General features: G+C 37.7%; 12 protein-coding genes, 1 long non-coding RNA gene and 1 other non-coding gene across 17 annotated transcripts; 7 read left to right on the forward strand and 7 right to left on the reverse strand.

The window, feature by feature from the left end:
• Positions 1–719: 719 nt before the first annotated feature.
• Positions 720–4378, forward strand: en2b (engrailed homeobox 2b). Its single transcript, XM_043256021.1, has 2 exons — positions 720–1556; positions 3326–4378. The coding sequence occupies exons 1-2, from the start codon at positions 1085–1087 to the stop codon at positions 3640–3642; spliced, it is 789 nt and encodes a 262-aa protein (XP_043111956.1). The 5' UTR covers positions 720–1084; the 3' UTR covers positions 3643–4378.
• Positions 4379–8131: 3753 nt separating this feature from the next.
• On the reverse strand, positions 8132–16837 carry cnpy1 (canopy FGF signaling regulator 1). The gene is made up of 6 exons (XM_043224065.1): positions 16595–16837; positions 15365–15473; positions 13385–13500; positions 10133–10342; positions 9353–9449; positions 8132–8535 (listed from the first exon to the last, which is right to left on the reverse strand). The coding sequence occupies exons 2-6, from the start codon at positions 15462–15464 to the stop codon at positions 8495–8497; spliced, it is 564 nt and encodes a 187-aa protein (XP_043080000.1). The 5' UTR covers positions 15465–15473; positions 16595–16837; the 3' UTR covers positions 8132–8494.
• A 119-nt stretch (positions 16838–16956) lies between these two features.
• On the forward strand, positions 16957–40647 carry rbm33b (RNA binding motif protein 33b). The gene is made up of 13 exons (XM_043224053.1): positions 16957–16983; positions 18026–18101; positions 18362–18410; positions 19274–19347; positions 19727–19904; positions 20681–20761; positions 28322–28439; positions 29194–29462; positions 30763–31011; positions 31572–32177; positions 35626–35808; positions 39879–39913; positions 40033–40647. Exons 2-13 carry the CDS (start codon positions 18094–18096, stop codon positions 40109–40111), a joined length of 1929 nt encoding a protein of 642 aa, XP_043079988.1. The 5' UTR covers positions 16957–16983; positions 18026–18093; the 3' UTR covers positions 40112–40647.
• A 2548-nt stretch (positions 40648–43195) lies between these two features.
• shhb (sonic hedgehog signaling molecule b) lies at positions 43196–48668 on the reverse strand. Its single transcript, XM_043256432.1, has 3 exons — positions 47079–48668; positions 45161–45422; positions 43196–44424 (listed from the first exon to the last, which is right to left on the reverse strand). The coding sequence occupies exons 1-3, from the start codon at positions 47385–47387 to the stop codon at positions 43745–43747; spliced, it is 1251 nt and encodes a 416-aa protein (XP_043112367.1). The 5' UTR covers positions 47388–48668; the 3' UTR covers positions 43196–43744.
• An 8099-nt stretch (positions 48669–56767) lies between these two features.
• LOC122357607 lies at positions 56768–64051 on the forward strand. 2 transcript variants are annotated; one of them, XR_006252504.1, is made up of 5 exons: positions 56768–59098; positions 59205–61367; positions 61908–61983; positions 62595–62708; positions 62969–64051. It is a non-coding gene; the product is annotated as an uncharacterized LOC122357607 (long non-coding RNA). The 2 variants fall into 2 exon arrangements; XR_006252505.1 differs by having other exon boundaries at positions 59205–61361.
• A 502-nt stretch (positions 64052–64553) lies between these two features.
• Positions 64554–70709, forward strand: dnajb6a (DnaJ heat shock protein family (Hsp40) member B6a). The gene is given in 11 exon segments (XM_043219771.1): positions 64554–64708; positions 66130–66215; positions 66339–66448; positions 66964–67020; positions 67159–67272; positions 67478–67630; positions 67783–67856; positions 67859–67962; positions 68335–68405; positions 70038–70187; positions 70274–70709. Coding segments are annotated over 10 exon segments (969 nt in total). The 5' UTR covers positions 64554–64708; positions 66130–66147; the 3' UTR covers positions 70342–70709.
• On the reverse strand, positions 70467–78939 carry trpa1a (transient receptor potential cation channel, subfamily A, member 1a). The gene is made up of 27 exons (XM_043219783.1): positions 78820–78939; positions 78326–78476; positions 78055–78230; positions 77808–77915; positions 77620–77728; positions 77380–77525; positions 77157–77293; positions 77020–77068; positions 76823–76922; positions 76035–76135; positions 75721–75890; positions 75444–75608; positions 74878–74992; positions 74630–74796; positions 74471–74561; positions 74311–74370; positions 74149–74247; positions 73998–74068; positions 73765–73918; positions 73591–73680; positions 72706–72875; positions 72475–72604; positions 72209–72391; positions 71913–71981; positions 71727–71831; positions 71368–71477; positions 70467–71098 (listed from the first exon to the last, which is right to left on the reverse strand). Exons 1-27 carry the CDS (start codon positions 78937–78939, stop codon positions 70882–70884), a joined length of 3363 nt encoding a protein of 1120 aa, XP_043075718.1. The 3' UTR covers positions 70467–70881.
• A 3750-nt stretch (positions 78940–82689) lies between these two features.
• On the forward strand, positions 82690–101215 carry kcnb2a (potassium voltage-gated channel subfamily B member 2a). Its single transcript, XM_043216903.1, has 3 exons — positions 82690–83312; positions 85309–85975; positions 97592–101215. The coding sequence occupies exons 2-3, from the start codon at positions 85400–85402 to the stop codon at positions 99509–99511; spliced, it is 2496 nt and encodes an 831-aa protein (XP_043072838.1). The 5' UTR covers positions 82690–83312; positions 85309–85399; the 3' UTR covers positions 99512–101215.
• A 219-nt stretch (positions 101216–101434) lies between these two features.
• rpl7 (ribosomal protein L7) lies at positions 101435–104527 on the reverse strand. Its single transcript, XM_043216924.1, has 7 exons — positions 104392–104527; positions 103687–103789; positions 103406–103572; positions 103059–103196; positions 102090–102199; positions 101789–102006; positions 101435–101488 (listed from the first exon to the last, which is right to left on the reverse strand). The coding sequence occupies exons 1-6, from the start codon at positions 104403–104405 to the stop codon at positions 101798–101800; spliced, it is 741 nt and encodes a 246-aa protein (XP_043072859.1). The 5' UTR covers positions 104406–104527; the 3' UTR covers positions 101435–101488; positions 101789–101797.
• On the reverse strand, positions 103264–103353 carry LOC122328947. Its single transcript, XR_006247862.1, has one exon. It is a non-coding gene; the product is annotated as a small nucleolar SNORD12/SNORD106 (small nucleolar RNA).
• A 153-nt stretch (positions 104528–104680) lies between the features above and the next one.
• rdh10b (retinol dehydrogenase 10b) lies at positions 104681–107061 on the forward strand. Its single transcript, XM_043216912.1, has 6 exons — positions 104681–105198; positions 105507–105733; positions 105840–105938; positions 106041–106186; positions 106280–106411; positions 106489–107061. Exons 1-6 carry the CDS (start codon positions 104925–104927, stop codon positions 106610–106612), a joined length of 1002 nt encoding a protein of 333 aa, XP_043072847.1. The 5' UTR covers positions 104681–104924; the 3' UTR covers positions 106613–107061.
• Positions 107062–111236: 4175 nt separating this feature from the next.
• On the reverse strand, positions 111237–114448 carry ube2wa (ubiquitin conjugating enzyme E2 Wa). 3 transcript variants are annotated; one of them, XM_043253849.1, is made up of 6 exons: positions 114333–114448; positions 113687–113778; positions 112758–112860; positions 112515–112670; positions 112352–112427; positions 111237–112202 (listed from the first exon to the last, which is right to left on the reverse strand). In XM_043253849.1, exons 1-6 carry the CDS (start codon positions 114345–114347, stop codon positions 112189–112191), a joined length of 456 nt encoding a protein of 151 aa, XP_043109784.1. In that variant the 5' UTR covers positions 114348–114448; the 3' UTR covers positions 111237–112188. The 3 variants fall into 3 exon arrangements, with proteins under 3 accessions (XP_043109784.1, XP_043109774.1, XP_043109794.1); XM_043253839.1 differs by lacking the exon at positions 114333–114448 and adding an exon at positions 114032–114262; XM_043253859.1 differs by lacking the exon at positions 114333–114448 and adding an exon at positions 114022–114043.
• Positions 114449–115373: 925 nt separating this feature from the next.
• Positions 115374–117187, reverse strand: elocb (elongin C paralog b). Its single transcript, XM_043255130.1, has 4 exons — positions 117045–117187; positions 116662–116690; positions 116361–116504; positions 115374–116063 (listed from the first exon to the last, which is right to left on the reverse strand). The coding sequence occupies exons 2-4, from the start codon at positions 116663–116665 to the stop codon at positions 115873–115875; spliced, it is 339 nt and encodes a 112-aa protein (XP_043111065.1). The 5' UTR covers positions 116666–116690; positions 117045–117187; the 3' UTR covers positions 115374–115872.
• An 82-nt stretch (positions 117188–117269) lies between these two features.
• On the forward strand, positions 117270–118876 carry tmem70 (transmembrane protein 70). Its single transcript, XM_043255093.1, has 3 exons — positions 117270–117587; positions 118090–118189; positions 118282–118876. The coding sequence occupies exons 1-3, from the start codon at positions 117414–117416 to the stop codon at positions 118722–118724; spliced, it is 717 nt and encodes a 238-aa protein (XP_043111028.1). The 5' UTR covers positions 117270–117413; the 3' UTR covers positions 118725–118876.
• Positions 118877–121863: the final 2987 nt, after the last annotated feature.

The following is a 121863-nucleotide window of genomic DNA, read 5'->3' on the forward strand; positions in this document are numbered from 1 at the left end:
ATTCACACCACAACGCACTTAATCCAGACCAACAGGAACACCGCACAGCCTAACCGAGATTTCAAACGATGGCGGTTTGTTTTAGCCTACAACGAAGAACGTAACGCGTGTAAAACATTTAAAAAAAAAAACTGACATGGAAACGGACGGGGAATGAAAACAGTTGTTTTGAGTGATGCTCCACGGAGAGTTGCCGTGCGTAATTAGTTAGTTCATTATAGTATGCAGGCCTGAACACGCTGATGTAGACTTACGTTGACTTTGTCGCAAAAATAGCGCAGCAATGCTTACTGTGGAATAAGAAATTAAGAAATTGGACAGTGTGTGACCTACCACCGAATTAGGCTACGTGTAAAAAAAAATGAACACACCCCTCCCCCAGTGCCATTTATAAACCATTTAGTTTGACTGGACTGCTCAAAGAGACAGCGGCTCAACACACAGACATATAAGGAAACGTGTTTGTCAAATAATTAGTTGATCTTTTCCCTAGTTATTGATTTGAAAAAGGCAAAATATTAGAACACCCCTGATCTAATTGAGTACTATCGCTTTAAGTATTGAGAATAAGGCGAGGTTGGGTGCTGTCATTTACTCGAGAGTCACTGGGTCATGTGATAAAATTTCGCTCCATTTATTGGTCAAAGGCACGTGTCTAGGATACCGGACTGCGACGTCACCCGGGGGACTCGTATTAAAAATAAGAACAAAAATCCGTAGTGAAAGTATTCTAGAGCCAGTTTGCGTTTCATTATTTACTAGAGCAGGTCCACTGCTTTGATACCGCACAGATTAAATTTGCCTGCATGTTTTACAAAGTAGATTTATGAAGGCAATTGCAGGGGGCACACTGTGGAATTAATTTCGAAAACTATGTTTTTTCTTTTTACGCGCACAAGGCGGTTTCGTCGCATTTAACCGACAAAAGAATCGGGAAAAAGGATTTGGTCCTTTTTTTCCATGTTTGTTCCTCTTTGCGGTGAAACTGAGAAATAAGGAAAATACACCACAAAAGCTGGAACGCAAACATACGTGCGCGCGCGAGAGAGAAAGGGGTTAAAAAGAACATTTGGAGAGTTTCACTATGGAAGAAAATGATCATAGCAACAGAGATGTGGAGCGCCAGGATTCGGGCGATGAGTCCAATAGGGCTATTCTACCCCTGTTGCAGGCTCCTGGAAACCTACTCCCTCACAGAATCACCAACTTTTACATCGACAACATTTTGAGACCAGACTTCGGTCGCAGGAAAGAAGGAACCAGGCGCGACGAAATTAATATAGTTGAAAGAGAGAACCGCTGTCCGTCGGCACCCGGATCAGGGCAGGTAGGAGCTCCAGTATCAGGGGAAGGAACCTCGAGCCCTCACCCGGTGAGCGCGTCCAAAAAGACTGATATCACCGCGGACGCGCCTCTGAAAACCCGCTCAGAGACCGGAGATCAGTGTTTAAGCTCAGATTCGGATTGCTCGCAAAGTAACGCCGCGCAGACGAACCAACCGATGCTTTGGCCGGCTTGGGTATATTGCACGAGATATTCAGACAGACCTTCATCAGGTAAGAATTTATTTTCTCTTCGAAGTTCAATTCATGCGCCCAAATATTAGCCGTTACAAAAAAAAGTGACTCGAAAGCGAGCGAACGAATCGCTAAACTGCAGGCGTTTGTCGATGGAAAGGGGGCACGAAAGCGAAGAACAAATGTTCTTCGTGAATGTGGAACGGCCCGCCAAGAGTCAGGGAGTTCTTTTATGGAGCCCGTTCTCTTAAATTAAAAGCAATAACTACGAAGATCATTTTTATTATCATCATTCATTTAAATCTAACATTTACAAACAGGCCTATTTAAAATGCACAAAATAGGCTACTGCTGATGTAGGCTGCATTAGAATTATTAATAATCGTTTTGTGTAGAAATGTTATCGTCGTTTTTAAATGTTATTTTGACCATAATTATGACCCGAATTATGACTATTATTATTATGCTATTCTGCGGTCGTCGTAGCTTATTATGTAATCAATAGAAACCCCCAAAACTAGGTTATTTTCGTATACGCTGCGATGTGCCCCTTCGTTTATGTCTTATTTGGCGTTTGTTAAGTTGTTAAAAGAAAAGGAAGAACCGATAGAAATGCGAAAAATTTTAGCAACGGTAATTATGGTACATTCTGCTTTTATTTTCTAAAAAAGGAACGGGTAGTTTTGCGCCATTGTTACTTCGATGTCTTTGTTGATATTTAATTAGCATATTTTTGACAATGGAGTTGGACGCACCACAGAAGCTAAATGCTAAATCAGACGTCTTTAAAACTAGCTTCTGAAATAAATATGCTATCTCTGCGCTTACCGGAATACGATAGAAAAAAAATCGGACAATTTTAGACATTATTTCAGCGTTTCTAACGAACTAATTTCAAATGAAGTTCAAATTGCTCAAAAAACGGCCTTCAGAAAAAAAGTGGCAACGCAAGTTTTTTTTGTGTCGAACTTCTGATGAATATATTCCACAATAACCCCACGAAAACATCTTAAGGCCGTTTCTAATGGCCCAGTGCAGCCCGAGAACATGATTTTAACAAAGTTTTTACACAATAAAGCGCACTACGTTGTTAGCTATATAGGGATGGATATTTGGAAAGGTCACGCTAACTTAAAAGACGCAGCCTATGACACCCTTATACGTTTATTGGTTCCTTAAATAGATTTTTCGATCATACAACGCGAAAATATTAATGCTGTTTTATAACAACAGTCTACGATCGAAATCGTACTCGGCTTAAGCTAAATAAAATGTGTAAAAAAAAAAATTAAAAATAGGGTGCGAGTAAGGGCTCGTCTCATAGGCTGCCGATCAATCTATTGTCAGCGTTCAGACCACGCGGATCCTTTGGGTGCACTGGTGTGGGCTAGCTGAGAATTAACTAAAAATAGTATGTGCAGTGGGTAAGTGCGCTAGCATTGAACGACAGGTGCTACTCCTAGAGCAAGTTTACAAAAAAAACCCCTTCTCTTATAAATGTAGTTCCTATGGTAACAGAAAGAGGGGAAAGCCTCTTTCACCCCTCCCTTTCTGGCAGTCACCCCCACCCCACCCCCAGCACCGCTACCATGCTTCCGTAGTCAAAACTAGAGCAGACCCCCTCCCGAAACAATCCAAAGAGTGACTGTAAATAACACCAGCATCGAAACAGCACGACCGGTCACCGTTGCGTTAATTCGTGCAACCGCACCGAAAGGCCCGCCGATGCGGCGTTAACATAGCAATGAGACGTGCGTTCGCTTGCACGGGCGAAAATGTAACCTCTTTCGTTACTTTCTGAAACGCAGGACCAAGATCGCGCAAACCAAAGAAGAAAAACCCAACCAAGGAAGACAAGCGTCCGAGAACAGCCTTCACAGCCGAGCAGCTCCAGAGACTCAAGAACGAGTTCCAGAACAACCGTTACCTGACGGAGCAGAGGAGGCAGGCCCTGGCCCAGGAACTCGGCCTCAACGAGTCTCAGATCAAAATCTGGTTTCAGAACAAAAGAGCGAAGATCAAAAAAGCTTCGGGGAGCAAAAACTCGCTCGCGCTGCACCTGATGGCGCAGGGACTGTACAATCACGCCACGGCAACAAAGGACGACAAATCAGACAGCGATTAACGAGAAGGACAGGACATCTGAAACGCAATAATTCTAAAGCAAGGGCCAGTGTACAAAATACCAGCATTAAACGGATGAAAACTATACGTACGAGATTTGATTCTGCAATATTATATGTATATATATACTTTGCGTGCGGTGGTGTGAAACTTTTTTTTTTTCAATTAGAACCACCGCTGCACACTTCCTGAAACTTCAGATATAGCGCGCGAAGAAAAGGACGCTTCTTTATTTAAAACGAGATTTGATTGACGCTCGACGTCGAGCCACAAGTGAACGTGTTAAATCCATGCTGAAGTCCAAAGATTTTTTCCTGCTGCATTCAGGCGACTGTGATTTAAAATAAATGGTAAAAAAATGTTTTATCTGATTTAGATGTTTGTTTCCATGCCTAATTTTATTACTGGATGAATGTTTTACTTTATTGACTGGAGTTGTGTTGCAGAGACATGGTATTTAAAAAAAAGACAACGTTGCATATCATCATATCATGCTTACAATAATTCAGTATATTCAGTATATTGTATTTAAAAGATCTATGGTCTAAAATACTATCCGTAAGGATGCTACACATCCAATATCCTCACATTTTCAGGAAATAGATCAGACATCTGAATGCATACGAGTCAGTAAACCTCAAAACTACACTTCTAATGCAAGTACTTGACTTAAGTTGTTGTCTGTTGAATTTAGCTGGGAATGTACAATAAAAGTTTTCTCATCTTCTTTTTCCAAATGAATATCTGGCCAGTTTATTTTACAGAAGCGTTTTCGTTCCAGCCCATATTTTCAGTGTATGAGATTACAATTGTTATCTAGCTGAAAAAGCAACTCTTCAAAAAATTATTTAAATGTTTTTAAAATCTTGTCAGCAGTGGATTTTTTTTTTTTTTTTTTTTTTTTTTTTTTTGAAATCTGTGTATTCTACCCTTAAAGAAAAATCATAAAAAAAAAAAAAAAAAAAAAAAAAAGCATGTTCATCACTGCCTCCAATATTGGCAAAATGTTTTAAATTTTAACTAAAAAAGTCTCAATGATAAAAAAAAAATAAATAAAAAAGTTATGTTTTGGCCACAAATGCAAATCAATCAAGTAGAAAGTAAAGAACCAAAATAAATTAACTGCAAGACAAATGATCGACAGCAGGCATACAGAAGTTAAAAAGTAAACAGACAATTTATTTGTTTATTTATATAAATAAGATTTTGTGTAAAATAAATCAGAGGTAATTCAGCGCTTAACAGTTTCACAAGTGAACTGGAACGTAATAAGATGTATTTAGCTACCACTTTGCAGAGCTAATAATGTTTTCAAAGGGTTTGCAAGTAGCACAATGCATTAATTAACAGAAGTTAAATAACTTAAAGTGGTGAAATGTCCTTTTTATTAAATCAGGTTCAGCTTCTAAAAGTACAGGCACACATAGCACGAGGTTCTTCATCTAAAATTAATGGTAAACGGGGCGCGTGTGGAAATGAGTCTTGCATGGGACGCAACATTGATTACGCAGCCAAAAAGAGTTGGCCTTGATTCAGATCCAACTGGAAAAAGCTACCTTTGGCACAACCTTATTGTATACATGGCTCAATATTTGAGAAAAAAAAAAAAAGGTTCACCAAATCTTGTAGAGCCAAACCATAAAATTAAAAATTCGTATTACTGTAAAAAGTTTGAATACATCAAACCGCATTGACAGATGCACTATCCTACTGCATGGTAAAAATTCAATCTATACTGATCAAGTCATTTTTTCTGCTTTCGTCCCAAGGTATATTTGGTCGATAAGCAAAAAAAAAAAAAAAAAAAAAAAAAACTAAACCAGCTTATGCTGCAAAGCCAAATTTAGTCCAACTGTCAACACTTGGGGGAGTCCAAATGCTGCTGCAGTTTCACTTGTAAAAATCCGAGCGTTTAAAATAACATTAAAAACAGCGAAACTTTTTTTTCTCCCCCCAACTACTTCTAATTAAGTAATAACCAGAAATGCGACAAACCTAACTACTAATTCTAAAAGGTAAACCTACGCACAAATTTTGCGTCAACAGCCCACTCTGAAATAAAATAAACGCGTTCGTGCTATCGATACCGAGCCGAGCTTCGCGCTCGTAAAGGCCCATCAGAAACTTTACGCATACTTCGCGTTACCTGTCGCCGCGAAAACGCTTCTAAAAAAGTCGTGTTACTGAAAAGGTCCGTCACAAAAGGCGAGCTATCTCTGAGAACCATTCCCAGCATTGACCTGTTCCTCAATGCCAGAGAATCTCATCTGCATTTCTATTCTTGCCAAGCTTGTATGTGGAAGTAACGCCCAACGGTCACTGACTTGATGAGCTTCGCTGGGAAGAGAAAGGCAGTTGCCGCTCAGACGCGCAGCGAGGCTCCTGAATGAAGTCTGTGGCCGGGAGACCCCGTTGAAGGTCAAAGCCTCCTGTCACAGCTGCAGGTGGCTCGTTTCACTTCTCCCACATTTCATCACCTCCGAATTCAGCACGGATCTTAAAGGCATCTCATTAATTGGTTTCACTTCATACACGGACAGGACGTTTCTGCAATGGAGGAGGTTTCTAGAACTCTCGCTCTTGCTTCAACTGTTTTGTGGAAGAAGTCGTAACGGCGACCGGTTGCTGGACAGGCAAAACTGAAGCTCTGACAGCCTTGCTTAAAGTTTAACGTCCAACCCAGTTCCGTATAACTCTTAAGACAGCACCTTGGTTCTGTTCTGGATACCAATTCTTCCATTTTTATTTATCACTGATGAACCCGATAACGCTTTCCTCTCCTCTTTCCAAAATCCGAATGGCCGGGGTTCCACTCGAGAAAAAGAAAATGCATATCAGAACGGTGTTGATCTCCCTCGTCTGCGTATCAGAGAAAGGCGCATCTTGTCTCCTTTCCAACTGAGTCATTTATCTATAGTTTTTGAATGCTTCCTAGTCAAACTTGAATATGCAATGAAGAGCTGGGGCTTTGTGGCGGAAATATAATTAAGGCAGTGAAAGATGTAGAGGGTGAAGAATGGGGATGACATCAGGCCAATTTCACACTTGGCACTCGGATGGCCAAGCCAAAGCCAGGCTCTTGCCACGCAACACAGATCAAAGCACACTGCCAGTTCAGAAAAAGCAAAAAAGGATTTAAGTATGCTAATCTCCAGGACAAATATATTTTAATCTTGTTAGAATACAAGTTAACGCCACAGCTCAGCAGTTGAACTTTATAGCGAATTTAAGGGCGAGATCAAATTTCACTTACATTTTTCCAATGTGTGCAACTTCGGGTCCATTCTGAGCGACTTAAGTAATGTTACAAAACGGTTAATCATCCAGCTGACGTGATCAAGGAACATTGAGGATCTCCCCGTTCTAGGGCAGACAAGCGGCTCTAGCTAGTATGCATGGGAAATTGGTGTTTAGCTGTCCAGTTCCCTTTGTTTTGAGTCACAGCCCACTGCACCTTGGTAACACCTCACCTTTCATACTTGAGCTCAAAGCACGTACACAGAGCTGGCTAAACAATAGAAAAGAGATGCTTCGTAATTTCACGACCAACTTTCTAAACGGCGTGCAGTTTCCTGACTAACATGCACAGAAAACGTTGGTTTAGTATGAAAAAAAAGTGACCTGAAAACTGCAAGAACAGCAAAGTTTATAAGGAACGCAGTCTTCAACAATTATATAACTTTGAACCGACGATGGTGTTCTTTCAGGCATTTCATTGGCTGATTTAGCAACTTTGAGACCTTGAAGGTTATTAAAACGTAACACAAATAAAGAACGTTACACGTCTGTCCTAGAAATCATATGGAGTTCTAAAAACAAAAACATTTTAAATAACCTTTCTTTGGCTTATGCATTAAATTTAGGCAAAACTTTAAATGAATTATTTCCTATATTGAATAACTGGGAATATTACTTCACTTATTTACATCCACCGCCTATCTAAAACACCCAGGCATTACATTTCCTAAAAGAAAAAGGCGTCATGTAAATTTCTGAATGCATCCTTGTGATGTGTAACATTTTCCCCACTGCGCACAGAGAGCAGACTTGTTAAACAACGTAACAATATCAGAGAAAGCAGTGAGTATTGTCATTTTCCCCCTCAGTGATTTGGCTGACACCCATATCCAGACCAACTCACAGAGCTAAGCAATCATGGCGTCTCTTGCTCCTTTACTCTCCCAAAACAGGACCTGCCCCTGCGCTGCTGCCACAGCGGCGCATGCGTAGTTCTGCATGGAGGGAGCTGTGAGGGAAGGGTGCGAAAGGCATGCCATCATGCTTACCCAGCGGCCATGTTCAAAAGCCCGACTTGGAAAGACATGGGACATCAGAATGAAACGAGCAGGCTGTGCTGCGAAACGATTTGGGAAAATGAAGCCCGTCTCTTCGCAATTGCATCTTACGCGCCTGTTAACAGTGCCACGCACAAATTATCCTGAAAACTGCCAAGTATAAAAAAAACAACAATAAACGACTCGTTTAAGCACTATATTTGAAAGATTTTATTTTTACTTCTATCACATGTAAACGTTTCATAAATAACATTGGTAACACCATAGTTAATGCCATGAAACCGAATTGTTTAAAAAGAATGAAGGAATTAAGCATGTAAATTAAATTACAAGCATGTATGTTTTATAGGTATAAAAAAGGTAATAGAGGAAGATCGTGTCCACTAATCAACAGTGGAAGCGGTTGTTATACGCTTTATGAATGTCATAATTTTTTATCATCGTCATTTTGAAGTTGCTAAAAAAAATTCTTAACAATAACATACTTTAGCAAAATCTCTGGTGTCGTCATTTTTGGCCCGGGTTTTAGACTGTTCTTCAGCAGACGCTAATCTGGAACTAAAGTTCGCTGTGCTGGAAAACAGAGCTCTTGCAGTGACCTGGATATGTGAAGAAAACAGTAAGGCACAGAATTACAGAAGCATTTGATACGTTTTATGCAAAAAAGGCTAAGGTTTTTGCTACATTTTTAAATGTTTAAAAATCCTTTCTGAGTGGCACACACATACACAGACAAAAAGTTTAGAAAAAAAAAAATATATTTATTTAATTTTGCCATCATAGATACTTGTTTGTTAGACTTCTGAAATCCATTTTGAGATTACAACTACAACTATATATGCATAAACTGACAAAGATTTAAATACGTCAGGTACAAGGTTACAAAAAGCATATGTATTTAATGCATACTGAACTGATATTTACAATGAACATTACAAGATTAAATTTAGACACGTACTCTGTGCACTTTCATATTCTTTGGATAGCAATAACAGTATTTCACGTAGTAACATTTTAATTAAATGTCCAAATTTACTAGACTTCCAGCAAAATGAACACTATTCTGCTTAAAGCCTCCAAGTGTTTGAGGAATTTAATTTGAAGTTTTTACAGATTTGTTTGAGGCATAATTCAAAAAGAAAAAGCTACATTCATATCATGCATCTCATAGGGTTCGAATGTTTGATTTTGAAAAGCAGAAGGTTAAACAACTGTTGACTTAAAAATAAAAAGAAAATCATGATCATTTAAAAACTGCATTAATATTTATATTCAGAAAAGCACTAGAGAAGTGCATTAAAAACAAACACTTTATGCAAAAAGCAAAATCAAGACAACGGCATGGTTCAGGTTTTCAGTGTAAACATGTTAAACGCTAATGAATGAAAGAAGTTATGTCACGTCATACGTAAATACCTGATACTTCACTGCACAACGTCTTAGCCACATGCTCTGCCTCACTAGCGAAGAGGGAGATGATATCATCTTCCAACTCTTCCACAATGCTTTCACACTGCAAAAGACATGGTAAAAATATAGTGACATGCGTTCTATGAACACTGAATAATATAGAAGCAGTGGCCAATCACATCAGTGAAAATACAGTAACGGGCAGCCATCTTTATGCACTATACAGTTGGCAAGTCTGCCATCTTGAAAGGTTCACGAGGCAACTTACAAGCAAATTGCATTTAGTCATTTTACCCTGGTCTAAAAATACCGCCATATTGTACAAAAAATAAATAAATAATCAATCAAACACTCAAACAAATATAAAAGCTTACAGCATATGCCCTAGACACTACCTTTGTATTTATCTGAAAAAGGATGAACAGCAATCATATTACACAAATAAATAAAATGCATACATTTATATTGATAATAAATAAAAAAACCAAATTACCATAGGAACATGTCACTCTGTTTAGGAAAAATATATTCGTTTTGATGATTCATGAAATATCTCAATTTATAAAAGGCCTTCATATAAAGGCCTTCAGAAAGAAAGAAAAAAAAAAAAAAAAATTAAAAAGGTAAACTTATGATTTGTAGTTTGTTACTACACAGCCGTCATACAATTAAGAAAAATTAAATAATTTATATAGAAATAAAAAGAAATATTTATTTTCCATATATCTATAGGCCTATCAAAAATACTAATAAACACAATGACAAATAAAGCAAATTTATACTCACAGCGAACTTTAAGGCACCGGAACTCTCTGGCCCATCAAACTTAAAATTTTTGAAATCTGGAAAAATCCCATCATCATTTTCTCTTGGTGCAAATCTCTTGTAGCTCTTTTCTTTGGTGTCGGGGTCCTCATAGAGTGCGTAATCGCTCATGCTATTGCAAACTTCTTCCAGCAGTTCAGTTAAGTAAGTCTCAGACCTAGCCAGAGGAACCTATCAGAAAAAGAATAGAAGTAAAATTAATAGAAATGTTTTTTGACTAGGATACCAAAACCAAACTTCTCTTTAAAAAAAAAAAAAAAAAAAAAAAAAAAAAAAAAAAGAAAAAAGAAAAAAAGTAGGGCACTAAGGTCACTTAGATGACCTTTCCTTCCGTTCCCATCTAAACACATCCCCTGTGCCACGACGCTGACTTTTAACCTGCATCTCCAAAGTTGCAAAAGTAGATCCCCTTGCCTTGGCAACAGAACAAAAACACACTGTGGTGTCTAGACAGGTCAAGGTGCACCCTGCTCCCGCCCCTTTGGCCTCCCCCGGAAGGAGAAAGGGGAAAGGGTGACGGGGGGCGGAGAGAGTGAAAAGGCTGGAGAGCGGGGGGTAAGCAGTGGGGAGGGGAGTTGTCAACAGCAGCCAAGTGCAGGGTAAACAGTGGAGTCCCATCCTTTGGTTCTCTTGGGCAGCTCATCTCTTCCACCCTCCAATGATCAAAGCAGGAAGTCTTCCTTGTCAGGCCAGTCAAAGGGTGGCGGGGTTGGGGGCGAGGGGGTTATTGGAAAGAGGACAGGTTGCAGATGAGCTGGATTTTCTTGCGATGTAGATATATCCCTGACCCCATTGTCCCCTTTCAGACACAGTATGGACCCTTCCGGTCTCACTGATTACATTATGAGGGCGTCTCTACCCCCTCTACTCTTGTGAGGCTCGGTGACATAAAGAGGCTTCCGTGGCTCGCTGCCATCTGGTCACAAATAAGATAAAAGGTCCCATGGAAGGACAGCAACCTATCCACACATCCCCCATCTTTTTAATTAAAAAGCTGAATGCGGTTCGATGGACCGCAAGATAAGACAATATACGAACAACTACGAGCAAAAAAAAAAAATCGGCGAGCGAAGGAGCCGATCGGTGCAGGACGTTTAAACCCCATCGATATCAAACAATACGGGTCTGATCACATCCTCGAAATTAAAACTGAATTATCATATTTGAGATCTTCACCAATTAGACTCTGAACTCTTTTCAAAACTTTAGGAGACTTCGGGCTAACCACCGGAGAACAATAAGATGTAAGATTCTGTCGTGCACAAAAGTCCAAAAGCAATAAAAATCTTGCCTTTGGATCTAGCGGAGGATGGCTTGTGTGCCGCATCCTCTGCTGAGTCCTTATCATGCAATCCTGAAAATGGTGGGGAATTAAATTCCTCCCCGTAACAGTCTGAAGGGTTTGAATAGAAGCTGTCAATAAAGAATTTCTGTAGGAATAAAGAGGGGGGGGGCAAGGCGGCCCAGGCAGAGAAAAGACTTCTCAGGGATGCCATCCTTCACTGAATTCCCATTGGAGAGCCAGGCATCATTGTAGTGTTGGGACACAGGGCATTTCATTTTGCTGCCTTAAACAAACAAATAAATAAAAAAATAAATAACAAAAAGTATGAAAATGCACACACACACAAAAAAAAAAAAAAAAAAAAAAAAAAAATCACATAGATTACATCTGAATGAGAGTTGCTGAATGATTATTTATACATAAATTGACCTTTCAGCAAAGCTGCTGAAGGTTATCTTTGGTGAATCTGCTAAAAACATGGGGCGCGTTGCAGGGGTTCACCTATAGCTTCTGGGCAAGTGAACCGAGCCAAGTATGAAAAGAGAAACGGGGAGGGATTTGGCGAGCTTTAATTAGCATTTATTTTTAAGTGAAGTCACTCTCAGGGAAGAGCGAGCGAGTTCTGCTACACTACTCCTGCCTTGCTTCCTTATTATTAAAGAGAAACAGGATACTCAGGAACCACATGGATCGGGTATCATCTTCCAGCACCACGGTTATGGTGGTTATGTGTGATAAGTAAATGTGCTAAACAGAATTCAGTACACCCCAAAACGCTTTCGCTCTTCACAGTCGCATTTGAGAGCCATGTTTTTGTTTTTTTTTTTATTTTACATTTACACTTTTGAAAAACTGTATTGCACTCATGCAATGAAAAATAAAAACGCGATATTGACCAAAATCTTGTTACAGCTCCCTGAGCTGCTATTTAAAGCATAATACGCAATTAAAACCCAAATTCCTTACTTCACCTCAATGAGCTGATAAATGACAAATTAAGAAAAAAAGACAGATGCATGAAACAAAAAATTAAGTACTTCATTACTCAACTGTTTCATCTGCAATGAAGCAAGACATAACAGATTTAACAGGTTTCTTTCTCAATCCCTAACAATACCTGCAAGATATTTTTTCTTCTTTATTTTAAAACCAAAACGGTGTTCGTGAATCAATAGTAAAATTCGAGCTTCCCGTCATCAATTAGGGCAGAGCATTTCTGTTGTTGCGTCGCAGGCGGACAAACATTTTGCTCACAGTTGAAACGACCTAATGGGGAGGGGAAAAGTCAGAACTGAACAAACACTTGTTATTAGGCAGCAGTTACAATCAAAAGGGGATTAACCCCTAATCAATAGTGGAGTCGGGCACCTAATGACAGTCCCTGGATACCAGGGGTCAGGGCTTAGAGTTCATTGGGTCTGACCTTTACACATTGACACCGCTGCTGAGAAGGAAACAGTAAAAATGGCTCCCTTTACTCAAGTAAACAGAACAAGCTTATAAACACCGGGGGGAAAATTTAAGAGCTATGTAACACAACTAGCCTAAATCACTAAATAAACAAATGTCAAGGAAAATAAAAGCCCTAGTTTACAATTACATCTTAATAAAAATCTATTTTAAATATGAAAGTAACAATTATTATTACTAACAGCATTTTGTAGAATATTTTCAGTCATGGTTAATAATGTAACTAAAAGCTCATAAATATAGTAGCGGTAAAGACTAGAAAATTGGGGCACAAACAGGAATGAGGAGTTCTTCACTATAGATGAACATATTTCACAATTTATTACCATCAAGGTTGTGCTCTTGGGCAAGACATATCCCAAGATGCCAATCATCCTTGACGAAGAGGAAATTACTTTGGAGGAAAGTCTAAATGCATTGATAATGATAAAGGCGATAAATTGATTCTAGAACCGTACCTTTTTGTCCGTAAGACTTCCATCGGGTTTAAGTCTGAATCCACCAACATGAAGCGTCTTTTTTGGATCAGTTTGGCTGATTGAATAGTTTATCTCCTCTGCAATCGCCACGCAGGCTGGAAAAGAAAGGAAAAAAGTACTTATAATAAATGTAATAATTTAAAAATGATGAATAACTGATGGATGAATAAAAAAAAACAATACATATGGCTAAATACACATTTCCCATAATGTTGTATGTCTACTTGTACAATTAATGATCAGACCTAGATTTTTAATCATGGTTTGTACTTTAATAATGTGAACTAGAATCAAATTTGACTTTTCCCTGCATTACTGCATGCACTTATAATAGAAAAATGGTAATAACAAAAAATGCACTAGATATGCTTCTTGTAAAATCTTGAGTTTACTGGTGCTTAGTCATGCTTGCTATATTACCATGGCAACTGCCAAACCTGGGCGGAGCTTAAAGTAGGATTTATGTGAACCAAGCTTTGCACCCTTTGATTCTCCAAAAAGGCTTGGTCCTAGCATTAGTTTCACCAAGTTTTATTATTTTGGAAAACTAGCAATATTATTCCATAATAGAAACCAACAGGGCTTTTTTTGAAAGAATCTTAGTCCCGCAAAGTGACCAGAATGGAATACACATTTAAATTGTACAGTTACCATTCAAATTAACTTCGGAATCCTCGGAAAGTAAGAAATGAAATCTATTCAGATAGTAGAAATAGATCCAGTGTTGGTTTAATGTTGGCCTTTTATATCGGTAACTCATATGAAAAACTAGTCAGTAAAATTAATAACCTACGAAACATAATATTTGCTTATTAGTATAGAATAGCTTCATTCAGGATGGAAAAGAATAATTAAGTTTAGAAAACTGGACTAGACAAATTCATAATGTGTGTAAATACATATTCATAAAAGGCATGCCAAAACAAGAAGAAAAAAGTAAACTAAATGTTAACGTGGAATTTATAGTTAAAAAAAAAAAAAAAAAAAAAAAAAAAAATCAACCGTCTAAAGACCTGTACAATATACTGTAGTCATGTTTACAAAGATCAGAATACGCTTTGAAAAACCAAAAAACGAGTGTAACTTCCACAAACTGTATCAAACAGTGCAATACAGAACTTAAATATGATTATGCTTACATTGAGTTTTATTGTTTTGAAGAACTGCAAGTAATCTGTGAAACCGAAATATAAAATGCTGAATAAATAACACTGCAAGGTGCGATGTATATAAAACTCACAAAAAGTTTGTTATTAAAACATTACGGAAAAGACTATTACTATTCCAATTGACTAATCTAATTTAAAGCAACATGAAAATAGGCATATTTAGAGCTCACTTCAAGTGCTTTATATCAAAAACTTTGTTTGAGACGAACTAGTTAATACTTTTAATACAATACTTTTTAAAGCACAATTAGCTACCACTGAATGTGGTTGTGTGCCTCAAATTCTTACAAAACCGCCTTTAAAAAAAATTGCACTAGGAGAAATAGAAATATAATGTATATAAATCCCAATTAAAACATTTAGCAAATTTGGTATTAAGCAAGCCATTGTTAGTCTTCAAAAGATGAAACGGTGAATGGATAAATGAAGTGAAAAGCTGCTCAATTAGAATCATGAGGTGTTGGACAGAACAGAAACTCCTCAAAAGATCAAGCTGAATTCTAAATTATAACCTTTTGAAAAAACACTATCTTTGTTTAACCAGTCACTTAGAAATATTAGCCACATAAACGATTTATCAAACTATTTCATGATTCTGAATAAATTAGCATTTCATTCCGGCAAATACTTTCTTTTATCTGCATAAAATGTTTAAAAACATGGAGGCTGTTTAAAGAAAATTGAAAAACAAAAAAACAAAACTATAAATAGTTGTTGGAATTACCACCTCGATCATTACTTACTACATCATTAAAAAGTAATTTATGTGTGTATTTATTTAGAAACTTACCTGAACAGTACAATGCTTCATCCTTCTTTGACTCTGTCGTACTGGGCAACATGAACACTGCCGCAAGAACAAGGCAAACCTGTTTAATCCATGGTGACATGCTGATCTCCTGAATGAGGAAAACACAGTGAAGGTAACTGAAATTGCATTATTCCTTTTCATACACACACACACACACACACACACACACACACACACACACTCACAGAACAATTAAACCGCATGTTCATCACAAAAAGCTAATGGTCACCAACATCAGAAAGCCCAGTCTGAGTGAACAACTGTCAAAAGGATCTTAAACAAATACTCCGTTATCATACAAATATATCCAAATTGGCCCCCCACTAGTTAGTCAGCATTTTGAGTGTATTGGCTTTGCATATATTAAAAACAGTGTCTAATGTTCACGCGTACAGCTCTATGGACAAAAACGTGGGATAAATGAATAAAGAATACAATATCGTAATACATCAGCGGCGTCTTAAGAATGATGAATCTTTGAAACACCAAAATTACTATTAATTTGGCATAACTTTTTTAAACTGTTTTCTCTGACACAATAACGGTGTGTGTCAACGTGACTAAACGCTTATGAAAAACATCTATGAATAGTGTAGTGTGTAAAGGGGGTAATCTTCCTAAAGTGAGACCCAGCTGGAATAGTGATGTGAAGTTATAAAACGCCTCAAAAGGTAGCGTTTTAAAGCGTTGGTTTTGAAAGGAGTTCAAGAAATTATCAGGCATATTGTATGCATAATACGTATTGCTGCTCTTCATTCTGTTAAAACTTTTTGAAAACTTGAGGGACTTTTCATGACGTTCTGAACGAACTAGCGCCCCCAATTGACCACACCACTCTTTTTGTCCATCTACTTTGTAATTACCTTTAACACTATTGTTCCGATAACTGCCTCAACGTAATATATACATCACTGAATCTCTATTTAAATAGGTTAGGATGCATGTTATACCAAGTACTAGTCTAAACACATGTTGCCTACATGAGTAGGTGTCACCCAATAGTACGCACTGAATACTCTTCAGTAAAACTTGCACCTGCTCCACCTGTTTCATTTGTTCAGGTGCCTGTGAGTAAATGAGCAGCTAAAATAAATGTAACACTAAATAACACGTATATATTTAGGATTGGATATGGTATAGTGGCCAACCTGTCGTTTTAGGTTTATTAAATTAACACATCATGAACAGTCAAAGTGTTTACTGTCTTACCTGAGACGCTACGTGTGTTACAACGAGAGGTGAGCGAGGCACGGGGAAAAGTTTTCGTTGCTACAAAAAAATATTGAGAAGAAAGAGCACACGAGCTCGGCACCCCGTTAGCTTACACAAAAACTCCCGACAGTCTGTCTGAAAAATGAAGTACAAATGCGCTTCCTATACTAAAAGCAAAGACCATCTACGTGCCGGTTTGTCGTGCTGCCACGACCAGCAACCTTGCTGGCCGCTCTGAGAAATGACAGCCGCGCCGTCCAATAAAATCACAGAATTCGGATTTTTATCCAATGAGCGCGAAGAATGCCTAGACATGAAATACCCGGATTAGATATTTCTCAGGCACCACATCAGATAATGGGAAATATTCCAGCCATGTGACATTGGTAGGAATCATCTGTTGTACCTTCAGGAATATGAATAACCATTCCATGAAAGAAAAAATACAGTAAAATAAATTGATTAATAAAACGTCCGTTATTTTTGTTTTCTGCCAACTGCAACAGAACTACTCTCAGGCTAACCTAAAATGTGGTTTCGGTTTAGAAGATTTGGTATTTTTTATAAACTAATAAAATCTGAATACTATTGGCAGCGTGCTTTGTTTAGACACCACAAACAAACAAAAACAAACATTGATATAATTGAATTATGACAAAACAAAACAATAGATTATTTTTCGCTATAAAATGTTTTTCAGTCAAGTTATTCTATTTTTAAATATATATGCATGCATTTAAAAGTAAAGATACGACATTTTCAAAGGTTGTTTGGGATTAATTTTTTATTACCCACAATCCCCTGCATAACTCACTTTTTCGTAGCTTTTCACTTTCTAAACTTTGATGTACATCAGGTTAGGCTGTGTAACATGTGTATCTATAATGGAAAATATTTCAGGATGGCAAATTGTTCTACATTACATTATTACCGTGCAAGGTGTTTGTCGTATCTAGATATCAGCAGGTGGTTCAAGACCCAAGTCACGTGAGTGCTGAACGTTGCACTTGATTTTAAGTTTATTTCTGCATTATTTGCTCGTCATTCAGCATATTGCAAACGTACTATGTGAAAATGTCTCCATGAGTGGCTGTATTGACGCTAATATACTATAAAGTATATAAAAATGAAACCTTATAACAATTTTTATACGGTATTGCGCATGCGCAGCGTAATATCTGTTGTGATTCGTGTGAAGCATGTAACGTTAGCCTTTCACTGGTGGCAAAATATGCTTTTTAAGCAGTTGTGGCTTATTTCTTTCTGAAATAGAATAATTAGTGTAGAAAGTTATTATTAGCATTGCGGCGCTGCCCTTTCTCTAGTACATTTAATTTAATGAACTATTAATTACAGCAACTCTTCACCTTAAATTTAGCACGCAATATAATATAAAAACAAACAAAACTTGATTTATTCTCTTCACAGAGAACAATGAGGTTTATGGCAAGCCTGAGCAGAGAGAGGTTTTCAGAGGAAAGTATCAAGGTCAAGATATGAACGGGTAATGTTGCTTTGAATGTATTTCGGGTTGAACTAGTCTTCTCTAATACTGTATGTCATTTAAGCTGTAAAAATAATGTTGTGAAAACTATTCGGAAGTGAATAATCCTGTATTTGCCTCTGTTGCATTTTCCATAATAAACTGTGCTAAATAAAGTTAAATGGCATTTTTGAGGCTGTATAAATATCATTTTGGTTAATAATGGTTTCTAAATGACCAGCTAGTCTTGGTCATGAAATGCTGTTCTTTCCTTTATATAGTGACTCAGAGGAAGACGTTCTTGTGGATGACTGGATTACATCCAAACAAGTGAGTATATCCAGTAATAGATTTTCGGCTGCTGTCTTGCTCCTAGATCTCTGAATCTTTTCTTGAAGATCATGTGAAGTGATTGCATTCTCAGTGCACAGTATGATATGCTGATAAACAGCAGTAAATATCTGTTAAGATGCCAGGTCTCAGGTGATGGTGTCACATTCTGCCTCAGGATTGTGACAGGTGGTTTCTTCACAGGGCCAGCTGTCCTATTTTTTGCAGTTAATGGTATATTATCTGCTAAATGTGTCCTAAGGCACAAATACAAGGTGTTCTGCAGATAAAAGGACCTTACTACTAGAAATAGCTTTAACTGTGGCAGGTTTGAGGTCTCTTGAGGATTGACCAGATTTTGCGTTAGAGGAAACTATAAAGCCTTCACTTTGCTTTAATAACTGAGAAGACAAGCTGATCTGTTCAAGCTCTGGCTTATCATTGAAAGTAGAAGGTATACCAGTGCATCAATATTTATTTAGCACTTTTTGGGAGTTGAATCTCTTCATCTTTTTACTAGGCTTTGCAAATACCCTTTAGATTATTTACGAGCTGAGCATACTATTCAACAGATGTATGATTGATTTATTTAAAAATACCAATAAGCATTCATTTCAGGTTATTTTCATATCAGGCAACTGCAGTCAAACAAAAATCTTATATAATATTTAAAGATGTAAAATATTACCACAATATCGACTGGTAAACCAATGTAATGTAATATACATTAGTGTAGAAGGTGGATTGGTTCTTGTTCAAATGAATCGGTGTTGAAGGACTATATCAGCAAAGATCAATTCTCCAATGAATGACTCATTAAAGTGTTGGTTGAAAAGAGCTTAAATTGAAGGTGTATTCCTCAGGATCTATTGGACACATCAGATGAAGAGCTGAACGATGACCTTTTGTGTAGCGATGATGAGAACGAAACTATGAGGTAGGGTGAACTTTTCCTCTTTCTGTAGCAGCCTGGTCTATAGGTGAGCTGTTAGATAAAGGTTGATTTTTGATGCCCCCCAGATCCTTTGTTCCAAGTGAGCTCTACTTAGAGCAAACACCCCCAAAGCACATTGCACATAAAGGGAATGTTGTTTCAAAATGCCCATATCTTGCTATTTTTCTGTCTGGCAAATTTCCAAACTAGAATTACTTAGCTGTGCTCGTAGAATACTGATGTTCTGACATGGCCGATAATCTTAATACTACTTGAATGAGTAGATAGCAGTCATTTGTGGCTTGATCGTAACTGTTTAATTATAATTGCATTTTGATCACAATTCGACAGTATTTGCATTTTACAGATTGTTTCGTTTCAGATGTCACAGTGAAAGCATTCCTAAACCAAAACTGCAGGCGATTGCAAAGCCTTACCTTGTTTGTGAAACTCCACACCTTGCTGAAGACCAAGCCAGATGTCCTAAAGAAGATCTGGAGGTGGACCCTGGTGAAGTTTTAGACATCGAAATCAATGCTCCTTCTGGAGATGAATTTCAAGTGAGTTACCCCTTTATCTTTTTAGATAGCATTGGTTTTGTTGTTGTTTTTTCCGCTCCTTAAGCTTTCAGTGCATTGGAATTGGCTCCCTTGAGAGAGGGAGTGACAGGGAGGTGAAATTAGATCTATTATCACTCTCTAGCAGTTTATTTGTCTGTGTCCTGACAAAGTTAGTGCTGACAGCTTGTTTGGTGGAAGGTAATGCCCCCCTGTTGTCTCCATGGCAGAATTGAGCTCTGACCTTGAGGCCCGCATCCCTGTGGAAAAGAACTCTTTGTGTTGTAGGAGAGACTCCCCGCCAATTATCAGCCTCAGATAATGCATAGGCTTCTATCAAAGCGTAAACCAAATCTGATAACGCCTGTGTAGGTGAAAAGATTATTGACCCTTTAAAAGATATCTCTGTGACTTAAATATGGAGGACATAACTGATGCTCCTCTCTTGTTTTCCTGTCCACCAGAGAAAGAGATTATCCCTAATAATGGTGTGATATGTGTTGTGAAGACAATGTATCATTATTTCAAGGACGTCTAAGACATTGCTGAATAAAGGCTGGTCTTTCGTTGTTAGATAGAGACACAGCCTTTTCATAAGTGATTGAGAGCAATACAAACTGGGGTCAAATAAGCTGTCACTGGATAAGCCAGACTGAATAATTCAATACTCAATGCTATTGAATATGTTAATCAGATAAAGGGACAGCTTTATCCAGATGCCAGCTGATTAGATGATGGATCAATAAAGCCTGTTATGAAATGGCGCAATGTGTATTTAGCAGGAAGTTGCTGACTACAGTGACCATCAGCAGGCCGACATAAAGATGGTGTCCAGTTTACCCATGCAGGAGCCAAGAGAGGTATTGTGTTGTCTTGGTATTTTGGAAGAGGAGGTGCATTTATTGTAAGTAGGCCTAGTGTTTTTATAAAGTTGTTAATTTGCTGAGAAAAAAAAAAAATGTATGTACAGCACATGCTACTGTTTCAAAATTTGGGGCCAGTAGGATTTTTCTAATAAAATTTTATAAACCTACAAAAACCATGTGCAAAGAAACCAAAAATAACAACTTTATTTAATAATTTATCTGTCACTCTGACACCAAAATGGCCATTTACTTAAAACTGATCAAAAGTGAAATTGTTAAAAACCAGAGTTTCTAATAAATGATGCCTTATTAAACCTTCCTATTCATCAGGGAATCCTGAAAAAAAATATTGTGGTTTTCTTCACAAAAATATTCAGCAAAACTGTTTTAATATTGATGCAAATGTTTCTCTTAAAAAAAGTATATTAATGACTCTTTAAGGCTTATGTGTCATTAAAGAAATGACATACTAAAATATAAAATATTTTAGGATAGAAAACAATATATTAAAGTAATATTCACATAATTAATCTCTTTCAACACTGTTTGATTTCATCTTTAAAAAAATACTTTCTGCCTTTCTCTTTATTTCTTCCTTCCCTTTAAAGCTGGTACTTGTTTGGAGAAATGCCTGAAACTAGCTGTTATGAGCACTTCCAGTGTCTGTTTGCCTCTTTAAGATGAATCCCTTTATGTATTCCCCAATTGTAAGTTGCGTCTGCAAAATGATTAAATGTAATACAAATTTTATGAACACTACATTGGAGAGATGAATTCATATTCAGAATTGAAACTTGGTTCGCAAGTTCTTAACTGCCAGCCTCACCATTCAGTTCATATAGATGCTGATATCGTCAACTGCAGTTAATTAGATCTGTCTGTCACCTTTGATCTACCTCTCTATTTAATGGAAAGTGTCTTTTAGTCTAGAAAGTAAACACAAACGTCCGTCTCCAATACAGATGGTTTTGCATCTCTGTGCTCAGAGTGTTAGCTTCTGTTTGTGTCAGGAGCAGAGACACATGAGGGACAGAGGGCTTTTTTTTTAGTTCTAGAAGGGGTGGCGTTTGTGGGGGCTTGATTCCCATTGGCACTCTGGTCGCTTCTCACTTTTGATATGCAAGTTGACATAATTTTAGCTCTGGAGCCTATTCAGCAGTTTTTTTTTAATGCTTGGTCATGTGCTACCGTAGCTTTGCAGAGTAAGCTAATCCACAGGAAAATGATGTAGTTTACATGATGATATGTACAAACATATAAATGTTCAGGACTTGAATAGTATTTTTCTGTTTGTTAGCGTGCTTTGTTGGCCAAAACTGTATAAAACTCATTTGGGAAGTGATAAAAAGAAAATAGCCTTGACTACTTTGAAATGTAGGAAACAGCAATGAAACCACAGTTTTGTTAACACCCTTCGACTCTTGATCCAGCACCCACCATGCATTCTAAATTTCCAAGTATGAAAGCCTAAGGAGCAACCCGAGCAAAGCTCAATTGACATTTCAGTTTATGTTACAAATGTAATTTGCATTTTGTCAGAAGTTATGACCCTGTGCAGCACCCTATTTCCATTGAAAGGATGTGCTCCCTACCTACTGATTGGAGATGTCACCCGAAACCATTCTGTTACGCAGAGCAGTGAAATTGATTGTGACACATGGTGTGAAGGAAATAATTGCTGATTCATAGCCCGTTGAGAGGTAGACAGGTTAAAATGGAGAATTCGATATGATGCTTGATGTATAGATTGCACAACCACCATCACTGACCATTAGGGTGACGCTGGCTTAAGTTTTTAGTGCTGGTCTTCAGTTCTTCAGCAGTTTTGTCACAGTTTAAGGAAACGATTAAAAAGCTGATCTGTTGATCAGTTGAAGCACTTCGGGATATGCTTCGGGTTTTGTGGTTGTTTGAGAATAGTGCAGAGTGGAAGCAAAGGGAATTAAAACAGGGCTGCTTTGGTAAACGGGGATCTTCTGCTTTGGAAAAAAAAAAAGACCTTGGGGTTAATAGACAGACAAGAGTATGGGGGATTGATAGACACTCCATATTAACATAATCAACACACCACCAGCCCCTGCAGACCAGCACTCTGTGGGAATTTATACATTTATTAAACGTAAAATGCTTATCCTGCCAACTTTTAGAACGTATTAACTTTACTATCTACATGCAATTATGGATTTTTATGAGGAACTGCATGAACGTGAGCAGTATAGATTTCTGTAGATTTTTTTGTCATGTGAGTATTTGAGATTTTGAGTTTGCTCTACAAAATAATTTCAATTATCAAGGGTTATTGCTCCTCCTACTGGTGTTGATATTTGGATTATGCAAAACAACTTGGCAGTTTTCCACTTTGAGTCAATCATGCGAAATTAGCTTTGTGTTTTGCTTTGGACTTAGCATCTCTCTTGTGGCAAAAACATCTTTTGCATTGGCCGATTACTGTAAAGCCCAAAACCATATTTAATTAATGCAAAAGACAGCGGTTGTACGTCCTGATAGCGCGCGGTATTCTTGCGAACGCGTCCCTTTGATTGTTGAATTGATGATGAAGAGAAACCTCTCTGTCTTCCTCTTGACTCCATGATGAAGCTTTGCCGGTGCAGGATTGGCTGAAACTGCTCATTTAACATGTCTAGAACGAGTAGGGTGAGTGTAAATTATGCATAGCTTCACATTAGCATTATGTCATCTGCAAGAAGCTGAGTGGAGTTGCAGATGTCTTCATTCGCTCTAACATAAACTCCTCTGTAGTGTCTTGATGTCAAAGCATCTTACAACACTGCCTTTTAAGACTGCCTTATGAGTATTGCTATATTAACATCAAGCATGTTAAATGTTTATGTCATGTAAAATGTATACTAAATACATTTTTAAAACCAACATTAATTTTAATCATTTTTCTTTGATTTATAAAATGTTAAGTAATGGAAAATAATGTATAATAATGGATGACAAAATAATATTAGATACTTCTGTTTATTTTATTGGCTTTTTTTAATTAGCTCTTTCCTCTGAAACATTTGTATTTGACCATAAAAATGAGTCAAGTAGCTACTCAGACTGGAGGAAATTGTTCGGTTTTAAGTGTTAGTGCCCTCTCTTTGTTTATCCCTTTTTTCACATTTCTGTCTTTCTTCCCATGTTCCCCTCAGCCCCTGTCTCTTTCTATCCTGAAGTCACGCTAATCTGTGATCATGGCATTAATAGACACAGACAGGCGGAGGAGAGGTATCACGGCCCCTCCTTCCTCCCTCTGCAGCTCGAGTGGCAGCCCTATTGTCTGCTGGCGTCGTTGGAGTAAAGTGCCGAAATGCCCGGCTTTATTCAAATTATATCACATTTGATAAAGTCATCTCTCAGGGCAGAACATCATATAGTTCTGACCCTATTGTTACAGGTATACAGTATCATTAAATGTTGCTTTTAGATAATGTGATCAAACGTGGCCTTTTCGATCTTGTCGCACCCCTCAGGCAAGTACGATCCACCCACAGACCTAACCCTCCAGAGTCCTGAGTCGCAACCAAGCTCTCTCTTCTTCTGAGCCCCCACAACACTTTGAGTCAATCGGCCTCTTCCCAGAACCAGAGGAACCCTCTCTCGGCAAGGTCAGGCTCAGGCCTGCAGCCACTTTCTGCCTGAGGGCTTCGCAAATTTACTTTCATTTCATCAAGCTGTTATTGCTGTGAATGGAATAATGAGTTGATAAATATTGCCGTGGGTTTAGATTTTTGTTTAGATGTTTAGATTTACATTTATAGAATTTATTTTATTTATTTAGGAATTACATTTTTTGTTAATTAGTTTGTTTGTTCATTCATTCATTTATTTAAATACAATGTATGCTGGAACTTTTAGTTTAATAATAATAATAATAATAATAATAATAACAATAATAATAATAATAATAATAATAGTGTTGTTTATAATGATCTATTTCAGATATATAATTCCAAATATTTAAACAGTAATAATAATAATAACATTCATATTTAAGAATTTACATTATATTATTATTGTTGTTAATAATACAATTTCCAAAATTAAGTATACATTAATATGATGTATAATTAATAATAATAATAAAATGCAATGAATTTTATTGATATTAATAACAACAACTATAATTTTGTATTAATTTAGTAAACTTATTATTATGATAAATTACTATTATTATAATACTTAAAATTATTATTTGTTGTTAGTAATAATAATAATAATAATAATAATAGAATTTCAAAAACACAGACAAAAAATGTATTAGTTAATTTTTTTTATTTAATATAGTTTGTTTTCTTGTCTTTATAGTAAGTTAAGGTGTCTGTACAGAATTAAGTGTCAAATAGGTGTTATCCTTTTTATTGCAGTGCCCTTGATGTCTACACAAAGCCATTCCTGGCCTGCTGTGGATCCCTTGAGCATCCAAGGGAGTAGCAGCTGCTCGCTCAGTGTGTGTGTGTGTGTGTGTGTCTGCGTCTGCGTGTGTGTGTGTGTGCGCTCATAGACACGGCTGTGTGTATATGTTTTCTACTGCTATTAATCATGAGTGCCCTGGCTAAACACTGTTTGAGTTGAATCTGTAAACATTGATAGTAGTCCTTGTGCAACTGGAAAGGTTTGATATGGGCTTTAGGCACATGTTTATTTCATTTCAAGGGAGGAGGGGGACTTAATGCTCAATAGGATGTGAGGTCACGGGCTCGGTACATATGCCCCAGCATCAACATTTCTATTCAATCGAAGTCACATTTATTATTATACATCAAAATATCATTCCTAAATATCTTTCCCTTAAATTAGTTCTGCTTTACACATCAGAGGTCTAGAAATTAGTCTTTATCGTTTAACCTGATGGTGTTTGTGGCGTTTAGTTTTTTTTGTAGTAATCAATCAACTTGCCACTTTCAACAAAAATTGGCTGTTGCCACCTTTAAAATGCCTTCGTAAATCTGTATGTGCACGTTTGACATGATTACACGGGCAGATCACTCAGAAAAGGAGGAGAAAATTGTCAGTTTCTGGCCGCGGGGTCTGGGTCACCAAGCACACGTTTCTGTTCTTCACAAAATGTTTTCCAAGCCGGTTATGTTCATGTGCTCTGGATGCCCGTGATGTGGTGTGTATTTTTCCGCTCTCAAATGTGAATCTCAATTGAGTGCAGCACTTCAGAGAGCAGCTCAGCCTAAGCCAATCAGCAGTGTCGTTGAGCCAAGGCTTGGTATGATGCCGTTTAGAATGCAGGTGACAAAATGCCCCCCGGAAACTTCCATTTGCCAGTGGGCATCTGATTAATCACGATTATCATACCATTATCATACAATCACACACTAATCGTACATGCAGGGTCCCATCTGTGGCTGTGTGTGTGTGTGTATATATATATGTGTGTGTGTATGTGTGTGTGTGTGTACAGAATATTTTCTGTGAAGAAAGGTGTTTAAATATTAATCCTGTCTATCATTTTAAACTTCATTTTACAACTGCATTGAGTATTCCATTGAATTGAAATGGATGAATTGCCTCCAGTGAAAGATCTCATTAATTCCATTAATTGCGGCAGAGAATGGGTTGGCTGCTGTTTGTTTGCACTGGCTGAATGACAGCTCTGATAGTGAGTGAGGCAGATAAAAGCTCTTTGCTATGGATCAGTGGATTGCCCGCAAGTTTTTAATTCTGTGATGTCAGAAGTCGCTTAAATGGCTTTTTGTGAAAAGGAAAACATCAGACCGCTGCCTTGTTAAAAACGCATCACAAATAATTCGGGTCATTTGACTGATAGAGGCGCGCTTGAGAAAATGATGCACTTACTATTCTATTATATTATAATATTTAGGTGATTAATAAGTTACCTATCCTGCGATAAATTATGTAGACAACTCAGAAATTAATTTTAAGTGAATAATTTTGCCCTCGTTTGACCTTCTTCAGAAGTAGCCCTACAGCAGTTTTTAATTTAGAGTGCGCTGAATTTAAACATCCCTCTCATGACTTTCTGATTCCACAACAGCATCTCTCCAGGAAAGATGCCCAGTGGCGTGACCGTCTTCCTCCTCTGTTGGTGCAGTTTCAATGGCAATCCTAACACTGAGAGTGGAAGACAACAGGCAGAGCATGATTCTAATGAAACATCCTCCCATTGTCCTCTAAATCATCTCCGTTATTGAATGCGGTGCAATCCACACCTGGCTCCAACCCTGGAGAGCTTCGGCAGCGTCTATCTCTCCCTCTCCCTCCTGCTCCATCTCTCTCTCTCGCTCTCTGTAAATGCAGGATTAGCCATTGAAAGAGCATTCTTGGTTATCAAATTCATACAAACGGCTTTTGCTTTTGTGTAGTGCTTTTAATTAAATCCTACTGGGGGGCTGGAACTGACCTTTTGAGTGGAGAACTGATTAAGTGCACAATGGCCAGTTATTTCTGAACCACAGTCTGTTGCATAGAGCCACTGATTAACTTTCTGTTTAGGATGACTTGGCTTGAATCTCATTCACACACAGGCCAAGGAGAGGAGAGGAAAAAAAAAAGGAGTAATCAATTCTGGTTTAGAATGTAGATTAGGAGCGATAGCATCGGGTAATTAACAGGGGTAAGGGTGGCATTTCGTACGTGAAGTACAGTGAAAAAGGGCTTATTTGAGAACCGAGATGGATATTTAAGAGGATAAAGGTGAAATCGGGGTGGTTAGCTTTTCTTTGAATGGATTAGTAGATTGTTATCATGCGTGCCCCCCCCAAGTGCAATTATCGCAGATGTGCGTGATCATAATGGCCAGAGTGCCAGCAAAGTTTCTGCTTTCAAACACTTTGAAATCTTCTAATTTGCGTGAATAAGCAGACAATCATTGTATCATGGCGTTCCAAATGTAATTTTTATATCACGATTAATCACATCCATAGTAAATATGTTTACATAATGTGTGCATACTGAGTGTTTTTATTATGTGTATATATATAAATACACACACATGCATGTATTTTAAAAATATTTACATGTATTTACATGAATATATGTATATTTGTAGAATTTATATTATTTAGAAATATTTCATAAACCATATTTTTCTTGTGTATATATATATATATATATATATGTGTGTGTGTGTGTGTGTGTCGTAGATCATTCTTTTCTAATGTTATGTTCAAAAACCTTTTAACAACAGTATTGTGCTGCTTAATATTTTTGTGAAAGCCATGATTTTTTTAGGATTCTTAGATGAATATAAAGTTAAAAACAGCATTATTTTACATAGAAATCTTTTGTAACATTTATAAATGTTCCCCACCTAATTTAATGCATCCTTGCTGAATAAAATTATTAAGTACTGTACTGGATCAATTTTTATTTTGAAAAGTATACATATTCTGTTTATTTGTAGAATTTTAAAAGTATTATAATATCCTTTATTTTCCTTTATGTCCATTTGTTTTGAAAGATGATAAAATAAAATGTTCTAGTTAATAGAAAGTTACATATTACTATGTATTGTTTATTTGAGTGAAATGTGTTTTTTCTTGGTTCTCATTTGTTGGTGTTTATCTTGGTTAGGGTGAATCTAAGTTGCGAGACGGCCTCTCTCCTCAGCCCTCTGGGCATCATCTCACACACTCCTGCAGGGGACAGCCTGCCCCAGAGGAGACCCTCAGTGGACCCTCCCGCAGTCGTGGTGAGAGCACATATCCCAACTGCATACAGTGCTCCAGACGGTTGAGCAAACAACGCTGCAAACACATCCGGTCTCAGAAGGTGTATGCTTAGATGCATACGCCCTTTTTTTCGAACCGAACCATCTGTTACCGTGCTAATCTACAGTTCATACCTTGTAACCTAAATACATACGCTACTGTTCAAAAGTTTTAGTCTTTTTATTATTTTTATTTAGCAAGGACATATAAAAGGTGACAAAATGACATTTGTAAGATTTCTATTTCAAATAAGTGTAAGCAGCAGAACTGTCATCATTGACAATAATAAGAAATGTTTTTGTTATGACACTGGAGACTGAAAATTCAGCTTTGCCATCACAGATATAAATTAAAATTAAAATATTATAAGTATAAATAGAAAATAGAAAAAAATCAATAATATAAATATATTAATACATCAAAACATATTCCAAATGAAAACAGCTGTTTAAAATTTGACAATACATTTTTGATTAAATAAATGCATTGGTAGTGAGCATAAGAGGCTCTCAATGTGCATTAGATACATGACCGTACAGTGTTTTGATTTATACAGAAATGGCCGTTTGCCTTTTTGACCTTTGCTCTATTCTCAGCACCTGCTGTATGCAGTCAGACACCCAAGGTGCAAACAGAAGTAGAGATGTCACATTAGATCAACGGAAATATGGCAATATGGCACCCCCATGTTCACTTCCTCTCTTTTTTTGTCTTTGTTTCACCCCTCCTTCAAAGAGCCAGTGTTCCCAGGACAGCATATGTTTGATCAACAACACTCTGCTTCAGTCTTGGACACTAATCCGCTCCTCTCTGGACCTACTCCCATGGGCTCCATTCAGCCTCCAGGAAATGAGAGTGACCCCTGGAGGCCCAGTCTAGCTTTGCAGGGGCCCTCGGATCTGTCAAAGCCTGGGACTCCCCACCGTGGGCAAAAACCTCTCCAGAAACATCCATCAGCTCAGTCTGGCTGCTCCTTTACTGCTCCCTCTGGACCACAGGCACAGGTGATTTTCAAGGACATAGCATAATGGCTACTCCTGTCCATTGTCATTTGATTAGTTAATGTGTGCTTTATGAAGGCTTGTTAACCTCTTCTGATGCTCAAGGAATTTCGCTTTCATAAATACTCTTCATATCCCTTACCTTATCTTTAAGTTTGTGTACGTTGCAAAGTTAAGTAACAAGTGGCTTTTTGACCCGTTTATAAGTTATTTTATTCGTTGAACCTGTAGCCAAGTGATTCACATTGCTTTTACTTATTATACGCTGTTGCACGTATGGACAGCATTAGTTTAAATCTGTTTTTGAAACGAAAATAAAAAAATGTCTACTCTAAATACGTCAATACACTTCATTGTTGTAGTCGGATGCATTATAGTAGGCCTGTTTGTTCTCATGGACAGATGGACCCACAGGCTACGCTGCCCTCTAGTGTTTAAAGGCAGTTTTGGGCAATTACCAGTTTGGTTTCAGTAGGCTGATCTGAATTACTTCACCATCAAGGTCATTAGATTTTTTTTTTAATGGATCTATAAACACACTTCAAATGTAATGTGAGTATTTTATATCTTTTTTATTTATATTTACATATTTATACACAACTGAGTTGTGGAGGTGACCTTGTTTATGTGATATTTTCTTTTCCTAGCACGAATTGCTTTATTTATTAAGCATAGTGCCCTTTGACTTAGACTGTTCCTCTGCCTGTCAATCAAAAAAAAAATCACTGGCTGCCAGCTCTTTACAGGCCCCCTTCTGATTGCCCACATCACCAAACACAGAGCAAATCACAGTGTTCATCTGCCTTCACAGTGGCAGGGAATTACATTGGTTAAGCTGCAACCCTTTTAGTTTAGTGTTTATTTAGACGTTTTTTATTTATTTTTTTCGTTTTCTGAATGAAATATCAAGAATATCTATCCATCTTATATGCTGATTTAGTGTTCAAGATGCATTTCTTATTAATTATCAATGTTGTAAACAGCTGTGCCGTCTTTGTATCTTTGTGGAATCCACAAGACATTTTTTCTGGATATTTTTAATAAATAGAAAGTTTAAAAGAACATAATTTATTTGAACTATAAATCTTTCTAGATTTTTACCGCCACTTAACCTCAAACTGGTGGAATGGTGTAAATATCCTCTTTTCATTGCTTCACTTAGTGTTTTACTGCATGTAAAATAATGTAACTTTATGTAACTTTGTCTAATCCAACAAGCCTCAGTAGCCTCTTAGCATGGCTGATCTCTTATTACCGACGGCAGCACATATCCATTTCTAATAACAGCCTCCATCCCACTCAGAAACCTGCTGTGCTGGTAAGAGCTGTTGCCAGGATGGTGCAGAGTGCCAAGCCAATGGCTGTTGCCAGGGGGATGCCCATTGCTGCAAGGCAGCCAGCAAGTGCCAAGTCGAAGTTATCTGCCAAAACTCCACCCGCGCCAGGGATGGTGGGAAGAAATGTGGGTCAGAAGGTCAAGGTGCAGCCCCAAACTCCTCCAGCTGCTCAAAAACTTCCTGCAAAGCTGCTGAACATGACAAACAACAAAGAGGTCAGTATGATGCCTGTGACAATCACAACTTTATTAAATCAAAAACCTTTATTTTAGCATGCGATGTACTGCTTAGCATCATTTTACAGTTTTTCGGTCAATACGTTTGAAGGCATTGTAGCGTCTCTCTCTCTCTCTCATTTTCTCTGGACTTTGATATGAAAGTGCGTGGTAATAGAGCCTTTCACCCCATGCTCAAGGTCAGGCAGTCTGTGTGAAAGCTGTTCATTAGACCAATTATTACCTCTAACAATGCAGTCAGAAGGAAATCAATAGCCACTGTCAGGGCTGTTTCAAAGCCTAGCTCTGAAAATCAATCGGTCCGGCTTCTATCTGCATTATCCTCCTTTAGTCATGTTCAGACAACAAACATTTGCCGATATCAGCAAGGATTTTTGTATTTAAAAAAAAGCTTTAATTATACTTAGCAGAATATCTGCGCCTTAAGCAGTAATAGAACACAGTGATTTTTTTTTAATGAAGTGCTCATTATAAAACAAATTATGTACTAATAAAGGCCAAGCTTGCTGTGATTATACCAATGAATTGTGTATTATCAGTTTTGTTATCCTCAGTGTGAGGAGGAGGAGGTGTTCTACATGGAGAAACTGCAGGAGCAGATGCGACTGAGGGAGCAGGTTATCAAACAGAAGGAACTGATGAGATCTAGACGGGCCGCAAACAAGAAGCATCTGCGGCAGGAGCGCTTCCAAACTGATAGTTCCACCGGAAACTGGAACAACAACCTAAATCAACAGAAACAGCCGTGTGTCTTGGGTTCTTGCCCTCGGAAGGTTACGCACCAGCAGCCTTTCCATAATCCCCCTCACTCTCTCGTACTGGAGCGCCTTCCAGAAATCCAGCCCCTGCTTTCACAGCAGCACCAGGACCAGGTTGTAATGCCCCCACTTCAGCCACCATGGCAACAAGCTCTACCGACACGAGGGAATCCATCAGGCCGCGCTGCAGAGCTGCAGCATAATCAGCCTCATCAGAGGGGCACAGACAGGGTGGTGTTGGAGGGAACGGAGCAAGTCCCAGATCAGATGAACCAACAGTACAGGGTTGATGAAGTCTGGCGAGGACTCAAGAAGAAGTGTGAAACGAGAACTTTTGACGGGCCTGTTCCCACCAAAATTAGAGTGGTCAAACAACTCAGCCCAGTTGTAAGTACTGTTCCTTACCATGAATACCAGCTGTGATTGTTACTTGGGATTTAATTAATCAAAATCTCTAGCAACAAAACATTTGATTTGAGATTTACAGATATTTGCTTTATTGTTGGCTGTTACAAAGTTTTTCTGTTTAATTTTCCAAAAGCTGATTTTTTTAGTTTTGTTTCTGCCCTAGTGTTAGTGACACAATAGTAACTGAATGGTAACAATTTACAATAATAAGGTTCCAAACAATAAATGGCTGTATTTTTATGAACTAACGTTGTCTTAAATTAATAATGTAATGTTATGTGTTGTTAGTTCATGTTAGTTAATACATTAACTAATCTTAGTGAATTTTTACCAACTAAATAAAATAATACTAATATACAATATGCATTATAAATGTTATTTTAATATTAATATTAATCATATAATATTATTGTTATTATTATTCAAGCATTAATAATTCAATTTCTTGTAATACCATTATTATTGCTGTTACTAATGTATTATTATTATTATTATTATAAAGTGTTCATAATTTATTTTATTAATATAATTATTATTTAGCTATTGCTATGTGTCAAGGATTTCTGTAAAATGTAACAATTAACATTGGGGTGATTTAATGAAATAAATAATTTTACTGAATCAATATATAAAATGTAAAATAAAATATAATATATCATATCCTCCTCTTGCATTGGTCAGCCGAACAATAGATTGATCACTATTATTTTTAAATCTAGTTTATGATGTTGTTCACGATGATCTCTGGCGTATTTTTATATCTATAACATATTGCCAATTGGTGCTGCACAATATAGATTGCATGTACAGTACATACATTATTGCATTTAAGTCAGAGCAACATGTACATGATTAGATATCGAGGTCAAAGATTTCCTGTCTATGATTTTCTTTTTCAAATCAAGCCCCCATATATGAATTCCACCTTCCCCATGCAACATCACAGAACATTCTCCTTTCATCTCTGTCTTTCCAGTGTAGCCGCCCTTTCTCTCCCTTCTTTCCTCTCCATAACCTGTCCTTAGATGAGAGGCACACGAGCTTTGTGGGCCGATGAAGATAACAGGGTGTCAGTCTTAATAGAGGTTGTGGTGGTGGCGGGGGGTGTCTTTATGGAGAAATGTCTGCAGACAGCCGAATCGATGAGGTTGCATTTGACAGAGTGGTGCGGGCCTGCTGAAAGACAGATCAGCAAGATGCTACCCAGGGACATTGTTCCGCTGTCAGTCTCATCCGCACTGACAATGTTATCTCTCTCCCTCTCTCAAGTATCAAGTATCTTTCAGGTGTTCAGAATTGGATGTCACCCCCTGAAGACGTGCAATTAATCTTTGGTGTGTATTCGCAGGCAAAAATGTGTGTGTGTGTGTGGGCACGTTGTCTTAATACCTGTAAATAGAGAGTTGCTAGTATGGCGGATTTGGATTGAAGAGCTTAGCCACAGATAAGGGAAATTAATTTTTCATCAGGAATAATAGCAGGCGTGCCAACAGGGAACACAAAGCAGGAGTGAGGGCGAGCGGGGAATTTGTCAAGTGTTGTCACCCCAGGATAATACTGCTTAGTGTGTGATTGGTGTAATGGAGGGCTGTGATTTCTATGGAGGGGGGATTAATCACTTTACACTGTGCTGAGAGCAGCAGAATACAGATAGAACTGTTTCACTGCATCAGATCGTGCTGCTTTGATTTGGGATGTCCTTGGGACATGTTTACAGCATAATACGGACTAAAGACGCATTCACACTCGATGCATAAAAACGGGTGTATGCAGAGCAGTAAACCAAATTGTGTTTGAACAGCCGTGCTTGGATAACTACTAAATGCCTCGACTTCCCACGCAAAGCAGCTAAATTCATGTAAAGTGAAGATTTTGAATAGACGCTTTGCATTTGTATGGGTTCACACTTGGTACAGACGTTATTGCAGGTTTCGGTTTATATGCAGCCGTTGCAGCCCCACACCATTTGGTGGTGCTAACATACTTAGACTTTTTTGTATTCTAATTGGTCGAACTCAGGGGTAGTCCAGTCCTGGAGAGCCCCAGTCCTGCAAAGTTCAGCTTCAACCCTAATCAAAAAACACATAAACAAGCTAATCAATGTCTTCGGGATTATTAAGGTTACAAGCAGGTGAGATTTTTTGTAGCTAAACTCTCTCCAGGACAGAAACTTGCCTACTCCTGGTCTAACTCATAAACTGCTGTTGTGTAGAGTAGAGTAGAGCAGAGTATTTTCTGAAGGATCATGTAACATCAAAGACTGGAGCATTGATAATAAAAATTCTGCTTTGCCATCACAGAAATAAATGATATTAAAATATATTAAAATTCACAATATTACTGCTTTTCAAAAAGAATAGTCTTTCGAAAGCACACATAATGTTGCTCACTAGAGACTATTGAATGGTAATGGACGTACAGATAAGTTTTTATAATCAAATTATGAGATACAGATTAAGTAGTCAAATTAATCACATATATCAGTATTCTAAAATATTTGCCCCTCCCCCAAATAAACAACTTCAAAAATATTATAATATGCTCTCAAGATCTTTCTTTTGCACTCTATCTGTTTTTAAATGTGTATGTTGTAAACAGCTCTTGGCACCTTCTGCATCCGCTGCTCTCGGTAGGTGTTGTTTGGCAGTAGTAGTAGCTGACTGTGCCCTAACAAAAACTTAAATGTGTAACTTCACTTGAAGCTTGAATTATTAGCGTTTTTATTGTATTTTTGTTTACCGTTAAATAATAAATAATCGCATCGTGTTGACAGCTCTAATCCTAATGCATACAGCACAGACTGTCCCATAGGCCATGTGGAAAGAAATCAATTATGTTCAGGTCTGTTCTCCTGCAGGAAATGTTGTGCTGTTGTCTAACATCATAACATAGTCTGTGGGAGTGCCATTGTTGTACATCACTGTAGGCCAGTTGTTTTGACTGTAGGCCTGGGGATGCCCACTGCTTTCACAGCAGTGTATTGGTCAGGTGTGACATTGAGCCCCAGCCAGCCGAGAGAGGTGCAGAAGTTGAAGCAGAGCGAGTCACAGGGACTCCTGATTTGTTTATGCTCATTAAGCTCTGAGGTGGGAGGTGGGACAATCTCGGCAGGACAACAGGAAGGTAGATGCGGCATGGGAAGGTCAGGAAGACACATGGAAGTGGTCTAAAAATACAACGAGAGCTCAAGTCCACCCTTAGACCAGCATGCCACCATTGCGGATGGAAAATAACTTAATAAGAGTGAAAAAGATTAATATTGAAGTAAATGGTTTACCTAAAAATAAACATTTTGACATAATTTATTCACCCTAATTTTGCTCCAAACCTTGTTAATTGACTTTTTTCACTAATGAGTCAAGACTTAGGTTTTTACAGTTTCTTTCCCTTTTTTCATCATTCTTTTGTTTGTTTGTTTTTGCTACAGAGTGTGAATTGTGATCTCGCACCACAGATGAGCGAAGAGATTAACGCAGTGACTAAAGCAAAGCCCAGAGTTGTCACCTTCAGAATGCCTGATTCATCACCACCTTCATTTCTGCAACACAGTCTCAAGTTAAACTGTCCCAAACAGGGAAGAGAATCTGATCCAAACCAGCCCCAGGATGAGGTAATTGTGTCTCTGTCCTTATCATGTAGTGAATGTGGGCGAACGCTCCACTGTATTCTTTAATCCTTGGAATTTATCGTCCATATTACTGTTCAGTATGCCTATTTAACTTGTCAATTGCATTAAAACTTCACATCAACTACATTTCAGTGATATTTAATGGAAGATCGTGAGAGAAATCTGTTTGGAGAACTGTTCTTTTGATATCGTTATTGAAATTACTGCGTGTTGCAGAACGAGAGGTAAATGCGACTGCATCTTTGGTCTGGGTAGATGCCATATTTAGCTAGATGGCATTCAAGTGTTTTTTTGGATTGTGTTGATGGATTATACTGTTGTAACCAAATGTTCAGTTAACGAATACTTAAAAGCTTGAGACAGATGCTAAAACTTCGATGCTATAAATTTGAACCTGGTCCGAATTAGTTTTATGACGGAAAAACCGGTATGTAAACGTGATCGACGCAACGTGAGGTATTTGTTTTTCAATGTGTGAAAATTTTTGACAAGAATTTTGGACTTTAAGGTCTATAAGAGCTATTGACCAGACTATATGTCCGTCCTTTACAGCCTTGCTTCCATCAGTGCACAACCAAATATGGCGTCTACCCTCACAAAGGTCTATTCTTTTGTTAGTCAATAGAGTCAGAAAACATTGCGGCATCTCGTCCATATTGAAACATCAGCAGACGCCAGAAGGGCAAACTAAATTGGTCATCTCGGCGTGCGCCTGGCGCTCGCTGCAGGTTGTTGTTCAGGGGCGAGGTATAGTCGGAGAGGGCCAGATGGGCAGTGCCCACTTGGTGCCAGGCAAACAGACGAGCAGTAGAGCGGGAAGAGGGGGGAGAGAATGGGTAAGGCTGCAGACCTGGTGTCAGTTGAAGGGCTTTCTTCATCAACCGCTGGGGTCCATCTGAAAAACCTGCTGATGTCAGTAAGACCCATTCAGGTAGGTCAAATCCCCGCTCCCCTCCCAGCTCCACCACTCACTGTCAGGCCCGTCTACTCACCCTGGAAAGCTGATACGATCAGTTCAATTTACTGTGAAACAGCTTAACCCCTTTGTGAAAGTTAGTGCGGTTAATGACACGCTGTCCCGGTGCAGACGTTTGAAATAAAACAAGCAGGCAGTTTCATGAGTTTGGCACTGCATTCTCCTGCCTTTGGTGTTTGTCTCCTTGGAAACATCTTCGATTTCTCATCGTTTGAAGTATCTTCTAAAATGGTTCTGGAGGTGTCATGTAAAGTACAGTACAGCTGCTGGATATAAACGCTCTTCTATCTCTGCCTGAGTTTATGCTATTTGGTTCAGTTTGTTAACATTATGGCAGCGTGACGGCCACTATGTATAATTTTTGACAGAAATCAAAAATAAAATTGAGGCTGTGAGGGAATACAAGTACAGTGTGTTTTATGGATCAGTAGTGGTTTAGTAACATATTAGGGTTTTAGTTAAGAGTTTTTAGCAGCCGTAATGTCATGATCTTTCAGGAATCATTGTGATTTGCTAATTTGCCTTTCAGGAAAATGCTCTTTTTTTAGTGTTCCTGTAAATGTTATAACCTGTTATACATTGTCTTCGGGATTATATCATGAATAGAAAACCTTTATTTAGAATAGGAGATGTTTTTTTATATTGTGTGTGTGTGTGTGTGTGTGTGTGTGTGTGTGTGTGTGTGTGCGCGCGTGCATAGATATAATATAGATGCAAAAGGCTCAAATTGCCATCTGTGATTTTCTTCTAAAATTAGCATTTTCTCTATTTATTTATTTATTTCTCCATTTAAACATCAGTATACATTATACAATAGTGATATAATATAAAAAGAAACAAATATTTTACAATATTATAAATCAAATAAAATGACTGTTGATTAATAAACAAATCAATGATAATTATTAAAGTTTTCATGCGAGAAAGCTACATGAAGTTACAGCAACGCAGAAAACATAAGGAAAGACAGGTGAGGAAAGAAAAGTACTTTAAGAGGTGATAAATGTGGCCTAATGTTAAACAGAGAGACACAGAAATACTATCTGAGAGAAACCATAATACATTTTTAGAAAGGAAGTTAATCACATTTGACCTAACAGCATGTGGCATCCTCTCTTAGCTTTCATTATTGACAACTGCTTTATCTGTTTTGAGAGCATTTTTGGCATTGATATGTAATTACTTGTAATGCACAAGCCTCTCAGATGGCTGAGCAGGATGTATGAAGCTCTGAGGATGAAGTATTTCCCCATAGTTCCCCATCCTGACTGCAGCCAATCACCTGCTGTTGCCTGGTCTGTTGATGTGCCTGTCTGCACAGTATGACTCTATCCCTGGTGTGCGCGGATCTAAAGGCTTGACGGGGTTGAGAGGCGTTCGGCTGTCATGTTGTGCATTACTGCACAGAGAGTGAGAGGTGATTGTTCACTCGCTGACACTGAGGCATCATAGCATTGCCTTGAGCAACGCTTGCGCGGCAGTCATCTGAATCACAGCTTTTTTATGTGTTTTGCTCAGTGCGTGTGAGTGGGTGTGTTTTCTTTCTTCCAGATTAAACAATTTAGCCCTTTTTCCTGTGCCTGTCAATGTGCATCATATTTGGTTAGCTGATATACTAATTGGCTAACGTAGTAACAGTGACGTAATAACAAAAAAAATGATAATGAAATTAGTTCAGAAGAAAAATAAAAATCACTTTTTATCGTAGTGTGATTATTGCATAAAATGTTAATCCTATTAGTACTCGTATTTATGTATTTAACGCTCTTTTCTCTTGTCTCATCATTTTGTGAGGGGAATAGTCTTGGTGAGATATTAAGGCATATATCTTTCATATCTGAAGAAGTACTTCCCACGACTGTGCAAGGTTGTTTTATAAGGTCCACTAGAGGGCAGCCTTTGTCGACTTGTTGAGCTGTAGGTAAAGCTGAATTATATAAAGGTCAAGAAGGAAAATCTGATAGGCTTTAAGTTTTATGGATCTGGATGTTTGGTGGATTACTGTAAAACCTTCTTTTAGAACTTAATCTAAATTCAGTGACTTTCTCTCCAAACAAAAGGTAATAAGTAATACAAATTAAATTATCGTGCATATACAATATGTGGCATAATTCATATACAGATTTTAGCCATTTCTTTTTACAAAATATACACTACAGTTTAGAAATTTGGGGTTACTAAGTTTATGTATTTTTTTATGTCTGATTAAAAATTACGTAAAACTGTAACATTGTGAAAATATTATAGTTTTAAATAACTTTAATACATTTTATTTTATATTAATCATATATGAATTTAAAAAATATATTGATTTGTTCCTGGGATGGCATGATCAAATCATTTTTATTTGCTGATTGGCGTTCAAGTAATATTTCTTCATATTATCAGTGTTGAAGAGACTTGTTCTGATCATTTAAATTTTTTTGTGCAAATTTAGTTTGTGCAAATATTTATTTAATGAATAGAAATGAGATATTTAGGATTAACAGCATTAGCATTAATTTGAAACAGAAATATTTTGTGACCTTGTAAATGTCTTCGCTGTCACTTTTAATCCGTTTAACGCGTCCTTGAAAAATAAAAGTATTCATTTCTTAATGAAAAAAAAAATATTTTCTAAGCTTTTAAATACATTAATTCTCTTTTGTTTTGGGTTTCGGAGGAGCCTGCGTTTTCAGCATTTATTGATTGCAGATTCATTCAGCAACATCCGTGGTGACAGGATGGGATCTGCACCAAAGTCGTTTCCAAGTATTTGCTAAACGTTAGGATCTATACCACCCACAGCGGCCTGCGGTGACCAAACAGATACCTGGAATGTTAAAGCAAGCGGTTATTACATGCAACATTGCTTCTCAGTGGCCTCTAATGAGCTGGCGGTTTTATGATGTCACAAGCATTACAAAAACACCGCTGACCCTGACAGGCAGCAGGCCCACTGTCACCCTATAAAAATGGACCGAGAATGCTACTGGAACGTGATAATGGGCGCCAGCCCGACGTTATTACTTTTTAATGAGTGTCCCTCAGGGGTCATACCTTTTGATCTGACCTTTATAACCTTCTTTTGACACAGGTGGCTGTCAGGGGAAACCAGCACAGCGCTTTCATGTAAGTAGACGCCATAGTTTCCCAGCATGTTCCTGTTTCATTCATATTTGTGTTACTGGGTACCATATACCACGATGCTTAAGCCCTCTTTTTTCCCCTTTTTGTGTCGGCTGTTACAGACCCTTCCGTTCCGGCCTGAGAACAGAGCCTGTTACTGCTCAGACCCATGTCAACTTCATAGTAAGACTGAACCGCTGAACCTCTTGGAAAGCGAGCCAACAAACCAAGTAGAAAATTTTCAGTGTTCTCACAGGTTTGGCAACGTTTTTGTTGTGACGCAATATTTGCCTTTTTTGTGATTGTTGAAGACAGTGGTTTGGCATTTTGCTCCTTGGTTTCCATTAAATACCTACACTGCTTGCATGTTCCTGCGTGGCTGTTCGAGTTATTTAGCAAGAAACCCTTTAATTTGTTTGCTCTTTGATATATTTATGCTTTGAGTCACTTTTATACTAGCTACTTTTACTGATTTATTACCCCTTATAAATGTTTTAGTTGTTTTTTTGTCTCTGTGGAATGTGCAGATAAAATTACTAAAATTATTAAAAACAAAGGTGGTATCATGACGACGAATTATAGTTGACTATTACAGCTGCCAGTAATGTTTAATAAGTATTAAAGGTGTTGTTCACCCAAAATTAAAAGTGTGAACATTTTGAGCGAAAATTTCTCATCCTCAAGTTGTTACAAACCTGCATTGATTACTCGGTTCTGCTGAATACGATATATAAGATATGTTAAAGAATGTGTTAAACTGAACGTTTGCTGGTTCCCAGACGACTTCCATAGTAGAAAAAAATTCTTTGGAAGTCAATAGGGAGCATCAGCTGTTCAGTTAGCCATATTCTTCCTTCCTTTTTTTTTTTTTTTGCATTTATTTGGTTCATCTTAGGCCAAACAGAAAGTAACAATAAGGTCAATGTGGTTATATAATATAAGTTAAATCCATCCACAGTTATCCATATTCTTCAAAAAAACTTTTCATACATTCTTAGAACCACTGATGAAATGATGACAGAATTTTCACTCTTGGGTTAAGCAGCTTTCTTTATTTTATCTCTATTATCCCCCCCCCCTGACATTAGGTCAGGTACTAGATTTTGACACTATCACTCACTCACTGACTTTGAATATGAAATGTTTCTGTGATCTTTCAGACAAAAGTCTGCATAGGCAACATGTTTTACTCATGCAGATATCCAGCACCATCTAGTGGCCAATTTGCTCGATCTTTTATAGTTAATTAATAAATTAGACTGTATGTTTTTTTGTTTTAAATTATGCAGGCTGTTAATATTTGGTTTGGATTGTTAATATTCACGTTTCATGAGCTTCATGAGTGTTTTCATTTAAAACCATATAATTTCACAGATTGATTATGCTTTGAAAAGCTGCGAATTCTCGTTCAATTCTAATTCTTGGACATTTTAACAATTTTCAGTTTTGAACAAATTCAACCACTGATGGGGATGTTGATTTAACTTCCCCCCTCCCCCCCAAAAAAAACCCTGCATCTAAAATCACACAGACCACTGAAAGAATATGTGGTTCACTGCTTCTTAGATACAACAAGACCGCCTTGCCCATTGTGCTTGGTCTTTTGCTTGCAACAGACGTTTCATTCTGAAATATTTTCCAAGACGCTAACGTCTTGTGTTAGGGAATGTCAACATTTGCAGAGAGTGGCCCTGCTCTTAATCCGGCAGACTGTGGGATAGAGAGAGGATTAGGGGCTAGTTTGTTTTCCTGGTTCCCTGGAATGTTCCTTTAGCAGTGCTTTTGTACCTGGGCCGGGCCCAAGGTCATCCCTCTGTCTCCACGCAGCTCCTTTTGTGTCTTCCGGCAAGTCTCAACCACGCAGAGTCAACACCGCTCCCTCCTCAAAAGCAGAATGTGAGTGGAATTTCAATCCTTGTCGCAACACTCTTTAAATGTTACTTACTTTTCTCATTAAGCAATTTGAGTCCCCCTCCCCACCACCACCGATGTTGTGTTTGAGTAAAATGTCGAGGGAAAAAGATCAGCATACCGCTGTATCTCCCGGCTTGTCTGCATCATTCATCACAGGTTTTGTGCCTGGTGTCTGATTGAAGTCTGATGGATTAACTGACTCAGGTGGGCAGTGTTACGGAGCTAGTCACTGCTTGAACTTGTGCCAAAGTTGAGCTTCATTGCTTTCGATTATTTTAGAGCTTTACGTGAATGGGCCTTTCTACGTCTCTACATAAGCTCTTGCAGAACGAGTTGAATGGCCTTTGAATCATCCACATCAGTACTTTACCAGCACTTGCAGTTAAAACTCTTGCAGACCTTTTTGTGACTATTTCCTAAACGTATTTCTTCCGAGACTGCACGGGACTTTTAGGAATACGTTTGGCTCATGTTGAGCTTGTAGGGACTGATGCGACTACCAGGAGGCTACGAAATTATTGATTTTTATATTTTGCGCTCCCCTAACATCTGTTAGGCCAACTGCCACGGGAATGCACTAACAATCATGTCAAAGGTTACATGGGAACGAACATTTTAATCAGCTTTAATGTACTTGTGCAGGCTTCCGTTTTTATTTTGACTGCTGTTCTGCTGTTTGAAAAGCGAGCTGCTTTTTATATATTTATAATAAAATGAATATAAGGAATCGTAAAGAAACCTGGATCAGGTGTGACAGAGCCGTAAAAAGCCAGTAGATGTCGCACGACATCAGCTGTGTGAGATACTCTTGCTTCATAAGCATAATAGACATATTAATAGCATCATTAAGCATAAAAGGCATTTGTTGTGATATCCAATTTGTGTTATTGTGCATCATAAAGTACTGCTTATCAAAATGCAAACGCTTTGATATTGTTCCTCAGTGTTTTTACTTTATGAATGGACATTTAATAAAATGTCTTCCGTCGAAAGTCGAAAACAGAACGCTTACTAAAAAATGTTCATGCTAACAAAGCATGTCTGTTTGGATGTATATAGCATGGGCTTGTAGTGTTCAGTTAAATATTTCATCTAGTTCTTTGCTATGAAATTTTCCGAATTAGCTTTTCTGTTTTAAAACTTTTAAAACACTTTCATCTAATTTTACGCGAAGGCAATTCGCGGAGAGCTTGGGGGAGGGTCCTGAACTAGTAGTTTTTAATAAGCAGCCACTCGAGCGATTCAGTAAAGTTAATTAAGCTATACATTTGTTCAAGTGAAAGTATACAAAAGTCGTGTGATAAATAAGTCCGCTAACGTTACTTCTTTACCACCTTTAAAGCTCCTTTAAGGTCATCGAATAATTTGCACAATGCGTACCATGAATTTATTTTGAGTACTTTTGTCAAGAAATGTACATTTAAAGAAAAGGTGTTAGTGTAGTGAATACACAAACGTTGAAACAGTGGTCAGAACAATGACACTCGACATACTCGACATAATGACACGAACAGTTCGTTGATACATCGCAACTGTTTAAATAAATTCAACTTTGCACTATTTCAAATAACGAAATATGATTCTGGAAATACTTTTAGATCCGTCAAAAAATCTAATATACAAATCTGTGTATCAAAAATATAATTTTTGAGCTCCATCCTATGCTTATCCAATAAAATAGATCGGTCGGTTGCACGCTGTACAGCCCTGTGAATTCAATGCTTTGTCTTGTTTCCTATAATCTCAAACAAACAAACGAAAAAAAAAAAAGCGCAAGAACGGTCACATCATGCTTGAATCGGTGTGTGGTACGTTTCCAGAGACAGATGATCCAATACAAATAAATTACTCAATGAACACTTTAAGGCTTTTCTTACAGAAAATAAAGATACGTTTGAGTCTGATACTGCAGCTGCGGTCTCAACTTAAATGCGAAATCCCGAGCGGATGGAAAGAGTCTCTGTCCAGCAGCCAAGAGCCGATGTGAAACAGCACGTTTGAGTACCAGTGGATGCCGTCCTCCTGAAAAGTGACGTTTGAATCACGAGCCGGGAAAAGCCACGTCATCAGCTCGTGACTTAACCTGACCGGCGCGAAAGCCCGGTGCGCCCATTTGTGGCTCTCAATGACCGCGTAACACGAAGCCAGCACCCGATCCACTATAATGGTTCCGTGAGCGGTGACTGGCGCGTAAGAGCCCACGTGCTCTTCGGTGTAAATCCTCTTCACTGCGACGCTCTCGAGGCTCTTGCCTGTACCTCCCGACACTAAAACCGTGTCTCCGGGTTTCACGTTGCTGGCGTACGTCGCTGTCGTCCCAGAACTCGCCGAGGCGTTTCCGACAAAGACGAGGTGCGCGGCTGTGAGGGTGAGCTTTGCGAAAGGCTCCGACGTCTCGATGACGACGAATCGCCTTCTCGTCGTCGGGTCGTGGTCCACGAACATGATGAAGTCGCTTAATAAGACGTTTCCCTCCTCGTCCGCTGCTAAAACCCGGTCGCCCGCTTTAAGGTCTTTGACGCGTTTCCTCCTCCCGTCTGCGAGCGTGACCGTGCTGGATCCAGGAAAGCATCCCCCCGATTTAGCAGCGACTGAATTTTCTGAGATAGAAGCGAAGATAGACAATTTAGGAGGATATTTATAAAGCACTCTGTACAAAAAAATCGATGCATCGACGCAGGTTTTGACATGATGGCAAAGGACATGGAAATGATCCAGACTCGTGTAAAGACTGTAAAGGAGCAAGTGTTGAAACGCCTGTCTGGCCATTCTGGCTCCTGAATTAGCACAAACCGATCAGACATTGTCATTTAAATTGAGCCTACAGACTGCTTTTCCCTGATCCCCTTAGTTTTGTGTAACTGTTTGCACAGGTGCAGAGATCCCAACGTGCCAATTGGCCTTTTGCGCGCATAATTAATTGAACTCTTCTTGTAATGGTTTGTGTCATTAGCTTTCGGTTACTATTTCAGCTGCTTTGGGTTCGATTTTCGTACGTTAACGTTAGTTGTTTTCCTTTTCCAGGTCCGCAAATTATTCCCCGGATACTGTGAAAATGAAAAGATGCACGAGGCGCAATTTGGAAGCTTGCCCAAAAAATAAGATCCCAAAGTAACTCTATAGAGAATGTAAAACGAAAGGCACCTGAAATATTCATTTTCTTGATGTGTGAGGTGACAAAGGGTGGCGGGAGGCTCTCCAATTTGTAAAGCACCAGTAAGCCACAGTTTTGTTACAATGTAAGCTATTTACTGATTTTTTGGATGTGTTTCTCAAAGAATGCACATTAGAACATACGCAGAAACATCGCATTCATAGTGATGGCATTGCTCTCACCTGCTTTGACGGAGCAGTGTATATGGGCTTTGGATTCGTAATAGACCCAGTCGAATCCTGCCTCCACTGCAAGCCTAGATAGCATCCCATACTTGCTTTTATCCCTGTCTGAGGTAGTTATGTCCACCGCCCGTCCCTCGTAGTGTAAAGACTCTTCGAAATGGTGACCGTCTTCATCCCAGCCTTCAGTGACGCGCAGTTTCACACCTGGCCACTGGTTCATGACGGATATCGCCAACGAATTTAACTTGTCCTTACACCGCTGGATGAGTGAAAGAAAGAGGTTCACAGTGTTTACGACACAGAGCTTTAAAGTGTTGTGCGTGTTCAGATATTAAAACAAGGCACGCGCAAAAGGTCTGTCCTCATTTCCAGTTAATTTCATCAATGGCTGGAGCGTCTGCGTTCGTATCAGCGAATGGCTGTTAACATGTCGTTTGTGCTGTCTGTGTTTTTAAACACGTTTGCTTGCGTAATGCTGGATATACCCCTGAGTTGTTCTCATAGATGTCATCGTGTCAGGATCGGATTGATCCTGAGCGCGGTATGTATACATCACTGAGCACATTGTCGGCTTGGGTTTGTGCGTAAAAGATGTGTGCGCTAGAGAAATCGTTTGTTGCCATAGGTCAAGAGCGCAGGCTCCAGACCGACCGATCGATAACCGTGAGGAGTAAATAGAGCTGAAAATTCAAGTTCTTTCTCTCAGCCTGTGCGGCAGCAATCAATTTTACAGAGATTTCGCCACCAATGATTCGCTTATGTTGCTTTAATTAAACGTCAATATCTTGTGAACGTGCTGTTATTTTACTGTACAAAGGCAAGTTGCTTAATTTGCTGCTGGACATTGTAAAGGTGAACACGTGCTCTGTAATATGCCTTCAAATAACTCTCTTAAAGCATTGTCATCAGAGAAAGCAGTCGAGCAGCTGATTGGAATGAGCGCGCTCACCACGGGAGCCGGTAATATCCAGTACTAGACGCGCCAAATCAGTGGCAAAGATCACTTGTGACCCACATTTTCCAGCAAGTACACAATAAAAGCAGGTCATGAGATCTATTCATATAAAGAAACGCAGATGTGACTTTGAAGAAACGCACGAATTGAATAGGGCGCACCAGAAAAAGGAATATATATATATATATATATATATATATATATATATATATATATATATATATATATATATATATATATATATATATATATTACGCAATTCTTAAGATTAAGAAGTGCGGAGGCGGGGTGCTTCGTGTATTTAATTATGTTATTAACTGTCAAAGGTCTGTTTGGAGAAAAAGAAAACTTCTGCTCAGCACATGCTTTCAAGCACTAACACTAAATTAACCAACGCTGCCAATTTCGCACTAATGGCAAAGCAATATAATCCGAACGAGCGCTGAATGGTCATTTTGATTTAAATTAAACGGAATGTTATGAATGCTAAACTGTCACAAATGCAAAAAGCTACAGCTCACACGTTCCATGTGAAATACGCAAACGGTTATATCAAGAACATCACTATAGCTCAGCTGTTTGATTAAAAAATGTTACACATGCACTGCGGTGCCGGATTTCCAGCAGTTTGCGTTCTACCGCGCGCCGTCAGCGTCTCCAAAGTGCACAGAAACCCTTTTAAATGCACAGTCACACTTTTTTACAATCTAATGCAAAATGCGATTTTACCGGAGTTACATCAATAACTTTTTCAGTTATTTAAGTGACTTTCTGTACCGGCGCGTTAGAGAATCCAAAAACCAATGCACTGATCTAAAGTACCAATAATGCAGAATCATTATATATTTTCACATATCTCTCAAAACCCATAGAAAACTCAAAAGCATTTTACAGCAAACGTACGCGTCCACTATTTAATAGATTGCAAGCCCGGGCAATTACGCACGCATGTGTCCATACCTTGGTCATCAGTCTGTCAGCGTTTGTGTTTTCCTCGTCTTTAAAGATGATATCGGGATTATAATTCGGAATCAGCTCTTTAAATCTCTCTGAATTCCTTGTGATTTTGCCTTCGTATTTGCCGCTGGCCCCGAGCGTTTTCTCGGCAACGTTGGGAATGAATTGCTTGTAAGCCAACGGGGTTAATTTCTTTGGGTGTCTTCGTTTTCCATAACCTCTACCGGGACCACAGGCTAATCCACAAGGCGTCAGAAGCAGGCTGATGAAACACAGAAAAGCAATTTGCTTCAGATGCAGCCTTACGTCCATGACGTTAAATGATCTCTTCGGATCTTTAAAGTTTAGTCTCTCACAGGGTCTTCTCGCGCGTACCGGATGGATGCTACCCAACGACCACTACCGAAGCAGGTGCAATAACGACCGCTCTCGATAGCCACTGACTGAGCACATTGGAGGCTGGCTGTCACAGCTAAGTGGGAGACGAAAGAGCGACTTAGTTTGACGGGAGGTAGGGTCAGACGCTTATGAGTAGAGGCAGTCTACCCATATGAATTACAGAGCAAATCTATGGCAGGGGGAGGGAGTCTGTTGACGGAGTGCCGTCCAACTATGATGCCATCCATGCAAAGACGGTCTCCATATACCTCCTTCATTTCTGCAGAAATGACACAAACGTCTTCTCACGTTGCCATGGCAAACGCGAGTTTGCAGGGTTTCGCGTGAACGGAAACGTGCGCGCAAGTACGATTACGTGAAAGCGGTTTCAACTAAGCGGAGCGGTTATGAGAACGATATCGTAAGGAAACACACATATGCGGTGCATCAGAACGGCATTATTTCAAATGAGCCATCTTATTGGTTTTAGTGAACATTTTTCACGGATTATTTCATGAGTGTAACAATTTAGGCAAATTTGGCAGTCTTCTGTAATTAACATAATATCCTGGAAAATGAAAAAAGTTTCATTTTTAGAAACTTCTCTTCGAGACTGGTAGACATAATGAACCTAACGGAGGCACATGACCCAATCTCTTTTTATAAATCCATTATAACCGCTTTTTTCTTTTCTTTTTTTTTTTTTGGCAAGGATTAATCAGGGCATACAAAGTCTAGTCATATATTTTTGTCTTAAAATGGGAGATTTGATATTATGTAATGACATGTCAAACTCCTGTTTGAATAGAATTGCTAATAGAAAATACGGTTATAAGGTAAAAGTTGGCATCAAGATCTGAAAAATGTTCAATTGCTTTCCCCTGCATGTTAAATTTGTTGATTGTTGTTGTTTGTGCCCCCTTAAATATATCAGCCTCGTATCTGACCATCAGATTTGATCTTATCTCTTTTGACCATCATTGAGGGTATTTTGTTTTGTGGAGGGGGTTTGTTGGTAGGCAAAGTGAATGAGTGGTGCATCTCCGAATTTATAACACCTACCTGGTTTGGACTTTCAAGGGCTTCTGAAAATTGGCATGTGAGTGAGCAAAAACTCACCCTCCTGCCACTCTGTGCTTTGACCCACAGATGACTCACTTACACTTGAAAACGCAAAATCTGTCCCTCTCTTCCTAGAATTAATTGGCTAGACTGTTTATATTTATATAAATATTTATGCAACATTGTGTCTTCATTTCCTGAAACAAATCTATAAAGGCGATCTGAATATATACACAAATAGCTTGAGATGTTTATATTCGTATTCGTATCTTTTAGCAGGATATGTCAGACTGAGATCAGTTCAGCAACAGGTGAAATGGCCGATTAATCTCTTCAAACAGAAATCAGAGGTAATATCTTAAAAATGTTTTTATGGATGTATTTAACTTAACATTAGATACAAGAAAATCCAATTTGTTTAACATCCAGCTGCTATATACAACCACACAAATACTGTATATACTCTTCGTTGTCCTCTTCTTGCAAAATATATAGTCTCGCAATCACTCTTAAAAGGATGAGGTGACCTTAACTCAACAAAAGCTCAATTTGTTAGATGAAACCATTCATGCTTTTGATTTAGATGGGATGATGGTGGAAAAGGACGTCCTTACATCATTTGGCTGTCCTGACAGCTCTGAGTGAGACATGCTTTAATGAACAGACACAAGGGTTATGCTGAGGACTGAAATCTCAGTGTCCTTTGAAAAAGAGATATATATATATAGTTTTCCTTTTCATGATATAATCAGATTAAACAAGAGCAAGAATTGGCGAAATAACTTGACTTTTTTTTTTAACCCCTCTAACCTTTGGAAATACAGGAATTCAAAGCAAAACTTCATCTGTGCATCACTTGTAGTTGTTTGATGGTTTATGTGAATGCTCAGTGCCGAGCATCCATCTGGTCAGGTCTGAAAGGCATACTTGAACCTTTCTTTTTAGTCCTTTAAAATAGCTGTGGACAGATGGGTCACTGGACCAGTTAAGCTGTTTCAGATAGGTATGGTTTATTCTAGTCAAAAGCCAAAAGGCCAGTCGCATCCACAGGAAATACCTGGCTTTACTAATGGGAGGCCTCCTTTTTAAGTTTTGACGGACCCTTGTAAATGTTATGGCCTTCCAATATCTGGTGGTGAGACTTGTAGGAGTTTCTGACAATGCTTAGCGGGACCCCTTGAATGTGCGGTGCAATGCAGTTCCTATATAATAATCTGAGATCTTTTATGCTCATTTCGTAAGGCTGCGTGACTTGGACTTATGCATGAGATCTGTTGCTGTCTTTTTTTGTTCCATAATCTATAAGCATTCAGTGCCACTTTCAAATAAACAGTTCCTTGTGTACGTATTTAATAATGGCTTAACTTTAAAAAGCGCTGTTGCATACAAATTCAGGACAGTTAACAATAATAAAGATGCACATTATCTATGCCATATCTCTTACTATTTAGTATATGAGTTATTGGTAACATTTTATTTTATGGTTACATATATTAGCTTGCGTATTACTAGAATATTAGCCATTTATTAAGCACATATTAATGCTTTATTATACATGACCTTATTCTACATCCCTAACACACTTTTTTTTTTAAGACTGATGCTATTACTTAATAAGATAATTAAATGTAATCTTCATCTAAATTAATGTCCATATTTCATACAGTACAATACAAAAAACACTACAAACAAAAATAAATCATTTTCAAAAGTGAATTTAGGCACAATGTTGTAATTGAATGTTGTAATGAAACTTAAATAATATTGAAGCTTGTGCATTGGAAGCATCATAGTAAAGGTTGAAAGTTGTTAGAACATTTACTAATAGTGTGCATAAATGTTTAAGATCGACTGTATTAAGAAATATATAAGCAGTTTTATTATGAATATAAGTGTAATACAAATACAAATATGTAGCTGATATTTATTACATTTTTTTGCCACGAGGGCAGTGAAAATATTGGCAAGCTATGTAAAAATCTGAATTACTGATTTATAGCTAGCATAAAAATCCCTTACTATTATCAGTAAAACTATAGCCATCTGAGATGAACTAATGAGTTCCTAGTGAGAATGGCAGTATGTTTGCAAAACGGAAGTTCTGTTGGTGAATCAGTTAACGATACATCTGATATTAATTAATTTGTTCACCTGGCACGCAGACTCACTGTTCTCCCTGCCAAAGCGGGTCTCACTACTAATGAACGCTCCGATGCCAATAAAGCCCTCTAATTCACTCATCTTTCTACCAGCATCGCTCTGGTGACTCAGTGACATAAAGTATAGATGGCCTTATCCTGCCGTTTTCTTGGCCTAAATTGTATTAGCTTTGTTTTCTTTGTTAGCTTTTGCTAGCTCGCTTTATCTGTGTGATTTCGTAAGAACACTAGAATAACAGCGACGTGTTTGAGACGCGTTCGTGTGAAAGGCGCAAAGCTAGCTCGAACTGCGAGATCGTCCTTTTTGCAAAACGAAATGTTCCTACTTGAAGAGTAAAGAAAATCGTATTCCACGCCTCCTACTGTGTCCGTCTTTTCATGGATTATTAAATGAAGAATACAATCAAATACTAATAGGATTGAGGTGCTGAGAATTTCCTCCCCTGCCCCTCAGGCCTGAGGTTCCTGGAGTTGAGGTTTGCACAGGAAAGCAGTTACCATATTCACACGTCTCCGTAATTGAGAACACTGCTTGGCAGCCCATAGTGGCCTCTTAGACAAAAGTGTCCAATACTCCTTAATTAGTTGGTGAGACATCGGGCAATCTATACTTAGAATGTGAACCGAATGAAAACCTCAAGAAACAGTAGGCCTCTCTGCCGTGGATTTCGCAGTCTCTCGCTCAACAATGAACAGAGGTTTTGTTCCATTGGATTGGCTGTCGCTCCCTTCCTGCAATAATTATCGGAACCTTTTAATAAATAAACTTGACCACAGTGTCCTTCACAGCGCTTGCTTTCAGACATTCCTGTACTGTATGAAATGGAGACACGGAGGCAGGCTTGCTAGAATCAGAGAGTTTAATTGAATCGACCTTTCCTCTGTTGTTCATTCGGTTAATTTTGACAACGATGCTCATTTAAAATGCTTTTTTGTCGTCTTTCACAGAACAGATGGGAGAGAAATGGCTGGGCAAGTAAATACGGTGGTCGTTTGTTTTTTTTAGAAGAGTAGATTTTCCATTAGCTGCAATTTTTATCAATCAGTACCTCGGGTGCGGAGTGGATCAATGGTCTGTCGCTATGGCAACCGGCACAAAGTGATGGGTAATTCCACAAGGTGAGGGGAAGGATCCTGTGAGGTGGCAAAGGCAGACAGGATCGATAAGGCCCAAGATAATGAGTGTGAATGCTCAACCCTGCCAGCCTTCAGTCCTGCCTCTCTCAGGATAGCTGCTCCAAGCTGTGACGGTAAATAAATGTAAAAGTTGATCAATTAATTCACGATATTTTCTCAGGTATACATCTTGCATATCAGTCTCTTATGCTCACCAAGGCTGCATTGCAATGGTCTGAACATTGTTGTTTGAAAACCTTTTTTTTTTTTTTTTTTTCTTCTTCTGTGTACATTTTTACTTTTGGCGTAGCAAATGAGCCAAAGATCTCCTGACCTCTCGAGATTAATACGGTGTTTTCGGTCTAATTACAAGCAACAATGAAAGAAGATTACAACTGGAGAAGGAATGCTAGAAATTCTCCCGTGTGAGGTTAAACCAATGCGTTAAGCTGTTTCTGTGTGATACTTTTGCTTTTTTACCCCAATAGTGAATTTAGTAATGTTTGCAAAGCACCACTTGGTTTGGTTGAACGTCACCTCATGCTTGTACTGCATATCATAGGTTTACAGTTAAAGGGTTACTCCACCCCAAAATGAAAATGTTGTCATTAATCACTTACCCCCATGTTGTTCCAAACCCATAAAAGCGTAGTTTATCTTCAGAACGCAATCTAAAGTATTTTGGATGAAAACCGGAAGGCTTGCGACTGTCCTATTCAACACATGCTTATATTGTACTGACCGTAAATAAATCACAGATATCTTGAAATGTATGTTACAGTATGACTGTAACATCGTTATTAGGTTAGTGTTAATAAAACCCATGCTTTCCTTTTTACAAATGGAGATCACACATAGAGTCATCTGCCACAACTTGAGCCATGTTGAGTCTTGTCTTTGTCTATCTGGGTCAGATGCCAGAATTGTAACCTTAAAAGTTACAATCAAACTACCTTGAGAAAACAAGAAGAAGAGTTAAGAAGTCAAGAGACATGGGTTTTTTTTCGACATCATGACTGGATTCGCTGCTCGTGTGAGCTGCTGATTTGTTTAGGATTCTTTTATCGTTAGAAATTATGTAGTGTATGTAAATGTATGTAATGTAGTGTAATATAAAAAGTAGCTTAATTAGTGCACTTTTAAACCTGGGGACCGGGGGCCCACTAGAGGGCCTTAACAAACTTACAGGGTTGAGGGATTGCATGGATTAGAGGTATTTCAGTTAATAAAGTATTATATTTTAAATTGGATGCAAGTTGGAAAATAATAATAGCAATAATAAACCTGTAATAAGTAATCATTATTAATTAATATCTAAAAAAAAAATCGTATTTCTGTTATAATTACAATAAATTACCTAAAATAGCTTACTTATCCTATAAAAGCTATCAATATTTGCATAATGAGTCTGCCTAGAGATCAGCTTTCCTTGAAAACAAACTGGAATAATTCATGCTGTGGTGAGATACTAACTGTTTTGCAATGTCAAGCCAAGAAAAAACAGCGATGCAAAGTAAATATAATTATTTTATGGGTTTAGAAGGAAAACATGAGGAAAAACTGAGTATGCATATTTAAAGGCATGTCAGGGATGTGTGATACCAAAATGGTAGCTATAAAAAGTGTGAAACATTTCCTTGATATACTGTATTGTGGTCTAGGTAATGTGCTGCAGCATGCGGATGCAGTCTATGTTAATAATATGGAAAAAATCATTTGGGGGGAAAAAAACAATGTAGCTCCTAAAGGGTGTCTAGTGTTTAGAATGTAGAACATAATGTCTTACAGAAAGGTTTTCTTCAATGTTTAAGAGGTAATCTCAGGTCATCCATGGTTGCGGCTTTCAGAGATGTGACCTCAGGGCTACAAAACATGAATGTAGTAAACGATAAAGAATGCAGTTAAGAGCTCATGTTTTCTAAATGAGCCTGCCTCCAAAATGATTCCTGAATTAGTCCGAATCACGATCATGTTGCCTCCTCATTGTTTAAATGCATGCTTTTTAAACGGATGCCCAGGATAAAGCAATGTGAGCAAACATGAGTTACCGCCGTTTAAAGTTAACACGATTCGAATAGAACCTCATTAATGTTTGGTAATATTTGTATGATTTGTTTCAGCCTGTGAGAAAAAGGGGGCTATGCATGACATTAAAACATGTTACAATGGAGAATTGTTAAAGGGAAATGCTTAGTTGGGATCACATTTTGCACAAAGCTACTTAAAACGTGATTAGACAAGAAGGCCTCATTCACAGACGCAGCTATAATTGCAACATGCTCACGATGGCTTGGCTGAGCTTTAAAATCATTGTGTTTTGAGGCTAATCAGTGCAGCTTTAGACTTCGATATGACATTTTCAGCTAGACTTTATGATCTTGATGTGACTTTTTGATCTTGTTGTTGAAAGTATTGTACGCGGCGTGTCATTTTGATATTTGTGGTTTTGAGTACGTGGAAACGGCTCGGCGTTAAAATGTGTGCTCTGACAGCGGCGGGAATTTGAAGACGTTAAAAGAACTGCGCAAAGCCCACAAACTGAACTACTAACAAAAGAGGATTTTAAGGGAAATGTGTACAAGAATTAGTCCTAATTCTTGCTTACTGGTCACTAATAAGATTTGTTTCTATTTCATAATCTTTTCGCCCAGCCGCATTTCCATGGAGTGCAGGACGAACTGCTTTAAACTGGGTGACCTCTCACCTCCACAGATGAAGAACATCAGGTACACTAGTGGCATTAATTTGACCAGAAATATTGTGAAACATTATTACAGTTATAAATAGCTTTTGTAAATTTCTATTTTAATATGTGACCCTGGACGACAAAATTGAGATTTCTAGGTAATCCGAATGATCCATTTGTGTATAGTTTGTTATTAAAGGACACTATTTGAGATGCAACTATTTTTCTTATCCTGCCATAAATATATTAAACTACATTTTTTATATATTTATGGTAAGAATCTTTGCTTGATATCCTATTGGTTGATTTAAATAATACATCTGTTTTCAGCATCAGATTTGTTCTTCATATCTGTGTTGGTTCAAAGCAAGCAGTGGTCAAAATCATTGATTCTCTGTTGATAAGTAACTAAAAGCATTTTATGTGCTGTTTGTGACATCACAAGTACTCATCTATAAAGAAGTTGTCATGTTAAGTTAGTTTAGGAGGGCTGTAGCCTCGGTCTTAAAGGCTGTGGACAATCGGTGCCAAACGACTGGCAACTTTGCCCAGTTCTTACCACTGTCTCTGGGCACCAGTGCTACTGAAGGCCGTAAAATATTAATCAAAACTGTCCGATCAATAACTTCTCAAAGGCTAATAAGTGCTGTCATATTTTTGTGATATGTGGAGCCCTCCATCATTTAGAGCGTGCCGAGATTTATCGAAAATCCATTGTGAGGACGAGAGCATGAGGTAATGCAGCACTTAGTAAATGAAGTAAAACCAAAGTCTACTATTAAAATTTATGATTTGTATTTAATTCACAGAAGTCGCATCACGTCTGTTCATTTGAACTCTTTCAACCTGGTCTGCTTTGCCTCCATACGGTCGCCGGCATCCATCTGATTTGAATTGCGCATGTTTTATTCACTTGCGGTGTATTTCACTCTTGGTCCTGTCATCATGAAACAAACTGTGAATGCAGTTATGTCATTTTCTGTCCATTAGTGTCATATGCCATATCATATGGAACAGAAATGGAGGCTTAACTTTGGCTCAGGGCCTGGCCTCCCTGTCTATTATATTGCTTATGAATAGTACAATAGCTCTGCTGCTAAAATCTTAACAATATCTTATCAGTATTAAATTACATCTCTTGAAATTTGGACCAGCGTTTGTTTTTGGGTGTTTTTTTTAGCATTTTTGTTATTCTATTAGTCTAGTCTATTAGTTATACTTTTGCTAACACTATTTATTATGCTATTTCACAAGAGAATGATACGTCGGTATTGATTTAATTTTAAGCTATTCTGTTCTTAAGTAAAAGAAACAGTCATAGTGAACCTGATTAATATCGTCCAGACAGATGTAATATTTAACTTTTTATGGATCCTGATAATTACCCACAATACCGTGCTCCAGTCCCTCAGTCACTTGACTTGATCCATCACTCATTTGAAGTATCTCATAACGCTCACTCATAGTTCATCTGCACCCGTACCAAAGGGCCATTCAGGTGTCATGCTTTTTTTGGGTCACCTTGTGGATGGGAACCATTTCGGAACAGGAGAAGTAATAAAAAAATAACAGCCCATGTAAGACAGGAGCTTTATAGCAAGGCTGGCGTTACCTTCAAAAGCATTGGACACTCTTAAAAATAAAGGTTACAAAAGGGAGGGATGCCATAGAAGAAACATTTTTGGTTTTCCCAAAATAACATTTCAGTGAACAGTTTTTAAAATAACCCTTTTAAGAACATTTTAAAACATTTCTGATTATTTTTTACTATAAAAAACCTTTTTTCCCACTTATGTTCAAGGTTCTTCATAGAACTATTGATTCCAATAAAGAGCCATAATTTTAAGTGCGTAAGCCAAGATATGCCACCATTCGGAAGTTTTTTAAGTTTATTTATGCATTTATAAGCAAAATAAATATCTTTGTTCAGCAAGGATGCGACAAATTGAACACAAGTGACAGCGATGGTTTTTAAAAATGTTACAAAAACAATTATATGTCAAGTAAATGCTTTGAAGCTTTCTGTTTATCCAATAATCCTATTTTAGTCAATCATATTTTCCACAAAAATGCTGATGATAATAATATTAGAAGGATTTCATTCACTGCTAAATTTCAGCTGTGCCATCACACAAATGCATGCATTTTCAAATATATTATAGAAAACATTATTTTAAGTAGTAATGTTTCACCATATTTTTGCTCAGATAATTTGATTGGTGAGCACAATAAAAACAAAATCTTACTACCTTTAAATTTAGGCAAAGTGCATGCATATTTCTAGTTTCCAATTTACATAGTGTATCTTTGACATGATTTTAATTTATTACACTCTGGCAATGGTAATACGAACAGACAGAAAAAAAAGAATGTGAGGATTAGGTGTCTCTCTCTTAGATCTGCTATCTGTCATCGCCAGGTTAACTTCTTTATGAATCAGTCTCCTCAGGCTGTTTTTAGAGCAGAGAGGGGAGCATGTATATTTAAGCTTGTGCCGCTTTTTAAAGGAAACTTTTGCCGTGTTAACAAGATCATTTTCATTACTTTGCATTTTTGGAATATCTAGCCAACAGAAAGATTTTTTTTTCAAATAGCAGGTGTCACACTGCCGCAGCCGTCAGGATCATTCCCACAACAGAGAAAGCTAGCACTGAGCAGAGAAAGCTAGCACCGAGCATGTCAGATTAATAAATATTTGACAATATGTTTTTTTTCCTTAGTCATGCCAATAACTATTTGTCATCAATGAAGCAGAAGAAACCAGGTCACAGGCAGTAGTAAAGATGATTTATGACAAAGTAACAGTCAGTCCTGTTTTAATGGTTCCTTGGCCTCATGCAAGACAAGAAAGCATTGATCTGGCTTTTACGACAAGTTAACCTCTCAGGAATGAGTGTTAATAGATTTTGAAACAACTATTAATAGCAAATAAAACATTTATGGCCACAGTATTTTATGCACGGAGCAAAAATCAATAGATGTTTAATGAAATTTAGCTTGTGCAACTATTAACAGCAGTTTCAGAGATGGATTATTGTGGTTAGGATTTGAGCGCTTACTGACTCAAATGTGGAGAAAGGTTGCAGTGGCGTTTCGAAACGACCCTGGTAAAAGAGAGAAGCAAGAGAATAGTCGCTAGCAGATTGCTGCATCTGGTGTTGGCCTCTCTTGTCACTGAAATGCCAGTCCTCACGGTTGCTATGCCGCTGTATCAAAGCGGAGGATGGCGCATGGGAAGGATTGTGGGAATGTAAAGCTGCACAGCAAACAGAGGGTCACCCAGCCAGATTCAAACAAACTCGTCTAGCACTCCTATTCATTCAAAAGTTCAATCAGTCACCATGGATACCTTCTCTCCTAATGAGTTACAAATGTTTCAGTTGATGTTGATTGAATTGTTTTACCAGCCAAGGATGTTTATTGGAGTCACTGGGATTTGAACTGGCTGTGATGGATAAGCTTTTTCTATTGTTCTTGGGTTTTTAGCATGTGTAATATTAGAGAAGTTACAGACTAATTTGTTTAAATCCTTTCTTTCTTTATACAGAAAAGGCCTTGTTTAAAGTCTAATTACACTAAAACAAATTAGTGCAGAAACCAAATTTTAGCTTATTTCACACAAAAACCTAACTCAAATTCACGGTATATGCATTTTGTCATTCTGTTCTTAGTGACGAATTATCAGTTGATGTGTTGTTCATTTTCCAAGTATGCAAATACAATACAAAAATAATTGGAAAATAAAAATACTCTTTCAGTCTTTTGATTAGAATTTTTTTTTAATTATTTGTGATATTAACAGCAATATCTGAGTCGAAGTAGCTTCAGATAAATCCTACACCAAATTGGTGTTGTAAATATGTTTGTGTCTTGCCATGTGACCCCATTTAAGGTCTTCACTTTGTGTTGACATGTACGTTTCGGTTACATCTTGGAAACATTTTCTGTGGGGGAAAGAAAAAAACCTTAAACCTTTCTGTTATTGAACGTTTAGTCAGATTTAGCCCTGTCAAAAACTGTTAAAAATGACTCTGCTCATTTAACCCAGAATTCCTTCCTTGGTGGCTTGTCTGTCACCAATTATATCTCTCTGTTTATTCTTTGACAAGTTAATTCACATGCATGTGGACCGACAGTGAAGGCTTGTGGATCTTTCCCATCACACTTAAAACACAGCCGACCACCCTCTCCTCTCTCAAGTAGGCTTTTCACAGAGGCTTTAGGAAACTGTTTAAGGTATTTGCCCTTTTTTCATCTATTCAACTGCAGCAGGCAAATCCTGGGAGGCAGAACCTGTTGATATCCCATAAGGGGCTTATATGACTCATCGTAGCCTAGATGCAACATGCTTGTTATTTGAACAGCTGCATCTCCACTCCACACTTTTATCAGGCCCATTGTGATCCTGCCATCCTGCGCTTTTCCTACTTGTTCGGAAAGCTCTTGACAAACCTACCAAAAATTGGTCATAGAACAGACGGCTAGACAGTTTTTTGGGTGGAGGCTCGGTACTAAGGTGATTGTGATTCTCATTGCGCTTCAGTGTTTCGAGATGAAGATCTGGTGTTGTTGGACTTCGTTCAGAAGTATTAGAAATCGCTTGCACTAAGCTGTTATTTAACGTAAGTGATCCAGTGTTTTTACATGTGTATATTTGAAAATTCTAATGTTGAAAGATTGCATTTTCCCACAAAGAATAGCTTTTTTTTCCCTCTTTTATTTTCACAGGGCAGCTTGATGGATGAGGCGCACACACGTACCTCCTCACACCTCATCTGGCCGAATGCATTCCTCATGCAATTAGTCCTTCTGAAGTTGCTTATTAGTTGGATCTCTTCTTTGTGGATAAGTCCTTTCACTGAACTGTCACAGCTCCTGGACAAGCCTCTCCAATCCACAGCCATTTACAAATGAATGGGGCACCATGCAAACCAAACAGAGCACATCCTTTTCCTGCTCTTTCACATCTTTGGTGAAAAGGAGGGGGGAAAACTCAATTTGTATTTGCGCAGACCATAAACAAACATCGGTCAGATCAAATGAGGCATTCAGAGCCTGAAGAAAGGTCAGAGAGAAAGGGGAGGGAGAGATAGAAGAGGGATTGAAGGAGGTGCAGAATGGAACTCTCCCAGTGCCAATTCACAAGCTCTGGGCTTTTATGAGGGTGTCAGTTCTGTTGTCAGACTGACGATGTAGAGAAACAAGTCAATGTGAGGGCGGAGGACAGCACACCTTCCTCAGGTACCTGCAATGTGACCGTAAACTAACCAGCACCTTTAGAGACTGCCGGGGCCACAGCCAAAGCACCTTTCCCGCATGAAACCTAGAGCGCCAGTGGTTCTGCAAAGTTTTTTATGACGAACAGAGAGTTCCTTCAAAGAGAACTCAAGTTCTTCAAAAGAGCATTCAATTGCATGCACTGTTCAAGAGATGACTATGGCTACATAAAATTAATGAAATTCTAAGTTGGAAAAAATCATTAGCATGGCATGAGTTATAATTATGAGAAGTCTTTTGTATGATATGAGAAATAATAACCATGATATGGTTTTGCATTGTCTTGCTGAAATACACAAGGCCTTCCCTGAAATAGACTTCGTCTGGAGGGGAACATATGTTGCTTTAAAACTTTACCTACCTTTTAGAATTCATAGTGCCTTCCATAACATGCAAGCTGCCCATACCCTATGCGCTTATGCACCCCCATACCAGCGTGATAACACACTGGAAGGAATTAAGATAATTTCCAACAAGGATATAAAATTTGGACTTGTCTGACCATAGAACACTTTGAAACGGTTCATTTTAAATGTGCAGATCTGCAAATGGCACCGCAGACTGTGTTTGCCGACTGTGGTTTCTGAAAGTATTCCTGGGCCCATTTATTAACGTCAATGACAGAATCATGTTGAAGAGTGATGCAGTCTGAGGGCCTTGAAGATCACAGGCTTCCAACACCTACGGCCTTGTCCCTTACGCACATTTCTGCAGTGTCTCTGAATATTTTGATGATGTTGCCCTTTGCAATTTGATGTTGAGAAATGTTTTTTTTTTTTTTTTTTTTTTTTTAATTATTACACAGTATTTTTACACATCTTTCACTGATTGGAGAGCCTCTGCCTCTCTAAGACATCCCTTTTATAGCTAATCATGTTACAGACCTGATGTCTGTTAACCTAATTAGTCGCTAGATGTTCTCCTAGCTGAATCTCTTAAAAAATCTTTTCCTTTTAGCCCTCTGCTGCCCCCGTGCCAACTTTTTTGAGACTTGTAGCAGGCAGCAAATTTGAAATAAGCTCTTTAAGTAGACAAAAGTGTAAAATTTCACTTTATCTAACCATCTGTCTGTCAGACAGATGGACGTCTGGAGGCCTGGTTGGTCCATTAATTTGAATATATTCATGTTCGCGATATAAAAAAAATCTGCTTTTAACCATTCTTAAACAGTTAATCTTTCTAATCTTAGATATATTCATCTATTTTAATTAAAATTGGTTTCAATTTAAATATAGGAACATTTCTGGCTTCATAGCTGACTAAAAACTACTTTTCCCAAAACTCTCAGCAGTGGATGACATCACTCTGCGTGTTTGTCTAAGTGCTTCAGTTGAAGCAGTCAGTCCAGCAGCCGATGGCTGTCACAGTCGCCTGCCAAACACACTCCATATTCACAATGCAGTTTAATTAATGACATCACTAAAAGGTTTGGTGCAATGAAGTTTGCATCTAGTTCAATTTCCTAAGTGCCTCTGTATCCCTTTCTAAGCAACAGCAACAGAGTGAGCCATCAATAATGCACCCCCAAAAGAGGAGGCCAGCTACAGCGAGCGGCACCAAACTCAGTAGATGGGATTGTCAAAATGAGAAGATCCGTACAGGATCCAGGTGACGGTTTGTACTCTCTGAGGATTTTTGTACATTTGAACTGTCTAACAGGCAACAGGTGAACACACAGATGAAACCGAAGTAGATGTTTTCTTTCAAATCACTCTATAGATTACTTGATTTTTGACTCCAAACGACTAATGGAAAACTAGGAGTTGTGTCTTGTAAGCTTTCTGGAAGGAACATGCTTGTAGTGACTTGTCAGGTGAAGATAAAAGGGGATTCCTGTGGAACACCACAAGATCTTGTGTATAGTTGATTAATCCATTTCATTCAGTCACAGCTGCAGCCTTTTCATGAATTCTATCTCATTCTGCGCACAAAGGTTATGCGTATTTTGATGTATGGCCGCTGTGTAATTGACTGATAAAATACACATAGAGATATGGTTTGTGCACATAAACTGTATTATCCCTGTCCTGCTTGGTGAAATGCTGTGTTGGGGCACAAAACGGGAATTTGTTCGTTTGTTTGAACCTGAAAAGTAAAGTGTTTTCACTGCCAAATGAACAAAACTGAAACCTATTCCTTCCATTTTCTCTGTAGGATGAAGAGCGAACAGTAATTCACCTCATTAGTCCTTCAAAGAGCAGAGCAGAGTTTAATCAGGACTCTCAGAGATGTGAGTCTCATATATGTGAATGTGACTGTACAGTTAATTTAATGCATGTATATTAACAGCGGGACTTCTCTTATCACTTCCTCCTGCAGCGGGTGAATGAGCACAAAATTATGAATAAGGACAAAGAGAATCATTCATAAAGCAAGTTCATATTGTTTAATACCTTATTATTTTAAATGTCAATGCAAGTTGTGTAATAAGAAAACACTGAAAAGTGACTAAGTTTTTGTTTTGAAGAAGAAGAGACGACATTACTTTCATTCAGCAAGGTTGCATTAAAATGATCAAAAATAAGAGTGAAGACATCTGTAATGTTACAAAAGATTTATAATCAAAAATGTATCTCAGTTTACATTGCACAACCGTTTTCAAAATGTTTCTTGAACACCAATTCAACATATTAGAATGATTTGAAAGGATTGTGTGACACTGAACACTGGAGGAATGATGCTTGAAATTTAAAATACAACTGTTAGCTGCTGCTACAAGTACACCTGTGCTACTTGTGACTTGTACTGTTACTGATAAACAGAATTTTAAAATGTACGACTTGTAACAGCAAGTGATGAAGCCACAGATGCATAACCCTTTCTTGTCATACTGTCTACCAGAATGTGCTGGAAAAGGAGACCAGCCGCTCTTGGGTGTGCAGTGATTTATAAAAGTGATTTTCTGCCAGACTGATGCCTGAGGTCTGAGGTCTTGTGAAGCCCTCAAGTGGTGAGGTGAGGAAGTGTAGGTGTTAAGGTGCAAATGACTATAAAGCCAGGGAAGCACACCTCTCACCTCTGCCGTGCAATAAACACTTAGGTTAAACTGACTTTACTCCTTTAGAGCTAGTGACTCTGTGTGATGTTATTCCTCTAAATAATCATTAAAATGTCAGTATATCAACAAATTTGACATATCAGCCTTATCTCTTGTTTTGAAGGCACTGAGCCTCGTTCACAGTCTCACAGTCTCACAGTTTTTTTTTTTTTTACAGGCCTCTCCATCCCTCTGATGAAGCACTTAGCCCACTTCTATTTATAGCAGCAAGAGCGGCACGATCGATTATTCAACCTGACTCTGATTCTGCCTTCTCATGAACTGTTATTCAATAACCACGGATAAAATTAGACATTGCCATCCTGAGGGGACAAATGGCACTGAGCGAAAGAGAGAGATTGTAGAATGTATGGCTGTGAATAGCAGGTCGAGATTTCCTTGTCTCGATAGGCTGCAGTCGAAAAAACTTCTGCATCCTGCACAGCTGGACAGCAGTACCTGGATGTGTAGCTAACATGAAGCAGCACTTCCTCTGTTTCGCTTTTCATTGCGGAAACGGCTACGAGAAATAAACAAGGCACAGACAGACATAAAAGAGACTGGAGTTAATGGTTACCTCTGCTGCACTCTTGTCTAATCATGCCCCTTTATCAGTATAAAAATACAAATTCCCATTGCCAAAATGACGGTTGCCTTTTCCTTTAAGCTGGCAGTAAATTTTATTGAAACAACTGAGATGATTAACCTCTGATAGTATCCTAATGGAAACTCTCTGGCACCTCGCACACGGATTAATGCCAAGAGGAACCTCCAATTCATAATTTTTATTTGAAATGGGACACCCATCTGCATACGGACTGATGGGTTTGGACAGGGCACTTGCTGTTGAACCGCTAACAGGCTTAGCTTAATGAGATGCAGATGAATGTCAGTGACAAGGCTTAAGACCAGCACCTGTTGTCTGAGGTGCCCTTCATGTCACATACCACAAATGTCGTTTTTTTGTATCTGGCACTAATAATCTAAACTCCATTGATGTTATGTTAATAACAAGCAAGTCTGCCTATTTATGTATTTTTATTTTCTGATAGTTTAAATAATTGAATCATGTTTATTTGTTATCCTCATTACTGGAGTTATCACTTACACTCATTTCTAGCCTATAACTCTTCAGCGTTTGAAGTGCAGTGGGCTGGCAGTAAATGAACTCGGTGCACCTGCGAGGCGCAATACAACAACAAGCCAGCAGAGGGAGCCAATGATAGAAAAAAAACATAATAATAATAATAAAGCGATTTAATCTGTTTGTTGTTTGTAGTAAATATGCATGCGAAGTCTGCATGTATGCATGCTTGCGGTAACATCAGGATCGGTCAGCTGGCCTTTTGTACGAAAACTTTAATTCTTCATGTCATCGTGGTTTTTTTGTTTAAATCGCTTCTTTTTTGTGTGGTTTCACACACTTAATTCACGTTTATGTATTTTCATAGTTTGAGAAACTATATAATGGCACGAATTTAAAAATTAGAAGAAAAAAAAACATTTTCGAAGGTTTTAATTCCGCCTTCTCTTTGTTTCATATTTCACCCTCTCTGATATAAACGTGTCCGCGGGAAAGGAAGCGGTCGTGTGGCTACTTAATATGAAATATCGCAATCGTAATAGCCCACATTTTTCATACAGCAGGCGAAAACGCACAAAGCCGATTGTTTTACGACATCATAAAGCAGCTGTCAAGTCCACTGAAATTATTTCATCCGCGAGACTACAACCAAAGGCGCGAATGCTTTGAATACCTCAAAAAGGACGTGACGTCAAATCTCTCTAAAACCCCCCAGAAGATTCGTGTTATTTCCGGACGCTTCGTTGCTTGTCACATCAGCTCGATACAGCGTCCCGCAGACAGAGGTTAGAGGACCGAAAACAGAGCAGCTGCCTCTGGCAGTTAAAACACAAGGTAGGTTAAGCGTCGAGTGTGTTTTAAGGCTGACGATAGAGCTTTGCTCTGTGACATATATGATAAAACCTGCTCGCCAACTCATAGCATTGATGCTAGCTGGCTAGCTCATCTAAAAGATGCCAAGGTTGCCAGGTCGAAATATGAATAACAGCAAGTGGCACCGCTGTTCCGATGTTTTGGTGTGCTGAAAGTGTGGATTAAAAAGGGGGTTAGCTATTAATTAGTCAAGAAGAAGGTATTGATGGGATTTATTGATAGCATTGTTGGTGGCTGGCTAGCTTGTTGACAGAGAAGCTTTAAAGAGATAGTTCACCCAAAAATGAACAATCGGTCAATTTTCTCTCCCTTTTGCTGTTATAAACCTGCATGACGTCCTTTTCTTTCTTCTGCAAAACACAACAAGAGGTATTTTGTCAGAATGACATCCTCATTTTTCAGATTGCATCTTTTGTGCATTAAATGGAAGTGAATGGTTACAGAGACCTTTTTTTTCCTCGTTGTTTCATTGAAGAATGTAAGTCATGCAGGTTTGGGATGCCATAAGGACGAGTAAGTAACCACAGAACGTTCTTTCTTTTTTTTTTTTTTTTTTTTTTTTTTTTTATACAGGTGAACTTTGCCTTTGCTGCTTTTATTCGGGGTATTTAAGTGGACATTATTTGCAATGCACCAAAAATCATTGCTTCTATTCACGTCTGTATGTTTCATAGTGTAAATTGGATAATGACAATGTGACGTCTGTAGCACCTCTCCGTCTCTTTATTTTGCACATGAGTCATTCTCTTCCAACCTCAAAATATTATGTGTTGTGTGAAAACAAACCCATCACGATATGAAGTTTGTGCCCCAAGGTGATTGCCGCACAAGAATGAGAGTTGAGCTTGATTCTGGGTCATTGAGGGACAAAATAGAGGCATCACATGCTGCTCTCTTGGTTCTGAAATGAAAACAGACTGTTAGCATCAGTGAGGAAATGTGACTGGCCCACAGGCTGATTCCAATTAGTCACATAATCACATCAAAACAAATCGAGTGCTGCTTTATTATATGCGTAGGCTCACGTAGATGCTGGATTTTGTCCAAATGTGTCCAAACGCAAGTACTGAACAATGTTTCTAAGAGATGAAAAATTAAAGCAGTAGGATACATCTTGTATTTATTTTATTTTTTTTAATCATGAGTCGTTCCTGAGCCTTTTATGGCCTGTATGTTATGACGCTTCAAAACAATAGATATTTGTTTTAAATAGTAATAACAATATGGACATTGTTCTTGCATATTTCATAAAATCAATAGAAAATCAGAGGCCTTAAAAATGAATGCATCAAATTAAACGGTACATTAGTGTATATATTTATAGTGCCTGCAGATATGTGCTAATCATTTTTATTGTTGTTTATTCCCTTTTTTATTGGCAGCAATTGAAGTCGGTGGCCATGGATGACGACTATTACGTGATTTTAGGGGTGCAGAGAACTGCATCTCCAGATGACATCAAAAAAGCGTAAGTTAACCTTTGGTTTCACTTAGTCCTCTTAATATCCCTTACAATGCATGCTATTCTACATTTAATAGTAATTCAGATTTCAAAAATACAGGCACCAGTCATTCTGTATTTCCCTTGTAGTTACAGGAAACTAGCTCTCAAGTGGCATCCAGATAAGAATCCTGATAACAAGGAAGAGGCGGAAAAGAAGTTTAAACAGCTTTCAGAAGCTTATGAAGTCTTATCAGATGGTAAGTCCTAGCATAAGGATATTTAGATATTAAAAGGTATACATATTCAAATGGATGATAAAAATAGATATTTCATTTGATATTTACTTTACTGTTTTTGTTATGAGCTCTACACTTACTAACAGGAAGGGTTTTTTAATATGTCAGATCAGTGGAGCTGTAGATTCTCAGTATATTGTAAGCAAGCTGTTTTTTTTGTATTTAGCCAAATGTGGCCCAGCTGATTACACACACTCTCACTGCCTGCTAAACAAAGCCTTATCAGCCTTGTACAGACTCTGCACTCTTGGGGCACTAGATGTAGTGTTCGGCGGTTTAACAGTCACCACTCTTTTTTTAAATATATTAATATAATGACTGATGACACTACAGCCACTGTATCTGGTGCCTTCAGGGATGCTGCATGAGTAATATAATTACTCTGTTCTTGATAGATGTTGTGCTAATTTTTTGTTAGCATTTTCAGCTTTACTATGAGTTCATTAACAGAATAGACTTGGTTTGCTTTCTCACAGCAAACAAAAGGAACGTATACGATCGGTATGGAAAAGAAGGCTTAACTCCAGGTGGAGGTAAATTAGATCCTTCTGCAAATTTTAATAGTATGGTGTTTGGTCCTTTTTTTTATTAATCCAAAATTTGGAATAAATTTTAAATAATATGGAAATACGCTTTGTTTAAACCCGTCACATTTTTCATCATTTGGACAGGAGGAGGAAGAGGACACTTTAATAATGACCACTTCGGAGGATTTACATTCCGTAATCCAGAGGATGTCTTCAGGGAATTCTTTGGTGGACAAGATCCATTTGCAGACTTCTTTGGTGAGTATTTACCTTTTTAGTGTTGTTGTTTTTTTGTTGTTGTAGTTTTGCATTCATTGTCAAATTCGATTTTAGTCAATTCTTTCCACCCTATGTGCCAGAGAAACAAACACACAATGTCTGTGAAGTGAGAAAAATGAGAAAAACAAGCACAGTACAGAAAAGAGGTGGAGCTGCGTAAGGTCTATAAATGCCTCATTCTTAGGTGGAGATCCATTTGATGATGACTTCTTTGGTGGAGGTCGGCGGCACCACCATCACCAGCGGGGCATGAGCAGGAGCCGGACAGGAGGGTCCTTCTTTGGAGGTTTTGGGGGATTCCCACCTTTTGGGGCAGGATTTTCATCTTTTGATGCAGGTGAGATATTCTAAATGTGTTTCTGCTTCAGTTCAAAATCTTGTCAATTGGTGTAAAAGTACACACGCGAGCTATCTTTTTATAGGCGTGAGCACATGTACATTTACATCAACGTGGATTAGGAAGTGCATTTCTTTTTCTCTTTTTGTTAGGTTTCTCTCCCTTTGGCCATATGGGAGGAGGTGGATTTACTTCTTTCTCTTCAACTTCATTTGGTGGAGGAGGAGGGGAGGGGAGGGGGGGGAGGGGGGAGGTGGCGGAGGCATGGGCAGTTTCCGCTCTGTGTCCACCTCCACTAAATTCATCAATGGCAGGAAAATCACTACAAAAAGGTAGGCATTTTTCCAGAGTTGTAATTTATCCATCTTATGTTTAACGTAAAAGTGGATGTGGCCATTTGTATGAAGCTTTTGTGTCTTGCTTCTAGTTATTTTAGCTGTACAGAACGGCTCGTTATGTTACCCGATACTGTAAACGGCTATTTTTATTTCTTATTACATTAAGTATCCTTTTTCACCCTTTACTGCACTTTTCTTGTCTACTCGTAGACGTTCACGAGAAATGGCTTACTTTCATTTTAAGCAGGTTAGGTTCGAGATGCGTAGCAATTTCAAAGTAAGCACTTGAGCAACATGGCCTGAACCAGCGTTTGAAATGATTCCTGTAATTCATAGATATTTAGTGCAATATATATGTTTTGATAGAATCGTGGAGAATGGACAGGAGCGTGTAGAAGTGGAAGAAGATGGACAGTTAAAATCTCTAACCATAAATGGTAAGGAACAACTGCTGCGATTGGAACACAAGTAAGATAATGGAGCCCTTTCAGCACAAACTTGAGCTCAAACAATGTTAGTACTGTCGTTCAGATGTCTGTACATTGCGTTTTTTGCTTGTTTGTTGTGTTCTTTTCCCTTTTTCATTTTTAGACCGTTGTTTCTGAACAATTTTTTTGTTTATATATTTATAAATGGGGACTGTCAGTATTTTGCGCAGGGTACATGTAATTATACTTGTATTTGGGACCATAATGTGAGATTAGTTTTTTTGTTTTTTTCCTTCCTTCTTTTCGCGAGCACTTTGTGTTGCAGTGTCCTCATGAATGCACATTGCATTTTGAATAGTGCTTTGGGCTGAAAAGAGAAAGAGGATTGTGCATTGTGCATGACTTTACCAACTGTGTGGAGTGTGGAAATGGACTACGTAACTTACTGTTCAAACCTTATAGCAACTTGTCTAATTCATTTGTTAAACATATTTGTAAATGCTGGTAGAGTGCTAGATTCATTGTACTGATATGCAATTTTTATTATTTTTAATTAATGAAAATGTTTTTGTTTTGTTTTGTTTTTTCCCTCATTGTTGCATGTAAGACAACAAATGTTGTTTATAGTTGTAATGTTATTACTAAATAACCTGATGAGAATCGGAGTTCATAATATAACTGGTTTATGACCATTCAAGTAACTTTGTGTACTTTGTAAAATAATTTGAACCTAAATAAATGAGTTTCATCCTTTTTGGGGATGTGGCAGCTCTGCGGTCTATGTAGTTTTGCTTTAACTGAGAGTGATCTTTGATTTTTGTTCCAAATCCAATCATTGCAGGAGCGTGTCGCAGCTTGTTTGCTTAAACTAACAATGCTCTACTCTTTTATAACAAAATATGTGTAGTGTTTTTCTGCATCTTTTGGAGTTTAGAGCGAGTAATCTTTTTCTCACCTCGGTTATAAATGTACATTGATCATTATTAATGTTTGATGTATATTAAAACCAGAAGCGCAGTTAATATGACAAATAAACAAAGATTAAAATAAGGTACATTTTAAATAAGGAATGCATGTATATCAGTTCTAAACATTTTAATTAATTATTAATAAGATGTTACACAATGCAACATTAACAGTGTTTGTTACTGAACGATATTAAGTGTTCATGGAAAGGTAACTTAAACGTTGTAAAGATTTAAGGTTTTGACAACTATGGTGGGTTTTCGAAAATAAAAGTTACTGAAACAATGTCTCAAACTATTTTATAGTCTTAATTCTCTTACGCAGCATAACGTTTTTAGTGTCCTTGATCAATGCCTTCCAACTCTGCCAAATGAAGCGGGCTGCAGTGCTACCAGAATGCATGGCTAACAAAACTAACAAGCTTTGTGATTTATTTATTTATTTTTGTTTGTTTTGTTTTATGCTCTCTAAATGCATCTCTATCTCTGGATGTCAGAGGTGTAGTATGCATCACGCAGAATTATCATCAACGAAACAGTTTGGGAAAACTGTCTGGTAAAAAAAGTATTAACTGGTTAGAAAAAAAACAAACATTTAAATTAAAGGCAGATATTAATACACTCATTAAAATAGTGCTCTGCCCCCTTCTAAACTGAACCACACCCCTCTCTCTAGGAAAAGCCCAGGAGTTAGGCATGCTGGAGGGTCACAGACAGAGGAAGGAGCTCCCTGACTCCTCTTCCTCCTCCTCCTCCTCTTCCTCCTCCTCACATTCTGCAAGGCAGTCAGCTCAGAGAGAGGAGCAAAATAAAACTACAGGCAAAGGTCAGAAGCCCATTTCATATTTCGTGTGAGATTCCAGCAGCTCGAACATAATCTTTGTGATACTTAAAAGTTATGTATCTCAACAGAGCAAACTGGAGTCAAGAGGAAGAGAATGACGGTGAAGGGAGAGACCAAAAAGGCCAAAGAGTCCTAAATTTGTCTCTGCATCTCCACTCATAGTACTGATAGTCTGACATACTGTAGCTGTGGATATTCTGTGTTGAGGCTGGAAAAACTAGCTAGCAATTTGTTACTACTTTTGTTTTAACGCAAAAGTAAAATTATTTTTACGTTTTTTTTTTAAAGCCGCTACTAATCGGTAACAAGTAGTTAATTATCTGCTCTGAAAAACTGTGACTGATGCACAAATTTAAAGAATGAGAATGAATAATTTTAATGAAAATGTGCAAGCATTTCTCATTTGCATGATCCACACAGTTTATTGAATGAATAAACGCAACACAACAAATGTACATGGATTTTTCAGTAATAAAACCGGACTTGCCTTTGGTTGAATTTAAATTTACAGTCACACTTTGTAACATTTAACACGTTGGATGTAAACACAATTCCAGATGCTTGATATTTGGTTTCAGCCTTGGTTGTTGTATCGAAGCATAGTCATACCACTAAATATTGGCCACATCATCACAGTTTGAGTAAATACTACATCTCATTTAAAACAATGGCTTGTTCATGCCGTTTTCATGAATTTGCAGACTCCCTTCTTTCTGGCGGTCACTGCCCTGAGCAGTGGACCCCATTTGCTCCTGGTAAGGAGCTTCTCTTTCAGCTCCTGAAAGACCGGGGGTCCGTCGTGTTCTTCAGCTTCTGAGCTGATCTCCATCTTCTGCACTACGAGCTTTAGCAGGTTGTGTTGCTTTTCCATGGTCTCTGACATCTCCTTCAGCCTGAGAAAGTTCACAGCACATGGTCAGGCTATAGACTTTAGTCAGGTTAGATGCCATGTTGATTTTAGCACAGATGAAAACGAGGCTGTGAGAGAGAGACTAACAGTCCTGGCAATGGCACACGGCATTAAGGTCCTAGATCACATTTTTGTGATCCGTTAAAAAAATGTATTTGCTTTTATCCCTCACAGCCTTAATTTTATTTAAGAAATGTAATTTAGTTATACACTGGATTTAATTCAGTGTTAAGGGTTTTGTTTTTGTCGTACCTGTATTTCTGTTTGGTTAGCTCCCTTTCCAGTGGAGTTAACTGGTGGATGGTAGGACTGAGACGGGTCCTAGACCTCCTCACCTCATTCACACCGAAAAACCATCTTTTCTGTTCACAAACACATCAAATCTGCTTTACAAACGAGTCGTTTTATTACCATTTAAAAATATTCAGCAATTTTAGAGTGGAAAAAAGCTTGACAGAGCTCTTTTACAAAGATCTAGTTTTAGTTGGTTCAAATATTTTAGTTTATTTGAAAGCATTTGTTTTATCATCTACTGCACAACTGCCAAACTTTGCCCTTTAAAACATGAACATTATCTTATCTTATTGTATTATTGTGTTGGACTGTCTGACCTTTCCACTGAAGCATCTGTTTGGGAACTCCTTGATGGTGACCTGGTCCACCCGTTTCATAAACCAATAAGGAAGACGCTCCTCCAGATTAGTGTGAAGTTCAATCTGCGGAGAACATTGACCACAATTCATTGTTTTTAGGGAGACTTATCAGGACACCGGATTAGAGTGTTGGTTTTGAATTACCTGCATTGCAATCCTCTTCAAGCATGCATTTGTTTGAACCTCTGCTATGTCTCCAACAGCCAAACCAATCTAAACTCAAAATACAGGAGTCTGAGAAGTAATCCAGGGCTGCATTTCCCAAAAGCATTGTAAATTTAAGATGATTGTAGCTCCTTTGGTTTCGATGTGTCTACAGTGTACTTAAGCTTACAATGCTGTTGGGAAATGCAGTCCAGCATAGTGCAATTTTACATTTATATACTGCTACATACTGCTATTTTATATGTAATTGAGACCCTGTTTTCATTTGGACCTACCAGAAGGTTCATCAGGAGAATAGGCACGAGTAAGACAAACCAAATAAAGATCGCCAGTGTCAAAAGGGGGAAAGGAAGGTCTCCTTGTAGGAAGGGTTTCAAGAAGTTGTCCTGGTAGTTGATTTCTCCAACCATCATGACAAAGGTCTGCAGCAGTGATAGGAACATCCTTCCAAAATGTTGCTGTAAAATAAGTTCATACATTAAACTTGGCTTATAAAACTAAGCATCCAGGCTAGTATATATTGTAACACTTCTATACGCACCTGCTCGATCATCAAGGCATAGAAGGCCAAAGCAAATCCCAGTATCAAGTAGAAGAACAGCACAATAATGCTCAACAGCGTCCGTGAGATCTCCCGAAACATTACCACATATATACCAATCCGTTCAAACCTGAAGACACGGGAGACTACAGATAAGTCCTTGAAAATGAATTGCTTGTTAAATAATTCCGTTCTGTGGATGTATTAACTGTCATTCTAGCAGCCCAGTACCGCTGGAGGTAGAGGAGGAGGTTCATCCAGGAGGCCAGAGCTGCCAGTGCCCCAGCCTGCCAGTGCCAGGAGCTCTTGGCGTTCAGCAGCATCGGCACCACGAACACCAGAGAACAGATCGCAGCGCCCCAGTCCATGTAGTTTGACAGATCCCGCAAATAATTCAGCCGCTTCCACGAGCAAGACACAGTCCACACGATTAGGCATGCTTTAGCTTTTAGGGTGCAAAGCTTTTCAAGCGGTCCCTTATCAAAAACTCTTACCACGGATGCGAAAACGCAACATTTTCGGAGGAGAATTGCGTAATAACCTACGTTTTTATTTTTGCCCAATCACGTATCTCTCCTTGTTGTTCAACTGGCCAATCAGAATTCATATTCAAATAAAGCAGCGTTATTTTAAATACGTCCAAAGTTTGGAGGAAAGGTGGCGAAATTAAACGAGCGTCCTTCCGTATTTATTTAACAAATTAATTATCACTCGTTCGAGCCTTAAAATGATTTCATTGCGACAGAAATTGAAAGAAATCCAGATTGGTAAACTTGACAACACGTCGACTGAACTTTTTTACCGTAACATTTTCACCAACGACGAAGTTCTTCTACGCACAGGTAAGTTAACGTATTCTGTATTTGTTCTGTTGTTTTATAAAAAAAAAAAAAAAAAAAAATTTTTCACGGGATTATAATTGCCAACAAATATATAAAAATCAAACCTGTTACAATTAGTTATTTGACTAATTGAACATTATACATATCAAGCAGATCTCCTCACAGACCAGCACTGTTCATTCGCATTTGATTATTTGCTTGCTTGCTTACTTATTTTGATACATACAAGTTACTATACAAACTATAGTGTATATAAAGCACCGTATATACAAACCTGCTGAGTCATTTGCAAGATCTCTTTCCCAACTGCATACATATTCATTGCAAGAACCAAGAGCATGCTTGTTGTGACTATATAGGATTGCTGTATAGAAAAAGAAGTTTGGTGATATTTTGTTTTCTGGTGTATATACAACATCACAACACGCTATAGCTCCATTTTTCGTACCTTGTACAGGGACGTGCAGACCATGTTGACTGATGTGACATTTCTTGCAGTGACTAATGTGGGTTTCAGGTTCACAATGAGATACGTCAGTGGAAACACCCCCAGCGCATACACAGTCATATTGAGCAGATGTGCTTTGATCCCATAGGCATTCCTGTAGAACAGAATGTTCTTTAGCTCAGGATGCTGAGACCTCAAAAATTGCAGATTTGGGTTTCAGCTGTATAACTCACCATTTCATCTCCAAATATTTCTTGCATACTGGATGTGTCAGCAAAGTGACGCGATTAAAATTCACCATAGCCTGTAGCGGACACACATTTTCTCAAGGTTCCCATAGGCAGTTAACACAGAATATAGTGAAGTAAGTGAGTAAGTACCAACATTTAGTGCGCTGAGAGGCTTGTAGGTGTTGTCTTTTCCCAAACCTGTCTTTTTCAGGTTTTGCAGAGGATGCTGAAGCCACCTGAAATTGTACTCAATCTGGAGAACAAAGTTTTAGTTGAAGAGGCTGTTACTTTAAGCAAGAAACAAAAGGGAACTTACATAGTAATTGGTGCTGTTCACATCCTCCTCTGATTCCTTTATGCAAGTGTCTAGAAGATGCTGGGGGAATATGCAATGCCTTGCTGATTAGAGTATAAGGTTTAACAAAAATGCATAGTTGAAATGTCAGACTTATGAAGTAAAAACCGTAAAAGCTCACTTTAAAGGACTCCGGAAGAAACTCAATCATGTCCATGACAATGCAACGTTTTGTTGAGTTTGGTTTGTACGTAGTCATCGCCTCTTCACATCTGTGGTCAACAAAGATGAGATATAAATGAAGAAACTAGGAAACAAGGATTTCTAGAAGTTGGCTGACCTTTCGCTCTCGATCACCGTGTTGGTGACTTCCTTCCTCCCATTATGTACGGCCTCGTGCAGGAAAGAGGCATCGTTCTTGTTAAGGATGATCTTGGCCCCTCTGTATAAAAGCAGTCTCACTACAGCCACATGACCTGCCCTGGCGGCCAGATGCAAAGCCGTGTTCTGAAAGAGATCAATATTTAACCTAACCAGCAGCCGTGACCAAGTTGTGTCAAGAGTGTTTTAGCAAATTACACAAGCTACCCCATCTCCATCGGTTTTGTTCAGAAGTTTGATGTTAGATGTCAGCAAAGTGTCCATGGTCTGCGTGTATCCTTCAGACGCAGCATGATGAAGGCATGACCATCCTCTGTAGTCACTAAATATATAAAAATATAGTATGCATAAAAATAGGTTTCACTTAATTTCGATAGTCCACTTCAGACATTCTACTAACTACTAAGTAAATTTGTAACTACATGTCAACTAATTCTCATTCATTTGCAACTACATGTCTACTAACTCCCAGAGTAGACTATTAGGGTAGGTTTAGTTGACGTGTACGTGTTTCTAGTATGCTGTAAGTTGTGGACCCATCAAAAGATCTATTCTATTAATACTCTAATGACTGCTAGTTAGTAGAATGTTAGTAGAATGTCTAAAGTGGACTATTGAAAGTATATAAAGTGATACCTAAAAATATAGCCTTGAGCTAGATGCTGTTACATGCTACATTGGCTTACAGATTACATTACAAAGGCTGTAATGTAATGTTGCTTCAATGTTGCTTCAATTAGATTCATGCTGGGCAAAAAGTGAAGCACTTGTACCTGTGAAACAGCGCTCCCTTGCGTAGGAGAAGCTCAACGACTTTAACGTGACCTCCACGAGAGGCCAGATGCAGCGGGGTCAGTCCTTTCTCATCCCCCTCATTCAGCAGTCTCGTGTCTGTCACCATCTCCAGAAGTCTGTGGCAAGTGTTGATCCTCCCATATCTCAGCAGAAACAGAAAGTGATGCTCAAAACTATATGCAATTGGAGCTTTCCTTCAGTTGATAAGACCGCTCTCTACTGTTTTCTCATGAATATTTAGAGTAACAGACTTACTCTGCCGCAAAATGAAGTGCAGATTTCTTCTGTTTGGACTTCTGGTCCAGCGAGACCTCTAATCCCAGCATGTTCTTCACTGACTCTGGTATTCCCAGTCGGCAGGCGTAATGGAGGGGAGTGCAGCCCTCAATATCCTCATCATTGAGAAGCTCTCTCACGCTCTCGTGCTGCGGATGAACCAAAGGAGACTTTCTGTGAGCTTTGCGCAGCCTCTTTTTAGTGCAACTGCCAGTAGGGGGTAGCAGTGGCTTAAGTTTAGGATCTCTAAGGAAGTTGTGAAAAGGAGTAATTCACAGAAAGATGGGTTTTACCTGCAGTACCTCTGTGGGCAGGTTTTTCAAACCCCTGGGTTGCAAGATAGCCAAATGCAAGAAGTTGCAACCGGATTTGTCTTTTTTCTTCAGCTCAGCTCCTACCAAACACATTTAATAGTGTTTTTTAGTGTTATTTCTAATCATTATTTAGAGTATTACAATAAATTAGCTAATCTCCAAGGGGGCCTCGAGATGACCTAAAGTGTTTTAACCTATTATTATCAATTTCGTTTTCCTGTTCAAAAATAAGAGGCCTTTTAAAAATGGTCATAAATCTTTCTTGTTGCTATATTATCGCCAAGTCATGGATTCAATCTTCTTGTTTTCTGTTTTCTTTCGATTAGCACAGGTTTTGTATTACTTTTTGGAACTGATGGGTCATAGACCTCATTAATATAATTTTTGAAATAAGAGATTTAAAATCAAATTTTAAAAAGGTCAACAATTTTTGATTAGGAAGCGTAACAAAGTGGGGAAAACATGGCCAATATATTTATTGGGTTTTTTTTTTTAAATTGGCAGATGTTGTTATATATCGTTATATCCTGTATGAGCAAAGCTTTAGTAAAATTTTTAAAAATCAACAAGCATTTTAAAAAAAAAATGAAAATATCTTCAGAAAAACAGAGAAAAAACAGGAACATAACACAAGGGTTAAAATAAGACAAAACCACTGTTATAAGATATAAAATAATGATGATGTTAATAATAATAGCAAGTATACTAATTATTATTAGTTATTGTTATTATTATTGTTATTATTGATATTCATTTGTCAGGGTTACCATGGGAGAGGAGCAGATTGACTGTTCTCCATGCTCCGCAGCTTGTTGCCAGAAGAAGTGGAGAATGGCCTTTGCAGTCAACAAAGTCAATGTCAGCACCCTGGAACAATAATATCCAGCTTATGGTAATTGTCAGCATTTCATGTTTAATTTTACGAGCATAGTTTATTCACTTACAAACATCTGCAGTGCCATACCTGTGAGATAAGGTACTCCGAGAGTTCAAAATGATCAAAAATGGCTGCTCTGCAAAGGAAAAGTAAATAAGGAGAGATGTCTCAGATATGTTGTTTTGTTTAGTATCATTTAGAGAGGTTTACTATAGTTGAAGTACTTATGTAGAGGTGTCTGGTTGGCCCCATCAGTGATGTTGATAAGGTCACACAATTTATGATAAGCCGAGAGCATGACTTTAACAACCTCAGTGGCACCTTGACTGCACGCAAAATGAAGAGCAGTGGATTTATCACACTGTAAAAGAAGAATGTTATAAAGTGCCAGATTAGACATTGTCGATTGTTTTTTTTGTTTTGTTTTTTTCAAAAATCTTGCATTACCTGCTGCTGTTCAATTTTTGCTCCATACGCAATGCAGAGTTTAATGACGTCGAGATTTCCTCCACGTACGGCCAGGTGGAGCGGACTGCTGCAAGATTTATCCACGTAGTTTATATGGGTGTCAATAGACAGTCCAACTTCTTCTCCTGTGAAAAATGAGAAAAGGTTTTTGGGCTCAAAGTACTAATATAATGTTTCAGGCTCAGAATACACAGATGGTTGGGTGATACAACATCTCACCTTTCAGAAGAATGACCTCCATAGATTTCTTAGCTCCGGCAAAAGCAGCAGCATGAATCGGAAAATGGCCAAGCTTGTTCTGACGACAAAACTTTGCACCATGCTTGTACTGAAGCAGAGACAATGATTAAATGGTTATACGATCATCAGAAACGGAAAGAAATAATATTTCAAATCATCTAATTTACCAGTATGACCAGAGCCTCGTGGTTGTCCAAAGAAGCAGCTAAAATGACAGGGGTGTTTCCCAAGTCCCCTTCCAGGTTCACATCAGTTTGTTTATGTGAGACAAGTTGCTGTTGAAAGCCAAAAGCGTAGTAATGTCATCTACATCGAAAGACCAAGTATATTGCTTCCAATGAAAAACACAAATATGGATGATAAATGAGGGTGATAAATATAATACTGTATGATGCTTTGAGCAGGCTGACCCACCTCTAACACAAAATTTTTACCCAGGCTGACCGCCATATGTAGCGGTGACAGTTGGCTGTTGTTTAGGATGTTAGGATCTGCTCCCTGAGTCAGAAGCACAGAGCAGCTTCCTGGCTGGTCCTTCTGCACAGCCCAATGAAGAGGGGTATTCCCTTCCTCATCCCTGGCATTGAGCTCTGCAGTGCCAAAAATGACATTTTTATTTTAGTTTAGTTTCATATTTTGTCCTTAATTCAAACAAATGAATGTCTAAAGGCGTGTTTCTGCGTACCTTGTGTTCCAGTGAACTGCACTATTAGTCTGACGATGCGAAAGTGTCCCATGGATGCGGCGTAGTGCATTGGGCTGGCACCGATGTTGTCACGTATGTCCAGGTACCTGGTGTGCTTCTCCAGAGCGTCTATGTTTCCTTGCTTAGTCCACTGAGTTTAAAATTCAGTCATGAGGAACGTTAGATCACCTGCACAAGCTGTCATCTCACGGTACTGTCAGACAGGGCAAACTAAAGGCATCGCACACGGTTTTCTCTCTCTGAAAAGTTCTAAAATATTTTGTTCTGTATTTTATGTTCTACACCAATTAAAAGTTTGGAGTTATTTTTTTCTGTTAAGAATTTTTTTATGCAGGAAGAACATATTACACTGAATAAGAATCCTGAAAAATATGTCAGCCTCTGTGCGATAAGGTTTCTTTCAAAATCTTGCTGACCAAAACGTTTCAGCGGTAGTGATTATGTGGAATTTTGAATTTAGGCAATCAGAGTACCTCAAAAACATTGGCAGATATCTGGTTGCTCTCGTCCCCATCCATCACGCTGTCGTATGACTGTTGTCTAGATTTTGACTCCGTTCTGGAGATATGTGTCGTTTCTGTTTTTTTAGTCATCCTGGAAATAAACTATGAAAAACATTAGATAAGGTGTCATCTGTTGTTAAAACCCACTCGCTCACACGCAGTGGAGCATCTGATTGCCTTTCAAACACACAAGCGTCAGTCAAAACAGTCATTTTATGAAACAGATCAGAATCGAGTTTAAACATCACACAAACATAATAAATTATTGAAGATGTTATTGATGAGGTCCGTTCTTACCTGATTGGAATCTCCTCTATATTGGCTTGCGTGTGGCTTTTTTACTGTCAGTGAGTGTGTTTTTATAGTGTAGTTAGATGTGTGCTGGTTATCAGATTACACTGTTTCACTAATAGAGAGAGAGAGAGAGAGAGAGAGCAATAGAGCCTTTACTGTTTTTCTGATGCAGCCAGCTGGTTCCTAATGAGACGTACTCGTGCACTTAGAAAAGAGCAAAAACATAAGTTTATGGATGATGAGAATCAAGTTCCACTAGTTATATTGCATTATTAAGTTTTATGTATGAAATGATATAATTGTGATTCTGTTTAATTCATGTTAATTATATTTTACTTAGATCATCCGTCTTTTTTCAGGTAATTCAATAAATAAAGCATTACTTGTGAGATTTGCAAATATCAATCAATGATTTAGGAGTTAAGAGGTGACATAGTAGCCTCAGAGTGGTCCATTTCAGGTCCAAGATCATTTCCTGTGAGCACCAAAGAGGCATAAACCCCTGGCTCTGTTCATGGGCCATTACTGCTCATGAAGATAATTGTGAGGAGTACGACTCAAGCCTGGCAATACAACACTGTAGTGTCCCCCATACAAAATATTTAAAAAATAATAACGTGTTTCACGCAAACATTTTGTAAACTAAATAACATATCCATAATAGATTTATTATACACTCACTATAAACACTATAAATAATTCAGAGCAGAACCAACCAATCATATAACAATCTTTTTATTCGATAAAGCAAACAGCTCATGCCTAATCTAATGAGCATGTGAGGTTTGGTAACATGTAGATGTTTGCTTTACACTAGGCCTCATAACTTTTTTCCTTCAAGTTCAAAGCACAAATTGAAGGTTTCTGATTTTAAACACAATAAAGATTTCCTACAGTTACCTAAGCAATAGGTCTCTTGACTCCACATAGTATCCACAGTATGATTAGTTTTCTTTCCACGGTAAGATTAAAGGGTATTGTATAATTTTTAAATAGCTAGTTACATGATAATTCTCAATTTTATGAACTGATCTTATCTAATTACAAACACCGGCAGATGGGTGATAAGAAACAGAACAGGCTAGCTTTATTGTTTTTAACCTAATGATTTTAATGGTGAAGTATTAAAACCAATATTATGTATATTTAACAATAAAATACAATTTTAGTCTTTTGATGTAACATTTTCACATTTAATTACATTTTAGATTGTTGTTTCTTTGTAATTGTTTGTAAAATTTATTAACCTGAGTGAAAACTTTTCTATACCATGTTTATTCATGTGTATATATAATCCATAAAAACTAATGGTGAATTAGTATAGAGTTACATTTGCCAATCAGTAACACTTAACAGTATTCTGAATTGTAATCACATTTACCTATTTATTATGTAAAAACTAAATCATGCACAACTGAATTTATAAGGGCTTCTGATTCACAGCTATTAATATTTTGTTCTTGTCAATGTTCCATATTCCAGAACATTTTTCACATACAACAAAACATTTTAATCGAAAACAAATTCAAATACTAAGAATGAAATGCATTTTTGTGTTATATCTTTACAGGGTCCAAGCCTGTGGAAAATATTAAGTATCAAGTCCACCGTCCTGACACACTGAGGTTCTGAGAGACTCTCACACACCAGTAGATTTTGAGAATAACCGAGGAAGTGCCTTCAGAAAACAGACCTCTCAATGGGATGAACCACTGCCAGATACTATAGCTGGTGTGGCTGACATTGGGAAATTGGTTTAAAATAGCAGGACCAGTGGAAAGCATGAGGCTCTAATCATGGCAGGACAAGAACAAGCACTCAGCTCTAAATCAATAGGGACGGTCCTCCTGAGACAATCCAGCACCTAATAGCAGGATGCATGATACAGACAGGAACTGGATGGACTTCTGGCAGGATTTCACATGGAAGCATCAGAAATCCCAAATCACAATCATGTTGTGATTTTTAAATTAATTCAGCATCATTTTAATTTTAAATTATTTCATGGACTTTAATGTGTATACGTAGAGCACCATACCACTATAATGTAATGTGCTACATGTTTAGCTTATATTTATATTTACATTTACACGTTTTTCATGGCGACTCATCTTGTTTTTACTAAATACAGTCTCTTTCTCTCTCTTCAGAGACTGGATGGTATTGAGTTACTCTCCATAATCGCTGATTTTCTTTCAGAGCCTCAACGATGTAAGGGCTTCGGGTGAAACCTCACCACTTCGTGAGGATCTACTGTTACAAGTACAGCAGGTTCGTCTGTATATTTGTCAGAATCAAGGCCCGATACATTATGATCCTTGCATCTTTTTTATTGCATTGTTGCTTTATGTACAGTTTGAGAGAGGTAGAGACTCAACCTCAGACCGGACAGACGGTGACCATCTGCCTGAAGGTTTTGTTCCAATGGCATTAGTGGCACAATGAAGAAAGCGTTCTAATAGCTTCTGAAATAAACCCCAAGTTGAAAACTAACCGCAGTATTACACTTTAAGTGTTTTTTTTTTTTAGAAGGAACAAAATATGGCCATAAAATGTAACAAAAAACATATACATGATAACAAAAATAATAAACAACATAAAATCCAGTCTATAATGATTTGCTACACAGAGACATCTGGAAGTTTCTTTTTCAGATTTTTTTTTAGATTATACTTATACATAAATGTAATTACAAAGTGGGTTTTGTTCACTTATATTTATATAATAATACTGTAAAAGTGCATAAATTTGAACAGTAAAGTATGTAGTTCATAAATTTGTTGCATTTTACAAAGCAATGGCATATTATGTGATATTCACATCATTATTTAAACTCTTAGAACAGTGTTAAAACATTTTAGTTTACCAATATCATAAAAAAATTATACAGTACAATATTGTTTCTGTATTTATGAAATTGAAAAGCATTGCACACTTATTTTAGCATGCCACTTGAAATACTTTCATCTTCTCTCGTAGCATGACCTCCCAAATCTTTGCACTTAACCTTTAATAGCCATGAGTGTTTGTTTTGCTTGTCCAAAACCATATCCTCTGTATTTTTAATGAATTTGTTGCTATTAAGTGTTTCAATAGGTCCACAAGAAGGAGGAGGTAGAAGGGGACATGGGCACAGTCATGAATCCCACTCAGTTAAAGTTACCCAGAAGAATGTTGACAGGAAGTAATGTGTACAGATGTAGTACAGGAAGGCTGAAGGGGTTGGAGAAAGTGCACAGAGAAAGTAGGATCATATCCCCATCCAGTGGCCGACTGAAATACAGCACTTTCCCCCATGCTACTTTATTATTACAGCTAATGGCCGTAATAGATGTCTTTTGACTCATTCAAAGTTCTGCAGAGAGGATTTCGATTCTGCTATGTCATTAGTTTTCAAAAGTTTTAGTGTAAAAAGTGCCTGCTTTTGGAGATCTGGGTTTTAAAATAACACTATCATAGATAGATAGATAGATAGATAGATAGATAGATAGGTAGGTAGGTAGGTAGGTAGGTAGGTAGGTTCCTGGTGATCTAAATCTGCTAATCTTTTCAATAGAGTGATCCCTGATTAGGTTCTATGGGGATCTTAAATATCATCTCAAATACCACGCAACCGATATCAGGTTCCTTGATATGCTCTATATTAAGCATTTTCCAAATGTGGATCATCGTGTTCCATTGTGTCATGTCCCCACCTCGTTTGAACTCGCTATGACAGAGAGCTAGAGATCAGTGACACTGACTCCTGTATGGGACGGAGGGATCTGATGCTGCTGCTATCCTTGGTGATGTTCAGCTCAATCCAATTAGGCTTCACCTCCGGACTGTGATGCAGCGCGCGGGGCGCACACTCCTGCTCAGTCGCTGCTCCGCCGAGCGCTGCGTTTGACAGTCTTTACGCGCAACGCTTCCCCCCTTTCAGCACGCTATCATGGCTTCGTGGCGAGAATAATCAACAGTTTCGGGGTTTCGTCCAACTTCGTCTTCGCGCTTAATTCGCGCGAGTCGTTTGTGAGATTTGGTCCATACAGAATGAAGAAGAACGACTGCCCTTTCGGCGTGGGTACCACTGACGCCTCGCTTCCCTGAGCCGATGGAGGGGGAAATAAGAGGCTAATTTACTTCTTTTGCTTGTAGAGGTAAAGGAACAAGAGGCGAACGGCGGGAAGGTAAGATTTCGCTGCTTTTATTCGCTTTGAACGAGGTCGCTTGGATAGTTTCGCGTTAGATTGCACTGTTTTCATCAAGAACTGTAAACTCCACAGATGCCAGAACACTTAACAGTTCTGCTGCTCTCAGCGTGTCCCAGCTATTTAGACTTCACTTTCAGAAATAAAGGCTCCTGAGAGAAAAATGGCTTTGCAGCTTGACGCAGATAAAGTATTTTACAACAACATTGACTTGAGTTTATATCTATCTATCTATCTATCTATCTATCTATCTATCTATATATATATATATATATATATATATATATATATATATATATATATATATATATATATATATATATATATACTTATATTTAATAGTTGTATATACAGCAAAATGGGTTCTTGATTTTCTAGTGAGAACCGCTGAAGAACCTTCGTGTAGAAGAGTGTTTGATCAGCTGTCCTGAGACAGGTGCACTGGAAAGTACAGCCTCTTCCTTCCTGATTAAGGATTAGTCTGTTCTGAACGTCCCTGAACAGCTTGAAATGCAAAGTTTGAAAGACTCAAATCGACGCGAAGTTATTTTCTTAGCGTCTGATTTGTCAGAGTCAATTTTTAGCTGTGACAAACTCGCCTCGCATCAAGATTTTTGCATTCCTCTTGACCATCGATCCCGTGCACCGCAGTTGAGCTGATATATCCTCAGAAACGAGAGTTTATAAAGTGAGTGTGTAATATGAGGGCACACCAATTTAACCTTGTAGGGATAAAGCTGCGGATCTATGTTAACGCATGCAAACTATATACAACGGGACATTATAATTTTGATACATCGCAGTGCTGCAGCATTATGTTGGCCTATATAGTTTCCTCTCTGGTTGGGAGTTTTAAATAGCCGGCTGTTACGAAGTCTTTTAAGAGCAGGAAATAGAAGCCCGCTAAATAGTCCTACCGGGATTTATCATCAAGACATTCTTAAATACTCAATCGCATTACCGTCTGTCCTCAGAGCCAAAAGTATAGCCTACTTGACATCCAAATGCTACACGAGAACAATTCATTTGTCATTGTTGAATTTACATGTTCAAGATTATGATTATGATAGATATATAGCATGCGTTAAGTTCTTAGAAAATAAATTTTTGACTGCAAACTTGAAAACAAATAATAATACAAAAACTGAATACACAGTAACTGAGTGGCAATGTCATAGTAATGTCATGTGGAATAATAATAACAATTTCTGAAAAATATTTTCGAAATGTATGTTTAGTTTTTTTATTATTATTGCTATTATTTTTTGTTGTTGTCGTTTATACATCTTTTTTTTTCTTTTTTTTTTATATTAAGAAGTTTTCTTAATGTTACTCCAAAACATGCCTCTGCATTAAAATGTCAGAATATGTTATTTAAAAACTAAAGTAAAATGCAAAAACTTAATGACCTTGACACACGGTTTTTAGTCACATGACAACAAAATGGCTTCCTGCATGTGGTTACACTACAATAACTACATATTCAAGTATTATAATATTTTAAAACAAAGTTGTTCTAGGACTTACTTTCTGTCTTTAATGATCTCTGGACAGTTACACCATCTAGACATATTATAACACTTTTTATTCGGAGCTGAGAACATGTTAGCAGAGTAGAGCTAAAGTCATATTCTGCATGAATTCATTGACCCCATTACAGCAGAACTACTGAAGCCCAGGGTCCTTGTTAAGATTCCTCCTTTCATAATCCTCTACTTTCTAAAAACTCTGTGCTTTGGAGACTTGATTTAGCCTGCAAAGTTTGTTGGTTCATTAATTTTTTTGGAGCATAAAATAGGGTCATTATAGTGTTGGAGTTCCGAATGAATTGAATTTCGTAAAATGATATTGTTATCGTATTAATGACTTTATGTAGAACACTTTTTTAATCGTATGCCTGTTCTTTATTCAAAATATTATTGAAGCCATTTTTCTGTTACATGTTAAGATGTCCTGAAATGTCTTTGATTTTCAGGTGCGACCATGGAGGGCCTTGTCTAAGGTGGATTCATCATATTACTCCTAACAGACATCCGAATTAGCATTACATTTGAGCAGAAGCAGTCATGACTGAGAGGGCAAACTTCGGAGCTCAGAGGGTCGCACGGCCACAGGGCTCACTCCCGCCAGAGCCTATCGACATTATCCGGACAAAAGCCAGATCCAGAAGAGTCCGGATCAATGTGGGTGGGCTGGTCCATGAGGTGCTATGGAGAACCCTGGACCGACTGCCACGAACCCGTCTGGGGAAACTCAGAGACTGCAATACCCATGAAACCTTAATGGAGATCTGTGACGACTACAGTTTAAATGATAACGAGTATTTCTTTGATAGGCACCCAGGTGCCTTTTCCTCCATTTTAAACTTTTACCGGACTGGCAAGCTACACATGATGGAAGAGATGTGTGCTCTGTCCTTCGGTCAGGAGCTTGACTACTGGGGCATCGATGAGATCTATCTGGAGTCGTGTTGCCAGGCAAGGTACCACCAGAAGAAGGAGCAGATGAATGAAGAGCTGAGGCGAGAGGCTGAAACTCTCAGGGAGAAGGAAGGAGATCAGGTGGAAACGGGCTGCTGTCCAGACAAAAGGCAGAAGCTGTGGGATTTGCTGGAGAAACCAAGCTCTTCTGTAGCGGCCAAGGTAGGGCCAGCAAATTTCTCACACAAACACAGTACAAAAAATCAGCGCGTATCCACACTAATAATTAATGATCTAATTATTAGCCACACTAATTTTTAATGTATGACATTTTCACTTTGTATGTTCCATTTGAGCATCTGAGAGAGAACATTAGATCAACAAACCAGCACTTACCAAAAAAAAAAAGCTGAAGAAAGTTAACCCAAATAATCAGTTTAAAGTGAATGATTAATTTGTTTTACAATGACTAGGAGCAAATTCAAGGGTGGAGTTTGGACAATTCTGAGACTGATGCCAGCAGTGATATGATGAAATATGAAACCTGAAAATGAATTTATAAATACACACCTCCCATATGCATTTCCCCGGCTGTCGTGATTGACATATTAGCCCCAGCTTTTAGGCCACAAAAGAAGAAAAGTCTTTTTTAGTTATTTATTTATTTATTTTTATATAGCTTGCTAAAGGGGAAGATTTATGCTCCTGCATGTCAGTGTGAAACTCTTTTGGCTGTATTTTCTATCAGAGATGTTTGCTATTGCTCTTTATTTATTTTATTTTTTGCTGATGTTGGGTGATGCTTCACGGATGACTGATATACGCTTGCGTTACTTAATTAGGAATGATTAAGAACGAGTCAGTAAAACATAAACACTGTCACGGTCTGTTAAATTTAAAGACGGTGCGTTAAATATCTCTCTTTGTGGATTTAAGTAAGTTTTGACTTATTATATTTACTTACACATTAGTAGATTGTCCCGATAGAAGGTTGCTAAGAATATTAAAATGCTTTTTCACAGCTGCTCGGGAGCTTTGACTCCACTCACTGCCCAGTCCCAATACACAGATCGCCTACTTCCCAGAATACAGACAGGGAAAGCAGTCAGAAGAGCCATTAGTGAAATGCTTTAATGTACAGGATTTTTTTTTCTTGCCCTTTGGCTCTCGAGAAAAGAGACTTTCCAAAGGGGTAAATAGAAGCCTTTTGAAGAAATGGAAAAAAAGCTCACAAATATGTTCATCATGAGCATTTTAATTATGATGATTAACATTCCCATTAAGTTGATTGTATGTAAAATGATTATAATTACATTTTAAACAACTTTAAAAAATGTTACGTTTAAAATATATATTAAAATCACATTAGATTCTTACATTATAACATTTGATGTTCAACATTTTAGAGCACTGCAACTAAAAGTAAAGGATTATATGATAGGTCTTAAAAAGAAGGCTGAAATAAAAGGAAAGTAAAAAAAAAAAAAAGTGAAGAGAAAAAAGACAGATGGTAATACTCATAAACGTTCCCGCTAGCCAGCTCAGTGAGCGCTAAACATTAAATTAAACTTTATCCACCTGTTTTCTTGAGCATATTTGTCAACAACTGTTACCTGACCAGAAAGGACAAGGTATATCATCTCTCTCTGATTCATTGTTTTTGACAGATTTACATTGGCATTATGTGTGGTAGTGGGACTGGGCAGGTGGAGTAGCACGTTCTGCTCTCAGAGAGGAAGATGAAGGTTGAGTCACTGCCACTATGATTTGTTGCCAGTCAATCGTTTGAGTGAGTCAGCACAAACACACAGCGTCCATTCAGCCTACACCTATTGGCTATAATGTCTGCTCTGACAGGCCAGAAGCAGCTTTGTATTGACCGAAATCACCTTCAGCTTAGTTCAGTTTATCATATCACCACTGTTCACTGGAGGGAGGTTTGAGATGGAAAAAAAAAACTGGCAGGATTGCAACGAGCCTATTTAGAAGGTATGGTAGACGTGTACTAACAATATATTGCAGTATATTAAATTACAAAGCAGTTCTCTTCAGTAAATCCCACTTTACTTTAGCTCTGAATTTTTGCATTGCTTGGGTCTGGGTTTAGGGAGGACAGTGCAATCCCCTTTACATTGCAGGGGTCCAGTCGTAATCTCCAGCATGTGAGCTGCAAGATTAATGGCAAATGGTTGCTAACCTTGTCCTCCACCTTCACTTCTGTGGGCTCAGTGGTTTGGTTATTGGACACTGCCTTTTGAGCAGGAAATGACTGGTGGGATATGGAGGAGGTATTTCCCAATGCATGTTCATGCATACTGCAGCAAGTATTACCAGTAATACTTTACTTAGACGCGTGATGTTACAGTATATATATATATATATATATATATATATATATATATATATATATATATATATATATATATATATATATATATATATATATATATATATATAAACAGACAAACGACAAAATATTTTTAAGTGTATAGTATAGAACATTTATGAACATATAGTACATAGAAAATCTAGTGCAACAAAGAATATTTATTTTTAGTTTTAAATGTCAATATATGGTTTCAAATGTCAAATTATATTGCAAAATGCACTTTGAGAAGTAAGAAAATACATCCAGCTGAAATATAAGTTTGGGGTAAATGCAATATGTAATTATTAAATATATATTAGACACACATTTTGTAAGTTAACAAAATGAAAATTTTGTAAGTTAATATATATATATATATATATATATATATATATATATATATATATATATATATATATATATATATATATAGTATGTAATTATGGTTTAACGCATTACAATTATATTAAAAAATATTTTAATATATAGATATTTGCTTTTTGGACATCTCAGCTGTAACATGCTTTGCAGAGCTAATTCATTTAATTAGTAAAATGACGATGTGTTTATCCTTTCACATACTAGCAGATAAGCTGTTAAGTTTTCTATTAAGCTCTAAAAGTTAAGATATTTGCAACTGGACAGTTGCTGGGTTGATGAAAACATAAAGTGAACAGTGGCTAGTTTAGCGGTCAGCATATACCGCTCTCTGTGAGGCAATGGAGATGTAATCTCCTTTGGTGATTTACCTAGTCTGCTCCTACAAATAGACTGAGGGCCCTGGCTTGTCTGGCTTATGGCTACAGTGTGTAATGTGGTCACGTGTTTAGCCAGAGCGGTTAATCAATTAGCGAAGGCAGTTTTCCACCCTGCGGAAGTTATTAAGAGCAGCAGGGAACATTGACTTTTTTTGCGCTGTTTCTGCTGTTTCAGAATGCAAAGACAAGCATTGTGAATCACCTGGGTAGTTCAACTTATTTGAATGAGCTTTTACTCAAGAAAAACAAAAAACGTTTTTTAGCATCTGATTTGATGTGCTGACTGAGGAGTGAGGTTTCTGGTGTATTTGGGTTTTTTGTTCTTGTTAAACTGTTGGGTTTCCCGCTGACTCTCTGCTTATCTCAGAGGACTTGTGAGGTGTACGTCCTCTCAAAAGGTCAGAGGACTCTAACCCTTTCCATCACATGGCCAGGCCGAGCTCCTTTAAAGAGCTCGTCTGTCACATCACCTTCATTTGTTTTGTAAACCTCCTGAGCCTTTAGTAAGCAATGCAAAGAGACATCATGATACAGTACAACGATGGATGAGGGTATTAGTACATCAGGAAATTATTTTGGTTGAATGTCCATCCTTATGTTCCCCTCATTTTTGATCATTTCAATTGGTAGTCAAGCTATTATTTTCAAAAAAAAAAAAAAAAAAAAAAAAAAAAAAAAATATATATATATATATATATATATATATATATATATATATATATATATATATATATATATATATATGTGTGTTTGTTTTTCATATAAATAGCAATTTTAATAGTCATACTAAAATATATTTTTACTTAAAATGTTTATAGCATTTTTATGAATCTCGAAAAGCTAAAATTGTACAAGCTAGACATCATCAGATATCCTAATCTGTGAAGAGCTGTTCACCACAGATTGTTTTGATGAGATCACTGTTCCTCAGAACTGAAATGTCTGTGGTGTGAATAATTTATGTGTATTTACAGTAATTGATCATGACATGATACTCTATGCTCTCAGCTCTGTGGACAGAGCGGAAATTCTTTGCACCAAGCACATGGATGGTAAAGGGGGAGAAAGGAAAAAAGAAGGAAAAGCTCTTTGTCTGAGGAAGTTCTGTTACTAAATAAAGAGGCCTGGGTCCTGGCTGAGACTCTAGGTGCAAGGAGATACCCGGTGAATTCCCCTCTCAGCCATCACAGCAAAAGCCATGGAGGTCAAGTAAATGTGAAGATGAGTAAAGGTTACATCCAATGCTCTTTTAAGAGTCTGTTAGATCCTATTAACTACAGTGAGATTGCATTAATCATTTTAAAACAATTCACCCTTTGTCCACTTCAGTAAAGGCATTATTTCTCAATATACTTTTAGAGTGAGGAAGGTAAATTGATCTCCTTTTATGATTATTATAGACTAAGATGAACTATTTTCATGTGAATAATGTGCTGTAAAGAGACAGATGAATGCTTAATGTGGTATGGAACTCCACTTTAATTGAATTATATTTCAGACAAAAGTAATTACATTTACAATTAAAATGTTTTCTTTTTAAACAATAGAATGCTTTGCCTGAAAGCAGACTATTACAAGTTTTTATATCACTGTAGGTAGTAAGCCTGTATATGATTTGGACAAAGTTTCCAGTTGAGTTATTAAATCCATGCGAGAGTTCAGACGAAGGTCAAAGCTATGAAATTCAAAGTTGAGATATCCTTAAACGAGAAAAGACATCTCTGAATTGAAAGTAATTGTCATGTTATGTAATCCAGTGCTTTGAAAAGGAAGGGCTGAGCTTGTGACCCAAAGGGAGCAAAGTACTGTACATAGGCCCAACGTGGGCGTTGAACAGTGGAACAAGTCCTTTAGCCTCTCTCAGCCGACTCAGACGAGTTTCCATCCCCCACAATGTCACACAATTATGTAGTTAAGCCTGAGAAACCTAAAGGGATTTATCTTTAATCGGAGTAATGAACAAACAAAATAGCTACAGTTCCGCCTTTGATTCGACTGATGGATAAAAGTCCAAGTTATAGGCATGATCTGATCCTGTAACTGAAGCTTCATTGAGGGTTAAAGTCAATTACTAATGTTGCGTGACCTGCCATCAATAACTGCTGCGCCTGTCAGTAATGTGTCTAGCATTTTTGTAGCATGTATGACCGTGTCACGTTTTTATTCTAATAGAGTTACTTGAAATATCTTTTTATTTCATTACAGCAGTAACATTATTAATGCTTTCCTTATCCGTAATCCTTAAAGTCACTGCATATAAGGCAATGTTCACAAGCAGATGTAAATATGTACAAAAAAAGTTACATGTAATAGTTTGAGTTGAGCAGTTGGAAAACTTTTAAAGGATGTCTCAAAGACGGTTATCTGCGGTGTAACAAAGCTCCTTTTGTGGTATTTAGCGAAACGCGAAGCCAATGTCAGAGGTGCACAAGAGTAGGAATCTGCCAAACAGCCACAGTTTAATGCCATGAATGCATTATAAACAAAATTATGTTTTTACATGACAAAGCTAAAACTTACTGAGGTGATTAATACCAAGACTGTTAGAAGAATCTGTTTATATCAGAATAATCAATGGGAATATTAAGACCATAAATTAAATCTAGAGTTATTAAAATGCCGAATGTTTAACAAATATCATCAGATGACAAATGCAGTGATATTTTTGATGATCTTGTTTTTAAAGGACCGATGCTTTGAAGGGCATGTAATAATGGAAGATTTCCTCCTGTCTTTTCATGTTATAATCTATATTGACTTTTGGGTCAGTGATCAAGTAATTGGATTCTTTTTCATTGTTATGTGTCTCAGTTGAGGTCATTACTGTGTAATATATACATACAAAGATAATAGATAACTTTAAATTAATATATATACACAGAGAGATAGTACATGATTATTCTTTATATATATATATATATATATATATATATATATATATATATATATATATATATATATATATATATATATATATATAAGCAGAAAGCCAGGTTTTGTATGAGCAGATCAGATCTCATGCTGTTGTGCTAATGATGCTCTTTCTTAGGCAATCTGTGTGCTATTCATACAGTGTGACAACAAAATGCATGCTATTAGCTCCACCTACCCAACCCACAAGAGCTAAAACCCTGCCACGGGCAGGAGCACTGCCAGTCTTGTAGGATAAGACTTAGAGTTTTATCCTCTGAGCTCAACCTCACCTTGAACCCAGTTGTGACTTCCGTTCTGTGAACTGCTTTTTTTGTGGGGGACAAATGTCGGACAAATCTTGTGGATCTAGTATGAGGACAGATATCTTAGATTGTGTTAAAAATAGTCAGTGGCAGTTGGACAGACTGAATAGCAGGCTGTACACTGTGTTTAAGTAGAGGTTGCCTGCCTACCCCACTTGTGCGGCTGAATATTTTGCATGCGAGTAAGTGGTAGGCTGAGGGCTAGCCTGTAAATCACAAGCAGTCATCAGGGCCACATTATTGACTAATCACTATAATCACGACCCCCTGCTTCCTCCCACCCCCGCGCATGCAAAGACACTGTCAAACACAGAGTAGTCATCTTACTATCTTATAGCTCAGCTGGTTTCATGCGTGTCGGAGCCCCGATTCGTTTCGCGTTATAGGGGACCTGGATAGTGTGTCTCTTACTCAGCAAAAGCTACTTGACAAATGTGGGAGCTAAGCTCCAAATTAACCTGTCCTATAAAAAAACACACAATCAAACAGATCCCATGACACTGCTTTATAAATAACCCTTCAGTATCGATCAAGACATTCTTGGGTTTCCAGACACAGTTTCTTCTTCCTCTCATGGCTGTAATGATAACAATGTTCTCCAGAAATAATTTAACCTTCACTTCCTCTCAGGAAGAGAGGTGTCTTCTGGGACGCTTTGTTTAGAGTTTTACACTGCTTTACAGTTGAAACATTTAAATGATGACTGAAAGCATCCTGTTTATTTAAATTTTGAAGAAGGTGCTCCTCAAGTAGTTCAACGGAGAGAAAAAAAACTGCCTATCAAGCAATAGATGCCAAAGTTGTTCGTGCAAACAACACTCTTCACCCTAGAAGAGCTGAAAGCTTGGGCTGTTGTAATTGTTTCTGAAAGAATACATTACTGAGTCATTTGAGCAGCCGACCAAGGTTCGCAGATAAAAGAAGATGGATTTAACACTTTAACTCCTGAATCACAGGCTGTTAGCTGGATTAGTGGTTTGTAGAGTGAAGGAGCTGTCCATGGTGCTGCTCTCAAACATGAATCAGCGTTTCCAAATCTTCATTAGTTCTTTCCAAAAAAATGTTTCATGTTTCTGTTTTCCTGGTCTTTGACTCGCTTGAACCTTCCACTTTTTAAAATACAGGTAAATCCACCTCATCCCGAAGATTAAAAGGCAAATCCTCATGTTCGGCCAGATTGCTTTCAGTAAACAGTTTTTCCATATATATGTTTTTTTTTTTTTTGTGTGATTATTTTCAGATCCTTGGTTCAGTGCCAAGATAATAATTCTGTGGACAGTGTATTTGAATGAGAAAACTCAGCCAGGTGTTTTTCAGCTTAAAAGTCAGATGTTCCAAGAAACAAAGCAGCTCAACTCCACACAGATACCTAAACCAGACCTATTTAATTTCACCCTGTCTTTATATCATGTACATTATTGGTTTTTCAGTCTCTTGGAATTGTTCATATTCTATATCAGATGCTGCAACTCCATGAAAGGGGGTAAAAGATCATGTAAAATTATACATTGAAGACAAATATGTATTTTCTGTGTTTGTTATATGGTTTCAATGCAATTCTCGATTCTAGTCTATAGCACCATCTTCTGGTCAGAAGTTTCTGAGCAAATGAAATTGTCTCTACTTTCATGTCTCTTGAATTACTCTGTATAGATTTACTCTCATTTCATACAAATGCAACTGTGTCGCAGTTAAATTGTAGAGAAAATTACTTAATGTTAATCTAATATTGTTGCTCTGTTTATCTTTTTGCCAGTAGTTTTGTACATAATTTCATGTCAAACTACACTAGAAAAAAATTTCACTGAAAAACTTTTTTTGCTTTTTCAGAGAAATTGCTAGTAAATTTCCGAATGACCAATAAATGGCAAATAACGCATTGATTTATACTTTTTTTACGATGGATTTATTTATTTGTCAAATAGTAATCATTTTGGGTTTACTTTAAGATAATATTGGTTCCAATCTCATTTGTACAGTTTTGAGAGTACTTCTATTTATTTTTATTTAATGACATTATTAACAGTATTAGCTGCCACAAATAAATCTGATTCAAAAGGTTTCAAAAAGTTTGTGTAATATAAAGGTCATTCATATATAAATATGAGATAAAAATTTTTAGACTTATTTTTGAGATTTATTGTTAAAATTCGTAACATTCTTTGGTGTCCATGAAAAAAACCATGCCAGTGCTTCTGAATGCCATAGACTCAAAGAACATCAACGCACTTCATCCTTTAAGAAACACATTAAACAAATGTAAACAAAAGACTTTGTGACATCAGCAAGGTAGTATCTAAGACAGAATTAAATTAGGGTTAGGTGACTTGAAGGATCTCTCGGTGCTTCCTGTGCTTCCCTATACACATAAGCCGTGGCCCAATGCCAGAAATCTCCTTGTGTTGAGATCACTGCCCATGTAATCACGTTTATACAGATCCACAGATGAGGACAGTTAACTAATCCTCCTGCCTCTCTCCTTCAGTACTTAACGCTCCTGTCTCTCCTGTGTTGAGAACAAATACAGCCCTACTGCATGTGTCAGCAGAGGCATTAAACAGAGGCCCATATGACGTACCTGGATATAAATGTTTTTCCCAGAACCTCAGTGAAACTGATTAATGACCTGACCACAGCGACACATCAGGCTGGGAATTCATGTCCTTCAAACTTAAAGTCACCATAAAGTCAGAAAACTGCTTTGATCTTACTGCGGTTCTATCAGCTGGTATGGGTCTAACACAGCTGATAATAGCAGGGAGATTGATGTTTTTAGAAAATTTTATAGCAGTAAACGGGTAGCGTGTATAGCACAGTACAGCAGTCAACATTTGAAGCAGTTTGAAACCTTTCATCAAAGCTGTCATAAACCTAAACCAAAATGGACAAGTATCCACTTCAAATGTTGACTATATTAAATTCTTTTTCACTAGTTGCATGCGATGTTTATTTGGTTTATTTTAAGGTACAAGATGACAAAATTATCATTTAAAAGTCAATACAATGCGATTTTACTGTATTTTACAGCAGCAGGATTTATCAAAAAAGGCAACATGTACACTTTTTACAGTAAAACAGCATTAAAACCTTGTTAAATATTATAAATGAAAGTCCTTTTATGCTCTTTTTTGTGTATTTTTGTACTGTAGTGAAAAATGTTTACATACAGTCCACATAGTCCTTTGTAAAAAATTAGCATTTTCCGACTAGAAAATTAAAAAATCGTGCACAGTGCATTTCAGATGGATGGTATATAACGTGTCCTGTGGAGTTACCTCAGTAACCCTCTCCCCAGGGATTAAAATCAGCTCTTTTTTACTCTTATCTTCGTGGGTACCTCAACCTCTGACCGGACTTTAGGTCTCTTGGTCACAGCCAGGCGCTACTCAACTCTACCTGGCGGGGACAATCCCTGCGTCATGCGATGGCAATTACAGGCTCCCTGGGAGCTATTCAGAGTCCTTTCCTCATACTTCTACCGCATTACACAATGTCAAACACCTCTATAGCAGCAACACACGCATTCATTTGTGCCTCCCTGTTGACCCCGACACCATTCTGGCTCATCGGTTGTTTAACATGCTCTAGCAACACTCAATACTTGGGTAATCAATGCCGACCAAGCACTCTGTTTTACTACACAAATGACACTGATGCAGCAAGCAAGTGACACTGTTTAGATGCTTTAGTTTGTTCTTTCCTCGCACTGCATCACTGAAGCCCTCACCAAGACTCTTGAATTAACCTTCTCTATAAACTCGCACTGAAAAAGCGTAACGTTATTGTTGTAATCAGAACACTGTGACATTTTTCACTCATGTTTAAGAACCTATGGACCTTGCGAAAGTGTTCACATTGTCATCTGTGTGGGAGGACATTTCAGGATAATTGTAATAGGATTGAGTTTCTATCTATAGTAAGGATATAGAAAGGTTAGGAGCAGTTACTCAGTCTTTCCCCTCCCCCCACAAGGGAAGAATCAACCTGTAATCTCTTTAGTTTTCCTTAAACATTGTAACATTAAGCATTCTAATATAGAATATCGGGCTGGAGAATTGTGTCACAGTGCTTATAAATGAGTGAAAACATCCATTCCTTAGTTCATCAATGTTTTGAACATTTGGGAATGGGCGTAATATGTCTTGATATTCGCCTGTGGTGTGATTAATTCTGGTGTAATATCATGAAGTTGAAAAAAATGTGCTCAATATTTAGAAGTGTGTTATGACATCTCTTTCATAATGGTATTTGCGCCAGTCACAATGACAGGATCGTGTCAAGGTCAGCTGTTTTATTCTCCCCCCAGGATCATTATTAATCCCCTCTTAATGCAGTTCCAGTGAATGAGTAACAGTTTCTCAATTTGTTGCTCAATGTCTTGTGTGGTGCGTTATAGTTTGTTACATCTTTGAGGATGACATTTTAATTTATATGGACACAATGTCAGCACAGTAGTCTAAATGAGTTCCCTAAAATTCTAACTTAAAATATATAAAGTATAAACTTTAATATGCAAATGTGTGAAAGCAAAAAAAGTATGAAAAGTAATTAAATGGGAAGCTAGAGAGCTTGAAAAACCATTTCATGTCATTAAAGGATTTTCTCATTTTAAGGCATGCTAAGGCTCAATATCTGAAACATCTGTTAATCAAAGCCTTTTTTGTTGTTGTTTAAAACGAAGAAACTCAAGTAGTGCCTTTTCCGAAAGTATGATTAAGACAGTTTTTAAAATTGAGAAATGGCAGTAACATAACATGGTGTTTAAAAATGTGATCACAAATAGGTCAGACTTCACGCCTAGCTGGAAAGCATTCACGGACATTGCAAACGTTTTGCATTGTTAATGCTTGTTTTTTTTTTTTATTGTTTTTTTTAGAACGTGATGTTTCCTCTCTCTTTAATGCAGCAAACAGGAAAATTGATTTGATGAAATGCAATATAATAGCCAGACAAGTAACTCGGTCTGATCAGGGTTATTTGATTACCTTGCAAGAAGATTTAGATAACCTCACGAGACAACCTCCATATTCTAACAAAGTAGCTGATCAATAAGTGCTTGTCAAAGCCATTTGTGAATTGATGCACAGGAGGATGCAGATCACATTATCCTAATAAGGATGAGGGCACAGTCTCTTTCACTCTCTCATTTTGTTTGCTCTTAGTCCCATTTCCTTTGCTTTTTTATTTTTATTATTGTTATTATCATATATTCCAAGAATTGTCACTTTTTTTTTTTTTTTTTTACATTTAATAGCTGTAACACTATTTTTACAATTACAAAACTGCTATTTAGGTTATTTTGATTTCAAATTAAGTGCCTACACTGATTCTAGCTTACGTAGCACTTTATATTTTTATATGTGCGAATTTACATATTTACTGAATGACTATACAGTATGTTCAGAGTTTGTATATGGAGTAAATGATGTTACATCACTAAACTCTCTCCTCTTTTTGTTTTTGTTTTTTTTTGCAGATTCTGGCCATAATATCAATTCTGTTCATCATCCTTTCAACCATTGCACTGTCACTGAACACCTTGCCTGAGTTACAAGTGATTGATGAATTCGGACAATCCAACGACAACCCGAACCTGGCGCACGTTGAAGCCGTTTGCATCGCCTGGTTCACTATGGAGTACCTTCTCCGCTTTTTGTCTTCTCCCAACAAGTGGAAGTTCTTCAAAGGGCCACTCAATGTGATTGATCTGCTGGCTATCCTTCCTTACTACGTCACAATATTCCTCACAGAATCCAACAAGAGTGTCCTGCAGTTTCAGAACGTGCGCAGGGTAGTTCAGATCTTCCGGATCATGAGAATCCTGAGAATTCTGAAACTTGCGAGACACTCGACTGGTCTCCAGTCTCTTGGGTTCACGCTGAGAAGAAGCTATAATGAACTCGGACTGCTGATATTGTTTTTAGCCATGGGCATCATGATCTTCTCCAGTCTGGTGTTCTTTGCTGAGAAAGATGAAGATGCTACGAAATTCACCAGTATTCCTGCTTCATTCTGGTGGGCAACGATTACTATGACAACTGTAGGTTATGGGGATATCTATCCCCAAACCCTTCTGGGAAAAATAGTGGGCGGTCTCTGTTGCATCGCTGGCGTGTTAGTGATCGCTCTGCCCATTCCCATTATTGTGAACAACTTCTCTGAGTTCTACAAAGAACAGAAGCGACAAGAAAAGGCTATCAAACGAAGAGAAGCACTTGAGAGGGCTAAGAGGAACGGAAGCATTGTGTCGATGAACTTGAAAGACGCCTTCGCTCGCAACATGGAACTATTGGATGTCGTGATAGAAAAGAACGAGGAGAAGGGTGCAGACAATCATCTTTCACCCAGTCGCTGGAACTATCAGAAGAACCCAAACTCTGACTCGGTCTCCAAAGGCTACGACACAAAATATCAAGAAATAGGTCAGCTGGCTTCTCCAGAACGACTATTCAAACCTACTTCAAGCCCTCAACGTTTGAACGCGAAATCCCTGGAGCAAATGTATAACCAGATGACGGCCGCCTCGTCCATGAGCAGCAGCGGACCTTCGGCTTCCAAAGTGAGTACTATTGTAAAAGAAGAAGAGATGGAGATGAAGGTAGTGCAGCGCGAACAGCGGCACAAAGAGAGACCCGTCACTGAAATAAGAAGCCTGTCCAGCGTTGACAGTTTTGCCAGCTGTGCCACAGACATCAGTGAGGTAGAGAGAAGCGCGCTACTGCCTAATTTTGCAGCACAGATGAGGCATCCGCGTGCTCCTCCGCCGCTCGACCTCAGCCAGATCACTTCCCTGGAGAAACGGGCTCCTGAGAAAGCAAAGCAGCCCGCCATCATCAAAGAGGGCCTCTACGAGTTTGTTCAGTGCAAGTCGGACAGCAGCACCATGTCGCAGGGCGAGGAGAACCAAAGCTTTGATCCGAGCGGTGAGAACGTGAGAAGCCCTCCACGAGGAAACCAAGTCAGAATCAAAGGACTCAAAGTGAACTTCACTGAAACTGCAGACGACGGGGCTTCCAACTTACACTTAGTCGTGACGGATGACGCGGCCACACTGACACCAAAGCTACCGGTATCTGATCCATTACTTCTGCCGGGTTCTCCTCGGCACAGTCCCAGATCTCCAGGGAAAGGCTTTGAAGGTGAAGCAGCCACCAGCTCTCCAGGTTTTAGCCTGTCATCTTCCGATAGCCAAAGAGGGAGAAACCACATCGATAGAGCCGCCGTTACTCCCACCTCCCCTAAAAGTGCACAAAATTGTGCTTCTGCCGCAGTTGGTGCCATCGGAGAAGACAACATTCAAAGTGGACAGAAGGTGGACAACCACCTCCTTTCACCTGATATTCTCAAGTCTTCAGGGGAGGGAGGTCGCTCACCACCGTGTGAAACTAGCATGTGATGTGACGGGTTGCATCACAGAACGAATGCATCAAAGTATGTGGACAGAAAGAGGCATACTGATGTAGTGAAGAGGATTTTCTTTTGTCTTTCTTCGACACTATCGGACTGCATAGCCGCAGAGATTGACTTTATGATCCTGAGAGAGGAGGTCTGCTCTCAACTTCAAAAGCTTAGAGATATTCATACAGAGGGAGGACATTAAAAAACAAATCATACTCTTATTCTATCATTATTTTGTAACAGTACAACCCTCCATGTGAAGGATTAGTTAGCTGAATCATATATCTTTCAAATCATAGGCTGATTCAGACAACTGTGATAAGATACCACAAATTGTTCTTTGTAATTTACAGCCCACTGAGAAAATGTAGCGCGTTCACATTTTTTAAGACTAACCACTGTAACATTTTTGTTTAATAGTTCTGACCAAAGTGCTACCAGTGTAAATTGGCAGTCAGCATTTAACTTGAAATAATATTTTTGACCAAAATATGCCTTCATTTGATATTATTCTTCAGTGGTCATTAATGAAGCAACACAAAGTTTGCAGTTCTCTCTGCAAATGTGGATCAATTCAAATTCCGTCGTTTTTTTCTTTTACCGTCCCTTTGAGAAAGTAATAGAAATGGAAAACGTACCAAAATATAACATGTCGTTCTACTAAATATTCTGATATCTATATGAGCATGTCTGTTTCAGCGAAACACAGGTTCAAGTGTTTCCATTTGCATCACTTTATAGTTGAGCCATAGTCTACTTAGAATGCATACATTCTTGAAATAAATAGTTTAGCACGGTTACTGCGGTGGTGACTCTCCACATCAGTGAATTTTGGGAAACTGTATGGAAAGGTCATTGTTTTTAAATTGCCTTCAATTCAGAATCAGCTTAGGGAAACCCATGACGGCCATAGTAAATCAACTATGCCCTCTGCTGGATGAAGGAAACGGCACTTTATTTCTACGAGACGTCAGCTCGACAAGATGGGAATATTGTACATCAACGAATGTCATTTTAACGTTCCTCTCGAGGTGCAATACAAGGTCATTGGATGTCAACAGCTCAATGCAGCAGAACCTTGAGTGTATGATTTGTATATTAACTGTACATTCAAGACATTATCGGCTACATCCATTTAGTGTTTAGAAACACAGGTACACAAGTTGTGATGTCAATCGTATTTAAGTGATTTTTAAAATAAATCTAGGCAGGAACACAAACCCTGCTTTAAGTATTCAAATCGGTGCCTTTTCATAAACAGTCATTTATGAGAAGGCGTTAAGATCTTTGGTTTGGTTCAGACAAGTATGTACAGAAAGTCCTAATTTTTATAGAGTAAAATATGCAAATATAATTGAGTTCTCAGGTTTTTTTTAATGTAATCTTGAAAGCCCTAATGTTTCTGTATGTGAAATTGTTTGCGGTTATGAAATCAAAAGGTGATGGAACAGAACACTGAACATAACTAAAGCGCTGCATGATCATCTACTTGCACAAGCACTGAGCAGATTTAATACAACTTGACTATTGTATGTACATTCCAATTTCATTTCTGCATATATATATTTTTTTCATTAAGTTCGGATCCTAGTTGATATATCAATGTGATATTGTTTATAGTTGTACATCTTTTCTTTGAAATAGTGACTGCATTGTTCCAGATAACTAGAACAACCATTAAACAATAAATGTTTGTACAGGACACTATGAGCACATTCTTTACAAAGTTAAAACATCCGTAGGTCTCTAACCTCATCCTTACACGGTTTAAAGGTTGAGATGCTTCATTAGATGTGATGAGGGCACACAGATGTAGCATCTTTGCAAAGACTTCAGGAGACACTCGCTTCACAGTATATCACATTAGCAGACTAAAATGTCATAATAAAGAGATGCCAAGAAATACACTTTAAAACCAGTGTTTGTGTAAATGATTTTATTTTTTCAGACCAACAGCAAAAATGTTCCAAAAAACCTGTAAGAGACCAAAACATTTTAGATTCAAAGTCTGACTTGAGAAGGGCAATTAGTACAAAGTACAAAGATTTTTCTGCCTTCACATTTAAATGAATTATTATTTAATTCCCAACAGGCCTTAAGAGGATATTTAAACCACAAAAAAATCTGCACAATTTGAGAGCTCTCACACTATGTGGTTAATCAGTAAAATGATAAACATGACTATCATTCAAGTAATGGCTAAATATCATTTTCTAAATGAATATTACAGTGAACTGCTTCCATTAATATCAGACTTCTGAGCTCAGCTGCTCACCTAATGGTCTTAGTTCATCCTCCTGACGAGCCTGTTGATCTGGTCCTCCCTGTTTCCTGCATCACCTCCCTCAACAAAGTGGGTGGTTTTCTTGTTCATGCCACCACGAGGGGAGGACAGTTTGAATGGCCAAAGGAAGTTGTTTGCATACTTGAAGTTCTTTCCAACAGTGTAGATCTCGTGGATGAGATCCTCAACACAGATGATTCCGCAACGACCTGGAGAGATACAAATCATGTGACTGCACATTAGGCATTACACGAGTGTGTTTTAATCAGGGTGTGCAATGGTTCATCCTTACCAAGGGACCTCTCGATCAGGGAGTTGTCTGTCAGCGGGATGCGCTGCTTCCTGATCTTGCCATACCCACGCTTGTACACAAGCTCACGCACAGATTTAAGGTTGGGGTAACTGAAAACAAAATCAATATGGAATTTTAACAAGCATAGAGAAGGACATGTAAGGTACAATGTCACAGACCTATAGTTCACCCAAAAATGAAGTCTTCCTCCCAAGTTACTCAAGTGACAACGCACCAAATCTGGCACACTATTAGAAGTCTTCTGAAGCAATGCAACAGATCAGCGCAAGAAAAGCTAAAAGCCAGAGTTCTTACAGCCATTGTATTATAAGAAAAGTTAGTAACACTTGTTATCTACGACTTTTCCCTCCAATTTTTAATTTGCTGCTTATTATTTGTTAAATTTAGGTCTGGGGAATAGTAGAAACTTAGAATAAGATCATGTAGAATAAGAATGTGTGCTTAAATTAGCAGTAAATGGATAAAATTCTAATACCAAGCATAAGCAACTAATAGGTTTAACTAAAAAAAAAAAACTATTGAAAAGTTCTTAAACTTCCTTTCCATACAAATGGAAAAAAAGTGATTAAACTAGTTTGAAGTAATGAGGATGAACAAGCAGCTTTCATTTCTGAGCAATGTGTATATTACCATTTAAAAAAGTAGCTAATTTCACGCCTTTGGCATTCAAGGCATTGGTTTACTTCAAAACAATAAAGATGCACAAAATTCATAATATTGCTATATAAAGTGCATGTTATTTTAAAATGCACTATTCCAGTGATGGCTCAAATCATCATGCTGATCTGAAACTCAAACATTCAAATGTTGCAAACAGTTATCCCCCGGATAACTTAATTTCTTAAATATCTTTCAAAACAGTTTTGTGCCTTTCACCACAAGACAGCTGCAAATACACCATGGACATTAACAATTTATACATTATCAACCCAAAACACATCTACATACCCCCAGGCAATGTAGGGCTCTGCAATTCGGAGCATGTTGATGGAGGCCTTGTTCAGTTTCACAAAGACACCGTTGAAGATCTGGCGGAGACGGAGCAACTGAAGCACCTTGCGGACTTTGGGGCTGACACCATTGATACTGAGGACAAAAACAAGGCATGTTCATCAACAACTTATCAAAAGAGTTTGATTAAAATTAATACTTGGTGGTGGTTTCAGAGGATTAGGCTTATTTTCAAGAGGAATCACCACGGTCGATAAGACGGGGAAAAAAGAGCAACATCATTAACCACAACTGGTGACATCTGCCTGCAGCTAAACAGACACGGCACGAAAGCAGAAACGTACCCTCTGATCCGAATGACAAACGCCAACTTGGGCTCAGCTGGGACGTAGTAGTTGCCTGCCTTGCGAGCCATCCTGCTCATGCGGATTTCACGCCGGTACATCTGCTTGTATTCTTTGTGATAAGCTTCAGCTCTCTTGAAGATGAGCTTTCTGGTGACTTTGCCTGCCTGTGGACATGGGAAGAGATGCACGCTCAATTCTAGCTCCACACTTCTGCTTTTGAACGTTATTTTGACCTCTTTTTGGAAACAAGGCAAGCAAGTGAAGTTTGAACCACTAACCTTCTTGTCAGCTGCCGCCTTCTTCTGACGGACAACCTTGATGGCAGCAAACCGCTGTCGCCTCTTCAAGAGGCTTTCAGGGACTGAGGGAACCTTCTTTTTTCTGAGGAGAAACCAAAAAGTTGTCGATTTCTTGGTACCCACATGAGGCCAACAGACCAAGCTCTAATAACAACTGTATATATATATATATATATATATATATATATATATATATATATATATATATATATATATATAAACAAAACTCCAAATATAAACCACACAACCCAAATATATACAATAAAAAGCTAAGTAACAACGTAACCTTAGACTACTAGGCAACATTTATTACAGGAGCAGTACCAACTGGTAGCATAGCATCATGCCTCAAGTTAGCAGTCAGCTAATGACAGTAAGTCATTTTGGCACGAAGAGCATTTCACAACCTAATACCACATTTTGATATTTATGTACAGAAATACGGACACATTTTTGTGTGTTAATACAATAACTGCTTTTTGACACGTTGCTGAATGGATTCAATGCAGGCAGACTACACGACATTCACATCAAATTTATTGATTCATCATTCCCCGCTGCTTGCAATTTTCGGATCATAACGATTAAATATACTTAGATTGCTCGCTCAAGTTCTAAACAATACCGTATGAGCAATATTACAACCGATGGAAAAGGATTTAAATAGCACGGTATCCAACTTACGTTTCACCCGCCATTATCCCTAAAGTAAAAGAGGCTTCTACGCATGCGCGGTGGAGTCTTATGAGCGAGGTCCTTCAGACTTCCGGTTATGTATTAGGTCTCCAGGTCTATTGCCTGCCTTTTAAGAATAAAAGTGTAATAATTGTTTTGCTTTCGAACGGCTTTCTGTTTGTTTTTTTTTTGTTTTTAATCTTTAGAATTGATCAAGTTGAGATGTAGATAGGCTGGAAACAGTGCACTAGATGTGACGCACACGCTAGGGATGCTTTGCATAGCAGGCGGGCCGGACACAAACACGCGTGGAAAGTTATGAAGGCAAGTTAGTTCGATCATATTTAAAGAGCTGGCGAGTCACGAAAATACACTGTAATGGGTAATACTCCTGTCGTGAGGGAATCCAGATTTTATGCAAGCATCGACAGGGTGTTTCTTTGAGCACGTTTGCGGTTTAATTTCTTTCTTTGCTGTTGGAGCTGAACGTCGCCGTAATTAGTTTAGTTCGGGGAGTGGAAACGCTGAGGCACGCGTACATTATGAATTTCGTAACAGAATTATTCGTGGTTACTTTTAAAATCTTATGGTCGTTCGTACTGGCCGGTGCTAAATGGCTTATTCCTCCGCGGGAAAAGAGCGTGGAGGGCCAAGTGTGTGTTATCACCGGTGCTGGAAGCGGTCTCGGGCGACTCTTTGCGCAGGAGTTTGCCCGGAGACGAGCAACCCTTGTGCTGTGGGATGTCAACCGAGAGAGCAACGAAGAGACCGCAGAGATGGTGCGTGAGATCTACCGAGAAATCAAGCCGTGCGCTGGTGAGTTTAATAGTAAACGACTCTTTCCCGTTATTTTTAGTCGTTCGCAAGTGTGTTTTTTTTTTTTTTTTTTTTTTTTTTTTTTTTTTTATAAAACCTATAAAATGACTGATTGTAATTTACATAGATTTCCTCAGTTGGTGAGTTAAGACCCAATAAATAGTAATTTTTCTAACGATTTAGTTTTTTTGTTGTTGTTGATAACAGTTCAATACTTCAACAACCCTTTCAGACCCTTCAAAGTCTAAATGTAATTATTACTGGGAAATAATGGGATATGTAATTATGTAATCCTCCTTTTTTTTCAGGCAGTGTTCAGGAGTTGCCTGTGTTCCAGCCGAAAGTTTACACGTATGTTTGCGACGTCAGTAAACGCGAGAGAGTGTACTCGACCGCAGAGAAGGTGCGCAAAGAAGTGGGGAACATCGACCTGTTGATCAACAACGCTGGAGTTGTGTCAGGGCGTCATCTTCTCGAGTGCCCTGATGAGCTTATTGAGAGGACCATGATGGTCAACTGCCATGCTCACTTCTGGGTCAGTACGAGGCTTAAATCGACACCATTAATATCACGTTTTGGGCATTCTTCTCTTTTCATATCCTGCACTCATCTTCTGATTCTGCGTATGATTGTATTCACAGACTGCAAAGGCTTTTCTTCCCAAGATGCTTGAGCTGAATCATGGACACATTGTAACTGTAGCTAGCTCACTGGGCTTGTTCACCACTGCTGGTGTAGAGGTAAGAAAGTCGTTTTTTTTATAATGTATTATTTATTTATTTTTCCCCTCCATCTAAAATAATGTACCACAGTATCTTACAAAGGTACCTTTTCCATTGCAGGACTATTGTGCAAGCAAGTTTGGAGCCATAGGCTTTCATGAGTCTTTGAGCCATGAACTGAAAGCAGCTGATAAGGATGGAATAAAGATGACGCTTGTCTGTCCTTTTTTAGTTGACACTGGCATGTTCAACGGCTGCAAAATTAGGTTCGTGGGTTTTGCTGCATTCTGACAGCAAGACAGGTTCTGTTTTTTATTTAATTTAACGGTTTTCTTGCCATTGTTTACCTCTTTAAACAGGAAAGAAATGGCGCCATTGTTTCCACCGCTAAAACCAGAGTACTGTGTCAAACAGGCCATGAGAGCCATACTAACAGACCAACCAATGATCTGCACGCCAAGAGTCATGTACATGGTCACCTTCATGAAAACGTAAGCGAATGTCACAATTTTTTTTTTTTCTCATTTAATTCTTCTATTTATAATGGTCTTCATTCTCTATTTTGCAGTGTTTTGCCGTTTGATGCCATCGTGTGCATGTATAGATTTATCGGGGCTGATAAATGCATGTACCCCTTTCTGGCTCAACGGAAGGAGTCCACCAACAACAATGAATCAAAGACTGGAATCTAACTGGTTCTGAATGAGCAATGCTGCTAACTGTTTAGTTCCTCTGGAACGCTGAAAGCCGTATGTTGTTGTTGTTTTTTGGATTTTTTTTTTTTGACACTTTGCTGTCAGCTTTGAGTTTGCAATAAATGCCAATGTAGAACACTATGTAGCGATTGGCTTAAATTATGAAATGCTGTGTTACTGTAAGGTTGCTCAAGGTCTGTCATCTGTATATGTATTCACATTTTGTCAAGTATTGTTGCTTTTTCTTCTCAGCATTCCATGACTTTGTCACTTTAGAGGTTTTATCCTCCTAATAACACTATGAAATGCACTATGTAATGAAAGTATTTCTCTTGTTGCCTTTGTGGTCATGTGTTGGTGACTTGGGAAAACCCCAATGATTAAAGCAAAAAGATGAGCAGAAATTGCCACAGGTGCTTCTTGTTGAATAAACCGTCTTTAAACAAGTCCTGTACTTTTGTTTTTGTGTTTTATTTTTTTCCCCTACTGCTAAGTGATTGAAAAGGTGATTCGGTTTCTGGTTAAATGTTGTCATGGCCACTTTCCAAACAAGGCTGAAGTTCAATCCATGCTTAAAATCCATAATTTTCTCCGCTTTAAATGGTACATCCCATTTCTTCCTGCATTTAACTGCAAGAAACAACTAAAACCTCAGTCTCTTTTAGAAGAAAACATAGCTCCTGGTATTTATTCAGTACAGTAACTAAGTGGAAAAATAAAGCATCAACAGGCGCTGACATTCTCCAAGATCACAGCAATAATGACTTTATCAACTACTTTACTTTTGAGATTGGTAACCATGTAGCTGTCAGCTACAGAAACACATCAGTGCACTATAAAGTCCACTTATTCTCTACCAGAAGAGAGGCAGAATTGTATGAACTTGTTAAATCCTCTAAACCAACTACATCTAAACTACTAATACATGGCTATTAATTCATCGTTGTCATTAGGATATGTCCCCAAAACCTTCAAATTGTCCGTTGCTAAGCCTCTCAAAGCCTCTCCAAAGTTAATAACATACCAATCTCAAATCACCCTTTTCTGACAAAGATCCTTAAAAATGTAATATCCTAACAGTTATATTCCTTTTTAGAGAAAAATGGTATCTGTGAGGAATTCAGTCAGGATTTAGACCGTATCATAGTGCTAAGATTGTTCTCAGAGTTACAAATGACCTGCTTCTATCATCTGATCATGGTTTTATCTCTTTATTAATGCTACTGGATCTTAGTGCTGCATTTGGCGCTATCGACCTTTCTATAGATGGAAAACATTGTTGGCATTAGTGAAAATGCCTTAGCATGGTTCAGATCATACTTATCTGAACACCATCAGTTCGTAGCAGTAAAAGAGGAGGTATCTTGTAGTATGGATTTATCTCAAGGTTCAGAACTAGGGCCATTACTTTTACATGTTACCTTTGGGATATATTATCAGGAGATACGGTGTTAGCCTTTACTGTTATGCTGACGATACTCAGCTCGCGATCCAGCTCGATATTTCTTTGCGGCCTGGTGAAACCGAACAAATGAGGGAAAGAACAAGGCTCGTTTTTATAGTGTGTTTTGTGGGAAAACAATATGGCAGAGAAAACATTGCAGAAATAAGAGACTAAAGAGAATAAACGCAGATTAAAATGTATATGGATCACAGACAAAAAAAAAGGGTTTAACCATAAAATTAAATGCGCAATACTGCTTTAAATTGTTGTTGTTTCCCACAAAATGTTTTTAAAAGTTTTCTGTTTGAATTAATTGCAATTTTGTTTTTGTTTTTCTGAGCCAAAAATAAATATCCCACATATTTTCCCTGAATAACTTAATTTACTCACTATAATGTCAGTTTAACAATCTTGTTAGGTGTTTTTACAACAAAAATCTAGAATATTAAAATACTAATTAGTAGTAATTACAATTAAATTTGCCACTATCCTAGGATTTACTCATTTAAAACAATAACATTTTATATTCTTCCTTATTCTTTTATATATCTTAATATGTAAAAGACAGAATAAGCGTATTGTATGAATTTTTACATAAACATCATGTTACACAGAATGACAATGTAACATTATTTTAACCAAATTATATTCTCCAAAAACGTACCTGAAACCTTAAAAGTAGACGCTTTAATTACATTTAATGTGCTTTCTATGGACATAAATTCACATCAGTTTCTTTTGATGTGGACATTTTAACTTCTTTAGCCCATATCTGTTCATTAATCACAATATTTGATTACAATGTTATTTGTTGTATGTAACAGTAATTTGTGCCCCCTAATAGTCCTATCACCCACACTTTAAAATGAATGTATTGTATGAACTGTAAAGAACCGTGTAGCAGAAGATGTGACTACATGTAAAGCCTGATATGCAGAGGCTTTCCCTGCCTACTCACTTGCGGAAATACCAGTGACTGTAGGAGAGAAATATCAGGCATATTTATCAATGGAGTAATAAAATAAGGGAACCACATACAAATGCTGTAAAACTGAATTTAAATAGGCTACACATGCTTGTTCCTGGTCAGAGGGGAAATGGGATTCCTCTCACTAGTCAAATAGGGAATGAGCTCTAAACTGAGTTTATCCTTTAGTCCATACCTCTGGGGTGCTCTGCATTATATATGTTTAACAAATCATCAAAATAACATCTACGTAGTCTTGCTTCAGAGCAAGATTATTAAGAAAGCTGCCAGTGTTACACAGCCTTACAAAACCTGACAGTTCATTCACTGACGGCTCAGTGAATAAAAGCCAACCAAAGTGACGCCTCTCCGTGGATTAGATAACTCTATTTTCAGCCTAAATACCAGCAAACAATAAAGAGCCCCTTGTACAAACTCAAAAAGTATGCAGCATATTCCTCATTAGAGATGACAGCATAAAAGAAAGAATGGTGGATGTAGCCCATTGTAAGGCGTTTGTGATGTGCTTTCACCTCAATCTGTAGTATCAGTTATTAATTATGCACTGACAATTATTTTGCTTCCAGAAATGCTTTGAGTTTGATCGCCAAAGTTTACATTTACATTCAGTTATATATCTGAACCTATATCAATTATACGCCTACTCTTGAGGGTCGTTTTAAGAAACAACGTACTTTCTGCCAAGGAATCATCAAATTACATGTGAACTTTTCTGCTAATTTTTATATTTACAGATTGTTTTATCAAAAGGGGGAAAAAAAGCTACATTTCAGAGTCATTGCATCATCGTGCCGTTATCTCACTAATGTTGGTAACTCAACTGCAATAAGCCAAGAGAAGCAGACCTTCTGACTAACAGGTTTAGCATTTGCCTGTTAACTTCCTTAAAAAAGAACAAGCATGAGAGATTACTGATGCACTGTTAATTCCATTCCCTTTACCAGGAAATGACACCCACTCCCACACCATGCTCATTTGGATGATACCATTACATTGCCGTAACGGTGACGTGACAGGCACATTTCAAGAGAGCGGATAGGAAGATCCTAAAGCATTCATACTCCTGTGGATCTCACGGAGAAGAAAATTCCGATGACCGTGTTGTTCATCAGTCAGAGACCTTTGGAATCACATCTATATAAACATTCCAGACGTTTTATAATACGGCTCACTGCTATTAGTTTTGAGCTGATTCACTGAGAAAACATACATCTAGACGGTTATACACACTGTAAAAACAGTAAGAATCATCCTCGATGACTAGTCTTTTTCCCTGCTGATGCCTTGTAACTACTGTTGCAACCTTTTATAGCAACTTATTACAAAATAACTATCTGAAATAACCTAGTCTTCCCCGTTACTCACTATGGCTCTATTTTACTGGTCTCCATTTCTCATTCAAAACAATATAATACACAAAAATGATCTACAATTAAACTATTACTATGTTAGTACTATTTAACGGTTTAACCTTACTACTGTTAACTCATTAAATGTTCTGATACCATTTTTACAAATGCCATTTTTTTCCTTCTTTTTAAATTCGGCAAACATTCATTGAACTGTTCAAAAGTGACTCGTTAACTTCTATTCATCAGATAATCATAAACGTATCACACATTTAACAAAAAATATTAAGCAGCACAACTGTTTTTTCGTTACATTAATAATAAGCAAATGAGCACCAAATGAGAATATTAGAGTGATTTCTAAAGACTCAAGTGAGCTGCTGAAAATTCAGCTTTGTCAAGAATTAACTGATATTTAAATGCATTGAATTAGAAAACAGTTTTTTCGTCGTTATACAAATGAATGCAGCTCACAACTCTAAACCTATGACCAGGTTGTAAGTGTGTTGTAAGTGTGACTCCATGTAGCACCAGGTCCAGGAGAAACGTTGTCTCCTTTCACTATGTGCTGCACAGCTATACGTAGTTGAAATGACAATAAAAGCCACTTGACTTGACCAATAGTAGTGTTCAGTAGTCTGCCACGTGACTGTGCTTCCATCTAGTGGACACATGAGGATTCAATCACAAACCAGCATTAATGGTGCTATGTGCAACCGATAGAACTGACCTACAGGAAACACAGTTTGCATATTTAAAGGATAACTTCATAACTCAAACAGTACTTGAAGCCACACAATATACATTTATGAAGTAGTCTAATTGAAATACATGACAGCATTTCAAAATATATTACTTTAATAAGAACATTTCTTTTAAATAAAGTTAAATAAAGTTTTAACAAAACAATGAAGACAAACTTTACTTCTTCTAACGCTAACGACATGGAAAAGCCGTCTTTTTAAAAGAACCTTTCCCAGCGCAGTAGGATAAATTAAGAAATCAAACAGACAATTTTAATATTACTAGATAGAGCTTTACATAAAAGATAAAGTGATTATGTGTAAAGTTACCTCTTGTTTTAACTACACAAAATGGGGGTCTATCTATAAAAGCAGTGCTTAAATCCTAACCCATAAAGCATGTGTAATTCCAGATACCCTTTAAGATCAAGTCATATGATCAACACCCTGCATTAATTTTGTACATATCTGTAAATATGACATTTATCAGAATAGTACTAAACACCACACCCAGCTACAATATTAAACGTAAAATGGCTTACATTTTAAAAGAAACTATGGTTTAAAATATACAGCTAAGATATTACATAAAATACACGTAAAGATGTGCCCTGTTCGAATCTCACAGTGCATAACCAAGCAAGGATAGACTTCTGTCTCTGCTTTTAATGATTGATCCATTACAGTAGCTGGTTTTCTGATTTGCACTGACTTTCCTTTTATTCCAAACCCACATTGAAGTTATTATTGCACAATCGGTGCAAACCTATAGAGGCTTATGAAAGAAAACAATACAACATAAATCAAACATACAAAAAAAAAAAAAAGAAAAAAAGCTCCACATCTTGCTTCCATCAGAACATACTTGCCGGGTGGGTTACATTCCTGCCGTTTTTAAGCACTTTTTTCCAGTCAGCAGAAGCGTACGCCTAATCCATACATAAATCACCATCCCAGGGTCTGCTGGTTCAGTCTTAACACAAAGACTGCATCATAAAGTACTTGACGTACTTGGAAAAGTCTGTTTATATATCAAAATGATCTGGATACTAGCACGTATCATCTGAAATACGAAACAAAAGAAGAGGACGTCGGTTCAGCATGCAGAGAAAGCAAAGCAAAGCAAACAAAGTCATCTGGACTTTGTTACGATGCTAATATATCTGATACAAATAACTTGAGGTTTATTAGAAGATAATGGGATGCGCTTACCATGATACCACCACTTGGTTTTCTTTGGATTCTTATTACATGTTTTAACATAAAAGGAGTTATCTGGAGGACGTCGCTGAAAAGCAAACAGTTCATTAGACAACCGTAATGAATTCATCTCATAAGCATTTCCCAATTTGGTTAATTGAAATGGTGCAGTTACCTTTTCTTTGCAGCTTGAGAGCATGCTAATAATGCTTAAACACACAGATTGCACAGACAGAGCTGGTGACCAGTCCTCCGTTAAAATAGATAAACAGATGTGACCGTTGCTATAGACATGTGGATGGACGGGTATGTTCTCTCCAGTGAACATTACCTAGAAACAGTATACATTAGCAACATTCATCTTGTTTCATTGAGACAAAACACAACAACAACATACTTCTAAAGATTCAGCATTTACCTGAGGTGAATCAAAAGGATATCGACTACTGAATTTGAAGAGGAGCTGAAACTTCTCTCCTTCGTAGAGAGTACCTGGAGCACCTTCCATATCTATAAACCACCTGGACAAACACAAAGTTGTTTTTATGAGAATACTATCATGTGTGTGTGTGTGTGTGTGTGTGTGTGTGAGTGAACCAATTCAGTAAACAAACTTAAACTAGAAATGCAAATGTATCATTTACTCACTCACGCCATTTCAATCCCTGAGATCATCTTCAAATCATTTTATTGAAACATTTCTTGTTTTAATGTGCATTTCTGTTACAAGATTTTGATGATTATACAGGTATACAAGGATGTGATGCATTTGATGAAAATATGTTCAAGCATTTGTTTACTACTTTTTAAGTGTTCTTAATATTCACATGCGAATGAAAGAGAACATGCCTCTTCAAAAGAGTTGGATCAAACAGCTAATACTGATAACGCTTACAACCTCTTTATAAACGTTTTTTTTTTCTACTCGAAAAAGGTTTGGTACAGAAACCTCTCAGGTTTCATCTTAATTTGTGTTTCAAAGATGAATTAAACCTCATAGGTTTGCCATGACATAAGGGTGAGTAAATGAAACTGAAGTAGTACTTTAGTACTCAAAAGTGGAGGAAAATAATCCTGGGCTTAAAAGGGCGGAGTTTAAAATGATTATGTTTTTATAGTCCGCATACTTCACACTTCTGTAATTCTCACTGGAAGATCCAGTTAGAATACGGATTAAAAATTAGGTCAACACATTTAAACTAAAAATAAAGCATGGGTGAATCGTTCACAAATAAATCTAATAGACTTCAAATCATTGAAATACATTTAAGGGAAGGTTACAGGTTGTGGAAATATAATGCAGCCTCAACTGCTCGATCTCGCATCTTTTCACGTCTCACAACTTACTCAGTGATCGTGTTCTGCACACTTCTCTCGTTAAGTGTCATTCCCGGAGGTGGGTCGCTCTGCAATGCCAACAATTCCTTTTGTAATCGCTTCTGAAAAGTCAAAATAACTCGATTTAATTCACAACTCAAAGTACAAACAGGACAGCCCACGTTACATGGTTCTAACCCACTAATTCGCCATTTTAATACAAAGCGTATCATGTTAAACACTTCTCCTTAATTGCATCCCATTGCCCGAAAAGTACCGAAAAATGACAACTAGCAAACAGACCGCTAACACGGAGCTAGTCAAACAAACGAGTTACACTGCTACAGTAGCTAGCGATTAAACACCATTATTTACGGGTTCGGAAGGACTCCGATGCATAATTCCCGTTTCACATCTCTTCGGAAGTGTCTTCTTCCACCTCCACAGCAGTGTGCGGTGTGACAGCACAGAGTTTACTGGCTCGTCAGACTGACTGAACGTTAGCTTACAAAGTAAACAAATGTGCGTACAGAGGAAACAGCCGACCGCCCCGGGTTCAGATTAGCACCGGCGGGGACACTGGACGAACCCCGGGGTACGTGTCACAGCTACGTGTGAAAAATCATTTACACTGTTATTTGAAAATAGTTGCTTGTGTGTGTAGGGAAACACTCACCTGCATCGACGCCATGATGGAAAGCCCCTGTAGAGAGGCGATTGGCCGAATGACGTCTGATCGGGTTTTTTCACGGAACCGCAATGCAACAACAACATTAACAGTTTGCAACAATGTTTAGGGGGAGGTACTACAGGTGAACTTGATAACATCCACCTACACTAGCGAAAACGCTCTAAAAATCCTCTTTTTACGTATGAAAATACAGCACAGTTCAATTGCAACGTTACGTGCTAATTAACCGAATTGGGTGCAATTTAAAGAGGTGCACTGCGCTTGTTGCCACACTGTTCTCTCCAGGAAATATTACTTAGGGTATTTTTATTTTTAAGAGTCACGTTCCCATAGGTACATACCTTGATCCAATTAATTCTCTCCGTTATTGCAGAAAACAATGTTTATTGGCATTTTGTGACAACGTACCACGCTATACTGTATAGTCCTCAAAGGACTTTACTAATTAACACATCTAAATGTGCACAGTAGAACCAGGAAAGAATTAAAGGAAACATAAAAACTATTACACTATTGTAGGGACTAATAATAAATTATATATTTATATTCAGTGTTGGATGTATGACATTAAACCGTGCTCGACAAAGCAAAAAGTCCCCCATGGAAAACAGGAAATATTTATTTTAAGTGACACTTCTTTTTATGATTTTGTGCCTAAAGTCACCGTTTGATTTTAGGTGATAATTCATCCAAAATCTTACATTATTAAGCACCTCAAGTTGTTACAAAGCTGTACGATTTTCTATCTTCTGATAAATATAAAAGGTGATTTTGAGGAATGTGGGTAACCAAACATTTGTTGACTTCCATTGTTTAGAATTGTTTAATAAAATAAAATAAACACAAGTCTGATTGGTTACCCACATTCTTCAAAATATCTTCTTTTGTGTTCCATAGAAGAAATAAATTCTTACAGGTTGAGAACAACTTGTAAGTAAATGATGAAAGAATTTAGATTTTGGGTGAACTATCCCAGGATTACGTGCACATAAGTAATCCGCAAAACAGAATAAAACGAACAAAATATTTCCAACAACAGCTGATTTTATTCATTTAACAACTGATAAATGACTACTGCGGACAATTACAAGACGTTTGTCTGATGAACCCACGTGCAGAAAAGGTGTAACAAATCTATTTCAACTAAATTTTTTAACTTGTTAACACATACGTTATAAAATTACATGTCTGTCAGGTTGACTTTTATTAAAATATTCAATATGAGAGCATCACTTCATGCATCTTTATTTTGCAATACATAAATTATCAAGTTAATACTGGGTGTCAAACCTTAAAACAATAAAATGTAAAATCAAAATAACTTAGATATCCACTTAAAAAAAATGAGGGGGGAAATTACAGGTTAATATAACAAATAACCAAACGCAGTTATACTTCTAATTCAGCACACCAGATCTCTTTTTGCAAAATTAAATGTATTAAAGCAATAAAATAAACCAATAATATTTTGCTTTTCATATTTATTCTGCATCCAGATGTGTATATGAGTGTTTCTTTTTTATATTTAACAATCTAAGAAGTTTGCAGCCATCAGAAGCTCCAGCGCTATCTCTGGAGCAATAGGAAATTCTGGGATTTCTGTTGAACTATTAGTATAACGAACTTTATATGTAAAGTACATGCACACTTTAGAAAGAACGTGAGATGGGATCTCTCGAAAGTTGACCTCATTTGTTTCATTCTCAGCAAACTGGCCTGAAAAACAGACAAAGCTATGTTACAATCACTTTAATGCTTTATTAAGATTAACACAAATATAAAAAATACACATAAAACATCAAATTTAAAGAAATGCAGAGAACGCAGAATAACTACTGTTTGTTAAATATCAGTTAGGAAAACAATAATAATAATAATAATAATAATAAAAACACATAATACTAAAAACAATTCGGCACTGATAATTCAAAATCTAAAAAAAAAAATGGTCATAGATGCTATTTAAATGAATGTAATCAACTGTTATTCATTTATTTATCAACAAATACTCACCAGGACCACTAAGCATAGCTTTGATTGTTCCAGACGTCAGAGCATGTTCTCTCTTCACAATAAACTCATGGCCATCAGAGGAAATCAATTTCACGTACATGGCATCTGGCCCCTCACAGCCACCATAGGTTTTTTCTTCTCCATCTAAAATATATATTAATTTGATCATACTCTTAAGCCACCAACATAAGTGTCTATTTCAAAAGTGTATTTTAAAAGTGCTACATGGGTTTATTTTACCAATAACACAAATGTATTAGGCCCAGTATAAGTATTGTTACAAAAACATAAAATGTCCTACCCATTTTTACCACCTTCCCTTGTCAGTCTCTGAAATATTAAGAGAGAAATTAAGTCGAACAGAAATCAAACCCAGAAACATATAATGCAACGTTACAAAAAGCACATACAGACGTTCATGAAAATGCCTGCCAAGAACTTAATATCTATACAGTCTACTTTATATAAAATATAACCGTTATTTATTTTGAAATTTAGCACAAAAATAAAACAGCTTCATTAGTCTTGTGAAAGCCTGGGCCGTGTAAGCACTACAGTAAATCACAGGCTACGAGTTAACTTGCCAGTTAGCTCAAGCACAGCGTACAAAAATAGTCCAGTAGACAGCATTCGCACGAATCAAGATTTAATAGTTATAATTAAATACACGACATAATGTCTCACCTCACTAATATCGAGATGGTATGGGCAAGTTTTTTCAGTTTTCTCTCCGGTAAGCTTCTGGCAGCTGCTTCTTCTGTTGTCACTGTCGACAACAGGAAACATTTGTTCGGCCGAGATGCACTTCCGATATATTACAAAATAATAGTCCTCACCTATATGTTTTAATAATGAATAATACACCAGAATTGTGTGCAGTTTCGGTTGTAGTGTCTTTCAGGTGTAATGTGTAATGTATATACTTATTTACACCGGTGAGGTTTTGAGTAGCCCATCACAGATAGACCGCATGTGTGGCGGTAGACAAAACCTCTTCCGGTGTTTAGTCGTCTTGCCGCTGTCTGAGGAAGTGGGAGAACTCCACATTATAAAATGTATCAGTTTGGGATTTTGCAGGGGTTTCGGTGCCTGTCAAAAAACCAGCAACAGATCATCAGACATATCCAAATCGCTGTTCGTCCGACTTTACACAACAATGGGAATATCAGGCAGGGACATTTGCTGCGTGAGATCCGAAGGTCATTTTTGAACGTCCATGCAAAAAAGGTACCTAATAGAATACTAACAAATATGCCATTTAACGTTGTGTACATGGTGCAATTGTGTTTGCAGACTGTCAGCCTGGACAAAAAGACAGTTGTTACTTATTTATGTTTTAATCATTTAAAAAAAATCCGCAGATCCGGTCAAAAAAAAAAAAAAAACCAAAAAAAAAAAACAACACACACACACACACACACACACACACACACACACACACACACACATACTCATACACACATACATACATACACATATATATATATAATCGGCCTGTCCTGTATAAACATCTAAAATAAAATGTAAGGAAATGTACATCCACATGGTCTTATTTAAAAAAAAAAAAAATTGTCACATCATATTTTTTTTACTCGAAAAGCTTAACATTTGCATCTTTAAATAATGCATTTATTTTATTCAATTAAAAAAATAAAATAAAGATAAGCTACACTTTATTGAGAAATGTTTTTCTAGAAATGCAACTCTTAATAAATTTGAACGTTTGCAGGTCCTGCCATGTTGTGCTGTTAGATGGTATAAACCCTTACCAGACCAGAGCAAAGATGGAGAATTGATCTACAGAGGCAGCCTGGCAAAAGCTGTCCTTGGTAAATTACCTGGCGCATAAAACATACAGCATTTATACTTGTAAAACACCTCTGAAATAATCAAATGATTTAAATTTGCTGTTTTATTGTAGGTGTGAAGTTGTTGTCCTACTCAAGCAGTATGTTTACTCTCTGTGTGATGCCATTTATCCTCAAGAAGGCAGGCGTCGACTTAAACAGCATGGCACAGCTGTTGACATTCTGCGGCATAGGTCTCTTCACGTTTGTGATTCCTTTTCTCCTGCACATGCTCACCAAAGGCTATATAGTGCGTCTGTACCACAACACGGAGACAGACATGTACACGGCCATAACTTACAGTGCTGTTCTAGTGGAGAAGCGGACTGTGTTTCATCAGAGCGATGTAGTTATCCCAGATGTCTCTCGGATGTTCACCAGCTTTTATGCCAAAAAACGCTCAATGCTGGTTAACCCAGAGCTTTTTTCTCTGCCCCACGCCTACAACCACCTCATGGGTTACGACCGGCCTTTCTCTTTTGACACAGATGACTTGAACAAACCGGATAAAAGTTAATTTGTCCATGCTAAATCTGTCCAGTGTTAATATAATGTCTTTTCATCATCATGGACTCCTGTGTTGTATTTAATATTGGCAGGCTGGCATGTCATCCAGTATAGTTGTAATGCAGCAAAAGTGTAAATAAACTAAAATACATATTTACCATCTGCCCTCCCTCTCAAAATGTCTTGCTTTTTTTTGGTCTGACTATTTTATGGTCTGACTTCTATTTTCTAGTATTTCCTTATTTTCATATCCAGTGCTATTTATTATAGAGGGAAAAAGTCCAGTGACCTCTCTATCTAAAGGGGAAGTTTCACAGCAATGCAGTGCATTACTCTGACACATAATTCGGACACTTATTATTTCAGACACAGAGATATTTATCTGCTAGTTTTATTCATTCAATAACAATTATGATGTTTTTGTATGCTTCACTTTCTATTTTTTATATTGTGGGATTGCCTTGTACAGTTTTTTCGGAGAGAAGGTTATTCTGCTCTTCAGAGCAAGTTAGCGTTTGGTTCAGCTATGAAGGTGAGTTAAATAACGTATTTGTTCATTTGTTGTTACACAACACTATTTGCTTAATTATTCAGTTTGATCTATTAGTATCTGACATTAGAGACTCTGTGGTCCAAATCATTATGAGCCAAAAGAAAGATGTATATATATAGTGAAATGAGACCATTACTGATTTTACAAATAATTGGTCATTTAGATTATAACAAGGCTGTCTTTTTGGGATATGGAGCTCATAAATGGAAATGATAATGCAAAAAAAAAAAAAAAAAGAAATGGGTAAGAAAATAAGTTGATTTTGCATTCTCACAAAATCATTGAAATTTTTTTTGTTGTTTTTTTTTCCCAGCTTATTATCTTATTTTTGGATTTTACCCCTACTCTTTACACGTGTGCTAAGTTTTGCGCAACGATTATTTCAACGAAGACATTTCTATCTCCATGAGTCTCTTTGCTCTCTCTTTAAACAGGGCCATTGTATTACTTGTCATTGACTGGTTCCCCCTGCTCTCAAAAAGTGAACACGCATGTTTTGACTTATACATTAATCCCAAGTAAGTAGTTTAAAATAGAATAGGCCTACTTCTAAATGATTACATTAAGAAATGCATATACATTATCTTTTTCGGTGAACATTTTCAAGACTTTTGTGAAGAAATGTTTAATTTAATAATAGTTTCTAACTTTGAAACTTTATATTCAGTGTGCACAGTAACTCGGATCGGATATCATGCTCGTTTTTACTCCAGAGGTCAGCTCTGGTTTGAGTACACACAGCCATATATTCCTTGTGAGGATGCCAAAATCTGCTACATCATCAAAGGAGGTACCACATGAATATGTTTATCGCTCTATGTTTGTTGTAGTTGATCAGGTTATGGATACGATAAAGTGCTCTTTTGTTTCAGAAACACTGCATGAAACCTGTCTATTCAGAAGAAAAGCATTTTTGTTGACTCAGGTGAGATTTCGATAATGCTGCACCTATTTTATTATAAACAATATTTTCCTGTAGTCTTACTAGTATTTCCAGTTTAAAAAAAATGTGTTGCTTTGACTTAAGAATGACAAATTAAAATGTAGTGATTTGGGAGCCACGAAAACAAACGTTATTTTGTTTTCCTTCAGGGGGAATATGAGATTTACGTGGATGTGAACATTGTTGATGATGCTGAAAGACAGCTGACGTTGCATGTTAACGTGACTCTGCATGTTAAAAGTACTGATAGCAAGAAGGTCATATTTCAACAGTTGGAAGGGCAGTAGGAAAATGCATTTCCAGCACAAGATAAAAAACTGTTCAAAGGTTTATGGTTTAGGTGTGTGTTTGTGTAAAATGCTATGAGAGGCCATATTTTCTATGCAATTTCTTCAATATTATCAAGTGGACTGTTGTGGAGTGTCATAATATTGTTTTTAATTGTGAAAGTGTGAATAAATTACATTTAAATGCAAATACCCTCTGAATGTACCGTACTTCTTTGTTCAAATAGGCAAGTAAAGGGAAAAAAGCAGAAGTACTGCTATAATGCAATGCATTGTTGTGTCCTGCAGTTATTAGATCTTGATTTATTCATATCCCGGCATTCAAGAAAAGATTATGCCACTGTAAACAAGAAGAGCAATGATGCCTCTATACCTTTCAGCCTTCCTTTACTATATTACGGCATTATCTTCTATGTCCTCGGAAGAAAAACTATTCATTTGTTCCACAGAAATTGCTAGCATTTGGTACAGCTACAGTGGTAAGATCATTTTTTTTCTACACTTTACTTATCATAAATCGCCTTTTGTGGGCTTTCAGTGTTTTTTTTATGATTCTGTCTGAAGTCTGTGTTCAAATGCTCTCTTCAATCAGGGCCGTTATATTACCTGTCAGTGTCCTTATCCCCCTGCTCCCTAGGAGTGTCATTGTACAATTTAACATGTACAGTAACTCCAAGTAAGTTTAGGAAAGATGTAAATATAATATCATGCATATTATGTAGCATATACTTTATGGACCTGTCTATAGGAATTAATTTTATTCATTATATTTACAATAATAATTACATCTAATAATAAAAAGTAATTATTGTTTAGTAATAATATTTACAAGTATTAATAAGTTACTTATGTATTATAGAATTAATAAATATGTTTTTTTCTAGTTTTTAAATGACTGTTTGTTTGATCTTTGTAATTCAGTGTTCACAGTCAGACGTTTGGGATTTCATGCTCTTATTTACTACAGCGATCAGCTGTGGTCGGATCATGTGCAGCCAGATATGCCTTGTGAAGATATGAAAATATGTGATATCATCAAAGGAGGTAGTATCTTTAATTACATTAAATTGGTGCTCCCGCTGTGTCATAATATATCTTACTGAGACCATGTTCATGTTTTAGAAACGCTTCATGATACAGTTCCAGTTTGTGTGAGAAAATATTATGGACCTAAGGTGTGTGATCAGCAGATCTAAATCTATTAAAATCAATTAAAATATGTAGAAATATTGTTACAACGAATAATTGCATTCAAAATAAAAGTTTTTGTTTACATATTAATGAGTGTGTACTGTTTGTATTTATTATGTATGAATACAAATACATGCATGTATATATTTAAGAAAAAAAAATGTATATATGAAAT

This window comes from Puntigrus tetrazona, chromosome 2 (assembly GCF_018831695.1).
Source record: "Puntigrus tetrazona isolate hp1 chromosome 2, ASM1883169v1, whole genome shotgun sequence".
Lineage (NCBI taxonomy): Eukaryota > Metazoa > Chordata > Actinopteri > Cypriniformes > Cyprinidae > Puntigrus > Puntigrus tetrazona.

What these genes read in the sequence shown, in the direction of transcription:
- rpl7 (XM_043216924.1), bottom strand. An exon ending in GAGCCCTACATTGCCTGGGG is followed by an intron (nt 102,200 to 103,058) that starts GTATGTAGATGT and finishes TTTTGTTTTCAG; the next exon opens with TTACCCCAACCTTAAATCTG. An exon ending in CCTGATCGAGAGGTCCCTTG is followed by an intron (nt 102,007 to 102,089) that starts GTAAGGATGAAC and finishes GTATCTCTCCAG; the next exon opens with GTCGTTGCGGAATCATCTGT.
- ube2wa (XM_043253839.1), bottom strand. Translation starts at nt 114,055, where the DNA reads ATGCATCGGAGTCCTTCCGAACCC. An exon ending in ATCGGAGTCCTTCCGAACCC is followed by an intron (nt 113,779 to 114,031) that starts GTAAATAATGGT and finishes TTGACTTTTCAG; the next exon opens with AAGCGATTACAAAAGGAATT. An exon ending in TCTCAAGCTGCAAAGAAAAG is followed by an intron (nt 112,428 to 112,514) that starts GTAACTGCACCA and finishes TTTGCTTTTCAG; the next exon opens with CGACGTCCTCCAGATAACTC.
- elocb (XM_043255130.1), bottom strand. An exon ending in AGCTATGCTTAGTGGTCCTG is followed by an intron (nt 116,064 to 116,360) that starts GTGAGTATTTGT and finishes TCTGTTTTTCAG; the next exon opens with GCCAGTTTGCTGAGAATGAA.
- kcnb2a (XM_043216903.1), top strand. Translation starts at nt 85,400, where the DNA reads ATGACTGAGAGGGCAAACTTCGGAGCTCAGAGGGTCGCACGGCCACAG. An exon ending in GCTCTTCTGTAGCGGCCAAG is followed by an intron (nt 85,976 to 97,591) that starts GTAGGGCCAGCA and finishes TTTTTTTTGCAG; the next exon opens with ATTCTGGCCATAATATCAAT.
- rbm33b (XM_043224053.1), top strand. An exon ending in CTTCTGGAGATGAATTTCAA is followed by an intron (nt 19,905 to 20,680) that starts GTGAGTTACCCC and finishes ATGTGTATTTAG; the next exon opens with CAGGAAGTTGCTGACTACAG. An exon ending in CCTCTGGACCACAGGCACAG is followed by an intron (nt 29,463 to 30,762) that starts GTGATTTTCAAG and finishes CATCCCACTCAG; the next exon opens with AAACCTGCTGTGCTGGTAAG.
- cnpy1 (XM_043224065.1), bottom strand. Translation starts at nt 15,464, where the DNA reads ATGTCACCATGGATTAAACAGGTTTGCCTTGTTCTTGCGGCAGTGTTC. An exon ending in TGAAGCATTGTACTGTTCAG is followed by an intron (nt 13,501 to 15,364) that starts GTAAGTTTCTAA and finishes TTTCTTTTCCAG; the next exon opens with CCTGCGTGGCGATTGCAGAG. An exon ending in CCGGTGCCTTAAAGTTCGCT is followed by an intron (nt 9,450 to 10,132) that starts GTGAGTATAAAT and finishes TGTCTTTTGCAG; the next exon opens with TGTGAAAGCATTGTGGAAGA.
- tmem70 (XM_043255093.1), top strand. Translation starts at nt 117,414, where the DNA reads ATGTATCAGTTTGGGATTTTGCAGGGGTTTCGGTGCCTGTCAAAAAAC. An exon ending in TGAACGTCCATGCAAAAAAG is followed by an intron (nt 117,588 to 118,089) that starts GTACCTAATAGA and finishes GAACGTTTGCAG; the next exon opens with GTCCTGCCATGTTGTGCTGT. An exon ending in CCTGGCAAAAGCTGTCCTTG is followed by an intron (nt 118,190 to 118,281) that starts GTAAATTACCTG and finishes GTTTTATTGTAG; the next exon opens with GTGTGAAGTTGTTGTCCTAC.
- rdh10b (XM_043216912.1), top strand. Translation starts at nt 104,925, where the DNA reads ATGAATTTCGTAACAGAATTATTCGTGGTTACTTTTAAAATCTTATGG. An exon ending in TCACCACTGCTGGTGTAGAG is followed by an intron (nt 105,939 to 106,040) that starts GTAAGAAAGTCG and finishes TTTCCATTGCAG; the next exon opens with GACTATTGTGCAAGCAAGTT. An exon ending in ATGGTCACCTTCATGAAAAC is followed by an intron (nt 106,412 to 106,488) that starts GTAAGCGAATGT and finishes TCTATTTTGCAG; the next exon opens with TGTTTTGCCGTTTGATGCCA.
- en2b (XM_043256021.1), top strand. Translation starts at nt 1,085, where the DNA reads ATGGAAGAAAATGATCATAGCAACAGAGATGTGGAGCGCCAGGATTCG. An exon ending in TTCAGACAGACCTTCATCAG is followed by an intron (nt 1,557 to 3,325) that starts GTAAGAATTTAT and finishes TCTGAAACGCAG; the next exon opens with GACCAAGATCGCGCAAACCA.
- shhb (XM_043256432.1), bottom strand. Translation starts at nt 47,387, where the DNA reads ATGGACGTAAGGCTGCATCTGAAGCAAATTGCTTTTCTGTGTTTCATC. An exon ending in CTGACAGACTGATGACCAAG is followed by an intron (nt 45,423 to 47,078) that starts GTATGGACACAT and finishes TCACTCATCCAG; the next exon opens with CGGTGTAAGGACAAGTTAAA. An exon ending in ACACTGCTCCGTCAAAGCAG is followed by an intron (nt 44,425 to 45,160) that starts GTGAGAGCAATG and finishes CTTCTATCTCAG; the next exon opens with AAAATTCAGTCGCTGCTAAA.
- trpa1a (XM_043219783.1), bottom strand. Translation starts at nt 78,939, where the DNA reads ATGACTAAAAAAACAGAAACGACACATATCTCCAGAACGGAGTCAAAA. An exon ending in ACGAGGCTCTGGTCATACTG is followed by an intron (nt 77,729 to 77,807) that starts GTAAATTAGATG and finishes TCTCTGCTTCAG; the next exon opens with TACAAGCATGGTGCAAAGTT. An exon ending in AGCCTCTCAGCGCACTAAAT is followed by an intron (nt 74,069 to 74,148) that starts GTTGGTACTTAC and finishes TGTCCGCTACAG; the next exon opens with GCTATGGTGAATTTTAATCG.